Source organism: Agelaius phoeniceus, chromosome 3, assembly GCF_051311805.1.
Source record: "Agelaius phoeniceus isolate bAgePho1 chromosome 3, bAgePho1.hap1, whole genome shotgun sequence".
In the NCBI taxonomy this organism is placed as follows: domain Eukaryota; kingdom Metazoa; phylum Chordata; class Aves; order Passeriformes; family Icteridae; genus Agelaius; species Agelaius phoeniceus.
This window is the reverse complement of record NC_135267.1, coordinates 76,630,733-76,770,334: the sequence shown is the minus strand read 5'-3', so window position 1 is coordinate 76,770,334 and position 139,602 is coordinate 76,630,733. Positions and strand designations below refer to the sequence as shown.

General features: G+C 40.9%; 2 protein-coding genes and 1 pseudogene across 3 annotated transcripts in view; 2 read left to right on the top strand and 1 right to left on the bottom strand.

The window, feature by feature from the left end:
* CCR6 (C-C motif chemokine receptor 6) overlaps positions 1–3,737 on the top strand; it is an 11,059-nt gene extending 7,322 nt beyond the window's left edge. The window contains exons 2-3 of the mRNA XM_054630394.2: positions 564–636; positions 1,277–3,737. Of these exons, the coding sequence (XP_054486369.1) occupies positions 628–636; positions 1,277–2,362 (1,095 nt within the window). The 5' untranslated portion in view covers positions 564–627 and the 3' untranslated portion in view covers positions 2,363–3,737. The remainder of the gene's footprint in view (positions 1–563; positions 637–1,276) is intronic.
* Positions 3,738–22,401: 18,664 nt separating this feature from the next.
* LOC129118299 (uncharacterized) lies at positions 22,402–50,585 on the top strand (annotated as a pseudogene).
* Positions 50,586–60,059: 9,474 nt separating this feature from the next.
* On the bottom strand, positions 60,060–78,119 carry UNC93A (unc-93 homolog A). Of its 2 annotated transcripts, XM_077176350.1 has the most exons (8): positions 78,033–78,119; positions 74,583–74,764; positions 73,562–73,791; positions 70,401–70,530; positions 67,836–68,040; positions 66,565–66,700; positions 64,837–64,968; positions 60,060–60,440 (listed from the first exon to the last, which is right to left on the bottom strand). In XM_077176350.1, exons 1-8 carry the CDS (start codon positions 78,117–78,119, stop codon positions 60,175–60,177), a joined length of 1,368 nt encoding a protein of 455 aa, XP_077032465.1. In that variant the 3' UTR covers positions 60,060–60,174. The 2 variants fall into 2 exon arrangements, with proteins under 2 accessions (XP_077032465.1, XP_077032466.1); XM_077176351.1 differs by lacking the exon at positions 70,401–70,530 and having other exon boundaries at positions 67,836–68,044.
* Between the last annotated feature and the right edge of the window lie 61,483 nt (positions 78,120–139,602).

The window sequence follows — 139,602 nt, the reverse complement described above, 5'->3', positions numbered from 1 at the left end:
TGCTCGGTCTGTTCATACATTGTGTACTATCCTTTGCACTATAAGAAGATATTATTCTTTTGCTCTTCTATTACTTCATTAGTGTAATAAAAAAGGACAAATAAGATGTTGAAAGTGCTGAGACACTGATAAAGGGTCCGAGTGGGGAAAAAGGGTAAATTGTTGCATTACTGTTATGAAATATACTAAAGGAGTGCTGTTTATATTTTCCATATTTCCCTTAGAACATGGATTGCTATTGTCATACAGAAGTTCTCAAAGTAAAATTTAATTTATTCTGATTTCTTGTGTGCAAATTTAATGTGAAGTAGCGGTCACATATTCTCATATATAATTTATTAGCCTATGAAAAAACATTCAATATTTAAGTCTGGGCTCTTAATAATACTGATAAAACCCATTCTCTTTCTACAACTGCACATTTTGTAGAGATGTGTGATTTGTTAACATGCTCCAGTGATGCGATTCTGTTTTGAGTAGGTTTTATTCCCAATTTTGTTTTTCTACTTGTTCAGACTTCTTGTGCTGGTTTTCTGATCCAATCTACTTTATTTTCTTTTCAGAAATACTTGGGAAAATATTTTGAGGTCCTTCTGAACATATTTTTCTGAGAAGTGTACTGCCAAAATGAATTTTGTAAGTACCTAATTGATAAACTCTGTTAGTATGTCAATAAAACAATGACTCTATAAGACCCAGTTCCTTAAGACTGCAGATCCAAACACTGTAATTTCAGGAGTGAAAATCTGAAAAGATGTTTCTGTCAGCAGAGTTCACTATCAAAGCACACTGTTTATTGGATTTTCACTACAGGTGTGGTGTTTGTGGTGCAGGTAAATGTCAGGCTAGCTAGCATAAACTGCCTCTCTAGCTGGTAGAGAGAAGTAATCAATTTTGGGCTTGATTTAGTCAAGCTACATTAGTATGAAATGCATAGCATGCTAGAAAGGCCTGTTTGCCTTGTGTGATGGTAAAGGAAGACTAGACGCCTAATTTGAATTCAGAATTTTACACTGTGGAATCTTCTGTGACAGCAGACTTGTCCTTTCTGCACAATGTATTTAAATATTAGGGCCTTTGGGATATCCAAAAGGATTATTTCCACATTTGTATTTTAAGTATGATTTAAAGAAATTTCCTAGATAGTTCTTACAAGCTTTGTCTATAGTGTTAAATGCATTTGTAATTGGAATGTGTGGCCAGTTATTTATAATGTTTCTACCATAAAGATAAAGATTAACATCTGTGTGTTGACTGGTGTTCTCCTTTGCTACAGACAGACCTTCGTACCACAGATTACCCCTATTATTCAGACTATGCTTCTCTGATCACGCCACCTTGTTCTAAGCTGGAAGTCAGGAACTTCACAAAAGCATTTCTGCCAATTGCATACTCATTGATTTGTATCATCGGCTTCTTTGGTAACATCTTTGTGGTGATGACCTTTGCTTTATATGAAAGAGCCAAGTCTATGACGGATGTGTACCTCTTCAACATGGCCATAGCAGACATACTGTTTGTTCTTACTCTTCCCCTGTGGGCAATGAATTATGCTGCTGATGAATGGCTTTTTGGTGATGTCCTTTGCAAAATGACTAGAGGTATCTATGCAATCAACTTCAGCTGTGGCATGCTGCTTTTGGCCTTTATCAGTGTGGACCGGTACATTGCTATCGTGCAGGCAACAAAGTCCTTTAAACTCAGGGCAAGGACTCTCGCACATAGTAAACTCATTTGTTTGGCTGTGTGGATATCATCAATTTTAATCTCTAGTCCCTCTTTTCTGTACAATGAAAGTTACAGCTTCTCCATGAATGAAACCAAAGAGATTTGTGATCACAGATCTGCCAGAGTGTCTGAAAGCACAACACTGAAATCGCTGCTGCTATGGCTACAAGTTGCATTTGGATTTTTTATACCTTTCATATTCATGTTTTTTTGCTACACCTTCATTGTCAAATCCTTACAACAAGCTCAGAATTCCAAAAGAAACAAAGCAATTCGTGTGATTGTATTAATTGTCGCTGTTTTCCTAGCTTGCCAGGTACCATATAACATTGTTCTTCTCATAACAGCTGTCAACATGGGCAAGATTGACAAATCTTGTGACAGTGACAAGATAATGGCTTACGCAAAATACACCACTGAAGCCATAGCATTTTTACACTGCTGTGTGAACCCTGTGCTCTATGCGTTCATTGGAGTGAAGTTCAGAAGTTATTTTGTGAAGCTAATGAAGGACCTATGGTGCAAGAGACACAAGAAAGACAATAAACGTAGTTCAAGGACAAACTCTGATACTTATCATTCAAGACAGACTAGTGAAATTCTGACTGACAATGGATCATCTTTTACTATATAATACAATTTGAACAACGTTAGGACTGAAGGACTCTTTTCACCAAGGAACCCAAACCAATGTCACTGTGCATGTGACAGCAAGTCATCTGAGCTTCTCTGTGCCTCTAAATGAGATCCACTGATCTACACCTCCTTTCAGGAAATTAATTTAGATGAAGGAATAATACTCTCCTGTGTAAAACTAAAGACTTATTCACTTCTCTTAATGCTCTTCTAAACTACATCCTCTTGAAATTATAAAGAAAGTGAAATTTAAAGAGGAACCCTCGTCATTGTGTAAGGAAAAATTGCATCTCATCTGTCCCACAACACTGAAATATCCCCAAAATAATAAGTAAATGAATAAGGTTACATCTAGGCTCTTTATTACATTTATTTTGTTTCTGTTTATTACTTCTGCCTGGAAATCCTAGTGAAGTGTAGCTCTCAACTGTGCTTATATTGCAGACAGGTAACATTGTGACAGTACTAACCCAAAGAGATGGCATTTGAGCAAAGCATGACAAGGAATGCAAACTGCAAAATGAAAAAAAAAAAAAACCAGGCTCAGGACTGCTGACATAGCTGGGTGCTTGGTCTTGTAAATCTTTGACCAATGCTATTCTGAAGCTTTGCTAGAGTTTCCTCTCATTGTTTGGCACAGGCTTCAGATGCTGGAATCCAACAAAGCCGATAACCTGATGAATATCTCTGTGAAAAGTTGCCTCTTTCTAGCTGAAATTCACACTCTATTTTTTAAAAGGCAACTAACTGGATAAAACTGCAATTATTCCAACACGATTTGTTGGGATGTGATTGGTGACAAAATATGAAGCATTTCTTTATATTTAGCTACTGCTAGCAAAGATTCCTTAGGAATGCATTTACCAGCTCAAATATGCATATATATAGTTTCAGAAATTAGTTAGAAGTTATTGTCTAAAAAAAGAGCAAAATCTGATGTAATTCAGCCAAAATTTTTACTGAGATGGTATTTGACTCACTATGAATATAGGAATATTTATAATAAATGCAATTTGTTTTACTCAGTCTTGACTCTTCAGCAAATCCTCAGTGGATCTTCTGCTTATCGAGTGAGCTTTACCACTGTTGCAATCACTGTGGGATAGTGAGATAGACAGAAGCAGGAGATGAAGATCCCTTGAGGAAATCATTAATAGGGCACATGAAACTAGTACTGCCTTGGCTGGTACAATCCATCCTTGTTTCCACTCCAGTGTCAGGTTTTTAAATATCAGTACCAGAAATGATAAAGATTGCATATATTTATCATAACTGAATAGCAATTTTGCAAGAATATGATAGAAAATTATGTAAATACAGATGCATGCGTTTGCTGTACATAGTAATGATGATTTTCTGGAAGAGAAGTCAGCAAATAAAAGTTGTAACTGAAAAGGAAAAAATCCCCTCATATGTAAGAGTTCTGTTGTTGCCATGAAACATTCTTTTACCCCATGCAAAATCTGTCACATCTGAACAGTCTGTCCATTGTGGGCTCCCTGAGGGAGCATGCCCCAGAGTGGGAAGTTCAGAGCTGAAGCAGCTGCAGCGGCTCTTGGGCAGAACCTCCCAAAGCTCCAAAGTGTATCCCCCACCTCCTGCCACCTCATTGCCGTGCCTGCATTGGCCTTCAGCCACTGAGCAACCCAAACCCTGCCCCAATGGGGTTCAGGGGCCAGACAGCAGCCAGGGGACAGTCACTGACTGGGCACTGTCCCACTGTAGCTCCACATTTCTCTTCACAGAGAAAAGCAAGGCATGATTCTTCCCAAGAATATTTCTGGGTTTCACATTCTCTGAACATCAGAGAAAGAAAACACATTCTTATAATTTGCTGTGCTTGTGTTGTGCCAAAGTGGAATGCAACATGGAGATTGTTTACCCAAAGTCATGGTGTTTTGTTTCCTTGGCCTATCAGGGCCAAGAGTGTGTGTGTGTCGGGACTGTCGGGTGACAGTCATGAGACTGAGTGCAGTGCAGAGCAGTTGTGTGCAGGGTTGAGTGCTTGGCAGGTTCAGTTTTGGATGTATAGAATAATATAGTATAATAAAGTAATTAATTAGCCTTCTGATATCAATGGAGTCCTCCTCATCACTCCTCCTTCACTGGGGCCCTCACAGCGTAGCTCTAGTCCCACCAGCGGTGACTTGCTGATGGACCCGGGAGAGGGCAGGGAAAGTGTGCCATAGCCTTCCTGAAGTGGTTAGGGGAAAGAGCATACTCCCTCGTGGGGAGGACAGAGAAAGAGACCAAAGCAGGGTCTTGCTTTGAAGAAGCAGGAAGACCTGGGCCTTCCCTGGAGAGCGGGGTCAGCCTGGGGCCTTGCCAGCCCCTCATAATGGTGAGGGACCCAGGCAAGCTGGAAATGGTGGTGTGGGACAGCTGCCTCGGGCAGGAGCAGCACAGCTTTTGGATTGTGTGAGGGTAAAATGCTCACTGGAAATGACATTGAAGTGTAGAAAATGTACCCAGCTACTCCCCAATGTATATGGGAGAGAAGTCCTGCTGAGTGAAGAGGAGTATGGTACAAATGTGGGACTAAAACAGCACTTGGAGCACAAATATTGCTGGTGCCAAGTCCTTGCCAAATGTGCTGCTTGAGGTGCAGCCAAAATTTTGATTGCCATGAATGAGTGCTCTGTCCCTGGAAAGGTGGGGGTAGAGGACAGGGTGGATTCCTGTGATGGTTTAACATGTCTGGCTGTCAAGGATCCACCAAAGCCTCTGTATCACTCCCCTTCTCAACTGGACAGGGGAGACAAAATGTAAAGAAAGGCTCATGAGTTCATATAACAGCAGGGAGAGATCACTCACTGATTGCTATCATGGTACTTGGAGAAGTTAATTTGATTTATTACCAGTCAAAATCAGAGTAAGATAATGAAAAATACAACAGATCTTAAAAATACCTTCCCCCCATCCATCTTCCTCTCCAGACATAACTTTTTTCCTGACTCTACCTCCCTCCCCACAGCCAGCAGGGACATGGGAATGGGGATTACAGGCAGTTCATCACAGGTTTCTGCCACTGCTTGCTCCTCAGGAAGAGGAGTCCTTCCCCTGCCCTAGCCTGGAGTCCCTCACACAGAAGGGTCTTCCATGAATTCCTCCAGCATGACTTCTTCCCATGGGCTGCAGTTCTTTACAAACAGCTTCAGTGTGGGTCCTTTTCTATAGCTTATAGTTCTTCAAGAAAAGGCTGCTCCAGCATGGGTTCCCTGTGAGCTCACAAGTCCTGCCAGGAAACCAGATCTCATAGACTCCTTTCTCCACAGGGCCAGAGGCCCTGCTAGGAGCCTGCTCCAGCATGGGCTTCCCACAGAGTCACAAAGTCACAACTTTTTTTCAAGCATCCACCTGCTCTCATGTGGGGCTCCCCAGGGTCTGCAGGTGGATCTCTGAGCCCCTGTGGAACTCTGAAGGCTTCAGGGAGACATCCTGCCTCACCATGGTCTTCATCATGAGCTACAAATGTATCTCTTCTCTGGTGCCTGGAGCACCTTCTCCCCCTCCTTCTTTGCTGGCCTTGGTGTCTGCAGTGTTGCTTCTCTCACATATTCTCACTTTTGTCTTCTCTGTCTGCAATTACTTCTGTACCAATAACTTTTCCTATTTAGCATTACTATCATGGCTCATGGGCTCAGCCTTGGCCAGAAGTAGTTCCATCTTGGAGGAGCTGGCTGACATTGGCTTGGTTGGATGTGAGAGAAGCTTCTAGCAGTTTTTCAGAGTAGCCACCCTTAAAGCTCCCCCACTACCAAAACCTGACCACACAAACTATCCCAAGGGGCTGCTGTGCAGGGAGAACCACAGCTCCAGCCAGTGGGATGCTGGCCTTTTTACATACACTTTGAGGGTAACTACAGGATGGAAGGGTGGGTAGGTAGAAATTTAATTTAGATGTAATACCTTCTTGACATTTTTTTTGTGAAATCTACCTTAAGGTAAAAGAGAAAGACCAGTTCAGAGAAAAAGCAGTGGAAGAGAAGGATTACTCTGCTCAATGTCCAGAAGGAGATGGCCATAGTGGCAGGCTGGCCAGTGGATGTGGCTGGTGGGCTCTCAGATATTCCACCATGCCTTTGGTGGCTATGTCAGCAGAACCAGCTCATGAGTTGGGGCTGATATTGTAGTTCAGGGCATGAAAAGAGCACAGATTTAGAGGAGTCTGGGAACTTGATGTTCCTTTTAATGCTTATAGAGCAACATTTCAAGGCTTGCTATGCATATGGCATTTTATAATGATTTTCTCCTTGCTGTTGTAGCTGTGTATGACAAACATATGGTAAGATTCTCTTTTTCATTGCAGGTACTCCATCTGGGATTTTTGGAAAGATAAGACTTGGTTTTGCACAGGTTCTTGTTTCCCACCACATCTAAAGAGAGAAGGACATATGCAGTGTTGCATCAATGTTTTGCACAGAGAAGATGTGGCTGATAAGCTTTGAGAAGCCCATTCATATCTTCCTCCAGCTGGGGACTGGGGCTGGGTTGTGGTATTGGCTGGACCTACAAGATCTCTCTTGTTGGCAGGTTCCATTCTGCTTTAGGTGGCCCTGCTTGATGCTTCCTGTTCTAGCAGTTTAGAAGGACATAGGTCATCAGTGCACACTGCTAAGTAAAGTCAGTGCATTCAGTGTAAAGCTAAATCTGTTTTCTGATATCTGTGATCATGAAAATGAACCTGATTTATTATTCTCCCCACAATAAATGACAACTTTCTTCACAGGGTGAAATTTAAATTTCATGTGGTGTCTCTTCTCTTTATATATTGCATTTCTTAGAAGAGTGATTACTATAAATTGGTGAGCCTGCAAGAGAGTCAAAGTGGACAGCTAAGTTCAAAGCCATCTGTGCCTTGCTTCTAGCAAGGAAAGGCAAAGGAAAGAAAATTAAAATTATACACCAAGGTAGATAGCATTTGGGGATGGTTAGTGGAAACTGAAGGGAAACTTGAAAAAACAGTCTAGAGAAGAACATCTTGCTATGGAAGGTCATAATGATGGTTAAGTACATAATAGATATAACTCTGCTTTGGATCTTTGTAGGGCAATCTTGTTATTTATAATTGTGGAAATTCTGGGGAAATTTTCTTGCTACAGAGTAGCAAGAGATGGTATTTGAAGCTTTAAAAATTTGGACAAAATTGAAAAAAAGTTTCAGATTAAGTGAAAATGATAACAGTTTCCAATTGTCAAAACAGTTTGTCTCATGAAGCATCTAAAATATTTTGACATTTCTGCTTAGTTTTCAGATACTATAACAAATGCCAAGGAAATGATTTCACAAAACCACTGAAAGTGGTTCCTAACCACCTACATTTTATGCTGCTGTCAAGTAATCAGGGTAATTCCCTCCAACTGCCTCCTGTGGCAGGGGGCACCAGTCCTTTGCTATCCCTTGTGAGTTAAGGGCTCATAGCCTCCTTGAAAAATCTGTGCAAAGTACAGCTGAAAAAAAGGTGAAAATTTCACCCTCAAATTTTCCTACACCAGTAGATCTTATTTCTCTTCTGCATGTCCTTCAGGCTGAAGAGGAAATTAAATTACAGCTCCTCTAGTGTGGATGAATGACAGAAGACATGGTGGTAATGATGTGACCACTGAGCAGTGTTCTTCACCACTTGGAGCATAGCTCAGTTCCTTTTATGATAAGTTCCTTAAAACAATTTCTTCATTTTTGGTTGAATGAACTCCATTGCCTAATCTAAGTCAAAAAGCATCTAAGTTTTATTTACTCTAGAACACAAAATCTAGTAATTAAAAAGCTATTTTGAAGGTAAAAATTCTTATCCACCATGTCAGGGCTGCTTTCCCTACAAAAAACCCCATTGTCTGTGCAAATGTCTAGCTGATATTCATAGTCAGTTTTCTTTGAACTGATGATATTATGGAACCCAAATGTAAATACTGATGCACCATTCATATTTCTAATGAAATCTTCATCTTTCATTTACACTTACTCCCTTTTTGTTAGAAATATATATTGAATTATTATAAATTATATTATCAATTTGGCCTATATATATTAGGCTCAGCTAAACAAGTCGAATTAATATTTTTCTACCAAAAGTCTTTGAAGCTCTTACTTCATTTTACTGTACCTTTATAATTCCTGGATATTTATTGAAGTCAAGAGAAATTGATGTAATAATATGTATAATATGTATTTAATGTATTTCGTTTGCAACAACTGGATTTAACTTATGAATTTGTGATTCACTGAGGATTAGGGGAAGTAGAGAACAGCTTCTTCCATATGAAGCAGTGGCTGAACACTGGAATTAAAGTTTTTTTCAAAATAGAAAATATGTGATCTGGATTTATGCCAAGCACAGACAGCTGTGATGCTTCAGGACAAACCATGGTAGTATTATTTCTGAAGTATTTGTGCTTAGTATCTTATCTTTATGCTTAGCATATCTAGTGGTTAGAAATGATAAAGTAAAAAGCTATCTAATTATCAGAAATTTGGTCATTTTTCATTTGCTTGTTTCTTTGCAAGGATTAGATCATCCCGATACTGTTTTTATTATGATTTGTGGTCCCATTTCTGAAAAACTTTTATAAAAATATGGAGCTATTAAAGTAGCTACTACTGGAACTCTAATTGCTGTTCTTGATTTTCTTTGCTCATCTTTTTGCTATTCAGATTTAAATGTATGAATTTCTTGTAGGTATCAAAACAAGTTTTGCTTCTAGTCCATGTAATTTTTTTTAAGTTTTTTTTTTGCTAGATCAAGAATGTTTTTATAAAAAAAAATTCCTAGGTACTGTATTCAGTTACAGAAATACAGAATGGAAAAACTAATACTAAGATACAGAAAATCTATTGTTGGGAAGAATGCATGAATTATGAGTATTTATGGTTGACAGTTTGATTTCTAAGAGAAACTTATTTATGAAAGGTAAAATCATCTTATTAATTATAAGGTGAATTATAATGTATTTTAACAATCTTTCTCATAAGATTATAATAGAAGATTGTAACAGCTTCGTTTTCTTTTTTTCTGATTCAGATTCAAACTGGATTCAGCTCCTAACAATAGTGGTAAAAATATGTGTTCAGAAGCTTTTTGCAGGCTATGGTATTTTCAGGCCAGTGGATATATATGTTGGGTTTACATTTCAAAAACAACTTCTTATACAAAAGAACAATATCAGTGACATACTAATAATGAAAGCAGAGATCGAAGAACCCAATGTACTTTTTACATTAGTGTTAATTTGACACGAGCACAGTGCTTGTTATTGAAAGTATTGTGTGCTCTGGGATTTTCATAAAACCAAGGTTTATTTAACAGACTTGTCAGGAAACACTTTCTACTTTGTTTTCATTAACCTCTTGTTCTTGTCTTAGGCTGCATGACGCAGCATTCATTAAAAATAATTTCTAATTGCTGCTGTTCTCTCTAAACAATTTTCATCCCTCTCAAGTTTTCTATAAATATACGTTGATTTGTAATTTGGCTTTAAAACATGTTACTGAAGAAAGACATGGAAATAATGGTTTTAAGATGGCTTTATTGCTTGAACAAGAGGATTTAATTCCTCTTCACTTTTTCTGTTCTTTATTTTCATAAAGGCACATATTGTTTTTTGTAGTAATGATACAACCCCGCAAAAACTCATTAAGTTTATGCAGATAAACGTAAGCATTGTGTGAAAAGCATGCTAGAATGAGGTTATAAAATATCTTTGCTTAATTAAGAACCAAGGATCCAGCTGGCAAAGTAATACTGCTCATGGAAATCCATCTTGCAAAGGAAGTAGGGGTTAGTGGTTAAGTGGCAGAGAGTCAGTTTTGTTGCTGTGAGCTGTACCCACATTATTACTGTTGTCGTGTGCTACAGCCAGGGTAGGTGCACAGGCAAAGCATTCGTCTTGGGAACTTCACTCAAAGTGAGATTCACTCAAGATGGAAAAGTGGATGCCATGGTATGAAACAACAGAGTAAATTATGTGGTATCACGTAGTTCAGAAACAGAAAAATGCTCCAATTTAAAAACTGTCTGCAAATCTTTGTTGCTCTCTTCTTGACACAAGTGTGGATGCTTGGATTGGAATGTATTCGGAAATCATTTGGGCTTTTTAGCCCCAAATTGATCACAGTCTCAGGATTCATTTTGAGTTTAGTAGGCATTAGGATATACAGAAGAAACAGTGTTCCTTGAGTACAAACTTTTGAAATTTCACATCTAATATCATAACTTGTTGTGAGACACTGCTACTTTCTTAAGAATCCCTTAAGATTTGTTCAGAGAGCACATGTTTCTTTTAGGTCTAAAATTATTTTCATTGCTTCATTTTTAAAAATCATCTGTGTGCTTCGATTTTAGTTTATTTGCACAGTCAGTCTGGTGCAATGTTTCCCTCTGGTGGTTATAACATGCACAAAGTGTCTGAAAGTGTAATGTTGTATCTCTACTATCTTAGAGTTTTGTTATTTTACACCAAAAGGATGCAGATGTACGTCAGACCTTAAAGAGATGTTATTACTTTGTAGATGTGATCAAAATTTCTTTACTGCTTGAATGAAGAGAATCATATCACTGAGCACAATGTAGTCACATGTTTTACTTTTTCCCCAAGTCAGATCTTTTTTATTGTGGGCTGGAATTGTCTTTGTGTAGCAGAGGATCTGAATCCAGTTAAAACAGTAGAAGCTATGAGTTAGTTCAGCCTTCTCCATCAGATGTGAGACCACTGTCCAGTAAGCAGAAATATTTTTTTTTCCTCATAGCAGATAGTAGTGTCTCCAGAGAATTAAATCTCTGCCCCTTTTTCTCTTTACCTGTAAATTTCTGTTCCTCTAAGACACAGCAACATATAACAAATGGGACAAAACATTGCAGTTACATTTCAGGCTCATTCGCTGGCAGTTCTTTGTTGAATTCCTCTTCTGTTTAGGATTAATTTATAGAAATTAACAATAAGGAAGGAAGTTTGAAATCCATTCTCAAACTGCTTTTAATTACTATTCTCTTTTGGGATTAAATTATTGCAGAGTCACAGAATGGGTAGGAATGGAAGGAACCACAGTGGGTCAGCCTGTCCAACCTCCCTGCATATACTCAGTTAACAGTGCCTACTTGTTTTGTCTTAGGGAGTTACTGGTTTTGCTGCACTGGCCAATAGATAAATTGGTCCTTGTTCCACCCAGAAAATTCCACATAAACTTTATTGCCAGGGATTAAGCAGAACCATTGGAAAGAATTGCACTCATCTTGTGGCAGTCCACTGCAGAGGCAAGTTTCTCTATACACAGAGCTTTCTCTCCACATTTATTTGTACATGGTACTGATGGCTTCTTCATAAACTCTGTGTAACCAAGCAGTATACTTATGTATATCTTTATATGTGTATTTATATATTATGTATATATTTGTAGGCTTGTGTAGTGCTTCCTAATTTGTGAACTTCCAGGTCTAATTTTCATCCAGCTTTTTTCTTCCATAAATTTCTTTGTCAGAAGTCCTAAGAATCCTGCTCTTTCATATTGGCTTTGCAGGTTGTGGTGTCGTGAGGTCCCCAGGATGAGGTGAGAGATGAGAATTTGACTCCATGTTCTCAGAAGGCTGATTTATTATTTCATGATATTATGTTATGTTATATTGTATCATATGATATCGTATCATATGATATCGTATCATATCATATCATAAGAAATGCTACACTAAAACTACACTAAAGAGAGAGAAAGGATACATCAGAAGAAGGCTAAACAAGAGTGATAATGAAAGCTTGTGACTGACTTTTCAGAGTCTGACACAGCTGATGGTAATTGGTCATTAATTAAAAACAGTTCACATGTTTGGATAAACACTTTGCAGACCATATTCCAGAGCAGCAAAACATGGAGAAGCTGAGGAGAATTCTCAGCTTCCCAGGAGAAGAAATCCTGGTGAAGCGATTTTTCAGAAAATATCACAGTGACAGCAGGTCACTTCAGGATTACTTCCTCTGCTAGATAGCTCCTGACTAACTGTGCAGCAGGGTAGACTTCATGTGTTTTGTGACTGAGTTTTTCTCCTATTATATTAGCACTCATTATATTTTCTTCTTGAATATGAATGTATTTGAATACCAGAGGATTGCTAACATCTCACCATGTTAATCTCATGGATACTAAGGATGTGGCAGGTCAGCCACTGGTCCTCTGCGACAAAAATTTGGCATCAGAAGCTTGGGTAGGAAATGGGCAGTGAGAGAAATGCAGTGCATATATCTAACAGGACACCATAGGAAAAATGTAGAGTGCTTTTTCATTTCCAGAGAAGCCTCTACTAGGACATGCTGGCTGATCTTTAGTTTCATGTAATTTGAGACATTTTCAGAATGTTGATCATTTTTAACAGGTTAAACCATCCTACAATTAATGGAGGCATGGTGTAGAAATGAGGAAAAAAGAAGTTCCAAACCAAACTGATTTGGAAGTTTGCCACTGTCGTTATAATTCTGCTGTGGTAAAACTTGAATGGGCAGCATGCAAGGCAACAGAAATCTCTCCATGGGAGCTTTTACAGAGGCCAAGATAAATTACATGTAATTCAAGCACCCTGGAGTATTCTAAATGGTAGACAGTAAATGAGCCATGCTTAAATGAGAGTAGCTCATGTCAACTGAATTATTACACTGCATTGTGGATACTGTTACTAAGTTGTTAGCAGTGTACATTCAAAACTAGTAAACAAATCACAGTAACAAGTACTAATTCAGGAAGAGCAAGACCTCAAGCTGTGCTGTTGCAAACAGGGGAAGTTGTGAGCTCAGTCTGAAATTCTTATCCAAAAAGCCAGAAGAAAGTACTAGATAAGGTATTGAGTATTTTACTCAAGATAAAGCTGAGTTTGGAGGTCACACCACTGTTACATGCTTGAGCAGGCTGTTTGGGGCAGACGGCTGTCCATGTTGCCAGCAGCTGGGTGAAAAGGAGAAATTAAAAAAAAAATAAAGAGAAAAATGAGTCTATGCTCTACTTTGTGGCTGCTCCTGAAGACTCCAGCTTGCTAGTTGAGCAGCTGGCAGCATCTTGCCAGGAGGGGACCTGCCATCCACTGGAGAAAGAATAAAAACTGTTAGGAACATCAATGTTAAGGTGCTCATACTTTGCAGAAAAATGTTGGAGCAGGCCAAGTTAAACCAAGCTGATCTCACCTGGGAGTGAGGAACAGTATCACTCCACCACACAGAAAGGGCTCCAGTGCTGCTCCTCTTGACTTCAGTGGCTTGATGGATGTTCTAGTAGTAAATATTGAGACAAATAACGCATGCAGAACTGGCCATAGATTAGAAATAATTTGTCACTCTTTGATGTCAGTAGCCACAGTATCACAGTAATGAATTTTATCAGTTATCAAATAGCATCTTTCAAATGCACCAGCCACTGTGGTCACATGGAGCAAATAACAACTTTATACAAATAAATATCTGTGTTCCTCACCTTAAATAAATTGTGATTTCTTATTATGTAATCCAAAAAAATGCATATTGTATAAGAAGACTGAATCTCAAAGTATAATGAAAACCTGGCAAATATATCACAAACTCATTAATAACTTTAAAAGCATGATCAATCTATACACTTTCTAAATGTATTTGTCAGTCTATCTCTTATGACAAAAGACTTGAAGATTATAATTAAATCCTAAATTTAATTAATTCTAGGAACCATCTGGAACTCCCTTTTGTTTAGTTGATACCTGTCTTGCTTTCCACTAAAATCATTATGAGATGTGAAGTGCTAGATATTGCTCTGATATTATTGATAGCTCAATTTTTCTCTATAAAAGTAGTTGGCTAGCTAAGTATTCTTGGAAATTATTCAGTAGTATTAAAAGAAAATATTTAATGGGATTTTTGTGTTTGTGTATGCTATTTTACATTGTGTCAGTTTAGACATGTCCCACAGCAGACACAAGTTAATGCAAATTAATGCCAGACTTCATCAGTTTTATGTTATTTTTGGGTTTTATATTGTACGGGATTACAGAATGGGTTGGGCTGGAAGGGACCTTAAAGTTCTAAACATCCTGCCATGGGCTGGGATGCCACCCACCAGACCAGGTTTCTCAAATTTGCATCCAACTTGGCCCTGAACACTTCCAGGGATAGGGCATCCATAGCTTGTCTGGGCAACCAGTCTCACTGCTTCACCAAGCTTAAAAGTAAATTATAATTTATAGTATATTCTTCCTAATATTTAATCTAAACCTTTTAAACCCTTTTATCTTAAAGCAAATTCCTTTCGTCCCTCTCCAGCTCTCATGCAGGCTCCTTTGAGGTACTGGAAGGCTGCTGAAGGTGTTCCCTGGGAGCCTTCTCCAGGCTGAACAGCCCCATCCCTGTCAATCTGCCTTCACAGTAATCATCTTTGTGGCCCTTCTCTGGACTTGCTCCAACAGTCCACGTATGTCCATGTTTACAGAAGGGCAATGTAACACATGAAGCTGTTGCATACTTATTTGCATTAGTAGATTGTTGTAGTGTGTTTTTATATTTTGTAATACTTTGAAGTAGTTTTGTTTTGTATTCCCATATTTTTCCCAAATGGTTTATCCCAGACTGTACTCCCCTCCCTTTACCTGTGTTATTCCTCTCCCGGGATGAGATCATCCCCAAACCCCCACCCTGGCTCTCTGTCAATCACTCAGCATCCCATCCCCTCCATCCAGAAGTTTCAGTCCAGGTCATTGAGTGATCAGCCAGAGGCCAGGGGTCAGCCCCCCAAGCCTTGCCCCATGCACTGTCCTATATGTCTGTCCCCCAGCATCCATCCCTTAGGGTCACTTATTGGTTGGTAAAATGTTCTCTGCTTTTGGTTTCCACCTCCCTTTAAATGTGACCTTGGCACATCTCCCGGGGCTCTCGGCAGGAGGCCCCCGAGGTGCAGGAGCTCCTTTGGGATCCTAATAAAGCCTTGGATTAACCCCTGCTAAGAGTCGGCCCTTTCTCTTCTACCGATGTCTCTGGTGTCTCTTGTGCTGCAAAGGCGCCAGCCCAGGTGCCCTCAGCACCCTCGGGGCACACACAGACAGTGTCTCCCTGCCAGCCCAGGTGCCCTCAGTACCCTCGGGGCACACACAGACAGTGTTTCCCTGCCAGCCCAGGTGCCCTCAGTACCCTCGGGGTACACACAGACAGTGTCTCCCTGCTGCCAGCCCAGGTGCCCTCAGCACCCTCGGGGCACACACAGACAGTGTCTCCCCCCAGCCCAGGTGCCCTCAGCACCCTCGGGGCACACACAGACAGTGTCTCCCTGCTGCCAGCCCAGGTGCCCTCAGCACCCTCGGGGCACACACAGACAGTGTCTCCCCCCAGCCCAGGTGCCCTCAGCACCCTCGGGGCACACACAGAGAGTGTCTCCCCCCAGCCCAGGTGCCCTCAGCACCCTCGGGGCACACACAGACAGTGTCTCCCTGCCAGCCCAGGTGCCCTCAGTACCCTCGGGGCACACACAGACAGTATCTCCCCGCTGTCGGCAGTTTCGGGGCTGCCCCCCCCCCCCGGTGTCTGCCGACTCGGGACTGGCCCAGGGCTCCTGAGAGGCTCGCAGAGGGACCGAGACAGTAGATAAAATAAAATAAAGTGTAATTTTGTTTTGGGGTTCTATGATTTCAACACAAAAGGATCAAGACCTGTGCCTGGATTGTTAGGTATCAGAGCAGTGAAGATGAAGAATGATAAATCATTCATCAGATTTTGGAGAATGTAGTGAGTGCAGAATAAGTCCAGCACTTCAATGCTTGTTGGATATTTTATATTCTTTACTACTTACAAGAAAATTGCCACCACTGATTTATGTCTCTTTTTTCTGTTTATCTATATGCCTTAAGTTTATGGCTGCTACTTCACTGTTCATAATATGACTTTAAAAAGCAAAAGAGCAATTTACAAATCATGACTTCTCATTGCTGTCTCCAGTAGGGAGAAACTTGTGCAACTGCTTCAGGGTTTAGGAAAATTCTTCTCCCAGAACTCCTTCAGAGAGGGGAATGGGAAGGGGATTCCCCCTTTTCAGGGCATTTCTTTTTCAGGGCTATGAGTCTGGCTGTGAGGCTTCTGCTGGGGTCTGCAGGCCTTGGTACATGGGGTTAACTTCCTAATGCTGTTTTGGGGACCCGATTAAAACTGTTAGGGCTCTCAATTAGATTTATACTTTTTTTTTCAGGGGAATATGTGAGGTTTTAGCAGTATTAAAAGAATAGGCATTCATAAACATACTGACCTGGTTAACACTTCCAGTTAACACATCAAATGTTTTAAAATCACCAGGGTGGACGACCTGTGACAGTGTAAAGCATTTTTCTTATTTACTTTGTCTAATATTTATTAGGCAACTGCCTGAGATAAAACATGTTGCTCTTTGTGATAGTTTTTAAATGAAAAAATGTCTGTTAAAGCAGAGATTCCCCACAAACACTTCACAAGGCAATCATCAGCTTGTACCACTGTTCCTTGCTTGCTCCTGCTGGCTGCCAAGGTAGTGGTGCCAAGTACCACTTCAGTACCATGCAGAAGTGGCACTTCTGCCTCACAGGGAGCAGTTTGACTTATTTGGCTGTATTTGCTGAGGAACTACTGTGTTGCCAGGAGTGGCAGGAGCAGGAGTGGCTTCATGTGGTTTTGACTGAGAGGTGCAGACCAGGAAGAAGTGCAGGGACCAGGGCTTTAGAGAACTTCTGTTTATTCAATAACTCCCTGACAACCAGCAACAATGAGAAAGCAAACATTGCAAAGGTTCATCATAGAGCCAGTTTTGGTGCCCAGTTTCTTATACAAACTAAAGTCAGCCACCAGCCTAGGCAGTTACCAACCTAAACAATTTCTTAGGTATGAAACCTCATGTGTTAAGAGTACATCCCCTGCTTTCCTGAACTTAAAATACATTAAATGGACGAAGAAGGTAAATTATGATGGACTGTTACTGGAATTTCTTTTATTTTTGCTGGAATAAAAGCTGAGTGTCACATTTGCCACTCAGACAGGTCAATGTCAAGGTTGGAATATCTTTTCCTTGACGATGATGTCAAGAAATTGCCTCACAAAATCCACTTTGTCATAATGCCTTACTTGAGGTGCCTAAAGAGAAGTACTTGTTGAGAGAGACTCTTGGCAAATGCTCCCTCTTTCCAGATCCCATCATTCTTAATCTTGAGATTGTATTTCCTTCATTTATACTTTGGAGAAATCATGACCAGGACATGGAGTTTCCATGCACCTGGTACAAAATGTGATGTCAGTGTGACAAGCCATGACAAGCCTTATTACACACCATAATCTTTATGCTGGCAGCTGACAATTGCTCACCATTTGAACTTGGAACCTATGAACAGTTTAGTGGTATTTTGTGGGCATGTGTTGTTTACTCTATTAAAAAAAAAAAAAAGTGAAAATATCCAAAACAAAACAAACACCAAAATTCCCCCCAAAATCACTACCAACTTGCATACAGTTTCCGTAGTCTGAAGATACTCTGCATTCAGCCTGGGCTAAAACAAAACCTTTCTTGGATAAAGAAAGAAAATAAACCACAGGATTTGCTATATCAGTATGACACATTTGTTCATGGCAACTTTTGTCACACTTCCCTAGAATGGATTTTGGAAATGAGGGCATGGAAGCAGTCACTTTTAAGGAGGAAGACCATCCATCACAGCAGACTGCCAGTGATCTGACAAGCAGGGTACCATCTTCCAGTATGACTGAGAAGAATTTATCTTCTTTATACCCAGGTTGGGTAGACAGTATGAGTGGGTCCTCCAGCAAGAGCTTTTTAGAATTGAAAATCTGTATTTTTTTCAAAGCTTTTTCCCATGTTCTAATCATAAAGGGTGTGACTAAGTTGTCTCAGACAGCCATGTCTGTTGTTGTTCCCCCATACACATCTAAAAATACTTCATAGCACATCTAGTTTGACCAGTTTGGATGGAATAATTTATAATTAAAATTCTATTTATTTCAGTTGTCATATGAGGAACATCTTCTTGCAAAGGTTCACTCAAGAAAATAAGCATAACTTGAGGCACAGTTAAACATAACAATAAAACTAAGAGTTAATGGCCATCCCCTATCCTGGAAACTCTTAGAGCTGGCACTGTTTTAGGGAAATATGACCTTACATTATTGCTTTCATAAAAGAAAATGAAATTTTAGCAAGTTTCACCTACCTCACTAATGAGTATAATACCTGTTGCTAGCTAACAAAATAAAAGGGGCTCTGCTTTATTCCTTCTCAGCCTCATAGGAGGCTCTCATGTTCAGAGAACCTTCTGTAGGAATGACAAAATATTGGGCTGGATAAACAATGGACAGGCAGATCATTGCTGCATTGGGGTGCAGCAGGTGCTGTCACTGAACGTGCTCCTGGCAGCTGGAGAAGCTGTGTGTCTGTCAGAGCTGTGGAGCACATGTGCAGGCAGGAGGTGTATGCTGGGGTAGATGAACCACGTGAGAAGCAAGGGCTTCCCAACTCTGCTGGCACCCCAACAGAGACCACCAAAACCCAGGCTTTTCTGCAGCTTGGGTTGTCTGCTTGCATGGTGGGGCCCTTTCTGAGCTTCCTGATGATGGGCAGCAGTGCAAGAAATATGAGACTGAAGGGAATGAAAAACCTGGGGAAGAACACAGCATCAGATCTGTTTGAAGGTCTTGTTTTCAAACTTGATGGTGCGCATCAATCAGGGTTTTGGGGGCAGGATAAGCAGGATTTCAGCCATTGACGCTGCAGCCAGAAGCTAAGCCACAGCAGCAGTGGCACAAACAGGCCTGGCTGTCATTGTATCAGATGTCCTGATGGAGCTTTGCCACTGTGAATTAGCTGTTGAGAGCCACTGCTGTGCACTAGGGAGACAGCCTGAGAAAGAGAGAGGATGAAGACTATGGCTGAGTAAATGAAACCTTCATGATCCCATTCTTTTTGCCTCAGAGAAAACGCTGCTTGAAATGGCAGGCAAAAGCCATCAAGCTGTCTGGGGTGACCAGGTGGAACAAGTACACAGTCTGTGGCTTGCAAGTTTTCTAATCAAAGCAGAACCTCCACAGAGAAATTACTTTGCTCATTAATCTCTGCCAAATTCCACAATTAGCCAGGTGTTTGTTGTTAATGCCAGCAGTTCATTGGGAGCAGAACTGCTCTGTGGCTGTGCCACTTTTTTTGGGTTCTCAGGAAGGGCTGAAGCATGAGAAGGAAAGTGTCTTAAGTCTGCTATGCTTCATCATACAAAATTCTCTTCCCCTTCCCCAGTGCTGTGAATCCTTTAATGCATTTCTGAAGAAAGCAAGTACAGTTAGTACTATGAACTCAGGAAAAAGCTCATACAGTAAGAAATATAAATATAGGCTTCTCTTTGGGTGCATTTATATATCCTGCTACATTTAGCTAACACATAAGGCCACAGACAAAATGCTGACTTGAATTCAAAGGAAGAAAAACCTGCACTCAAAGTCCTCTTTTGTTACTGGAGACAGTGGAGGTTTAGGATAGTAAAGGACACTGCATTAATTTGGTCCCATCAAGCTTTAAAGACATAAAATATTAAGAACTATTAGGGTTATGATGTATCTTACCAAGGTAAAGGTAGTTGCTTTAATATTGCCATACATTTAAAGAAGTAAGACAGCATTCAAGAGTAGTGAGTTGGGATCTTCCTGAGTCTGTGCCAGACAGGTTTCAAATCCACAGGTCAGCCTTCTTCCAAAAAATGCCTTAACTGAGGGGTGAGGCATTTTCAGTCTTAGCCATTCTCTTTCTACTTGTTGAAGTCAGGTCACAGGACAGAGAGGATTTGTGGTATCAAGAAAGAAAATAAAAAGCAAACCTATTTTATCAAGGTGGTTTGGGTTTTTTTTTTTTTCCTGGAAATAGTGAATGTGGACTTTGGTCCCTATGCAGAACTGCTTATGTTTTTTCCACTGGTAAGTCTTCTAACAGAATGTGTAACCAGCCATCCAGAGCTAAAAAGAAATCTTTCCCAACTCTTGCATTAATGTATGCCTCAGAAATATTTTGAGATACATAACTTTTACCTGCTAGCGGACTTGAGAAGTCTTAGGGTGAATGGGGTTTTTTTTCATGCTCAGGAGTACTTTGGAAGTCCTCTTTAATTCAATATTCCTGTATCATATAATAATTTTTGTTGCAAGTTATGATTACAGCAAGCAGGTTTTACAACTTAAAATAACAAAAGCAGATTTTGGTTATTTCATTCTGAACATGCAAACCACCAGGAAACATAAAAGCAACATTTTTTTCATGTCTTAACAGTTTAGCAAGAGATTTCTAGTCCAATGCAAAAGTACTTGTCTTAAGCTACTCTTAATTTTTCTTCTCTGGTGATTACTTTCAGGCTTTTCTGTTTCTCCTGAGATCCCTTCTCACCTAGCAGCCACGATGCTACCCCTTCCATGCTTTCCAGCTACTTTAATTCCTGTCTACTTCCCATCACAAATTGCTCCCAGGCTGGGAGCCTGGAATTCTCACAGAGGTCTCCCTTGGCAATGTGCTCTGCTTGGCAAAGCAGATCCCCGGAGTTCGTGCCAAACGAGAGCAGTTCAGAAATCTCAGGACAACACGTGCAGCTTTCAGATCCAGCTGGGCAAAAAGTCCTGGAAAGGAAATCTGAACCTCAGTCTATTGTGCAACTCCTGTGAATCTTTGGCTTTGATAGTGATTCTAACTGATTTTATTGCAGGTCAGGGGAAGGTGCTTGGGTTTTATGGTGGCTTGTAATAAAAGCTTTAAAGTACTGTAAACTTGTTTTTTGTTTTTTTACTTCTCAAATCACAGTCATCCTGCCTCTTGTACTGAGAGAAGTTGCATCTTGTAGATAAAAATGGAGAAGTCATTAAGCTGGGGAAGCTAAGTTATATGAAGTAAGGAATATGTTATATTTAGGAGGAAAAGCATAAGTAGGATGTGGCCATAGCTTCCGAAGGGGTGAGAACATGTTTCTGTACTAAGAAGGCCTGCTCTCTGTCAGCAAACTTGGTTTTTCTCCCATGGATATATAGTTGCATCACTGAGAGGTAAAACTATGTAAGCTGCTACTTGGCATCTTCTCTTGGCAACACTTTGCCAGCCTTGTCTTCTGTGGGAAAATACCAAAGGGTAAGAAAGAATAAAAGAGCAATTTGCAAGAAATCAAAAGTTGATTTCAAAATGGGGGGAAGAGGAGCATAAAGAAGTTGGAATAAACAGCTTAAAAGGGAAGAGAATATAAATGTAATCCAGACATGCATCCTGGATTCCTTTGAACTTCTATAGTGAGACCTGACTGTGATACCATGAGCCACTCCCACAGTACAATTGAAATTTTCATCTCATATTCTTCAAGCTAGCTCAAGACAGGTACTCTCACTGAAAGAGTCAGGTCTCCTTCTTGTCCTTGGAGCTATTATTTTCTTGCTGGTTTACACTGAACTTGGATCCATTGCCCAGTGAAGAGTACAGTAGAGCTTCAGAAATACTTCTGACAGTATTTCTGAATCCCCAGGTGAGGGGGATTGGGAGGTAGCCTGCACATGGATGAATCACTGAATCCCAGATCCACAGAACAGTTAGGGTTGAATCCCTTGCCAAGGCAGAGTCACTTTAAGCAGGTGACACAGGAACTCATTCAGGTGGCTTTTGAACCTCTCCGGAGAGGGAGACCCCACGACCTCCCTGGGCAGCCTGTTCCAGTGTTCTGCCATGCTTAGTTTAAAGAAGTGTTAAGGCGGAACTTCTGGTGTCCATTACTCCCTGTCCTGACTCTGGGCACCACAAAAAAAGAGTCTGGCACCATCCTCTTGGCACCTGCCTTTGAGATACTTGTATGTATTGGTGAGGCCCCCTCTCAGTCTTCTCCAGACTAAACAGGCCCAGCTCCTGCAGTCTCTCCTCATAAGAAAGATGCTCTATACCCCTCATCACCTTTGTGGCCACCCTGCTGCACCCACACCAGTTAATCCTTGTTTTTCTTAAACCGTGGAGACCAGAAGTGCACACAGTCCCCCAGATGTGGCCTCCCTAGGGCTGGACCTGCTGACGCTGTTCCCGATGCACCCCAGGACCTCGCAGGCTCTCCTGGCTGCAGGAGCACTGGGGGCTCATGGTCAGCTTGCCATCCACCAGTACCCCCAGGTCCTCCTCAGCAGAGCTGCTCCCTAGAAGGTCAGTCCCCAGCCTGGGCTGGTACTTGGTGTTGTTCCTCCCCAGGTGCAGGACCCTGCACTTGTCCTTGTTGAACCTCATTAGGTTTTTCTCTGTCCAACTCCCCAGCCTATCAAGGTCCCACTCAATGGCAGCATAGCCTTCAGGTGGATCAGCCATTCCCCCCAGGTTTGTATCAACAGCAAACTTGCTAAGGGTGATTCCTATCCCTTCATCCAGGTTGTTGACAAACAGGTGGAATAAGACTGGACAGCAGGAAGCTGACAGCAAGAGCACAATAGGACAGGGGGAGGTATGACTGCTTTTTATGAACAGCAGTGCTGACTTCAACCTGCCTCATGTGTAAAACTGAGGCTTGAAAAGGCAGAGACATTATAATATCAGGGTAACTTCCAGCTAGATCTGGTCATTGCACTGTCTTTGAAACATGCATCAGTTGAATTTGCATTTGGGGAACTTGTTATCTTATCACAAAACTTACTTACATACCTTTGTGGTGACTTCTCATAAGCAGCTCCTCACAGCACAACCAACAAGCCCCAACTCTCCTCTCAAGCAGCTAACCCACTCATTTATAGCCCTCATCCTTATTGGACAGAGCTGTGGCCTGTTAAGGGCAGGCCTGTTCCTAATCCTTGGTAATTAGTACAGCTGCAATTCCTCAGGGCTGAGGTTGCCTTCTGCACTACCTCTATTCTCCTACATTCCATCCCCACACAGGGACTGGGCTAGCTGACACTTCTCTGACTGTTGTGATGAGTCTGGAAAGACAAACGTGAGCATATCAACAGTTTGCTTAACATTTCACAATCTTATTTAAAGGGATAAGCACTGAACCATTGCTTCAGTCTACAGAGAGCCCCACATAAAACCTTTCCAGACAAGATGCAAAAGAAAAGAAAAGTGAATTGCACAGCTGCTTTGACACATTGCTCTTGCCTTGCACTGGGAAGCACTAGTTGAAAATTTAAGAGCTTGGGTGCCTCTCCTATTAAAGCATTCTGGAGGTGGCATAGCCCCACATGTGAGACCTGTGAGAAGGGGCATGTGGCTTCTGCACCTTTTGCTGCTGTCAACCTACTGTGTCACCTCTGCCTCCTCAGCCACACTCTGGTGCAAGGCAGGTGGGAAGGTTGCAGAAACAGCACTGCTTGTCTTCTGTGGGACTGGAGATGTTTGGGGATATTTGGTGTGTAGCTGGGAAAGACTGAGGGATGAACCCAAACTTTTTATTCCTGTTGTTGGACCAGAAAGTCCTTCCAGTGTGTTGCAAAGGACTTCAATAACACTGGCTGTATTTACATGATGAAGTGAGTTATATAGTTCCTGCTACAGCAACAATGTGTGGTATGAATGAGCAAGTAAAGGCTTTTTACTCCAGTTGTCAGCCCTAACTTGACCTTAAAGAGCAACTTACCACTAGATGACACTCAGAAGAAAAAATAATTGAAGCAGAAGCTGCCTTCTTGTGGTGAAGAGAGGCAGTGAGCTTCAATAGGGAGATGCACACGTTTACAATTTTGTGAAATAGAATAGAAAATTCCTGGTTAGAAATTCTCATGTGTACAAATACTGCTTATGAAACTGTTTAATGAACTGGCTCACAAGTCACATAATTACAGACACACAAGTTGTTCAGTACTGTCTAGCAGTGCCTTCACTGCCACATTCTGTAGTGAATACATTAAGCAAGCACTACAAATCTCTATAGGCAGGGAATATGCATCTTACCTTATCCTTTCCATGATTCCAGCCCTAGATTTGAGGATCAAAACCCTATTTTTTCCCACAGATTGCATCCTTCCACCTACTTAATTCAATTGCATTCTGTAAAATGTTTTCAAAAATCAAAACCTTGTCTATGTTGTTGAAAACACAAACTCTTCTAATTATTTTAGGATGTTTATTTTTCATTTATTCATTCTGTAAAGACTGTTTACATTGTCCTTTTTCCTGCTGCTTAGAGAGCAGTCAATTAAAAGAAAGACGTTTCTCTGAAACTTTTTCTGCTGCTAAAGAACAAGGAGAACAACTAAAGGAGGAGATTTCTTCATCTCACTTTGGCATGGGGGGGAAGATGAAGACTGGAAATATAGAAGCCAGGTGAGAAATTATCAGTCAGTCAGCCTGCAAACAAAAGTTTTCCCTTGATGGTATATATGCTCTTTGTTTTATATATGCAACACAACAGCTCTTGCCTTTGCTGAGAGTGGCAGGTGTGCATGGACAAAAATTAGGCAGGTCTATGGTCTGGCAGCTGATCTACTTCTGTATTATGGAATGCTGATCTACCCCATACGAATGAACTGGAGTTGTAACTGTGATCTTCAAAGCATAGAAGTAAGGCAAAAGCTGGCAGGGAGAGATAAAATCTACTGATATGCCATCACTTCTGCAGTGGCCATCAGTTTATGATGGCAGTTCATTCTTCCCTGTCTTTATTCTGCCTCTTCAGCTGTGCCAAGGCAAATTTTTATATGGCTATATATTGAACAGGGCAGTGAAGTAACCCTTATTAAAATTATCTGGAGAGAAGTGTAACATTTAATTTGGATCACTTTTCTGATCTGGTTCATCACTATACTGCAAAAGGGCACTGTGGGGCTGCTCACAATGGGCGAGAATGGCTGGGTTGGCACTGGTGATGGAAAGAATACTCAAAGTTATTATCTTTCCTCAACTGATGCACATAGAAGAAGCAGGTGTTTGGCATGCTGAGCCTCTCATCAAGTATAAAAAAGAAGCAGCAAACTTGTTGGAAGGCACAGACTGAGAGCAAATGCCATGAGAATTTTCATGTGTTAACCATATGGGAGTTGGACAGAGAAGGAAGACAGAGACCTCCAGAGCAGAAGGCTGGGAAGGTGTGGCAGGACCATATGCATGTCTGGGCAAGTGGCCCTGTCCATGTATGTATTTTTGGATCAGCAGTGAGCTTCTGAAGTCTGTCTCCCAGTCATCCCTACTTGTTGTGCTTTGGTTCACATTGTGATGTTACCATGAGCTGCATGAAACTAAAGCACAGAATGTTCTCCAGCTCTTCATGGCATTTTCACTATGGCACCAAGCTATATTTGGTTTGAAGCAAGCTTCACTGAAATGATTTTCTGATATTGAGTCCTCTTTAGCAAGAGTTTTCCCTACAAATCTAATACTATTAGCTCATGGTGTGGTAACAGAGACAGACTGACAAATCAAAAGGCTGTCCATGGTACAGTGGTGCTGGGTAGAGATGGAATGTAGGAAGGACAGTGATGTACTGCACAACCAGCACTTCTATTAACCCTAGAAATTTTTAATATTTAGTAGAAATTGTTAATAAGTGACTAAATTAAGGGTCAAGCACATTTCCTTTGAAATATGTTCATGTATGCTGTACTATGCTTCATTTTGAGCCAGCTTTCATTTTGGCCCTCTACAATATTATAGACATTATTTCTTTTCTACTCTATCACTCTTCACCATCTAATTCAAGCCACTCTATCAGAAATAAAGTGAGTTTTTTGTGATTGCCATCAACTCTAGTCTGAAGAAAATGACTGAAATGCTTTTCCTTTTGACTATTTTTTACCTATTTCTAAGGACTGACTGATACCAGCCAAAAAATTTTGTTTGCTGAAAGCATAATAAATGCTTGGTCTAGACAGGATGTTTTCAACTGAGAGTTGGATTCACACAATAAGGAGATTTTTGTAACAAGCTTCCCATTTTAAAAGAATTGCAGAGACCATTTACAGTTCTTAACTCCATATCACCTCCACACAAATTATCAAAAGAAAACTAACTAAAGAATGTTACAAATAAGTACCTTCTTTTCCCTGCCTAGGCAGATCACACCAGCAATTGGTATTTAGACAGAAGATTTCAGAAAAATTTGTTGAGGACCAACTTAAAACTTTTCTCATATAAAAACAGCAGAAGGAGCAACAGGTACTGTTGCCATTGGTGTATTCACTTTGGTTTTTAACAAATCTTCATGGACAGAGATACTATGTGGGCTCTGTTTTTTACAATGCTAACACATTTTTCCACTGCTCTTTCATGTGATATTGGAAGAAGAAGGGCTGTATCACAATCCATTCCTCCATGATTTCCCACTGAATTCCTCTGTTTCCACCTATTTTCTGGGTCATAATTTATGCCCAGGTCTCAAGACACTTACTTAAATTAGACATCAAGGTTGACTCCATTTACTCCTTAATAACTGGTCTCATGTGCCACTGCTGTGAGAATGGGGGCATTTCCAAATACAGGTTTTATACAAAGGTCAAGTACAGTGAGAGTGTTCTGCTTTTTGCCGTGGGTACAGTTTGAGATGAGCTTATGCCTGACACCTCTAGGTGTCAGACTCAGCATTTGGTTCAGCTTGGTGACTTGGAAGTTTCATCACCTGTGTTTCATCACTCAGAAATTTTCTCTATGTCTCCCTGGCAAAACAACATTACAAAATGATGTATTTCTGTAAAAATTACTGGGAAAACTACTGTAAAAATTATTGTCAAAACTACTGGGACTTCCCCTGAAAACATAGAAGGACAGAACTTTTCTTATCTTCTATCATATAGACATTTAGCACCATCTTAACCCTTTGACTCTACTAATGAATAAGTGAATGGGGGCATCACATAGAGACTGCTTCTAAAACAGTGTTTCTCCCACCTTCCCTGGAATGTCAGGACTGTTTCTTATGTACTCAGTTATTCATACCCAGGGTCTTTCAGATTTCTGGTGTCTCGGTTTCTTCAGTTAGTGTAAATATCTTCCTTTCTGGAGAATGATTCTGTCTGTGATTGTCAGGATTTAATTTTTATTTTCTTCCAGAGCAAGCCAAAAATAACACCTCCAAAGATTTTTTCTGAAATTAAGAGAAGGCATGGCAAGGCTCAGAAAATTAAACAGAAGCCTTTAAAAGAAGACAGCAAGCATTCCAAACCAGAAGAGCTGGTTTGAATTACTGGGGTCATTTCTCCTAGTCTGACCAAGTGAACAGAGGCATACTGCAGCCAGGGGAATGCTCTCAGCTAAGTCTGCTGGTCAGTAGCTCCATGCAGATGGATACACATGAAAAAAAAAGCAGACTGTGCTTTGGCTGACAGGGAGAGAAAGGTTAAGACTGACTGTGAAACAAAAGTAGTTGAACAAAGTGCAGAAGAAAAATAAGATGGGGGAGATGAAGACTCAAAGGAAAATCTTGGTGACTCACCACAGAGAAGATGGCCTGAAATCCTGCAACCATGTCCCAAAAGAATGACAGACACAAACCTACAAGTAGGTGAGGAAAAGGGGACCCATCACATGAATCCTCTAAGAAAAGCAGGCAAAGCTGCTGGAAGATCTGTAGAAGGTACTCTGCAAAAGAACCTAGGTCGGGTGGATCAGCCTCTGGAAGGTCATCTCATAGAGGCAGCAAAAACACCCTAGGAAGTCCTACAGAGGCATGATGCACTCCAGGATGTAGGTACAGATCACATCCAGTAGGCAGGGTGGAGTACAGGTCCTGCATTCATACAGGGTCAGAAGTGGGTTCAGGTCTGCCCGCAGGAAGTTGTTGTGGGGAGCCAGAACTCAGAAACCCAAAGGTAAATCTGTACTGGGCTTAAGATGGTAAATGACAAGATAATATCAATTACTTGTAGCTCACCTGAGGCTGTGGAGAAAGGAAGCTCATCCTCAACCTTGCAGTAAGAGTGGAAAAGGAAAGGAACAGTTTTCTCGACACAGGAAGTTACATCTTTCTCCTGTCAGTCAATTTGCTTACCCCCAAAAAGGGATGATGACCCCAGATCTCACCATGCTCAATATCCCTCCCAGCATGTGCCTGAGGGAGTAGATCACACTGACAGACATTTGGATCTTCCTGATGGTGATTATCCTAGCAATAAACCCAGTGGAACAGAAAAAAATCTCTGTTAGGAAATACAGCAGATCACCACCAAGAAAACAATATATATTCAAGCAATTTCAGGTCAACAAGATGTCTCCTGCAGCAGAAGCAGCAGTGATTCTAGTGCTGGAGCTGTTGGTGTGAAAGGGAGCAAGGCTCGCTCTTCTTTTCAGCAGTCCCTATTTCATTTCACAAGATTGAAAAGGAGAGAGCATGAGCTTGAGTCAAAGAATGGGAATAGGGCCAGCAATGTTAAGAGCTTACATCTGCCATCTTCAAGAATGCAGATTCCTACTTTCAAAATTAAAGAAACCCCTGAAGTGGAGGAACCACAGAAAAAAACCTGTTTGCGGAGACGTTACGTAAGAACTACCCAAGTGTTGGTTTGTGTTTATTTTTCATTGGGGAAAAGCTTATGTCTTGGATTTATGACTCATTCTGCCTGTGCTCCCTAGCTATATGCCCACCTCTGTCGGTATTTCTCAGAAATACTGGAAAAAACAGAGATGAGGGAAGAATACATCTGCAAGCTCCTTGTTGTTTTTGCTTCTCCATCATCACTAGTTATTCTTCCTAAGTCTGTTGGAGGTTCACTTTCAGGTGCAGGCTTCTGATCCCATGGAATGGGTGCAGTGTTGAATGAATCCTTGAAGTCAGGGCTAGATTTCCCTGTAGCTTAGGTGTGACTCACCCTTTGACAGTGAAATGTTCACATTTTCTATTTAAGTTCCTCAGAGATACCATATGTGACTTTTTAAAAAAATGGGTAAATTGCCTCCCAAATTTGCATGGTTTTTCTCCTAAGACACAGAAAGCTTCAGATCAGTGACAATGTTACAATTTCCTAAGAACATCTTCACTCAGTTTTTCCTTAATGTGGTCCCAGCTTTTTGGTCAATACATGTTTCTCAGCTTTGGACCCTTACTTCTTGATCTTACTTCTGGTAATGAAATGAAAGCTTCAGCAGGCTTTAGTCCTTTTTATTAAGCAGGTTCCTGACATTTCTTAGTTTCCACGAAGGACTTCCCACACATTGACTCCTCATCCTAAATCAATTTGCTTTCTCTTTATGTAAGATCAGTCAGAATAAGTTTTCCTATCTGCAATAATCACCAGGGCAGAAATATTCTTTTCTGATGGCTCTCAATTGCTCTGTCACAATCCATCCACTAAGCACACTATACTCTGTGTCAGACTGCTGTTAAAAAAGGTTTCCTGAGGCCTCTTTGGAAGTTACATTCGTATTAAAGAGGAACCATCACGTGGCATTCACATTCCTAAAAAGGACTTAGCTACTGACACTAATATACACCAAATCTGTTTCATTTGCTGAATTTGTGGGGTTTGGATTGCACTACTAAGACCTATGGGGAGGGAATACTTGCATAATTAGGCAAAACACATAAATTATTTTTGATAGATTAAGCAATAAAGCTTACTGCACTTATTAAGTCTGTGGTTTTAAAAACATAGTGAGGGTTCATAAATATTCACAAGGTTCTGGGTATTATCATAGATACCTGTCCAGAAGAAACCTGGAACATTCTTAGCAGAGGATTAGAGACTGATGTACACCACAGAAGAATCCCTTCACTCACTGTGGTGAGAGAAGAACATGAGGAGAAGCAAGACATTTTTGCAGGTAAATGTATATACACAAGAAACTGATTTGTGTGTGCAGTGAATAAAATATTGCTTTTAGAATCCTTAAAAACAGGTTGCTAAATTCTTACTTACCAGCTAGCTTCTTTCCAGGGGCATCTGTGTTGTTTTTGAACTGAAACACTTATTTAGCCATCTAGATTAAAAGTAAGGCACCTCACTGAAGTAGGCCAGCTCTCAAAACACTTCTGCAGTTAGGGTCTAAAGTTGAGTAATGCCAAATGCTTCCCATAATTGCTGAATATCTTTGGATTACGGTGACAGCAGTAAGAAATCATGCTAATTTTTTTAAATATAAAATCAGGCTGCTGACAGAGTAAAGGATAAACTGCTCACATTCATATCAGGGTAGCATATATTTCTGAGGTTAACAAAAAGTGTAGAGCACACATCGATGCCAACAGCATTCTTATTTCAGGAATACTAATCTTTTTGATCAGAATGAGGATGAGTTTGATACCATATAAATTTAAGATGAAAATTCAAGAGAATTGCTTTTTTAATTTGTAATTATTAAATGCTGTAAAAGTTTTCATTTGGTTTGGTTTTTGTTTACATCTTCATGGAAGAAAAATAACACAAAATCCCTGCAATGAATAATTTTGGAATTATGGGTTTGTAATGGAAGTGTCTTCACAGCACTAACTAATTGTAGGCTAAACAAATGCCTCTAATAAGAAATGAGCTTACTTACAATCAAATCAAATAAGAATATTTAATGTGATGAAATCTATTCAAAATTAGTAGGTGCCATCTACTATAAACACAGGAGAGATTCTTTTCCTCTTTGCATTTCAAAACTAGTTTTTAACTGGTGCAAAATTAGCATAATTTAGTATTTAGGTTTTGGTATTTAGTTTTTAGGTTTTTTTAGTTATTGGAGCAAAGTAAATTATGCAAAGTAAAAAATTATTTTTCAGATCTGCTTCTCCAATCTTCTTCTTTCCAAAGATGATGGGAATTTTGCAGAAGGCTATTTTGCATTTATTGGTTTGTTTGATTTTCTCCTCTAGCTGCCTTTCAACAAATTGCTCTCACCGTATTAAAAATTAATGATTTCATTAAAGATCCTTCCTGTATCTCTTGTTGACCATGATAGGTATTCCAGATGTATTTGTGGGATCTGGCAATTCATGAAACTACTAATGAAATTAAGTGCTGCTTTTACTTTTACTGCTGTAAATTTTGACTGTGGAGCGATGTGCTGGTGCAGAATTACTGCAGTGCCAAATGCTGCCAGCACTGTATTCTCTGCCTGCTGACCGTGCTGCCTTACCAATGCAATTACTTCGACTTTTTCATAATAACGCATATTTTTAAAAGAGCTTGCATGGATTTATTCATGTCATTAGACACAGTAGCCTCTAGCATTTCCACACAGATGTTTATCCAAAAATGCCTGCCCAGTATAATGTGTACATCTTTTCACTCACTTTTTCTAATTTATGAGCTAAAACTAATTGTAAAGGGCAGCTTGTCCTCCCTGGCTGTGTTGGCCCCGTGCTGATTTATGCAATCCAAGAATCTGCTTTGCATTTTTAAATCAGTAACCCTGTTAGGACCCCAAGACAACTGCCCATTGATAACAGTTGACTTGTGCTGCGTGACAACTTGTGCTCGCTGGAAGCAATGAAAATCCTTTTCAGAGCAGTACGACATGCCCAAATCTGCCCAAACCTATCTATTCCTTTGTTTCCAAGCACTTTATTTTCAGACATTTCCAGGCACAAATAATATAAGCAAGAGGGTAAAACCAGTTGGGATGTAGTGTCTTGTGTGTGTCTGGTGCCTAAGAGAGCCTGGACAGTGCTCAAGGCATCAGCCTGTGGCTTCACCCCTGCAGCACTGGGGTTGTTCTGCTGGCACTTGGTGTCAGCCAGAGGATTCTGTGATAGTGATTTTCTTGTTCCTCCAACAAGTGCAGCTTGTTTGCCGTTTTTGATCCACAATTTCCTTATAGTATGGAATCTGCACACTTTCTGGACCAATGGCAGTAGCCAATGTGTCAGTGGTTGGTTTATTTTTTCCTAACTGCATCTCACTGAAAAACCTTGTCTCGGAAAAAAGACTTTTGCTTCATGTATGTTCTTGCTTCACAGGCAGCCCTGTCTCAATTTTCCTCATGCAGAGGTGTGCCTGGCATGCAAGTAAGAATTTCAGTTTGTGCAAAGTGCTTAGCCATTTCTAATGTATTTTCTATCTGTGTTCGGCACCTAGCTCCTATTTGTAATTTACAGCAGCTCCAAAGAAGTCAGCAGCTCCAAAGAAGTGTCACAAGTGCTCCTGGTATCCTTGGTTATTGCATTTCCTCAGGTCAGGGCCTGTTTTCTAGCCTTGACTTAACACAGTACTGTTCAATCTGCAGTGGAAAATGGTATACATAGATCTTGCATCTTACTTTTTTTATAGTGCATTGTATTTCAGAGTAACTAGTCTGAATATGGAGGCTAGACATAATCACACATGGGTTCTATTTGCTCATTCAGTTTGATTATTTTGAGGAGAATTAATACTTATATTGGCTGTTGCTGAGGCTTCCTCCATCCTGCTTTTAACCAGAATATTAGTCAAGTTTATTTAGAATAGAAAACAGCAACAGCAATGACATTAGGTAATTAATTACAAAGAGCAGCAGGATATAGGGAGTTTGTTTTTCTCTTAGTATCTGTGAGAACTTTCACATTTTGCTCCTGAGGTGCTAAACTCTGTTACTGAGAGGGAAACATGAGGTCATGGCTGCTGCAGGGCTGAGGTTATATGCCTGTAGTTCGTGTTTCTTTTTGAGTAATAGTGAAGGACAGATGGTGGCTGTACGTCATGAAGGGAGCTGGAAGCTCACTTTTTATTTGTTAGCAGAAAGCTCACAAATAATGTCATGTCAGATTAAAAATTAACTAAGAAGTTAGATCACAGTCAAATAAATAAGCTCTGCTTGAGGATATGGGAAGATTTGTATTCTTTGTATTTGACTCGTGTTTCTGAGTGTTTAGTGCATTTCCAGATCAGTCCTGTTTTGAGCCATTGAGTTCAAAGGCAAATCTCTTCTGAACACCCACATTTAACTCTTGGAGTGTGTTTACCTGTGGAAAGTAAATACTCTGTCCCATTTCATTCAGGTCCATGGCTAATCTGACTTGTAATAATGACTGGGCAGATGAAAGTAGAGCCCAGTCCCCAGCTTTGCATGATTGCCGGGCTTCACAGATGCACTGGCAGGCAGCAAGCTGTGCCTTCTACAGGTCTGCCCTAATTTAGCTATCTGAACACAAAACATGCTTAAAATCCTCTAAGTTCACGGTCATTATATTGTCAAAAATTTCAATTACAATTCTTTCCAGCTGCTAATTAGAAGAAATTTTGCAGGTGAATGCATGCATGAGTGTTCCCAGGGAGGAAGTACCTTAATTTTTACAAGAGCTGATAACTGCTTGCCACTCCCAGCAGTATCAGCATATGAGGGACATGCCCAACCCCTCCAAAGATCATGCTCAAAGAAGGTACATTTGAAGACAGTCCTTCATTACAGTTTCATATGCCAATTTCATACTCTGTTTATTTTGTGAACAGAACATGAATAGACCAGCTCGAGACTGTCAGGAGCCAGGAGTTGACTCACACTTTGGAATAAAATAGAGATCAAGCTCACTTACTGCAGAAAGAAAAAATTGCCCAGAGCAAGTTCAAAGGAACAGCTAGAGTCATTGGAGAACATGTGAAATCAGAAGAAATGCAAGTAAGCTGTCTTCTGTAGAATAAATACGCAGTTCTTATCAATATCCTTCCACACAAACATTCTGTGTTTTTGCCTGTATCTTTCCATTTTCTACACATGGCAAATTATTGATGCCACTTCGTTAGGATGGTTAGATATACAGTGAAGATTTTAATTTTAATAATTTATTGCTTTGGCTTGTGTTTTAAGTGTACATTCCTTTCTTTTGTATTAAAAAAAATTAGGTTGTGCCTACCATTTTTAAAGGATATCAAAATATTCCCACGTTCCTCATACTTCCTTGTACTCATTTGCTCAGCTGAGCTGACTCTTGAAAGATTTTCAACTCCTGCATAGTGAACTTTCCTACTTGTAAATATTAGGACTCATTGTGCCATGTGCAACACAGTTAATGGCCATCATTCTCATTCCTGTGTTGAGTATTGCTATTATCTTTTTCTTTAAACTATCCTGATCTTTGGCTTTGAGGTATTTTTATGGTATCTAGCCCTGTGTCTAACAATCTAACCTGCCTAATTACATCCCCAAGTCCTTTATTATGTTTTTTCTTCTAAATTCCTTTAGGGGATTCCATCTTTTTAAAGATTTTATTTCAGACTTCTTAGTGATAAAATAATCTCTGATTATCTGTGGCCATTATCCCTATTAAAAACAACTAGACATAATATGACTTGAGGGGCAATTTTCTAAAAGAGTCACTGATAAACAGAGAAAAAAATGCTAAGCCGTGAAACCAGTAACAGAGATGGGGCAGCTGAAAGACATATTTTTACAAAATAAAAGAATGGGCAGTAGTAAACCTCAGAAATGTCTGGAACAATGTTCTGCTGCCAAAGGATGTCTAAACCAAACTGATATATTTGATAGCAAACTGACAATTTAAATTACTTTCATGATCAAAAAAGTTTCAGAACAATTAAAACTGGCAACATAGTACTTTGTTCAAAATTTCTATACTTGATTTTTCATTTGTACATTTTTGAGATACATATTTTTGGACCATACATATAGTGAATGTTTTTTCTCCTTATCTTGCATATTTGTCTACAAGTTGCATTTTCAACAGGAAATGTTTCAGTGAAGCCATTTTAATATTTTGATTTTAAATGTTTTGAATGTACTCTCTGCACAATATTTTAAAATATCAGTTTTCTTTTCACCTGGGTTTAGAAAAAAAAATTAGAATTTTTGCCAGGGAATGGTTGTGTTTCTTGACTGTGCCTAGCTCTAAAGATGGAATTTGATAGAATTGTTTTAATTTTTTGTTCCCACCTGAAATACACAATGAGCACAGGTTCAATAATTTAATTTTCCACAAAACAAAACCAAAATATTTTGGGGTTATTTATCTCTGTCATTCCCAACTTCAGAAGTCTGCTGCTTCTAGAAAATGGCTGAATATGCCAAATTCAGAGGTGGCAGCTCACAGCTAAGAAAGGGATGTGATCAGGAGCAAATGGGCAGACACACGAGTGAAGGCAAAGTGAGAAAGGGTTGCATTCAACAATTGGTTGACTACAGAGTAAATTGCACATTTCTAGCTCAACTCCACCAGTATTCTCTTTGCACTCTCCAACATTAGGTGCCCTGAAGGAAAAGGACTCAGTGTTTGCATCAGTATGGGTGAAAAAAGAAGGAAGAAGGCAAAAATAATAGAGATGGAAGCATATGGAAATGTCGTCTCCAAATTTCATTACTTTTATTTTCAATTCAGTTGAAAATTATGTCTTTGCAATCCCCTGATGTTTGTAAGAGGGATCTAACTATTCCTGTGCCCTTTTACCCATGTGAAGATCTGATTACCTGACATTCTTGTCATTAATATCTACCTAGCATTCCAGCCTTTTCTTAAAGATATTGACATTTAATGCTGATTATTTGCATGATTAGTTTGAATTTCATTATTTTCTTCAGCATGGACTTGTCTCTTCTCATTTTGGAACAATTGGTTTGTTTTGAATATAGGAGTTTGCAAAGTAGGGGTTTTTTTTGTTTTTTTCAGGGGGTGGTTCTTTGTTGAAATAATTTCAAATGTGATTTTTTAAATTGCATACCTTGATACTGTAGACCCTTAAGCAGGACAAAGGGCTCCATGCTTGCTTCTGGATATGTAAGGTGGGCATGCCTAGTTCAAAGCAGGCAATGACATGGCACACTTCTATTTTTTCACTGACAGATATTAAACCAGCAGATTGCTGGGCTGCAGGAGGAGTTCAAGAGAACTGAGTCCTACTGGCATGCTGCCTGCAGCAAACTGAGAGACCAGGTTGAGTTGCTGACCAGGCAGAATATGGAGCTTTGAGATGAGCTCAGAGCTTCAGGATATCAGAGACAGAAAGCAGAAAAAAACCCCAAAGCCATAACTTTCATGGACAGAAAATCAGAGACCCTGGTAGTGGCAGATACTCTCTGCTTAATACTGTTTGAAAAATTCAGTAGTTTTTCTTTGGAGCTGTCATGTGTGAATACTGTCCCTCCTCTCCTGCTTAGCCTGAAGGTAAGAAAATCCACTCTACAGTGAGCCATGTTAAAATACACTCTTTGTGTGGCCCTCTTCCACCTAGCCTTTTTGTCCAGGAGGTGTGCCCCTTTGCCAGGTGATACAGCCAGCCTATCATAGACTCTTAGGTCAAATGTCTCCTTCCACTAACTAGGAAGGAAGTCTAGATAACTAATTTACTTTCAGTGACTAAATTAAAGCCTCCTAAAAAGCCTCCTGAAAATAATTCTACTCTTTATATATATAGTGCCAATGACCTGTTCAATAAAACATCTCTTCAGCCTGGAAAAAGTACAGCTGGACCTTCTATTAAATCTTAGTTCTTATTTTAAACTGTAAATTTTAAACTGCTGTAAACTTTCTGGAAGGAAACATCATCAGTGGCCTGCCTTACAGAGGCACAAGTTGGATTCTTGAATAGGAGTTACACTGGGATGAAGCAGGAGGGATAATCAGGGTGGAAAATACAGCTGGCTAATGTTAATGTCTTTGCTAATCTCTGGAAATCAAAATGATTTAATCATAGGTTTGCAGAGCGTCTTGAAAATTTTTTATTCAATATTTCACTTGTTTAATGTACTTGTAGGGTTTTACTTGCTCCATTAGTATATAACTGAGTAACTTCTTGTAAGGGAGTTAAAGGAAATTAAAGTTACTCACTTTTTACACAGGAGAGAGCAAGTCTTGGTGAAATTAAATGGTTCACACTAGAATTCAAAAGAAACCTGAAATTTGCATTGAGTGGATCATTTCATTCCCATTTCATTCAAGGGAGAAGAATACATGCTTTGAGGGATCAGTTTCAGCCTGTGTGTGTGTCAAGGAAACTAGAAAAAACAATTATCTCCTAGGTGGTATAGTCTGATGAGATGAACCCTACACTTCTGCAGAGCCTAGAAGAAATGAAGTGGCTGAACCTAGAAGAAAATGAAATTGAGCCATTTTCTCTTTGGCATTTCTCTAATTTTCAAATCTAATTTCTAGTAAGGTATCTTTAAAAAATGTTAGAACCATCAACAAACCTGTCCTTTGCTTTATTGGAGTGAAGAATTTTGTGTCTCTTTTTTTATTTGATTGTAATGTACTCATTACTGAAATTTTTTACCTAGCACTTAAATTTCATTGAAAATGTAATTTGAAGTTAAATTTCATTTTATTTTTACTTTTCCCAAACCGACCTGCTCTTATGACTCATTATTTTATAGATTGTGAAGGTCAGAAAAAAAAAAGATTAGTCACAGCTACAAAATCAAAATACATAAAAATTCCAATAAAAGCAAAGATAAGAAAAAGCTAAGTAACTTCTGCTGTTGGCCAGATTTCTGGTTTATTTCTACCACTTTACTGATGTAAAACTACTACTCAAGACAGTGAATATTTTTGTTGTGTGAAAGTAATACTAGGATACACTATATGAAGATGCTAGGATGGTACCTACAAAATTTTTGTCTGATACTGGGGACTTTCAGACCCTAGCAGAACAGCATGTGGAATTTCATTTATTGTGTTTAAATGTCATAATTTTTATGAAAAGAAAATGGCTTTAAATTTAAGTCAGAAGGCTTTGAAGGCTGTCTGATTCTACTAGGTGTGACTTGAACTTAAAATTACATATTTATAACAAATTCTCCACTATGTTTCAGAAGCTATTCTGTGAGGGACAGCATCTTCATTCACACCAGAAGAAAGTTCATGGAGAGATAATCACAAGAGCCACATCATCTCTCATGTGGGGCTGAAGACATCTTTCCAAAAACACTTCCTTAGAGATGTGAATAATAAAATATGCATCCCTGCAACCAGTAGTCACTTTTCCAGAGTTTCAAATACATATTTAAGAGAACGTTCTTTGGAATCAAAATTTCCACAAATGAAAGTGTGTATAAGCATGATCATATTTTCTTGCTTGTGCATAAATATGAATTTATGAATTGTATCTTTTCTTCTGGTTTTGCAGTAGCAGGAGAAAAAACATTTTTCCCCCTCTTTTCTAGACCTAACTGAATTGTGTGTTCTTTTCAAAGAGTTTTCCAAACTTGTTGCAGCTGCTACTCCACAGGCTGATTTTACAGGGAATCCCCTTGCCTTGGCAAACCATAAATCTAGTATTTTGCCATTTGAGGCTTTACTTGCCAATATGTAAGAATGTCCTTCTCCCAGTTCAACTCAGTGGGAAAACCACTCTGATTTTTACAAGTTGTGACAAGTTAGCTCAGTATGCCAAGTCAGATGCTTATTTCTGGCTGGTGTGCCCATGAGGCTGCTCCTCCACAGCCAGCTTACCACATTTCTAACACATTTCATTGTTTAGAATTTAGATATCTAAATATCTCTTTATGCTTTTCTTTTTCTTGTCTTTGTATTTCTTACTTCATATTATGGACGCCTTGGATATTACAAGTCCCTTTTCTCACTTTTGGTCAGATTTGGTTGAAATCTATGCTTTGTTCAAGTGTACAATCTCTCTGAAATTAATCTTCTCTACTGGAAACAATTCCTTTGGCTACAGAAAAACTTAGATTAGCCAACACACTCTGCTGTCTGCCTGTATAGGGACTGAAATAAAATGTAAAAGATATAAGATGAGAAGGGAGGCAACTGTTCCACTATAGTGAGCATGACAGCATGTCTGTGTTTGAAAGTCGCTAGACAGTAAATTCTGTGAGTTCTGTATGGTTCCAGATATGAAAAGAGATATTGATAATTTCCTCCTATGGCACACAGCCATGGGCAATAAAAATTCAGCAACAGTTTTGGAAAGGGGGGAAGTTGAGGACAGCAGACTTTTGAGGTCACTGCTATCTGGGCTTTCACCATCTAGCCAGGACTGGATCCAGTCCAACTGGAATCCAGCACAAGCATGAGCTAGACTGGTGGGCATAGTGCCCAGATGTCCTGGGTGAACTCTAAAATGTTTGACAGAGACACATGCTTTTTATCTGATCTGATGGCACAGAAAGACTTTACAGTGAATAGAGGTGGCTGCCAATTGTTTGACTCTAGAATTGAAGTCTCAGGTAAATGGAACATTAAACAGAAGCCCAAAATCCATGTCATAGCAATAGATCTGCACACCGTGACTCACTTGCATTTTCTTTGCATTTGAGCTTTTTTTCTAGCAGGTGGATGCTTTCCCTCACAGATCCTGTGAATCTGGACAAATCTGAATTTTGGATATAGATTAAAAAAAAACTATCACACTAATTCTATCCAAAATTGAGAAACTGAGCATAGGAACACATCTAAGTGAATGGGATAACCTTGAGCACCAGAAGGGTTGTCAAGCATTGGAATGGGCTGAACAGAGAAGTGGTGGAATCACCATCCTTGGCACTGTTCCAAAAATGTGTGGATATGGCACTTTTTGGGAAATGGTTTAGTGGTGGACTTGAAAGTTCTGTGTCAATGGTTGGAACTGATGATCTGAGGGACTTTTGCAACCTAAAATATTTTATGGTTCTAGGGTTGGAAGGTGTGCATGTCTTCTATAACAAATGTAAGTTAAAGCTAGCTTGGACTGGTGAGTTTAGTCAGCTGTAACCAAGAACAAATTGCCATCTGACTTTTTTTTGTCAAATCTAATAGAATTTGAGGATATGCACAAAAACAGTTGGCGAGCAAGTCTGAATAATGATCAATTTGTATCTTTGTTAAAGATACAATTTTTTTTTCTAGACATGATTTTATGAAGTAAAAAAAAAAACCATAACCAAGAGATGGTCCATATCTCTGAAAAATATGTATTCTGGTTACCTATAATACTTTTAAGAATTTGTGCTGTAACATGACCTAGCTGGTGAGGAACTGTCCAATTCAAATTTTGCTTTAGTGAGACAAGAGAAATGTCCATTTTAACTGCACATCATTAGTGATTCATTCAGACTATGAAAGAACAATCAGATGGGCCAAAATAGTTTTTATTTATTAATTATTAATTCTTACTAACATGGATACTCTGAGAACAACTTGATTTCTGAATGCAGATCATTAGTTAGAGCAAGTAGCCAGTTTCCTGCCCAATATGCATCTCTGGATAGGTTTTCATTATTTCTGTGAAAAAAGATGAATTTATTTGCCTGGCAGGGTTGGAAGTGGGAGGAGGGACGGGGAATTCCACTGAAAGGTATACTGATAGCATTTCTTAATGTTTCAGCCAAGGTCAAATATGCTTACTTCCAATCTTAGATGGATTTTGCTGTCTAATCTTCCAAGGGATTTTGATGACCTTTGAGCATGTTATTTCCTTGCCTATGAACATTCTTCTGACAAATTACTAACCCTCAAGTAGGGAAGATCTGTGAATATGTGAACAGACTTTCTTAGCATTTGAACTTCACTGCTTCATCCGTGAGTACTTGTTGCTTTTTCTCAGGTTTTTGATTTGTTAGAGGGAATGTGAACCCTACATGACACAAACTGTGATATTTGAAGGTACTAAGTAATCAGAGATCCTTATTTTAGGGAATTGACAAGTGAGAAATTTCTGGGACAATTTGATGAAGAATTGTAGGTATTAACAGCTGGGGGGCAAAAGCTCATTAGAAAATGTAACTGGTTATTGTTGAGCATGAAGATCCAGGAGAACATATTTTTAGAATTCCTGTGGTCTAGCTGGACACTCAGTAACAGTAACAATACCTCCTCCTGTTCTCCACTGCCTTCCTGATAGCACGGATCTGTAGGACTAGAGGAATTCCAAGAGGTCCCTGCTTTTGCACAGAGGAGGATCAGTGTCACTGATGGAAATTCAAACTGTTTCACTAGCTCCCATGATGAAGATACAGAATGAACTGCCTATATGTTCTTTTATAAAGTTGAGTTTCACTACTAAACTACACCTCTTTTGTTTTAACCAGCTGACATGGTGATTAATTTTTTTTTTTTTATGTTTTCTGTGAAGATTGGGAAAAAATCTATCTACCTTGTGCATGTTGGGATGCTGCTTCTTCCTTTAATCCTGTAGCCCCTTTGCATCAAGGGTCTGCATTTACTGGTCACCCAAATATTTCCAATGGAGAAAATTGAGATAATTTGATGGCTTTGTTTATGAAAGTGATAGAATTGAAATAATCTTTATCAAGAGCCCAGTCATGCGTGATTAGTCCAAATACTTAGTATTTGAGTTTCTTAAAAAGTGCAAAGTTGTAGTGGTTGCCTGGGATACAGTGATGGCTCTGAATTTTCAAATGATCTCTTAGACTGACATTCCTCTGAATGAAAACAGAGACTGCATGTGATTCATGTAAGCCTGTCTGGATTCCTTTGACATTATTGCTTTAAAAATAGGTATGCTAGTTTATGCAATGCATAAAAAATGAATTCTGGCTTTTACAAGGACATGTGTAACAAGAACTGTTCTGCATGGATGCTCCTTCAGCTGAATTGGCTGATACATCTCATCATGTTCATGGAAACAGTGCTACTTTCTCTGACTACATCTAGCCATAAAGTATCTTCTGTTAACAAGTCATAGATAAGGTTTTAAAAAGCTTGAATTGCAACACTCTTTCTATAATAAACCACAAGGAAAACAAATGCTGCCACATGCTTGTGTCTCTCTGAAGCTGATGAATACTTGAGCTGCTGTGGCCCTATTGACACTTTCTGAGGATGATGAGCCAGCTGGCTCAAAGCTAACCAGGCAGCAGGAAAAGAGTTCATCTCTGCCTGATTCTACTCAATGAACCAGGTTAATTTCCCTCTGTAGCTGCTGATGCCTCATAAAGGAGGGACTGGAAACATGTGGCTGGGGACAGAAGAAAAGGAGTGAGACTCCAGAAATCTGGACTGAAATTGGTTTGGGCTGCTGTGAAACTGCCCCAATGGCTTTTCAAGTTATTTTAAATGATTTGGCAGTTTCAGTCTTGAGATATTTAGCAATGAAATGATGGATTGTGTGCTCTTTCTTTTTCTTTCCTTCTTTCTTTCTTTCTTTCTTTCTTTCTTTCTTTCTTTCTTTCTTTCTTTCTTTCTTTCTTTCTTTCTTTCTTTCTTTCTTTCTTTCTTTCTTTCTTTCTTTCTTTCTTTCTTTCTTTCTTTCTTTCTTTCTTTCTTTCTTTCATCTCTGCAATTTCTGAGCTAATATCTCTTCATCAGAAATAGTCTTAAAGGTCCTCAGTTCTATACCTTTTGTCTCAAGCTCAAGTCCCAGGCATATTTTGACAGTTTGCCCATCCACTTTTATTTGAAAACCTGATTATGTTTGACGAATTCAGGCATATCCACAGAATCTGCCTGCAGAAAATATCACCAAATGTAAAATATAAATTATATTATTTTTAACAATAAATTCTATTCATTTATGTACTTTTTAGCCACCTTGTCTGAAAGAGGTAATCAGTTACCTTTCTCTTGCTGAAAACTGTTTTATGCTTGGAGGAAAAATTTAGCCTTTTAAAATCCTACAGTTTTCTGGTGTTGCAATAGGATTGCTTTCTTGGCTTCTTCCCTGTGAGCATACATTAAATTGTAATGTCATTTATTGATATAAATTAGGCATCACCAACCACAGCAGCAGCAGATACCCTAAATTTCACTGATCACATGGAGAAAAGCTACCAAACATTGACCATTGTTATCAGAGAAGGAGCAGTGCAGTCTTCCTGTTGGTGCTTTGCTAGTCCCATGTCCCTTGAGCAATAGCTCATGGACTTGAGTAAATTAAGCTCATGGCAAATATATTCTTTCCATTAATAGCTTACACGCATCTTCTCAAGCAGCCCCTCTTCAGTGTGTGAGACATTTCAAAATCAGAGTTATTGGTGCCATTTCCAACATTTTTTTGATTGTTTCTTTGTATCTTACCATCATGTACTTGGGAGCTGCAAACACTTGAGACTCATTGTGTAAATCCTGTAAATCCCAAGTATCTCATGGTGGTCATGCAGGAATATTTTATGTTTTCTCTGTGCTCTGTCTTAAGGTCTGCATGAAAAATTGTAGAAGTGCTTCTGAGTCTCCTTGATCTTTCCAGTCCAAATAACTGCTATAGTTTGGTTGAAAATTGTTGCATCTCATTTCCCTTCTATAGCTCACACATCCTTTAGGTCCTACAAATCTTGTGTCAGCCTTCATTGATGGAGATGTTTGAGATCAAAACATACAAAAGTTGGAGATGCGACAAGTAAAAATGAACTGTTGTGCAATATATTTTACTGGACTGAGCTCAGTTGTGATAACCTAGAGAGAGCTGGCAGGGTGGTGGGACTGAGGGATGAGAGCCTTTCAGCAGCTGCTGGACTCACACTCTGCCCCTTGGATTAGACTTGCATTGCTGCCCAAGCACAGAGAAATGTGGGAAGCAAAACAAGACCCCAAATGCAGAGTTATGTATAAAATGTGTGCGTGTGCTTGAGTGTGTCTCTGTGGATATGCCCACACACACAACTGAACATTTTCCTAAAGTTTTAACCACTTAATGATGCACCCATTATAGGAGGAATTTTTAATGCTATTTGAAGATGTTTATATTAACTTAATACAAATGTATTTACACCTTTTAGGACATAAATAGCTCTGTGCAAAAAGCTGATCCTTTGAGATTAGTGACCAAGGAATATGAAGAAGAGGAAACCTCTAACTGCTCCAGAAGTACAACACCAGCTGGCAGGAGGACCCTTAATCAGGAAACACTGACACCTTTTGAACCAGACAAAGTAAGCCTATTCAGCAAGGTCTATTTAAACTTCCTTTATTTCCTTTTTATGATATTGTTTAGAATCTGTATTGGGATTCTGGCTGCTGCTTGGCCCTCTTTCCCTGGAACTGCAGATTTTTTTGTCAGTAATTATCTAAGAGGCTGTTCATACATTGAGCTATTTAGACACCTGCAGGCGGAGTGCGAGTGTATGCTTTGAAACCTGTCCCCATTGCCCCAGAAGTAGTTCAGGGGTGATCACATGCACCAAGAATTGGGGCACTGCATGGGCCAGTGGTTCCCAGCGAGGCCAGGGGCTTGGAGAACCAGGGCAGCCCATGGAGTCCAGCAGGACTCTGTCTATCCCACAGCCCAGCCAGGGAGGAGGGCAGGCTCTGTGTGGAAGGAAGGGCCAGACCAAAATCCCAATTGTCAAAGGCCATAGTGATGAGACAGACGTGGAGTCATGACAGGAAGTTATCCCATGGGTCAGGGTTGGGATTTGGATAAACCAGGTGTGTAGCCAGGCACAGACATTAGAGCAATGCAATCCACCATGGAGCAAATGAAGTGCAGTTCCCAAGAGAAGGGATGGGGGAACTGGGGGGCACTTGGCCCTGTCTGAGGCTTCTTCCACCTCTTCCATCCTCCCTTCTTTCTCTGCAACAGTCTGAACCAAGCTTATACTCCTGTACAATATCCACACACAGACAGCTAAGCTAGGAAGGAAAAGTGTATGGCACACTCTTGCCATATCGCTGATAGATCCCATACTGAAGTGAAGCATGACTCTAAGCCAGGGCCTCTCCATTTTTCTTCTGGTTGTACACCAGCCCTCTCCTACTGGAAGAAGATCTAATGGTAGGAAGTCACCTGGAGCTGCCTCACATCTGAGTGGTTGTTTTAAGGAGCCCAGCTCACCTTCCTGTGTAAAAGGTAAGTGTGACAGTGTTTGCAGGGGTCTTAGGCTAAGGGAAGAGATGAGGATCTGATTCCATGTTTCAGAAGGCTTGATTTATTATTTTATGATATATATTATATTAAAACTATACTAAAAGAATAGAAAAAAGGGTTTCATCAGAAGGCTAGCTAAGAATAGAAAAGGAATGATAACAAAAGCTTGTGTCTCGGACAGACAGTCAGAGCCAGCTGACTGAGATTGGCCATTAATTAAAAACAACCACATGAGCCAAATCACAGATGCACCTGTTGCATTCCACAGCAGCAGGTAATTATTGTTTACATTTTGTTCTTGAGGCCTCTCAGCTTCTCAGGAGAAAAAATCCTAAGGAAAGGATTTTTCATAAAATATCATGGCTACAGGTAAGATCTGTGGAAACCTCTTGCCTGCTCGAAGTGGTCTGCAAATGACTTGGAGAAACTGGTCCCCAGCTCTTGACTCATAGATAATGTGAGTCACTAAAACACATCTATGATTCTTAGAAGTATTGTCAAATTCATATTTTACAAGAGAGGCAAAGCAGATTGTGCTGCCACCTACTTATTCACTGAGTTTGTTGTCCCAAAGGTTCAGGAGGTGGGAGAGTGGATGTGGACTGCATTTCATTTTGGTCCAGGACAAAGCACCTTTGGGAGGATGAACAAGCTGTTAGCAAACATTATCAGTGTAAGTAGCAAGACTCTGAGAGCTAGCATCTTTAAAAAGCCTGAGATGGGTGTGGAAATGTTATTCAGCAGTTTTCATGTGCTTTCAATGACCCCTTTTTCTTTGATTTTTTCTTACAGGGACACTTTTGCCCATTTCATATAGCTCAGAAGACACCTTCCTGTCACACAACTACAGGAAAGACACTTGCAGCTTTGCACCCTGCAAGAACAATGAAGAAACACAGGTATTTCACCATGTAACTCTATAAATTAGAGTCACAGTGAGTCTGTGGTATTAGTTTTCATAAGCATGCTAACTCCCATTCATTTGGCAACAATACTCTCCTGGCTTTATTTTTTTTGCCTTTACCCGTTATATAAGTGCAGTCTTAAAAACAATACTGCAATGGCTTCAAATAATAGGCTGGATTCCTTTGTCAATATATTTCTGCCCAGCTGTTGAACATTAATAGATTTATGTTGTTAGTTAACATTTTAATTTTGTCTCAGAAAGGAGAAGAAGCTCTTAAAAAGACAGGAAAATTGCTAAGAGCTCAGAATAAAGTGGCTTTTGTGACCCCACACAAGAGAAATGGCATAACTGCTTATGACAACAAAGTATCTACAGACAGTTCTCCTGCTTTTCTGGATGATGAAATAAAGGTTTGAGCTACTTAAAATTGCAGTTCTTACATGAGCTGCAACTGTGTTCTTTCCATCTGTGAGGAGAAATAAAACACACTAAGAAAAAGAAAATATTCTGTTCCCACTTCCTATGCTATGCAGTAGACACGGCTTTAGAGATGGATCTGGCAACTTTAAGCATGGTGTTTATAGTTATTTAGTGAAGCATATTATTGCCCTGTGGGGAGCAGTTCTCCCTATTCCTTCAGATCCCATAATTCAAAATTCACCACATCTTTAAACTGTAATTAACATCAGCTCGTAACTGCCCTGGACACTGTGTGCCAGATGTCACTTGACTTTAAGCTCCTTTCTGCCAGACTGCAAAGAGCATTTATGGTAATGGTAAACTGGAATTGTAGTGTCCAGAATAGCCCTTAGTTACACAGATAGCACCACCTAACAGCTAAGAGCCGTGTAATTTGTTTTGGAAGAGCGACTCTAGCTAACACAAATACCTTTCTTTGTAAATCAGTAACCCAACACTCAGAGATAGTTCCTCTCTCTGTTCCTGTGTTTATTCTCTCTGTTTCGTACAGCATAATTTTGCCAGAATGCACTTTTATCACCTCATTTTTTGACTTCTGCTTTGCTATCTTTTGCTTTGCAAATGGAAGAAAACTGGAATTAATGTGCAACATTTCTAGTTACAAATGAAATATAAAAATTCATTGCAAATACAAGGCAATACCAGAAAGAAGAGAATCTTTCCTCTGTGTGTGAAAGTAAATAAATTTTTTGCGCCATTGTTTTAAGTTACTGAACCTATTTTTAAAACATTTCTGTTTATATAACACTGACCTTGAGGTTTTCATAATACAACCTTCAAAATCAATATTATCTAGAAGGTCAAAGTTACATCAATAAAGGAGAAAGCATGTGGAAGAGGTGCAGGAAAAAATAGAGTATCATGATGGAAAGGCAAGAGAAAATAGCTTTTTTTTTGGTTGGGAGATATTCCCTTTTTTGTGAAAATTCTGATTAGATCGGAATAGTAAGACAAAGCTGTAGTGCATCTTCTGGTTGCCTTCTTCTTTGAATGTTACCAAAAGAGTTATATCATGGTATTTGATATATCCTGAACAGAAACAACTGCTACAGTATCATCAGGAAAAATGATTAACCATGCTGGGTATGAAGTCTTCTCTGACTAGTGCCCTTTTTGTAGAAGAACATACTAATGACATTATTGCCTGCTGTCGATAAGAAGTGTCAAGCAAATATTAGGTCTGTGCATGCAGCCAAAATTAATTCTGTAGTACTGAAGGTCCATACAGGACTACTTGGAAAGAAATGGTTCTTAACCTACCACATCAGCAATCTGCGTTAATTCATCAAGTTCAGTCATTTTGATTCACACAGTCCAGAACCAGGCATCTCTCAAGTGATCTGTGTACCTGAGTGGAAGATGTACAAGCATATACAAAATGAGTCTGGTCAATAATTCACTAATGATGGTCAAGAAGAAACCTGACTGTTTTCCCTATTGCCACAGGGCTGTGCACCTTATTGTGCTTAACATTAAAACAAAGTGGTGGGGTGAGAACTTGCAACATGTGCTACAAGTAAGCTCATCTTGTGAAAAGAAAATTTCTTCTGTCCTCTTTTACACACAAATGAAAAATAATGCCTGTTCTGAAGAGATAACCTTTGAAATACAAAGATGTAGCATGACTTCCTTCAAGATCCAATTTAATTGGAAGGCAGTGCAGTGCTGCTCATTTCCTTTGACTTCATCTGCATTGGATAATCTGTGTGTTTGAAGGCAGAAGAGGAGTTTTCTGATGGATGATAAATCCTCACTTTCCACGACAGTACTAAAAAGGATATTAGTGCTGATGAAAGGATGACAATGATCAGCTTTTCCCGTGGAGATGTAAAGAAGATCATGCCAGATCAGAGGGTGCTAGGTAACTTTTAATTTTCTTTAAGGAAAATAAAATTATTAACTGATTTTCCAGCAAAGTTCTATAATTTATCTATATCAATCAATTCTGAGAGTAACTGATGAGGAAGGGAGTTGGTTTAACAACCCTGAGCAGTGAAACTGCTTCATCTACAAAGACAGAAGTGGAAAGGCATGAAGGTAACAGTCAAATAAGGAACAAATGTGTAGCTGGCCGAGCAGGAGGCTGAACGAAGGCAAGGGGCATGGGCAGCCATTTGAAGCAAGGACTGTTTTTTATAGATTTTCATACATCATTTGTAGAGTGGGTAGCATGGAGGTTTCTTCCATGTTGGCATTATGTAAATAAAAGTAGCTAATAACAATGTGGGCTAAAGTGGAAATTAGTGAAGCCTTTGCAGTACTGGGATTTTTTTAAATTAATAGTTCATGGATGAGAGCACAGAGGTGGGAAGATTACTTTCATGTGCACACTGTTCTCCTGCACACTACAGAGGTGAAAGTAGCATCATCTGGACACAACCATGAGAGTGAATGACAGGAAGGAACAGCAATGTGAACATAGCTACTTTTATGGATGGCAGATGCAGAATATGACCTTGAAATGACTTTTTAAAGATGGCTTACTTTTGAGCACATTGTTATAGTTGAATCTGCTTATGCAAATATTGCGAATATGCTGCTATCATCTCACTCTCCTTCCAGATTTATTATTATGCAGATGCACAGACAACTCATACTGCTTATCCAGATGGCCTGGAGGTGCTGCAGTTTCCTAATAATCAGATAGGTATGCAAGACCTCATAATGTGAACTGTATGTGCAGATTTATTTCTATTATGAAAGTGTAGTTTGAATTCTGACTCCAGCAGATTGGGTGTTTTCTTGCCATTTCACATTGTCTTTTGCATTACACTTTCAGTATATTCCATCACTTCACTTTTCAGTTTCCTCCTACAAAGCAAATATAATAATGGAATGTAAATGTAGTTCTTCCAATTCTGATTATCTGATTATGTGATTCTTTAATTTCTTTTACCAGTATTGTAAATATAATTTACATCTTCACTACAATGTCAAAAAAAAAAAATCCTGACCTAGCTTTGTGTAAGGCAACCTGAAAGAACAGTAGAACGACTTTTTACATCTTCTTTTCTACAGAAAAACATCATCCCGACGGCACACAAGAAATTGTGTTCCCAGATCACACAGTGAAATGCCTCTACAGTGATGGACTGAAGGAAACTTTTTCCCAGGTGGCACAATAGTAAAAGTAGAAAAGTAAGTCCTGTGTAACTAATAGGGACCCCACTTTGGACACAGGTACAGCAACACTGACATTTAGAACTGTGGTTGGATTTTGCATAGCTGGGAAATTTCCAGATCAAGGGGGAAAGGATTTGTAAGATAACCCTTGTTATCTAACAAGGGTTTTGCAAGAAAGTAGCACTGAAAATTCACTTCCACCTTGAATGATAGGTGACGATTCACCACTGGCAAAACGACTGTGAAATATTCCTCATTTAGTTCCATGTAACTTTACACTGGCCAGAGTAGCTGGGAGATCAGCAGCTGTCAGTGTTAGCAATGTGGGTACTAAAGAACTCAGGATGAGGGCTCCTGAGATCTATTCCCAGGTGTTTGGCTTCCCCTCTAATATTGGACAAGGACTGAGATTATCTCAGTTGGTTACAGCATGGTGCTATTAAAACAAAGGCTGTGGGTTTAATCCCTGAAAGGGATCACTTAAGGGATTCTCTTAAGAATTGGACTTGAGGGTCCTTGTGGGTCTCTTCCTAGTCACATTCTGTGAATCTGTATTGTCTCTCTATTCCTCCATGCAAAATGAGAAAAACAGCTTTGGGACTCTTACACATATCTCTTCTGAGGAAGAGGAAGGATCCTGCTGTAAAATGGATTTTCTGCCTGCAAAATGCCTTGAGATCCCTGCATGAAGTCATGTAAAATTTGGATCTCACCATCCATTAGCTATTATATTACATATTGAAGTCTTTTAGTGAGACCAGATATCTAATGCCTTTCCATGTAAATCCTGAGGTTTTCCACTTGACATTATTTTCCTATTTCATTGAGTTATGTTTGACAGCTGTCTGAGACAGGTTAATAAAACACAGTGTTTTCTCATCACTTCATTCATTGCTACTTCTTTCAGGAACAGAGATAAACTAGTGGTATTCAGTGATGGCCAAAGGGAGAGTCACACTGCACTGTTCAGGAGGAGGGAGTGCCTGGATGGCACCATGAAAACTCTGCTCTGCAATGGCAGACAGGAAACCAAGTACTCCACTGGAAGACTCCAAATCAAAGATGAGGAGGACAATCTCATCCGAGATAAGAGGGATTCCTCCATGCAGAAGGCTGCACTGTACCTATGTAGCTTAAGGCACTTTCTTGGCAGGTCAGAATCGTTAGGAAGATTTAACTTGTGGAAGTGAATGGATGGATCTGTAGGACTGAAATTACTTTGGCTCAGCAACTGCTGCTTAGATTGGAATAATATTACCTGAATGAAATGAAGACTGAAGGAGATGCAGTCATGCTATTTTTGTGTGTTCAACATTAAAACAAATACCCACAGTATTTCTCACCAGAGGGTTTCTTTCATGGTACTGATCACACTTTCTCTAGTTTTTCTGCAATTTGTTGTGAAAGTGACTGCAATTAATAACTATGTTATAAAAAGCCCAAATATACAGTATTTGTATGACCCCAAATATACTCAGTGCTCCCTTATGCTGACCCAAATAAATCTACATGGGGTATTTATTTCCTGAGTTAATAATCAAAAAATGTGTGAAAACGATTAATGTTTTCTGTTTGTTTGGATTCTTTGGAGCAGAATTTTCCAGCATGTATCAAGGCTTATCATGAGCTGGACATTAAACCCAAAACTGAGCAAGAGTGGAGAGAACAGTCACAGCTCTGGATGCTCCTTCCAACCAAAGTTATTAAAAAATTATATGATCATAATCTAAAAATTCTGCCTCATGCATTTGAAAATAAAATGTAATGTTTATTCCATCCTAGTGATTATTCTGGATCAAAAATCTGGATCTTCTGAATCTTTCTTCTCCCTTCAGCAGTCTTTCCTCTTTGTTGCTTTGTCTTTGAAATAACCTTTCCCACTATTGCTTTTATTGTTCCCATAGTGCAAAAATATTTCTGGTCAGTGAATCTCTCCATCTGTAAGGTTCTTTGGATGGCACTTGATACTTAGAGGAATTAATAATTTATCAGATGCTGCTTTAAACTGCCTTCCCCATAGACTGCCTGTCAGGAAACCATAGAATAGTTTGGGTTGGAAAGGACCTTAAAGATCATCCAGTTCCAACTCCCCCTAGATCACTTTCCACTAGATCAGGTTGCTCAAAGCCCCATGCAACCTGGCCTTCAACACTTCCAGTGAAGTGAATTTTTCCAGATCACTGAAACTCTTCTCTTGTAGAGCTCAGCTCATTACCTGCCCACTGACTGAGATACCCAATTATCTCCTTATGCCCTCCAAATTCCTGTAGTAACAAATACGCTCCCATAGCATCTGCTTTAGCCTTTTCTCACACCTAAGTGCAAAAATGGCAACATTATGGAATTGCTCCCTCTTTTCTGTTTCCAGAGGCACAGACAATCAACAAATCACCACTCAAATTGCAGAGCATCTTTCAAAGAAAGAGCAAGAAGTATTGCTGATATTGATCATACACATTTTATCAATTTAATTATGAAGGTGTGATCAGTTTGATATCAGCTGGTGTAATGATAAAATTGTATTGTTTTCCCTTAACTGCTTCATAGCACTTCTGCTTTCAACTACTGAAATGGTTAATATATTTTATTTGTTTTGCAAAAGAAAACTCTAACTGAAATAAAATCAAGACATCATTCTTTTCCATGTGTTTCACTAAGAATTTCAGTTTGTTCTACCTTATGCTGACCAAAACAGATCTATGTTGATTTTTTTCCTCAGTTAAGTATCATAAAAAAGTGAATGTTGCTAGTGTTTTCAGTTTGGTTCAGAAACTGGATATGATACCAATGTTCTATAAAGGACCATTGTTTTTATTTCCAAGAATTCCTCTAACAAAAGGTCCCTGTTTTCCAGTTAAAATGCTGACATTCTTTTTGTTTCTCTAGTAAATCAGAAAACAGATTTTGCTCACAGCTTTTAGCCTTAAATCACTGTTTACTATTCAATAACCTGTTACTGAATCCTTGAATCCTGTGGATAAGTAATCCCTCTTAACTGTAAAGTAAATAAGGAACAATTTTGTTATCATGCTGCCTGCTCCTTGCTTCATTCATTAAGCACTCTTGACTCTATTTGCAGGAAACATTTTGGAATAATTTGGCCCTGCACGATATGTGACACATGGGGAATATGTGCAAGGCAGTCCCTAGAGCTGTGCACAAGGGTGACCCTACTGAAGATTCTGGAGCACTTTTTGCCAACCTGTGTCTGACCATTGTTTACCAAGACACGTTTTTTTTTCAGGTGTTATTTTATAGCATAATAATAAATGGATTTTTGACATAAAGGTCACGCCTTGGGTTTGGAGACAAGGAGGCAGCAAATTCACCTGCATGCATGACAAGCTCCATCAGGTATGTTATAACTGAAAGTCCTTCACAGATGAGTTCTGACACATCCCACTTTGTTTTTCACAGGCTGATTCTCACACCCTCTCTCCTCCACGTTCCACTTGCCTCAGTTAACCAGAAGCATGGCTCTACCATTTATAGCTCATAGCTGTAGGAACAAAAATAACCCAAAAATAATCCAAATTAAGTGTGAACTGCATATTGTGCTTAAACTGTGGCAACACACATAGCTACTTCTCAGTGTTTTTTTGTCCTGGAGGATTTGCAATGAAAATTTCATGAATCCTTCAGGGAGATGGAAAACATTTGGGAATTACCACTTTTGTCTTTTCACAGGTTTTCCTGGCATTAGCAAAAACATGCTACAGCCAGTATTTGGCCTCAGTTTTTTCACATTTAGAATATGCTGTGACTTGTGAACAGAGCTAGTTCCATTCAGACAGCCAGGGGTGTGGGCCTCTGGTCCTTATCAGAGGAAATATCTGTGTGGTTAGCTCATATTTGCAGAAGTCAGGTGTAGGTAACCACCAACTGAGCTGGGCAGACTTGTGTGGAAAATGCCCAGCCTCCTTGGATTTGTTTATTTTTAGCTTCACCTTTTGCATGGAAGGGTATTTTTGGCATGCCATTTTTTCCTGCATCTGGGAAGTCAGTGTTTTTCTTGGAAGAGCTCTGGCAGTTTTCTTAGCTAGGACAGTCACCTTAGGAATCGATCCTCTTGCAGCCTGCAGGGCAGGTTGTGGAGAAGAAGCAGAAGTACATTTGGCCACTTTTTCATAAGTGAGTAAGCCAGGCACTCTCACCAGCTTTGCTCCAGGGCGCCCATGCCTTCTGCCAGCCTTCATCCCAGCTACTTGGTTCGCCCTGGAAGTGTCAATATCATGTAGTTCAGCAATACTGTGGAAAAGTTTTCTTCTCACAGTGTCATCCATGGAACAGCCTAAACGCAAGGCTGGGTTTTGGTTGAATTCTAAAAGCCAGGGCTCGAATTTGTCATAAACATTCTCATGGAGATGGAACTCCCACAGCTTCAAGATATCTCTTGTATCATGGTCACCTGCCTTCACTTCCATCTTACTTTAAGGTGACTTTCATTGCACTGCTGCATTACTGGTACATAATACTAACTCAGTATGTTACCCTGCTCTGAGCAAATCCTCTTGGTTAAGATCATAAAGCCCAATGCAAAACCAACAGTAGACAGTAGGAAAATGCCTATTGATTCCAATGCTCTTTTCCTCCTCTGACATGTGCTGATTTAACCCTCTGATAATCTTCTGCTATTTCAATGAGCTTCTCTCTAACTCCTGTCTCCTTCTTGTCTTGTCACTTCCCTCTCAAGGAAATAATGTTCCATAGAAACATGGATTCTAAATGAAATACCACTTCCCACTGTCTACAATGGTAATGAGTGATGGACCCCACCTATTTTTATGAGTAGGAAATGCATTTTGAGTTACATTGCACAGAGAAATTGTCATACAGACAGTTCATGAAATGTGCTCCTCCCTACCCAGCTAGTTGAACATACACAAGACTCAAACAAAAGACCTGTCCAACTGGCTGGTGGCATAGAGGAAAAATGCCAATGGATCTGTACATTTTTCTCTCAGTTTTATTTTTCTGGAAACCTACAGTGGTGAAACCCTACAGTCTAATTGTCCCTGAAGATTAGACTCCATATTTGGGGCAGAGAGTGTGTTGGATGAAGAGAAGAGTGTTTGATCTGAAGACCATTCTGATAAAACATTAACATATCAACCCTCACCTTCTCTCAGAAAGTAGTAAGCAGAAAAATACAGAGTGAATGGTCTGTATGCTAGACAAGACCCTTTCAAATCCTGTTATTGTAAAGGTACCCTCACTCCCTTGCTTTTTCTTTTCAGGTTCAGTTTTAGACTCCAGAATGAATAACCTCTGCCTTCCAAACAATTACATGAAAAAGGGAAAAAGTCACACCTGGATATACTGCCTTAAGCAATGTGCAGTTGAGTTGAGAAAGGACACTTTTCTGTGGGAAAAAAACCCCTTTTATTGGATTAGAAAACTTTTTTCCCAGAGAACAAATGTAATCTTTTGATAGCTTTAATTCAACTTTAATTTTCTTGTTTTGAAAATATCAGAATACCCTCTTTTCATTTTTTAAGAGACAATGGTTCAGGAAGACTTTTTAAAATGCCAGTTCAGTGCAGTTTTAAAACTAAAAGCCCAAATGTGAAATGAAATGCTTTGCCATTGTTAAAATATAAATTAACATAATTCAAAAGTTTCACAAGTCACAGAATAGTTCAGGATTCTCATCACTTTATTTGAATGTAGAAAAAAAATTTAAAAATCTTTCAGGAAGGAAAAACATGTTTCTCTCTCCACTCTGACATTTGTGGCTCTCTCTTATGATGTATCTATGTCATAGCTGTCCAATGCATAGAGAAGTGTCCAGGAGGTTTATCAGGAAGGCTGGGAAGCAGGGCAGTGGGGATTAGAAGCATATGATTACTTTACCACAGGACTTTCTTTCCTGTGAATCCTTTGCCCTGTAGTGAAAAGTGGGTTAAAAGTAGTCCTGAACCATCTTACATTCTGTAGTGAGGGAATTGTTGCCTAAAAGTAGAAGGGATTTGAGCAAGCTTCAGTCCAGGGTGGGAAGAGTAAGGCTCCTATTGGAAAGAGACTTTAGGTATCATTAAGGGCTGAGACTGTGGCCAAAATTTAAACTTCTGTAAACAATGACTTTCCATATAGCAAAATAATATGTAATTGTATATTGCAATATTAATATGTATATGAATATGTTTAGTGATATTCTACAATTAGACCTGCAGTAATCTTCCATCTCGGGTTTAAATTGGTTTTGGAAGATCTAAACTGCACTGGGATTATTCCTGAGAATGCCCTTACAGATAAGAGACAGTCTGAATTTGAACTATCTTTAGTGAGAGCTTTCCTTGAGTGAGGGGTTTATAGGCAACAGGAGGTAAACATGGTAAGCAGTTACTGAAGTATGGTCATGATTTAATAGGACTTACATGAAATACCATGAAGGAGAAAGTAGCCTTGCTCTGTCTGTTGCAGTCAGTCATTCTTCTCAGCCCCGGAAATTCAGGGGCTTGCTGCTGAGCTTGCATTCAAACCTAACATGATGATCCCAGAAAATTATGGTTACTTTTGCTTCCATTATCTTTCCTGGGAATTCTTTGCTTTGTCTGCTTATTAAACAGCATTATGTCACGTGCTAAGAAAAAAATGAGTAACAAACAACAAGCAACCAGAAAACAAAAGTGACAAACACACCAAAAAACTCAACCATACCAAACTAAACAAGATTTACAGTATCTGGTTCAAATCCTGGGGCAAACATTATTAAATTAAGAAAAAAAATATGTGGTTGGACACAGCCATGGTAAGAATTTGAATGAGTCACCTTACAGACTGCAGTTAGCTTTGTCTTTTCTGCACTGCTCGACAATGCTATTATCAGTGTTTCTGCTATTGAACATGCAGCCAGTGTGTGGTAAACTGTGTCATCACAGTCTCCACTAGGTAACCATAAATTAAGCTGTTGATAATGTCTGCACAATGAAGCTTTCTTTGGTGGTTTGTTCATATCAGCTTATATTAATGAACTTCTTTCATACCTCTGGCATTCAGAGAATGAAATTAAACTTCAACATTCAGGGAATGCCAGTTTACAGGAAATTGGCTCACCAAACCTAGATATAACAAATGTATGCTTCAATTTCCCAGACAATTAAATGCCAAGAAAAGAAAACAAACCACTTTAACTAAGAAAGAATACCTATCCACTTTTGTTAAAGTTGTATGACATATTAGCAGAAGCTCTTGAAGTGCAATTATGAAGCACTGACTCTAGGATTAGGCATTGGTTTAAATAAATGAAGATAAATTTCACTCACTTCACTATGTTTAAATGTGTGCCCAGATGAACCCTCATCTTTTCACCAGCCTTCATTCCCAATGGGTTCTGTGTTCAGCTCATTCCTTAATAACTTGTAGACCCACCTGTGAGTTTGCAGATATTCTTCCACAATGCAGAAACTACCACAGCTTCTCTGTCTGTGCTGGAGTTTAACACCCATGTACTGCTGCTGCCAACCAGCACCAGGAAGCAGAGAGCTTGGAATCATAGAACCAGAATTATTCTGGTTCTATGGTCAGGTTGGAAGGAACCTTAAAGGCCATCCAGTTCCAACCCCTCTGCCATGGGCAGGGACACCTCCTGCTAGCCCAAGTTGCTCAATGCCCCATCCAACCTGGCCTTCACCACAAGGAAAGCTGATGCCATTCTCTGTGACACCATGGAACACAGAGCATTCAGTAGATAAGCATCAACAGGCTTATTACTCATTGCCTGACTCAGAGCTCTGGAGGGTTTCAGGCACATGACTGGGGAGGGACTCATCTGGCTTCCCCTTCAAACCCCAAAGCTAGCATCCTTGAGGCAGCTACACCTGCTCCTGTTAACCTCACACACTCAGAGTCAGACTGATAAAAGTTATTGTTTCACTGCAAAATGAACACTGTTGTTGGGGGTGAGGGAAGAGCTTGTCTGGCAGTGGAACATGTGGTGAAGCAGGGTGAGTCTGCCTGCACCCTGCTGCTGGTTGAGGCCTCAGCACAGACTGACCTGTGCTATTTGCTGCCTGCTAGACTGAAGCAGAGCTTGTGGAGTGTTTCTTGGCCATGAGAGAGTAGATGTCTCATGTCACAGCAACCTCAACTATCATTTATTTTCTTGCATTTCAGTGAATATATATTGCTAGATGAATTTCTGCCTAAATATTTTTATCTCTACTATGCAGCAAAATCCCTACAGCCTTTACAATAAGCAAAACCATATCAGTTCTATAACTGTGTATTGGCCATGCATAACAATATAAGTGGCAATTTTCATTTAAGTCATGTCCAAGACTGATAGGCACCTTTATATTCATCCTGTTCCAGGCAAAAACATGTTCATTGCGTTGCTGCCTGTAGTTGTGGCTTTCATTCCCAAGGTAATAGAGTTTTTCCTCATGGTCCCTGTGCAATGGAAGAGCTGTCATTCAGGAAATGACTACATAAAGTCCTGTAAAAAAATCCAGAGTGAAAACCAACTCCTTAAACCACATGCCACAATGTCCTGTCTCCTGTGCTGATTCAATGTCAGTGATACTGAGGTCCTCAACAAGGTCAGAATACCTTTTTCCTGCTTCTCTGCCCCAAAATTTTATTGCTGAGCATGGCTTATGTGGCATGAGATACCCCCCTTTCATCACTCTGTCTCAGCTGTCCTGGTTTTTCCACCTCCCAACTTCTTGGGCATCTGCAGCCTACTCACTGAGGGGGAAGAATGGAGAAAAAGAGAAAACCTGGATGTTCAGTAAATATTACTCAGCAATAGCCAAAACACTAGTGTGTTATCAACACTGTTTTAGTTATAAAAATCTGAAACACAGCACCATATGGGCTGCTACAAAGAAAATTAACTCCATCCCAGCCAGACTCAGTACAGAAGAGAAACTATATAAAAAAAAAAAAGCTGTATAGTGTCTAGGTGGGGTCATCTTTTTGTTCTGAGGGTGTAGATGATCTCATGTAGCAGGATTCTGACTTCTGCGTTGGGTTGTCACAAATAAAAAGTTATTACATTCACACAGATGAGTTTTCCATCACGATGTTGACCTCAGAAGTCCTCTTTGCTTTGCTTGCCATTGAACATCACTTTGTAAAAGACAATCAGAGGAGGATTCAGAGATGCATCGAAACCCGATGCTGTGTTTCTTTTGAGAGGGAAGCAGTGTGGGGTGAAAACCAGCAGCAGCCTAGAATATCCATCTGTGCATGCTGGGCAGATAGGAGGCTGTCAGGATTCTTTAGCCACAATAGTTTTACCATTTGTATTTCCAACAGAGAGATCAACAGCATGCCTTTGAGCTGACAGAGCAAAGGTGCAAGAGAAAGCTGCACACGTGAGGGAGCCCACCTGTCACCTTCTCTTCTGCAGGACATAATAAATTTTACTTTATTGTATGAGACCTGGAAAAAAGCTCATCATGTGAAAAGCTATGAATCAACACGTGAAGTCTGAAGGGGAGTCTAGATGGTTGGGAACAAGAAATATAAGAAAGACAGTAAAGTAGCATGAAGTATGTTGCTGTTTAAAAGACATAACAATTTGGGGATTTTTGTCACACAAATTGTGTTATTGTTGTCACACTGTGTGGTGCCTCATCCTACTGCTGTGGTTAGTAGCTGAGAGGAAGTAGTTTCAAATGTTATCTCCATGGCAGGCAACAACTTAGCTAGCTACATGTGGTTTATTTCCAGAGGCAGCACTAGTCTTGGACATGAAGAGCATTTGTCTGCACTTCCTTTAGTGCTGTCTGCCTCACACAGAGAATCTGAATGTGTCATTACCAGTAATGAACGTGAGGTCTGTACATTGCTCTCTCATTAAGATGCAGGGACACTGCACAGTAACTGTACTGTAAGACTCTTCTCTTTGCAGTAAAACCACAAAAATCCATATCTAGAAACAATATGGGTAAAACTAAAGAGAAGTTGAAATGAGATGAGCCACTACAGGATACATGTGGATCTCTGTAGATTACAGTGTAAGCCCATCCTCCTTTTCTCCCTATTTCTCTGTGACTTGCACTGTCACTTGCACTCTTATGCTCACCATGGCCTGGCTGCTCATCTTGAAAACAGCTCTGGCCCTGGATGGGAAAGCGGGGCAAGGTCATAACCACTGAAGTATTTTGTCTTGTAGAATGCATCTCTTTTAGGATGAAGCTGCTGTAAGTGGTGACAGAAAATTTTGAGACAGGAAAATCAAAAGACAAAGAGTGCTGAGATAGAGGGATGACATGGGCAGACTCACAGCTGTCTGCTGACCTGAGACACGTTGGTGGACTCAGTGGTTGGCTGATTCTGTGGTGTGCAGATATAGCCAGTCTATAGGCTGATGCAATTTACAGCAGATGTTAAAGAATGCAACATAAATCTTTATAATTAATGGTTCCATGAAATGATGTGCATTAATTGCAATCAATTGAGCAACCCCAGTTGCCTCTTTCATTCTGCATGTGGTTTGACTGTAAAGATACACCAGACCTTATCTAAAGAAACAAAAAGGTGAGGACTTTAGGAATCTTGCTTACATTTCTTAAGACTTTATTAATTAGTTGGTCATCTGCGCGAAAGGATAAATCTTCCCAGATTCTTCGTCAGATAAATCTTCCCTTATAAAGGTGAGATGTCAAAGGAGGTTTTTACTCTTGAGACACTTGCATTATAATGGCCTTGAAATTCTGTTCCTTTACTGTCTTTCTGGATACAGTACACACTGGAGCACCCTTGGAGACATGCGTGTAAGGAGCTGGCCAGTTTGCTTTGCCTCTATCACTCAATCCAATCCCTGCTGGATTACATGTGTGTTTCCTGGGAGTGGGGCCCCCCATTTTCCTTCTTTGTAGCAGCAGGTGTCCCAGGGGAGCTCTTAGCCTCGAGGTACTCCACCGCTCCGTAGGTCAGCATGGACAGCACAAGCACAGACAGTACAATGTAGGCTTTGATGTAGACTTGCAGTTTGGTGCTGTAAGCAAAGGCGATGACAAATCCAACCGATTCCCAGAGACGGTAATTTGCAAAGGCAGCCTCCTTGTTTTTCTCAAATAAAATGCCATAAAGTGCTGGAAGGAAGGAAGAAAGGAAGGAAAAACATGTCTTGTGAAGATTAAATCTGCAACCACGTATTTTCTGCAAAGGGAATAAATAGAGCACAATGGGGAAGACAGACACTCCCTCATAAATGTCAGAGAAAGGAAAATACAAGCCTTGTCTTAAAAAGTTGTTGTGCTTCTGTGAATTGTAACAAATGAACTAGCAAAGTAAACACAACAAAATAGAGAACATGGAAGAAAAGGGGAACAGAAATGTGAATAAGGAAGAAAGGATGTGAGCTAATGAAGATGGCATGACTTCTTTTTTCAAATTATTAGCTACAAAAATCAAGGGTTTTACACTGATGAACAAGTAAGTAAGGAGAAAAAGGAGGCATTGACATTGTAGAGTCTCTATGTATAACTATTGATAAGCTCATACCAAATCCCTACAAGCTTTCACAACATAGGCCCAGATTAAGTATGCAAGTAAGACATGTCTCTCTTAATCAACCAGTTTTTCAAATTTTCATCTCATGGATGGGTTAGCCTTAGAATAGAATAGAATAGAAATCCTTGATGCATACAGAATCCTTGATAGAATAGAATATCCTTGATGCATACAGAACTTCCAGGCAGCAACTGGAAAACTTACTTGATATTGAGACTCAGTTCAACTGATCATCCTAATGCAGTTGGTAAGGTCCCAATGAGCTCAGTCAGTTGCACACCCACCACTGGGATCCAGGGAGGGATTCCAGCCTCCAGGTCTGACTAGTGAAGCACACAGGGAAGGGCAGAGAGTTTGCTTTCCTCTGGCTGCTGAGCTAGCATCAGCAGTGACAAAGAACAGGACATTTACTCTCATTCAGACATGGTGTATGCAGAGGGAAGAAGAATATAATGAACTTTGACTCTTTTCACCCATTTGTCTAACAACACATCTGTTTGAAATATGTCCATTCAGCCAAAAGGCAAAGAGGAATGCAAAGTTCTTTGAAAAATCTGAGTAGATTTGGCTACCCCTTCAGTTTTGTTAAGTAGGGGGAGACTTCATCTGTATGAAAAGCTTATGTGTCCTGATGGCTGCAAGAGGACATTTACTGAATTGTTTCAATTTAGGCATGATGGAAAATCTGGACAAGTGCATCACAAGATGCACTTAGTTCATTAAACTGGCTGAGTGGAGTGTAGATATTATAACCCTTCATAGTTTTGCCTAATAAATGAAAAAGTACAAATTGTTTGTATTAATTTCCCGATATGCCCAGTGTTATCTTCTAGAAAGATATTAGGAAGGTTTCTAATGCCATGGCAGTTCTATGTCAAAAGGTTCTCTGTTTTTCAGCTGGTACATGTTTGCTATTTTGAAGCAAATTGCCTGGATGAGATTCAGGAGGACCTGCTGGGCTGAGTGAGTGAAGAGACTGCTAGTTCTGAATTTTCAGATTTCACTTCCATGGAAATTTTCCTGGGTTTTTGCCACTGCCTGTTCTCCTACTCATTCCCCTGGTACTAGTAGGCATGAGTATATAACAGGACTGCTAGAAATTATTTGAGTCCGGGTTTATAAACTCTTTAGACTAATAGTCTTTCTAAAGACACAAATCAGCCTGGAAAGAACTTGGTTTTACTGTAGTCCACCTGATAGTTCCATGCTACACAATTGTTATATCCCAGGTACAATTTTTATCAGTGGGCAATATCAGCATCTGTGCTCAAGTTAGGTAAGAAAGAGCACTACATGCTCTGAAATGAAGTTGCTTTCATTGGAAATAAGTGAGAGCCCCCACACACAAATACAAACATGTCAGGAAAACTTTCTAAGATGAAGTGACTCATCCACTGTGAGCCTACATATCCTCTAGGGGGTACTCGAGTATCAAACATCCACAGGAGCACAAAGCAAACCAAAGAATGCCTGACGTATGTGGCACTGTGCCATTTATGTATTCACTGGTTGATCTACTGGCGCCCAAGCAGCACTCATGGGACTTCAGCAAAGGAAGGACCACAGACCTTGTAACCCAATGTTATTTTGGAGGTCTTATCTCACCTCATAGTCTTTGATGCTGGGAATTTCCTATGTGAGGCATATCTGTATAAAACTTTTGAAGGCGAGAAGGCATTCAGTCCTATGTGGGTATGTAAAACTGAAGATCCTATTCTGGGATGCAGCATTGTGGGGTAGTGTTGCTGCACCTCTCTATTCATCACTTTCATGTCATCACTTGATGTTTCATTGTGACAATGTGACAAAGTGAACTTTGTGTAATTTTATAAATGGGAGCTGTGAAACAGCTGAGTAAGGTACAGAACAAAAAAAAATCACTACGCAAGACAAAAAGAACATTTGGGTGTTTTCCAAATGTGAAAGTTTTCACACAAATGTGAAATTTTCACAAGTATCTCGCAGGAATCTGGGAATGGAGATGACCTGAAAGAGTGCTGTAAATAGAGAATAATCCAGTCACATAGCTGCAGAGCTCACTCAGCATCAAGTAAGCATGAAGCATTGTCCACTGTTTTTGCCTCAGTTGGGGGTTTGGATTCTACAGTCACTTCTCAGCCACCTTCTCTAATACTCAAGTCCTCTGTACTTACCCCTTTCTTCCCTAATGTGGGCATCAGGTGCTTTTTTGTCAGTCGTGCAGGGACCTTACTGAGGAAGCATGCTCCTCAAGGACATTTCAAATGTATGTAAATGCTAGAAGAGGGGGTACAAAGCCCAGCTCTTTTCAGTGGTGTCCAAGAAAAGTGGGCAAGAGGAGATGGGCATAAATTGAAATACATGTGATTTCCTCTGAACATCAGGAATTTTTTTTTACTATGAGGGTGACTGAGCACTGCCACAGGTTTCCCAGAGAGGATGTGGAGTGTCCTTTTCTAGAAAATATCAAAGGGTCCCTGGGCGTGGTCCTGAGAGAGTGGCTGTGCCCAGATGGCCCTGCTTGAGCAAGGCAGTTGAAGTCCAGAGGTCCTTTCTATCCCTAACCCCACTGTGATTCTGAAAGAAGCACAGTATCCAAGGACAAGGCTTTCTGGATGAGACAGAAGCAGGACAAATGACAGGTCCTTTATCCCAGTGGAAGACTAAGATAAGTTCTCAAAAGTGTTAGGAAGAAACTCGCAGAGCAGTCAGAATGACTGTGGCTGAAGAAGCAGGAAATGAATGAACAGCTTTGCTTAAGAGAGAGCAAATCCTCACTGATGTTCCTTCCATGGCTCTAAGTATTACTAAGAGCACTGGTTTAAAATTTTTACCTAAGGCACAAGCCTCTGGTAAGGATGTGAGATAATGAGAGGGTGTCCCTTGATGTGTGTACTAGCTCTCCTCTAGGGGATATGAGCTGGAGCTGCTGGAGGGGCAGAGAAGGATGCTGGCCCCTGTGTGCTAGAGGCAGGGACATGTGCTTGAAAGGAGATCACTCCCAGTGCCAGGCAATGGACTGCCATGTTTTCCATCTGGCTGTCCAGTAGGAACATGCCACTTTATCTAGTGGGTGAAATCTTCTAAGGCCCTGAAACAACCAAAGGGATCAGAGGAAGGAAGGCCAAGACACATAACCTCATATGTGTCCAGAGGAGCACTTTCCCCTGAAGTGATTTTGTAACAATGTGATATAATTCCAGCTTAAAGTTTTGGCAATGAATTCCATACTTAGTTTTTGCATTGCGTGAGAAATACTATTCATTTTGATTTCTTATACAGGCTTCTGCTTGATAGCTTTATCTAGTGCCACTAGTCCTGCTTTTAGGAGATATCATTAATGTCAAGTCACCTTCTCCATAAAATTAATTACCTTACTGACTGCTTTCCATACTTACCTCTTGTCCAGGCTAAAGATTTCTAGCTTTTTAGTCTTCCTTCCAGGAAAAGTGCCCCATGACCTTGCTCCTTTTTATTGCCTACTTATACGTTATCACACTGGATTATGAGTTTTGAAATGAAGTAAATCAGAGCTGTATGAAGTTACTTGGCTACATAATATTGCTTTCTGTGGTTTTCTCCTACATTTTTTTCCAATGTCTCCTAACAGACAATTTTCTGTTTCTTTTGTTGCTGAGCTTTGAGTTAATTTTTATCCAGAGTGCTCTCCTTTATTGTGAAAGACAGACTAAATGTATAGCTCTTCTTAGTTTCTAAATTACTTTGAAATACTTGTACTCCTCCAGAATATTTATTCTGAATATCTATTACCATCCTCTGCAGTATTCTTCTCTCTTCATCATGGAAAAATTGGCTCAATGAGTATTTGCATTCTTATTCCCAACTTGTTCTATTTCTTCTGCTTTCCAATGAGCCAACATTTTTTTAGCTGCTCTCTGAAAGCCATTATCATTGTTATGCAGCATTTTTTCATAGATTCAAACATGCAGACTTTTATATCTTGAGAGAATACATTTCATTGCCACCAGGACTTACCATTAGTTTGTGTTTGCCAAACAGCATCAGATACACCCCAAAGACCAGGGATTACAAAAAACACAGCAAGCTGCTTGGGATCAGGTTTCCAGAGCAGTACTGTTATTATACAGCTTGTGTTCAGAACTGCAGCTGTTGATTTAGAAGGAAATAAAGAAGAGAAATATAGATGCAATTATAATCAGGACAGATTGTGGTAGATAACACTTTTTTATTCCACCCTCACCAAAGCACAAGGCAATCTTAAAATCTTTCTGGTTCATTGAGCTTTGTGCTGACTGAGCTGATATCACATGAAACACAAGACAATGCAGGCCTTTGACAGTGTCTAATTCATAATTCTGAGCAGGGTCCTGAGCTGAGAGATGCTCAGTGCTGATATGGTTGCAGCCCAAAGGACACGAACCACTGAGTAGGAGAAGGAGCTTCTGAAAGGCTTGCAGTCACCATGTGAGGCATGTGGGAAGGGGGAGCAAACACCCCTCTGCTCTCCGTGTCTTAAATGAAGTTTTCATTTAGAAAACCTCATTTAAGACAAGGAGAGTAGAAGGGTGTTTGCCAGAGGGGACAATTAAGGACTTCTAGAGGGTGGCTTTGGGCCTTTATTTTGAAAAGTGGTTTGTAAATGAGTCACAGGTTTTTTTCCCCCACAGGTGCACATTCACAAGTTGAGTAAAATGACCACTAAACAGAATTGAGAGGTTCAGAGGTGTTCCATTTCTAACACTACAGTTCTGGGGGAGATTTAATTGTTTGTTGCTACTATATGGTGGTTTTGGTTTTTGATTTTTTGGGTTTTTTTTTATATCTGAGTTTTATAGACTGAGACACGCACCTAGAACAGACAGAAGAATCTTTGAGCTAGTGACCATAACAGAAAGTGCTCTAAATTTCTTCTTCCTTGTCCAGGTTTAAAATTTCCTGTGGACAAAATGGCTAGAATGTCTTGATGCATATTGATCTATCAGTGATGTTACTAATAATACAAATTATTGCATAGTGGAAAAAGGGTATTAGTCCACTTCCGTATGCATAATGCATACAGAGCCACAAAAGATATATTTCTTGGTATTTTTTTAATGCCTCCATTACTCATTAGAACAATGTTCTCTGGAGGGGGAGATGTTCTTAAATATGCAAATCTTTTCTCAAGGCAACATGAAAATTACTGTCCCATACATAAGCCCTTAAGTTATTCTAGCCTGATACACAGCTTTCTTCTACTTTTCTCCATATAGAACAAGTAGTAAAAAGGACAATAGGCCAACTTTTAAAAAGCTTCCTGAAATTTCACTTAAATTTTCCAAGTTTGTAATTTCCTGAGACTCAGGTCAACAGTGACTTGCTTTCACTCCATAATGGTGAGGAGGTTTCAGCCCAGTGGAGAAATCCTACGTATGATAGTGCAAGTCTCAACATCTGCATGGTAAGATCGTTTGTCATTGGCTGCATCAAAGCTATAAGGAACTTTCTGCCCAGATAGAGCCCTCCAAAGCAGGCTGAACTTACACCACCAGCAAAGTGATGTAAGGCAAAGACAGCGATACAGTGCTTAACTGTGAGCTGAGCTGCCTCTCTTCTCATGAGTGAAGTTTGTGAAGCCTGCCTCTAGACTGACTTTGGCTTTAATTGATAGCTGACAGCAAGCTATCCCTTTGTACATGCAAAAGAGGGAGTAGAGGATTTGATTACATGTGGTGATCAGTCATTCAAGAAATGTTTACATACCTAATGCAAATAGAAGTTTTCTACCTGTGAACTGGGAGATCTTTCCAAAGAGCAGAGAGCAGAGGGAATTTATACCTGCAAAGCAGATCATCATATAGCCAACATACTGTATCCCCAGGGCACAGGTCACAAAACTCTGGAAGAGAAGGGATAGTGGTGTCACATTTTCTTTGATAAAAATAAACGGCTAAAGTTCAGGTATCTTAGCCTGAGTGTTTGGTAAATAGCCAGCATGGATGAGATAAAAGAAGCACTGCTAGAGAGTTTGCTGACAAGTCTCTGCTGCATTGACATAGCTGGCCTTCAGGGGCAACTTTGCTATCCCAGTTCCCAATCAGACTGATGCCATGCAAACAGGGGAATAACAAGCAGAACAAATCTGAGCACTGCTTCCTGTACAAATAAAAGTCCTGGAAGTAGCACTAAGAATTTTCTGCCCCTCCCATGGTAGCACAAGAGATGAAAATTGACAATTGACACTATGGTCATGACAGAGCAGCTCCCAAAAAATAAGAGAGCCTCTTCTATAAGAGCATATAACCAGTGGAGGTTGCTATGGAGTGCCCCTTTCAGTCTGTTCCAGCACAGCAACAAGTGCAGCGTTCCATCTGATTTATATATGCAAGGTTTGAAAGCCTTAAGCATGAAAGAAGCAGCTCAGGAAGGTTGTCCTCTTTCTTTTGAGGCTTCCTCAACAAATGCCAGGAGAACACACCTGCTGCATGTCTAGGTTTGTTGAGAAACTGGAGGATCAGAGGTGGTTTGAATCCCTTCAATCTGTCAGGCTCTGGACCTGCTGCAGGAGTGAGTGGTGAGGGCTTTCAGCCAGCCATGCTGAGGACTTGCCCTCTTACTGTAAAGGCTGTCAAAATAAAATATGTGGAATGTGTGCTGACTTGCATTTATACAAGCTCTAGGGAAACCAGAAGAGGAAGGAAGATATGAAAGCTTTGCTGGCTTCTGGCTTTTCTCCCAGTTTGTTATTTACAACAAGATGAAGAGTTTGGACCTGTAGCTCTCTGCTGCGGCCTCCACTGGTGAGTTAAGCTCTCTACTGCATTATTTTTGAGGCTGTTCCAAGGGACATATTTACTGCTGTTTGAAGATGTCACTCAGAGGTCATTCATGTAGAAGAAAGCAGTAATTTTGCAATCCACATATCATCATTAAAAACATCTTCATTTGACAAGTAAATATTGATCAGATGTAATAATAAGATGCAACAGCACAAAAAAAATGACACAGAAACATATTTTCATTTACATGCATACCTTTGAGAAGTCACCACTAAGAAATGCCTGTTCAAACCCACTGTACATTGTCAGAGGGATTAGAAGACACTGTCTTTTATCTTTAAGATGCCGTAAAGTTGCTAGGAACGTAGACCAAAAGGGTGTTTTTTCTTTCTCAGTCTCTGCTTGGTCAGATTTAATCTGGTCCAGAAATATAATAACCAGCAACACGGCTAGCACACCACTAGCTGCAAAAAAAAAAGCAAAACAAAAAGTTCATGAAAAACTGAGGAATGCTGAAAGAATGATGGGAAGTTGCTTGCTGCTGTTACTGCTCTGACTTGGTGCTTAGCTCTCTGTGGGGTATTTTGGCAGCTGCCTCAGATTCCGCTTCAGTGTAAAGGCCATTTCTGTATAAACAAGAAGGCCTGATCTACATTCCCATCTTCTCATACAGCTGTGCACTGGCAAATCCCCTCAGCTCAGCTGTGGCTGGGCTGTTGTGACAGCCGCCAGTGCACGGCCGCAGAGGGTGACGGCTCACCCTGCCAGGGCGGCCAGGGCCACGGCCATGGGAGCTGGCCAGAAACAGCTCCCTCCCTCGGGAGCTAGCAGAAGGCTTTAAATCAGCAAGAGAGAGGAGTGCTGGCTTCCGGTGCCAAGGTTTTCATGGCTAGCAGGGCTCTTCTTTCAAATACATGGAAAGAAAAATAAATGCTCTCTTGAAACCCAGTATATGTTGTGCCTTTTTTTTTTTTTTGGCTCAGAACCATGCTTTGAGTATGGAATATATGCTGTTTTGAAGATGACAGTGAACAGCTCTAGTTAACTTGAAAAGATGGAAGTTACAGCTTCAAACCTATAATTTCCAAGCAGAAGCAGCATATAAAAGAATATATGGAGTAGTTAATCAGAAAATGATCATGCCTGTATCAGTCTAGATTTATTGCTTGTGTAGTGAATCAAAACAATTTTTTTCATGTTATCAAGAAGGCAACCATGCCTCATAATACACATGAGACAACCACAGATTCACAACTGATTGCTTCATTAAGGATGCAGGGCATGATAATGTTTCCTCACTTATGCTGACTAGAATTCCATCCATGGAAAGAACTACAGTTCAGAGTAAGATGAGAACTGGACACCTCTTTCCACCCACTTTGCTTATTCAATGTGCTCCTATAATATGTTTATGGATATTGTCTCTTCTGTGAACTTTTAATATCCAAATACATCAGTGGATTTACAATAAAATGCCTCATTTTTTTATTGCTTATTATTTTTCATCCATGTCTCCTAGAATTTCTCCAGTGTACTGGTTCCCCACTCTGGCTGAGCTGTAAATCCTTCGTGATTCAAGTCATTAGTGGTTCTGCCAGTGTTTATTAGTATTTATGGACTATTTGCTGGACTTATAGGGATGAGAGCAGGACATCCACATTTTCAGGAAAAATATATATAACAAATATGTTAAATGAATCAAGAACAATTGTAGGAGATAACGGCATGGCTTAACAGTGGTTGGTATGACCATAACTAAAAACATTCACAGACCTTGAGAAAGAAAAACAGCAGAAGAGTTATCCATTATTGTCTCCCCCCAAGCTGGGTAAAACAAGCATTCAGCCACCAAATAGAGGACACCTTTTAAAAATGTCTGTGAATGAAATATTTAGCCAGTTACTCTCCCTTGAGGTAAGAAAAGACATCTCTTTTATTAAGAGCTTCAAAGAAAAACGAAACCCCAGTGACGCAGGGTCAGGAGGAAGCAGGGTTGCATTCACTTTGCATGCACAAAGCCTAAGGAAGTGCTGTATATGTTAGTCATCAAATTTAAATTTAAACTTTACAGACAAACATGCCTTGAGCAGAAAGTCATCAGCTCCAGTACATTCTGGGAGGAGAGTGGGGGCATATCTTTTACACTTTCTCACCAATTAGGAATGGAGGATGGGGACAGAGGAAGAGTTTTCTGCAATGCCCTTGTGCACTGAGACCTGGCCCTGCCTGGATCACATAGACTCTATTGAAGTGTATGGCAAATTCTATGTTTTTGTCTCAGCACAGACACTACATCTACATTCAGAGACTAAAAATATTTTGACAGAGCTAAGGTGCACATTGCCTTACCAGATACTTTCCTTTATCCAGAGAATAACTTCTTTTGAGTGGGATACTTTTTGGAACTTTTCCTCACTCAGTTAATCCTTGCACATCTATTTTCTCTTTTAATGGCATCAGCTTCCCTGTATTTAATTCTTTTCTAGTCTTGTGCAAGGAAGGTCTATAGCAGCTGTAGTTACTAAATGGGAGATATGCCAATTTGCCTGGTTGAATCTGAGTAACCACACTGGGCTTCAGCTTTATTCCAGGTGAAAAATGTAAAGAATATCTTTCTCCTTTAGATAAAAATGATACAGCTCTGGCATAAAGCATTAGTACTATTTAGGAAGGAATTGTTTATAGGTCTCACATATCTCATTTTCCTTTAGCAAATTGGATTGAAGGAGAAAGTCAGAATCTTCATCTGTAAAGCCATGCTAGATTCCACTAGTGCTAGGCTTTCCATCAGTGCTAGTGATTAAAGAGTGTGTGGATCACTCACCACTATAGACCCCTAAGAGTGTGTAGATTAAGGAGTCGGAGGGTCTTTCTGCCCCAGTGCTGTTAGTGGTATCAGTCAGGCAGTCATACGCTCCACAGCATTCCAGGTCTTCTTCTGAGATCGCCCCTAATTAAGAGCCAAATGAAAGGCAGGTCAGTGAAGAGATCAGCTAAGTGCACACTATGTGTCAGGATATGAGAATGTAAGGAATCCAGTGCTTAGTGGTTGGTCCTGGTTTCAAGTCTTTCCTGATTAGAGATATTTAACTTCAGAATCCCCATTTAACACACACAAATTTTGGTTTAAGAGAAACAAAGGAGACACTGAACACTGAATCAATGGTTACATGAGGACAGGGACTAAAGTTAGAGCTGAAATCTGAATCCAAGCTCAATTTGCAGTATTCAAAGTTTGAGTATATATTTTTACCTCTTAATCATAATACTTCATGAGATAGGTCTCTAAGTTTATACCAGCAAAGGACTGATGGACTTCAGTTCTTACAGCCACCCTGCATTTTCCTCTCCAGATAATTTCTGTATATGTTAAAGGAACAGAAGCCGCCTCAAAACATTTTTTTAATATAAATTCAAATTATTATTACACAGTATTGCAGTCTTCCAAGCAGCCTACTTTTCCTGACTTTATTGTTTTACTACTGCCTTTATGACTTTCTAAGAACACACTTGAAACTAACAGTTCAGCAGGGTTTGCAGTAAGACCTTTGCTTTGTGCAGTCCTATCACTTTTGTGCAGGGCATATGTCACAGCCACAAACACACATGTACTCACACACTGTCACCAGCACACTGTGCCCACTTCCTCCAGTACCCTCTTAGTAAAGAATGAAGGCTAACCCAAAGTGTAAGCCTGAATAAACTGTCTCCTGGAGGAGGAAGATCCAAAGCCCACACAATAATTTTAGTGCTTTCACTGCAGAATTTGTCTGTGGTCCAAGCACTATAAAGGGCAATACAGCTGTACCTTGGCTGATTCCTTAAGGAAGAGCTGATCCATAATTTTTCAATTAAGCTTATTGTGTAACTACTTTTAGTGTGTTTTTCCTCATTGCTTCCCATCAAAGTTGCTGTGATGTGAATCAGCTGTCTAACCAGCTTCATAAACAACTTTAGGTTCAACATAAAATAAAATGTAGTAATGTAAAGAAAATCATTACCTACTATAGTCTACTACTACTACAGACCTTCAGCAAAAAATAGACAAACAGACCTTCAGCAAATTGCCACATGCAAAAGGTGAGTCACATGAATGAAGTGTGGAAATGTGTAAAACAAGTTTTTTATCTGTTCCTGCATCATCTGAAGATGAAGCTGCACATGTAATTAGTCATATGCAAGTGCAAGGCAGGGTTTGCACTGTTGCTTTTGAATTAAAACTGTAATATTCTTGAGCGAGGAAGGATGACTCTTGTAATCTGCACTGATTACTGTCTTTGGTTTTGGTATTACCATATGGTGTAACTTTGCCTTGCTGTGTCTGGATGCAGTGATGCAGGCAATATGTCTACAGTAGGTACACGTCTGAATTTTATCCATTTTTATCCTCCAAATACATGCTATATCTTTCCTACTGCTCAGCGAAACAGCACATTTTAAGTACATGAAAATATGAATGGATGCCTTTGCACAAGCCACAGAGGAGAGAAAAAGAATTGCATGAGCTTCTTACCCCCTTGCCCCAGCAAAGAAGTTCCCTCTAGATTAAAGCTGTGTCCCACTGAGAAGGCACAGTAGAGAAACTTGTGTTATAACTGCTCATCACTGCCATGAAGATGTGCAAAGCCTTTGGCTTTGAGAACTGTTCACAGGAACACAGATTTTTCTGAGATTCCATGTAATAGATAAAAAAATGTCTTTTAAATTTGGAGGAACATCCTCAAAAGTAAAACTAGGAAGGGATTTACAAGACCAAAAAACCAGTGTTTTATTCCTCTTGTTAAAATTATGTGTGCTGCGAGGCAGAGGAGAGTCAAATGGTTGGAGTCTGTACAGACCCCACAGCTGCACCACTGCCCCTACCCTGCAAGTGAAATCAGAACAGACATTCCCTCCAGAGATATTGTGTGGCTCTGGGATCAGGTCAGCAGGGCTCCACTGCACTTGAAAAGGTCTGCCAGCATTCTGCTTTAATGGTGCTTCACCTACAGTTACTGAGGTTTAAAGGAAGGATGATTCTAGGTAAGTATCACACCTTGTGACAACTACTTTGTCATAAATCCAAGGATTCAAAGATTAAAACCTGATGCCAGCTTCCTGACATTTAGCTTTAACCTAGTAGCTATTTCAGAACTCTTCAGAGGACAGACTGCTTAACTGAGACAGGAAAGAGGTAACTTCTTGCTGCTCATAGTAGCAGTGTATGTGGAAAGTTCTCTCCATGTCTGGAGAACAACCCTGTTTTGATTTTGACAGGATGTGGAATATGCAGGAGACTGCAATGATAAGACACCACAGCATTTTGAATCTGTAAGGTGGCATCCAAATATTAATTTATCTTCACAACTACCCTTTTAAAATTGACACCAATTATATGCATGGGAAATGAGGGCACTGCTGCTGAGTGATTTCTTCAAGCTACATTGGCATCTGCTGTCTGAGCCTGAAATACAGCAGAGGAGCCCTGGCACACATGCTCCTGCCAACAGCTACTGCTATTTCTTCTTGACAGCTCTGTAGAGCACTCATTTTCAGCAAGCCCAGCAACCAGTCTGACTAATTTTGAATGCATAACAGCAAATTAACCCAATACTACAAGCTTTGCAAAAAGGTTGGTCCAGTATTTTGCCTTTTGTTTTAAACCACTTTTAACAGAAGTCAGATGTGAAGTATTGTCACTGCCTGCAGCCTATCTATGCTTTGCAATCCAGGAGTAGAATTCAAACAGAATTCAATAGAGTTCTATTTTTTAGCTATTTGTCTGAACTCTCTTTATGGCTGATTTTTGATAGAAAATAGTCACTTTCAGAGAGAAATTTATCTCATCTATTTCACACATCTATCCTCAGATGGGCTAACTCTCATCTGAAGTGCCTGTTTCCACTGACTATGAAAGCTCAGCTGCAGGAATCTACCTCTCATCTGTCTAGAACTAGTTGATGTTTATAGAAAGAAGTGCCAAAATTTTAAATACATTTTACCTTGGTTTGAAGATTGGCTAAGTATCAAGGATGAGATAAGATTTCCCCAGACGCCGGAAGTCTGAAACACCAGAAAGAAGATCCCAAAGTATTGGTTGATAATGTCTCTAGCACTTTTTCCTGCTTTCTCAGCATACAAAGTACCAGCAATAGTGAGGTAAGTGCATTTGGCAGACCAGAGTGGTGCTCCTCCTAAACCCAGGATCATAGAGGTAGGGATAAGTGTGTACCTGCCAAAGAACACTTTATTTAGCATAGCTGTTGCCATTAGCATAATAATCATTTGCCCAAAGATCCAACAGCAAAAATAGACATCAAAGAAATAGATTTATCCTTTTTATGATACAATAAATCTGTTACATGGAATCAAGAGAAGGCTAGCCTTGTGAAGTTTAGGCTGTGCAAGCATATGCAGGTCTGGGCAGGCCTAGGCCAGGCTGGCTGGGTCTGTGCTCATGTGCCATAACTTCTCACAAGTTAAACTATGTTAAACTGAGAACTAAATTGCACATGCACTTCAGAAGATGGATATTGACAACTTTCCCCTACAGACTTGCAGCCCTTGTCCCTGGAGAGCAGAAGTTGGTCATCCACCCTTAGAAAGAGCTAGGCAGGAGTTAGCCTTCTCTTGTAGTCCTCTTCTCCCAGAGCTACCGGCTGGAAGACAGTCCTCCCTTCAACCTTTTCAAAAACAACCCTAAAAGGCTTTTGACTTTTAAATTAAACTCCTGATTTTTTTTCCCCCAAAGGGGAATCTCTGCTACAAACATGAGTTAGAGAAGCAACTTCAGGTGAGTAGATGGATGTATTCATTCTGACTCTTTGCACATTTTCACCTCTCTGGTCCACCTAAAACTGGATTTATTTATATCAATTTGTTCCAAGTAGCACCTTTGGCATCCAACTTTCTACTCTGCAACACGGAGTTAGAGTAGGAATGGAGAAGAAAAAGAAGAAAGAACTTTGCCCTTACTTATTTTGTTTGAACACAACAGAGAGGGTTAAAGAATTTCAATCCTACCAGCTAGCATAGAAGTTCCCTAAGGAGTAGGCAACATAGCAGCACATAGAGACTGCAATGGTCCACTTGCAGCCCAGCTTCTTGATGATGATTGGAGGCAGGAACATGGATGATAAGGTGAGTGCAGCATACAGAACACTTAGGGAAGCAACACCCAGGCCTTCTTCTGCGTTGAGACTGCTCTGCAGGGACAAAAACAGCGACTGAGACAAATTTTACCACAGGTACATATTACTAGACAGTGTACAGAGAGTGGCTTTGGGCAGAAATAAAGAGACATAGCATCTGGGGCTGGGTATTGCTGTCTCATTTCCCCAAAACAGCCTGATTATGGACTTGGAAATTTCTTCAAAATGTTAGACCATTTATGAAAACATGATACAATCCAGGTGAGGACTGCCCAGATTCAAAGCTTTGGTAAGTCATTCTTTAGATTATTTCATGTTATTTGTTTGAGTTTCTCTTTGAAAGCAAGTTGAATTAAAGATAGCCTCTTTTCTTGGCCTTCATTTGTTGTCTCGGGCAGGAATATTCTCAGATCTGCACTGCAAGGGCTGGCATAGCAATACTGGGAGATTCTTTGCTTTAAACTACAAGTCTGAAAATTTCTGAAATTTTCTGAGGTCAGGGTCCAAATACCCTACTAGGCTTGCAGTGGCCCTTAGTAGTTGGAAGTAACTGATTCACATACATTTTCACAAAGAAGGAATAGATTTTACTGATCTAACCAGGTTTTATAATTTTATGCTCAAAATAGTTATCCTCTTGTCTTGATGCTCTGAAAGTTGAAATGAGAAGATCAATTTGGGAGACCTGGAGAAGCCTGAAAAATGGGTCCATGCGAACCTAATGAGGATCAACAAGTCCAAATTCAAGGTGCTACCCCTGGGTCAAGGCAATCCCAGACATGAGTACAGACTGGGAGAAGAACACATTGAGAGTAGCCCTGCAGGGGAGGACTTGAGAATTCTGTGCATGAGAACCTGGACAAGAGCATCAGTGTGTGCTCACAGCCCAGAAGGCCAGCTGCATCCTGGGCTGCATCAAAATTAGTGTGACCAGCAGGGCAAGGGAAGTGATCTCCCCCTCTACTCTGCTCTGGTGAGTCCCCATCTGAAGCACTGCATCCCGTTTTGGGGTCCCTGGCACAGGAAGGACATGCACCTGTTGGAGAGGAGGGATGATCAGAGGGATGGGCCACCTCTCCTAGACAGGCTGAGACAGTTGGGATTGTTCATCCAGGAGAAGAGAAGACTCCAGGAAGACCTCACTGCAGCCTTTCAGTACTCAAAGGGGACCTTAAAAAGTGAGGATGTGACTTTTCACAAGGGCAGATAGTCATAGGCCAAGAAAGGGCAATAGTTTTAAACTAAAAGAGAGATTTATGGTAGGTATTAGAAAGAAAATCTTTACTGTGAGGGTGGTGAGGCATTGGAGGAGGTTGTCCAGAGAATCTGTGGATACTCCATCCTTGGAGATGTTCAAGCCCAGAGTGGATGGAGCTTTGAGCAACCTGGTTTAGTGGAAGGTGTCCTTGCCCATGGTGGAGGGTTGGAATGAGATGATCTTTAAGGTCCTTTCCAGCCAAACAATTCTGCAATTCTGTGCTGCTTAGCAATGTTTTCCTGATTGTTTTGATTAATAGGTGATATGCTTCAGCATGATTTTGGAAGGGGGACTGGATGCTGAGGGGGTGGCACTGGAGAGCGTTGTAGGGGAATGAAGCTGTTGGTGGCTTCATGGAACACTTTCCAAGCCCGCAGTGGCTGTGCAATCTGGCCATGCAGGACCTTGGTGGCAATCATGCAGCACGCTTGGAGATAGCCAGGTACCAGGACAGTGAGGTGAGGACAGTCTCTGTTAGAGCAGGGCCAAGGCATTTGATAATTGGAATAGTTGTTTTGTAAACAGGCAAAGAGGCTTCCTGATCTCAGAGATCTTATTCTTGAAATATCACATGCCTGGTTTTGTCATCTACAACTTCCAAAAATTAAAAGCCAGGCTTCCACAATCATACGATTTTTACTGTCTGGGTTTTTTTGGTTTTGTTTTCGTCTTGTTTTGGTTTGGGTTTGGGGCTTTTTTGTGTTTTTTGTTTGTTTGTTTTTTAGTTTTTTTGTGGGTTTTTGTTGTTGTTGTTGTTGGGGGGGGTCTGGGTAGTGAAATATTGAAATTAATTATGAAAATTTTTAATATTCCAGTTACAGGTGCACAGGTTCACAGAATATTCTGAGTTGGAAGGGACCCCCAGGATCATCAAGTCCCACTCGGAAGTAAATGGCTGTATGGGCACTGAACCCACAGCCTTGTTATCAGCACCAAGCTCTAACCAGCTGTTTCTGATGGAGGGACTGACTTGCAGCTTCAAGGGTTTATCTTCCTCTGCATTATCAGTCTCCCCAACTCACAATACCTCCAACCAGTTTTGGGACTGTTTTTGCAGAACAGTCCTGAGTTCAGAATCTGACAATGCCAGCAAAGAAAAGCTGTTCAAGGAGAGAAGAGAGATTACAGAACAAGAACAGACCTCCTCCTGAAATGAGGTCAAGCTGTCATTATTGCAAACATGTTCATCCTGTTATGTATCAAGTTCCACCTTTAAGGCATAGAGATTCCCACTCCAGTTGGAAAATTCAATACAGGTGATCATGGTCATACATTAATATCTTGCCTAAAGTTGCTTGTCAATTTCTTCTATTCATTTATCAGCCACCAGACCAGCAGAGCCTTTTAGGCTGACAAGTTTCTCCTTGTGTTTATCTACTCAGAAGCATTCATAGACAGCAACAGAAACCCTCAGTCTTTTATTTTGAATGAGCAAGAGAGCTCTAATGGTAACCTGAGTATTCAAGTCATTCTAGTAATCCATCTCTGCTACTATGTTTTAGGATGTTAATGCCAGTAAAGCTACAATTGCTTTATTAAAAAATAATATGTTTTACTATCATGTTATATCATGAGCCTAGAAATTACTGTATTATTTTATGCTTAAACTATTTAATGGTTTGGGCATAATTTTTAATTATTTCACGTTGCTGTGCAATAATAATTATTATAGAATCTCAGCAATTTAGAAATATTCAAAACAAATCCTTTCCAGAAACTGAATTGTTTTCCATTTGGCAATATCTTTTTTTGAGAAAAGTCATCTCAGGTTAATTTTGTTTTCTGTTTCCATTGAAACAAATTTTGTGGATCTAGAGTAGTAGCATGACACAAGTATGCAAGCTATTTGAGAAATACTAGAATGAAATATTTAGTAAATGCTGCAGATCTGGGTGAAGAATAGTAACCTGCAGCAAGTTAATGTTCTAACCCACCCTATAAAAAATACTGTGCATGCCTTCCTCACAGACAGCATGGAAAGACTGATGTATTTCACACTACCAGTTGGCCTGATGCCCTTCCAGACCAGCTGTCCTGATAGCCTATGGGAGATGCCCCTCTTACCTGTAGGCTCTGGAGTCCTGAGTAAGCAGTAAAGAGAAGTAAAAATCCAAAAGAAATGACCAAAACATTCTTAAGATTCCTTTCCATGTTGATTCATAGAAGATAAAAGGTCTGCCGGTGGGCAAAGCTGATCCAATTATTCCAGGGGATGATTTGAGGTGGAGAAAAACAGCTTATGCCTTGTTGGAAAAGGTCACTTTTTTCTGTGTTTGTAGAGAAGAGAGTTGCTAATTATTTGAAGACTGACCAGTGAACTTTACTTTTAAGTAATACTGAAAACTTGTTGTTACTCATTCACTTGTTACTCATGCAAAGGCCAGCAGTCCCAAGGGCACCTATCATGTTTTTTTACAGAGGTATATAAGTCCCTTGCAACACTTGCACCTATTTGAGTATTGAAGTAATATATTATATGGCTCTCCACTATGATCAGCACAGAAGAAAAAAATTGCAAGCTGTGAAATCATTTTCCATCATAAAGATACACAAGTCCATAAGGGACAAAGATTGAACTCTGTGCTGAAATCTATACCATGCCTCTTGCTTAACTATTGACAAAAGCATGCTAGGAAATGAGAGTGTGCTACAGCTCCTCTGCATACACCAGCTCCATAACTGGGCAGCACAGAATCCCAAAGCTGCTGTCTGCTTGGCAAGTGGGACACCCTTCATTCATGGGGAACCTTGGGGCTTTGGTCCCTCAAGTTTACCAAATTGTACTCATGAAAATTATTTTTCCCCATCTTTCTTATCAATGCAGAAGCCAAAAAGAAGAAAGGCGGATTGAGCAGATAACTGAAAAAGCAAGTTCCCCTCCCCTTCTCTGGCCCTAAGACTGGCAGGGTGAATGGACCCTTCCTGCATCTGTAGCAGAGGAGGGATTTGAACTTGGAAGCAAAGGGGAATCCAAAAACATCCATGCTAAAATGTAAACAGGTCTGCAGGGTGTCCACAGTGTCCATTGGGAATGCACAGCTAGGACTTGGTCTAAATCCCACTAGATGGCACAATTTTGCTTCCCACGGGGACATTCATGGCTAAGGGGAGGAAGATTTAATGCATAAATTCACTTATAACATTTAAGAGGTCACAGCCAGTTTCTGTTTTGGAGAACATTGCAGTATGTGCCTTTTCATTTTCTTCTTTTGCCTTATAATCTTCTCAAATGAAATAATGCAGAAAACATAATCTTTTAATTCTCTATTGTTACTGGTACTTCTATGTTGCAAGTCTAGATAATGGCTTTTTATTTTACAGGCTACTATGCTCAGCATGCAAACTCCTTGAATGAGATCATAATGCTGCTCTTGTTTGGCAGTGTTTTTAAGCCTACAAGGAGCCTAGACCAAACTGGTGGTACTTTCCCCATCTTTTCAGGTTTATGGATCCTTGCAATTTTCACGTGACAATATTTCAGAAGAAATTTACACCTGGTGATAATATGCTTGTTTCTGTTTTGGACCCCTTAGAAAAGGTCTGCAAAATTCTAGGAATTTGCAGTCACAGGTCTAAAACAGCTGAAAAAAAATATTGAGAATATGTAAGAATAATGTTTATCCTAAACAAAAGTACAATTATCACCCACTCTACCACACGTAGGAACCAGGAATAGTGCAAAGAGCACTATTTATTTTAGTTCACTTTCTTGACATTAGCAGTAATAACAAGAAAGCTTTAAAAAATCAGAATTAACTAGACACTATTTTCAAAATGCAGTGTTGGACAGGTCATCTGATCAGCACTTCTGCTCTGGAGGAATTCCTGACTCTTAATACATCACAACTTCTCACCAGCATAGTATTGGAGAGCATATGGGGGATAGTGGTAATTTGTGCGTGCAGGGCTTTTTTTCTCTTCCTTCCACTGATCAAAGGCGTTCAGCCTGCTCCACATCCCTTGCCCAGAGCTTTGGGTTATCCAACCGACTGGTCCCAAGCCCCTCCTTAGGAATGTGCAGAGTTTTACCAAAGGGATCTGATAAGGCCAAGGATCTTTTCCTTTGGTACCAGGCAGCTAAAGCTCCAGCAGGCCTGCTGTGTATCACCCTTGACACACGTTCATTCTTTCTGCCAGCCCAAGATTAAGTGAGCCTGAGGAGCTGTGGGCTGTATTTGGGGATTAGGTTTCACACAGAAGACTGCAACCACCAAATGAAAACTACTTGCAGAGCACAGTCATAAACATGGGAGATGGAAGAGGCTGGTTAAATTCATTACTCCCTCCCACAGGTGATTACATTTGTTTTCACCTGTTTATTTTCTCAGGGTAAATGAGGGCAGTCTTTGCACAAAAGATTATAGCACCAGAGGCTAACCTTTGGAGGCTTTTGTGCTTCTTAATTATCATTTCCCTATTTACTCTAGTCAAATTTATTGTTTAGGCAGTAATTTTAACTATAATAGAAGAAAGCCTCACAACACTCAGGACACTCATAGGATTTTCTGTCTTAGGAGGCTTTTAATTGGTTATTTCCTTGGTGGTACTCAGTTCCCCTTGAATCTATCTGTGGAAAGGATGACTCCCTACACAGCATTTCCTCTCTTGCTGTGAAAGCCTGGCCATGTTACTTCCTTATTCTCCTCCTCCTTCACCAGTGTTTGTGCCCTACTCATTTTGGATTTGAAGCAGGAGCGAATAAATACGATGTGTCTTGCAAAGCCCAGCCATTTCTGATGGGGGCATTGGAAAATATTTCCTGTTACATCTTGAGAGAAGGTCACAATCTGAAAGTGAGGTAACAGTGAACTGAAAAGATCAAGCAAGAAAAGCTGATTTCTTCTGGGAAGGAAGTTGTAAGGGAGTTGCCAATCAGTGAACACATTTTGCCCACAAAGTTGGAGCAAAACAATTTTTGTAGTGTCAAAGGCTCAAGAATTGTAAGTAGCTCCTCTTTGTCTATGAATGTTTGAAGACCTCACCCTTCTTCAGTGTTTCAGGTCTCATTTCCCAATTTCCTGTATTTCCCATGTCCCCTTTCAAATACTTCTCTCCTACCATGCAAAGCATGCACAGATACCATCCTCTCATGTGTTCTCCCAGGATTCCCTCTGCATGCATAGCTGTATAGACATGAGTATGCCACTTCTGTCTGAACCCTATCTGCTGATGTCCTGTCTTTCTCTGGAGGAACCAAACTGTCTGTCTCAATCTTCCTTTATGCCCTTGATGTATGCCACCCTTCCTTCATTCCTGCTTTGCTGTTCCCTAGCCACCACCCTGCCTCTGTCTCTCTGCTTCTCCCTTCTTGCCTCATCTCCTGAGTGCCAGCAGAGTTTTTGATTCTTAAGGGAGTGGCCTGAACACTGCAGGTGGCGTTCTCGTTTCACAAGTTATTACACTACTCTTAGCCTCACTGGCTGTAGGTGTCTCCTCCTTTAACACCACTCTTCATTTCTCACAAGGTCCATTTCCTCCACCTCCACTCCCTATTACTTAGGGAAGAGGAGAAGAGAAGACTTTGTCTTCTGGGTTGGGAGACAGGTCAAGGTAGAAAGGGAAAAAGATCCTAGAGGGTACAGGCTTGAATGAGATTGACTTTTTTTCCTTATGGCCATGTAGGGGACTTTCCCTGCAGGACACTTGTCTGCTCTGTTGAATGCAGCTCTCTAAATAACCAATATTGTCTTTATAATAAAGAAAGAACACAGTTTAGGATAGGATAATGTGATGCCAATCCAGACTCACTCATAAATGCTGATGACCTGGAGAAACAGTTCCTTTAATTATTGGACTTCTTATAGCTGTTACTCACCTCCTGAGATTTGCATCACTTTTGGCTGGAGTTTTCAATGCATGAGCCTGTGTATGAGAATGTTCACAGACACTAATTCTAGCCTAGGGGAAGTTCAAGCATTTTGAAGGTAAGACACTGTCCTGTAGAGCAGCCAGCCTCTCCACAGAGCACAGCCAAAGAGGTTGGACTCTCTGGGCTGACAGCTGCCTGTGAACAAGCCCCTGCTTCTCCACCAGAGTTGTCTTCCATTCATTCTCTTATAATAAAATGCTTTTATCTGGTTCAAACTCAGCCCAGTAACATTCTACTTCCTTAAAAGTGTTGCCTGAGCACTGTAGTATTTAGGCCTTGTCCTGCATTTTAGGTGTTTCAGAATAGCTGCAGTAATCCCATTTCTAAGCTTAAACCAGCGTCTGTGACTCAGTTGGTTAGACTTAACACCCTGCTAAGATAAACATGCCACTGTTGTGATCTGTGCTTTTATAATGAATGGGTAGGGAGGCAGATCCTGCATATGAACAATGGACTTTTGTAGGGCAGTGGCTCTGAAGCCTTTAGAGCTATTTACTGGAAACTGCCTGACTGCATACTGGTTGTTCACATGAGCATGCATGAGAAATTCCTTGCACACAACCATGGTGTGGGCTGGGAGGATGGGACCCCATCAGCAACCTAAATTACATACATTTTTACCTTTTCTCTTTTATTCAGAGGTGGAAGCTCATGTTATTAATGACCTTTATCAAGCTAGCTCAAAAAAAGGTCTATAGTGATCAGTCAGGATGCCCCTATTGTTGAAAGGCTATCACTAAGATTTGGGATGAACTTATCAGCCAGTGGAAATAAAAAGAAGAGAAAAGAATGGGGCTTGATCCCAGAGAGCAGGGCTGTTCAAGGGCATGCTGGTGTATATGTCCTGGAATGTGGAGATTCTTACCCCTGATGCCTCCCACCTTTCTTTTGTCCATTGGTTACACCCATGACTGGACACTGACCTAAGGGGAATATTTACAGGCTATTTACCACCCACTTGCCATCAGTGTAAATATCTATATAAAGATATCTAAGATAAAAGGAAAAGTAGCCTGAGTCTCTTCTAAAAGCCTTGCTTTTGCTTTCTTTACCTGAATATACCACAACTACCCATAAGAGCCAGAGTTACAAAACAGAAGTGCAAGCAGGGGCTCTTGAGAGGGAAATATTAGAAAAAGCAGCTGTACAGGCTGGTATGAAAGGTGTTGTTATGGACAAAATAGAGCATCTATTATTCAGAATAGGCAATCCTGCAGAAAATTTTGATGATAAAATTTCTTCCCTATTCCAGTAGATATGATCAGGTGCTTGGGGCCGATGATAACCTGGTTTACATGGCCTTTTCTGTGGCACAAAACAAGAGGAAACTACATAACCTTCCCCTAGGGTGACAGGGAGTCTCTCCCAGGTCTGAACAACAGACACTTTCCCTTGCTAGTATTGGTAAATCATGCAGCCATCCAGGGCACTGTTTCTCTACCAGCAGTCCCTGACCCCTTTTCCCCCCATCTGCAGCCCTGCCTTCTCCCTCCAATCACTGGCCCATTAGTCTGCATATCCTTGCATTCAAACAAATCAAATTACCTTTTCCAGTGGCTTCCTGTACTTTGAAATTATGAAGCTATGATAGAATTCCCTGGAAAGAGGTACCAGGGTCCAGCTGGAAACGTCTTGATGGTTGCTGCTCTGAACAAGCTGTGTGCTTCTAAACTTGCACTTATCTTTACAGAAACTGCCCCAATATGCTCAAGAGTGTTGCAAGACTCCTGCCCCATCCTCGTTTTGAAATTCTTCATCAGTTTTGTCAGTCCTTATGTGAAACTTGAACCAAGAAGCAAACAGTATGTAGGAAGACAGGTTATATACGACTCCACCTCTGGCTTATTATCTGAAAAAAGAATAATTGCTATTTTATTTTCACTCTTGCTTGCATAATCACTCACTATGAAATGTTTTTTTTTCCACCAAACTGGTCCCACTTCCAGAGAAGTACTAAGATTCCTAATATGAGACTCCATCCATTTCACATAAGCTATTCCATAACTTCAGGATGGTGGGGACTATCAGTCACCCACACCACAGTATGATGGGCACACTATGAGGGCTTGAAGGTGAAAAGTGGCAGCCAATTACCACCAGTTCCTTTGTCATTTAGCAGTACCACAGCAATAGTCACTACCTACAGAGAGTTTCAGCCTTCATTGTATTTGGAAAGTCATTCTTCTGGGGGTTTTTCCTGGAGCATGTTCCAGTATTCACACTGCAATCACTGGAAGACTTTCTACTTTGACAACAGTTGCTTCATCTCTTCATACTCCCATGAATGGATGCCCTTGGCTTTCCCACGTGGGAGAGTTAAAGTTTGATGAAGCCAGCTTGAGCAGGAGGCTAAAGAGTTCTGAGCATTGTAGGACAGCTCTGAAGAAATGTGGAGGAAAAGCTTTCAGAGCAGTGGGCAGGAAATCTAGAACCAATATCTAGTTCCTAACAGACTGCTGACTTCAATAGGCTATTTGTGAGAAAAGACATTTCTATTCTGTTTGCTAGATTCCCTAAGGCCATCAGATAGATCAGAGTGGACTAAATAAGTCTGTAGCTACTTTTTAAAAAATCAATATGATTAACTTCCAGAAATTACAAAAGTTATGCTAAACATAGATTCCTCCATGCCAGACCTTTGGAGGTACAGTAGTTTTAATTATTCAGCATTAAAGTTGGGCTTAATTAAGTTTTATCTGAAACATTCTTTTCCAGAGATAGCTTTTTAAGTGACTATAAATGTTTTTCTTAAACAGACAAATAGAAGGAAATCCAGAGTATACTACAGAAAATTCCAGCATCTTTTTATTGTGAGATCTCTTCTCTGCAAGGGAGGAGGAAATAAGGGAGTAAAACTATACCATATGGAGAAGAAGCACAGGGAGTTTACTGGAGCAGTTAGAGAAAAGCAAATAAACTAGTGGCCTGCTCTTCTGATTACCAAATATTTAACTATCAAAATCTTCATATCCTCTTTAAATCTTCTAAGGAGGATACACTTTCATACCTCTCTATTAAAAGAGCAGAATGCACATGAAAAGGCCTTCAGTAAATGTACAAAATCCATGCTACAAAAACGTGCAATGAATGGCAATTAATTTTAACTTTCATAATGAGTTACTTTTGCTTTGTTTGTAAATATGCCCAATTCCCCCTGCTACTGTCACTTTCTTGAAGCTGAACCTTTGTTGAGCCTTGAGGCTATTTCAAGCTATTGCCCCTGGGACAGCTGTGGTGCCTCTGATCAGCACAGAATTTAGGGTGCTGTGGCCATTTCTTCAGAAGGCATTCCTACACTGGAGACAAATGGTAATTACAAGTGGGTCTTTAGCACAAATCCAGCTGTTCATGGTGGCTTTTTCAGGAACTAGAGCATGAGACACGGTTTGGTAGGTAATGGTGCAGATTATAACCTAGCTATCTGTTGTGCAGAATCCCTCTGCAGAGATAAAAACCCAGCCAGGAGAAGTCATCTGTTTCTTGTCCTTGGCATTGCTTATTGGAGAATCACCAGGACCTTAATCCCAGGGGCTCAGTTTTGCAACAAGAAGAGCTCAAACCCATCTTTTGGTTGTAAGTATTCTTTTACCCTTTAGAAGTCAAGGTCCTGATACGGGCTTTTGATTAATTATACTTTTAAATCTTTCTCCTTTCTATTTATGTTTTGAGTGTAGGTGCAGAATTTCAATGGAGATTGGCTTCTGCTAAGAGCTCTTTGGCAGCATAAGTAATGCAAACCTCAGAGAAATAGATTAAATATTGCAGCCTAAAGAGTTTGCTGAAATTACAATTCAAAATAAGTAAAAGTCCTTTAATTTCAGCTTTTAAACAGAAGTAGGGCTCTCCAAAGATGTAATCTATGAGGCATGTCAAAGGTTTTTGACATTTGAAATTATAGCTCCAGTACCAAAGAGAGTCTGTCAGTTTGTAGCTTTGTGCTTTTCCTCCCTGCAAATGTGAGTTATTTCTTTTATCCCTCAATACATCACCAGTATATTGTTGTTTGTGGAGCTGCTTGAGTTTAGTAGATGAGAATCAATAAATGAACCATTTACTGACTGTGAAATTGACTTTTATAATTGAGAGACTGCTGGAAATACATGTATATCTGAAGCAAAAATCAAGCTGCATTGTATCATTTGTTCACAGCAGATCCAAAAGCAGTTCTTTTGGATAAAAGTTATAGAATCACATGAATCTTGGAGGAATGTACCACTAGACATCAGCTAATGCTGCCTCCTGCTCCAGGTTGTTCTGCCACCAGCACTAAGTCAGATCAGCCATGTGGCCTGGTGCAACACAGCCTGGACTGGAGCTGGTGCTCCTGTTCCAAGGACTACCAAAACCTTCTCTCCAATGACATAACACAGGACAGTGGGAGTTTCCCATGGACAGTTCTGTGGATGCCACTTATTCCTAAGGCAGGAAGGCTTGCTGCTGAGACATTTCCTAGAGACACAAGTGACCATCTTGCTCAGACACTAGATGCTTACAGAGAGAGCCTGCTGTTCCACAGACTGCATGGGTACCCTTTGCAGCCTTACACACTTGGTAGTGCAGAGTTATTCTACTTGTTAGGATTGACTGTAGTGCAAAATTAGGCTTATAGCCATAAATTGTGCCTTAGTCTTCATTTTGAGTTCACACCTTCAATCATTTTGCAAGTAATGGGTAGTGCAAATTACTATGTTAAAATAACTTGTTCTTGAGAATTCTGATATAGATTGAGATTTAGAAAACCTATTGTTAGTTTTTGTGGGGTTTATGTACTTTTTTAATACAGTAGAAAACAGACCCTTTTCTCTTGAGTAGAGTAGTCTGATGCTCCAAACACTACAGGATTTTATGACTCCTTTAAGAATTCAGAGGCTTTGTTTGACTTGTTACTCAGGTGTGCTCCTTCTGTGGCTGAGCTCCTTCCACTGGATCAAATCTCAGGCATCAAACTTATTTGACACCTTGTCTCAGTAACTTCCCTGGACTTGCTCAGTGTACTAATTTTCCTCAGTGATGGTTTCCATAATTATTCAGAGGTTGCCAGTCTCACCTCTGTCGTGGCTGATCTCTCTTTTACCCTGCTTATTTTACCATCTTTGCCCCTCCAGTCTCTGAGCCATGAGTTGATAAAGAGAAAAGCTGAACATAGCAATGCAGTTGACCTGGCAACCTGAACCTGGAAACCTGCTTCTTTAGCATCTGACTCTGTTTAACAAAAATCAGGCATTGCAAATTACCAAAGGGAGCTCTGCCTCTGACTTTCTGCTTTCACTAAGAACTTTCTCTGAAGATTTATTTAGTACCACAAAGTGTATAAAATGAGAGGGAGAAAAGAAAATGCTGCCTTCTAAAGGCTCAAAGGCTCCCTTAGAAGTTCAGTGGCAGATACTTTGTGAAAAAGGAAGCCAGACATCATGTTAAAAACTGCAAAGTCAGCACGAGTACCCACGAGGTTCAACATACTTTTAAAGGATGGGGGTTTGTGGGTGGCTAACATGTGGGTACTGTGTCACAAGATTCTGTTTATATGCATTTACTGCTTCTTTGGCATCTAATATGGAAAACCCTTTATAAACTGCTGCCACAGCAATCAAGTGACCTATTTTTTATCTAATGTGGATTAGCCATTGAGTTTAAAAATCCAGGCAGATATTTGGCAATTTGGAAACATGAAATACTACTTTATTTGTATGACTGCTAAAATTGGACTGTATTTAGAAAATAGGTGATCAAACAGCATTTTTTGAGTCTGTTCTTCCCTGGGAGAGAGAATGTGAGTACCAAGGAGAATAGTGGAAAGAGAAAAAGAAATATGACCCATGACATAAAGAGCTCCTCTAGTTCATCTGTCTACCCCATGGCAGTAACATTTTAACCATAGTAATTTTTTAAACATTTGTCTAATCTCTCCCTAAAGATGACCAAGTAGGAAGCTGGTATGGACCTCCCTTGGCAAGCTATTTCAGACCTTTTACTCTTACAACCTTCTTTTAATAGATAATCTTTGTCATTCTTCCTTCTGCAGGAATCAAATACTGGGGCCTCACAAATGCCAGGCAGAACTGAGAGGTAATTTTGTACGACCTGCAGATGACACTCCTGTATATAAAGTCTTGAATAACATTTGTAAAATAATCTCAAGTTCTAATCCTGTCTTACTTGTGGTCTCTTCCAGTGTCTTCTGAAGATGTAGTCAGCTCCTTCTGTGTTCAGGCCTCTGGATGTTGTCTGAAACCAGCATTCAGGAGGAGGAAGTCCAGGATAGACGCCAACAAAACCTCACTCAGTTTCTCTTTCCACTCCAGTTGTGAAACAGGGTATGTGTTCACTGAGTGCAGCTGTGAGCTTGCACACAACCTGCACTTGTTTCATCAACACTCTACCTGGCTTATGAAAGTGTCATGTGAACCAGGGACAGGAACACAACAAAATGAAGATAAGTGACTCCTTCTCCTCTAGGTACTAGAGGCCTGTTACCCATTATAGGAAGGAAATTCGACCAGTGGGACATAATGTTTTGTTCTTAACAAATCCATTCTGGCCGTTACTCTTTTCCATTTTCCCTTCAACAAATATTTGGTAACAAATAGATCTATTTTTTCTTTTTTTTTTTTTTCCCTGAAAGTTGAAGTTTTGGTGAGAGACAATTGTACAAATTTCCCCTAATTTTTCCCCATCAGTTTCTGCAGACAAATGTGATCTTTACTCTTCCCTTGTCTCCAGGAAGAACTAGAAAGAGAGATGGTAATATGCAAAATTTAAGGACAGATAACTAAATAGACAGGTGAAAAGAACTGTCTTAGTGGAACAAACCATGTGAAATAAGGGTTATTGGAAAAATCACTTAACAGACCTGCATATTGAAGCATGAAAAGAAGTACTAAGAGCATTTCTTGTCATGAAATGTCAGTGCTAAATTATGAATATAGAAGTTACTGTTCTTGATGTTGTATAGAAGTTACTGCTATTGATGTTGGCAAACACACATTCATCTAGAAAAACAGGTTTTATTTTTCCTTGTTTAAACATAATTTCTCTCTTCTTATCAGGACAGCCAAACTTCAGAATAAAAATATGCAGAAAATGCAGTTTAACCTGTCAGTTTTCAGATGAACCTTTGAAAAGCAGTTTAGTCTGCATTGAAAAGATACACAGGATTCCCACAATCCAACCTCAACATGTGTTTGCTCTATAAGCAAATCCTCTTTTCCTCCATGGCAGGTTGAAGTTTTCCATATGTTGCCTAGTTTTCTGCACCATGTAGTGTCTCATGTGTTATCATGTATTTGCACCACATTGCCAATCTCCAGGAGAGCTGCAGGGAGCAACTGCAGAGGAAGTCCCCAAGACTCAGTGCTGGGTAGAAAGGAGCTACAATGCTGCCCGGCTTTGTAGTACTGACCATTTCCAGGCACTGAACTTCCCTCTGCAGATAAGGGCACTCGGGGCCAGAGAGAAGCTGATGGGGTCTGAACCCTGAACATGGGCAGCAATGGCTTGGCACAGCACAATCAGTACTGTCTCAAATACATCCTCATACAAATCTCTCCTCTCTGGGAACAGGCCCTTACCCATGTATCTGTTGCATTGGGCAGCCCTGCCTACCTAGACAGCACTGGGCCTTTTGTGGTTCACAAGAAAGTCACTGCTCAACAAAGTCAGCAAATTTGTTTGTTTTCTCCAAATGGAGATCTTCAAATATCAAAGGAGTGTTTAACACCCAGTGCTAAAAGCAGAAATTGTTGTCTGACTTCTGCTTATCCTTGGCTTCTGACAAAACAGTGGGGAAAGCTCTAGAGGTAATTGTGTTCATCAATACTCAAGGTCTACTTTATCTAAATTTCCTGCTCTCAGACATCTAAGATTGCTTTGTAAGCAAATAAATACAAATGATTTCTTCATCCCACATACATTAAATCCTTCTGGGAATTAAACACTGTAATCTTTCTCATATGCTTACTCAGATGCTCCCCAATGTCAATTTTTACTGATTGCCGAGAACACCCATTTGCACAGACCTGCACACACATTTTGGGTGTTTGTGCTGTGCAGCCCTGTAGATCCAGTGAGGTTAAATTAAGTGAGTTGTACACCACCAAGTGCACAAAGTCATGTGTGGTGCTTCCTCTCTGTTTCTCTGGAAAGTTAACAGATGGATGGGAAGCTGTATTGCTGACTGATGAGCTGTTACTGTCTGAGAGAGGCAGTGCTTTCAGAGGGAGATCTAGGTGATTTCAGTAAGTCTGTAATAAGAGGAAAGTAATCTAGGACTGTTTCAGTCTCTAAGTTCACATCTGTACCCATGTGAACTTTTGTACTTTCACTGAAGTCAGTGAGTCTAGGCTGATTTACCATAGCTGAGCACTGCCTGGATGTGATTAATCTGTGGGGTTTGGGTTTTTTTTTTTCTGCCTAATCTGGAATCCATTGCAAGCCAAAGCACATTAATGAGGCTGTATGAATTGCCTGTAAAAACAGGCATATCTCCTTGCCTTGTTGATGAGTGCATTGGAGTGCTGTATTTCTAGTCTAGCCAAAATGTTTCAAAGGGTAAACAGTTCTCTCTTTATATATTTGATAGGAAAACATAGGACAGGTAAAATGGCATATTACAAACCCCTTTTTTAAAAATTTCTGGTGACTTAGAAGCAGATCCACAGATCAACAAAAGGTTTTGCAAGTCTCTGGAATCACTCTTACAGTGCTTGGCAGAGAAAACATAGAGGTGGTCCCTGTTCCATGTTTTGCTTTCTCATATTAACCACCACACATCATAAAACACTGGATCCAGCATCCAGTCTGCCTCTTTCCTCCTTCCCCAAGGAGTGAATATCTGCATCACTGTTTACAAAACCATCCATGTATTGACTGCTTTTCCCCCATGTAATGCATGGCAGGGGTGGATCCCAGGGCCCATGAACTAGCAGGCTGGGCACCCTTCTAGCAGGAGGTGAGTGATACAGGCTTGAGTCTGCAGAAGGAAGAGCAAATGGAATTTGTTTCTCACAGACAGTCCTGGAGAGGTGTATTAGGCACATCTCAGCATACCTGGGTAAAGTCCCTCTGAGGAGACAGGCCCTATGGGAAGCATTCCCTAGCCTCTTACTGCTAATTACACATGTAATCTACTAAATGCAGCCATCTGGGAAGTGAGGCTATTTACAGTACTTTAAGACTCTCCAGCTCTGTAAGGTACTGTGTAAAATCAGGTGTTACCCTGGTTGACAAATACTGTGCTACGTTATCCATACATTTCATTGACTGTTGCGTGGGACTTAGGTTTTTAAAATTCCTGGAGTCCTTTTACACATGGATGCTTTGGAATCTGAAATTATTGCTTCTTCTCTTCTACTTTGCTTCACTACACCACTGAATTATCAAATATCTGAGTGCTGTCAACTGGGATTACTTTTCTTTCCCCATCCTAAAACCCCCAGAACTCCAATGTGCTGAATTTGAAGAATGTTGATTGTCAACACAGGAGAAAAAAACTAAACCCCTCTTTTGGAGCCATCATATGCAATCCCAGCCAACCATGCTGAAGAAAAAGGCAAGATGATGAGGTGGGGAGGGAAGAGAGGGTTAGATGGGAAGATACACAGAGACAGCAAAATAAATAATGTTTTTTTTTTTAAGGCTGAGAAGACATGTGCTTGCTATCTACAAATAATCACGCTGCAGAGAAAGTTTTATGAAGGTTAAAGGACAAAGATGGTGCAAGATCAAATAACTATGCCACAGTTAAAAAGAGGCTGCATATAAGCAAGCTGTCAAATCATCTGGGAAAAAAACATTCTGGGGTATTTTTCAGAGCAAGTGACTAGGGAGAAGCCCAGATAATTTAAAAAATAATGGTGTCAATTTACCAAAGTGACAAATGGCACCTGTCAGACTGAATCCAGTAACCCAAGATGTCCTGCTTAGTCCTGTATCAGCTTTTCAGTAAAAGCATTGTGAGGTTTATTTTCTCCTAGGGACAAAATATGCATTCTGATTGCTCAAGGTGCAAACTAAAACATGCAGGTTCAATGTATGTTATTCATTCAGGAATGCACATTCATGCAGGAAGATACTGTCCTAGCAGCTGATAAGTCAGAGGAGAGTCTGTACTGCTTTGAGCCCCAGGATGTCTGAAATTATTTTTCAGTGCCCTCCATTTTCAGTGCTCATGAAAACCCAAAGACAGCACTACTGATTCTGTATATTCAAAATTATGACCAGAATCCTTGCTATAATTGCTAATATCATCATTTTGTTTTCAAGGCAGTAAGATTTAAACAATCAGAAGTTTAAGATGTCGTTTGACACCTAGTTTTGGAGATGCAAGCTTCACTTTTTATAGTTATGAGGATAACAGCTCACTGTGTTTTTCAAAATAAGAGCTGAGATCCTTGTACATAATTCTGGAAACTGGGACTTCACAAAAATACCAAATAGCATGACAGAAAAAGAGAGAGAGAAAGAGAGTAAAAAAAGCCTCTATCAGCATGCCACTTCTTTTTCCAGACAAATTCATAAACCAAACCAATCTCTCCAGGAAGTATTCTGGTGTCATGTGTGTTTTTACAACCCATCCTTGCTAGCACTGGATATGGAGGAAAAAGCAGGAACATGGAGGTGAAAATTCAAAGCAGTACTGGTTCCTCGTGGGACCAGGGATCAGGAAGGGCACAAAGGGTGAGAGGTTTCCACATGCAATCTCCATTCCTGGAGGCACCCAGCTCTGATTTTGCCTGAAGAAGAGAGGGGACTGTTCTTTAAGAAACCAGGAAAACTTGGGTCTGGAGGAAGTATAATGAAGAAGGCAAGTTTTTTGCAGCCACCTATGGCTTTAAATATTTGTTTTTAATAAACCAGACCCAACTGCCAGCAGCACAGTCTGGAAACAAAGGCATTTCTATTTCCAAGTAGCCTGGCCAGGCTGACACTCCTCAGCTACTTGGAGAACCAAAAGTAGCAATGCTGGAAGCTCCCCCAGTTCTGGACATCATGTTCCAGTTAACAAAAATCAGCCTGACACTCCTGGCCATGTCCAAAGAACTGGGGGGCCTGAACACATAAGTTAAGTGGTCAATTAGTGAAACATAACATTGCATGGCTTCTTGACCTTTCAGAACTGGAGTGAATTTGCCAAACAGGAAAGAGGAGGAATGAAACAGAACAAGTAATTCAGAAACCCTCTGGGTATAATTTGCTGATGCCTTGCACCTCCAGACTCATTTCAGGTCTCTTGGCAGAGGAATTTGTGAGTGTCAGCACATTTCCAGGGGTGAGAGCAGAATCCTGCATAACCTGCTCCACCACTTCTGCTTGTGTGAATTAAAAGAATGTGGTGTTTCATCCCCAGTCTACACTGACAGAAATGTCTAACCCTATGTACCTCTGACACTTGCCTGTCCTGGCTAGGTTAGTAACCAAAAACCATTGCTTGTGAGTGATGCACCAAAGTAAGGACATCAGAACAGCAGCACAGGTTCAGGCCTTGGGCCCCTCTGCCTCATGATTTGTTTTCTGACTGTGCCACAGGTGGAGGAATAAGGCTGGAACAAGAGCATTCAATGCTTCTCTCTTCCAGTATTGAGTGGTTTTCAGATTATTTTTGAGTCTGACAGACCACTTTTTTTGTAATTCCCCTCTGGTGATCTCACTGATCTCTTTTATCCCCCTAAAAAGGAAAAAAAAAAGTGTTTTGGGTCTCCAAAACTATGTCAACATAATGATGTTTGGGATTTTTATTCTCTATGTTTTTCTGATAATTCCTAATACCAGATTTACTTTTGTTGCTGCTAACCCAGCACTGAGTTTATAAAATACACTTGGATCACCTGTCCCAGCCATGCTCCCTCCCACTTCTTGTGGACCTGCTGACTGGCAGAGCATGGGAAACTGAAAAGTCTTTGACCTAGAGGAAACAGTACTCAACAACAACAAAAACATCAGTGTGTCACTAACATTTTTCTCATTCTGAACCAAAATCCCAGCACTGTATCAGCTACTAGGAATAAAATTGACACTATCCCAGATGAAACTAGAACAGGATGAAAACTCATGGCTGAGCAGCACAGATTTTACCTTCATGTTCTTTGAATTCATGTGGTCCCCCTTCAAGCTTTCCTCTAGCAAGGAATACTTGCCTGAATTAAAGGAGGGATGCAAGACCTGGGGAAGCCATGGGAAAAAAGGGAGAAGCAGTTGTGCCTGGAGGTGGGAATGCAGCTATTGCTGTGCAAGCTGGAGGGCAGCATCCAGTTTTCCTTCCAGCTGCCTGTCCTGTGACTGCATGCCAGCTGGGGTTAAACCATGACACTGCCTCACTTTCCTCCCTAAGAAGGCTCTTGAGGAAACATGGGCAGTGAAATGTAGAGTGAGGTACATGAATAGTACATGAGGTAATCTGGTGGTTGCTGAGGGCAGGATGACTTTTCCCAGCACCTGCTGACAGCTGCTGCCATGGCAGCTTACCCCTGGCCTGGGCACAGCACCCTGCCCAGAGCTTGCACAAAGCTGCCAGCAGATCTGTCCCTCGGGAACAGACACAGTCACTGCAGCCTATGCCAGTCAGACAGCAGCTGTCTGGATCTCTTCTCTTTTTTTTTTTTTTTTTTCTCTCACTGTGTTTTGCATGTTCTTCCTTGATAGCTGTTACCTTCTGCTCTGGAAATTGTGTTGCAGTGTATTTCCCTGTGTGTTATACTTCGGGAGCATTTTCAGGGATGTCTCCAGAGCTGCCCACAATGGCCCCAGCACCCCATCTCTCCTTTGTCCCCCTAGGTCCCAGCCACACCCCTTTGGCAACCCTGAGGGCATCCCCAGGTACAGAGAAAAGATTTGCAATAAGGAAGAAAGCAGAAGTTGCTCATGAATAAAGAGAGCCGCATCCACTTTAATCTGACAGCCATACAACTGCGTTCCCTGGCTTCTGACCAAGCTCCAAAATATTTTTGCCAGTCTGCCCCTGGAGCAAGCCTGCACAAGGAGTCAGTGAGGGCACCCAGAGCACTGAAACTAACTCCCCATGCCAGATCAGATCAGTGACTCAGTATGAAGAGTTTTTCTTGGTGGGTTACCAGCAGTGCTATGAATGACACCATGATCAGGCAGGGGGTTTCCTAGGGAAGATTTCTCACTGACACTGTCATTGTGTCAGACCTTCTTTGAATACCCCAAACTTTGGAAGCTTGTCTATATAATGTGTGGTAATGAAGGATTACATTTGTGCTGCTCCCAGGAAAAAATAAATTATAAAATAAACTTTTAAAACAGAACAAAAGCTGGAGATTGATTTATATTGAAAAGAAAAGAAAAACAAACAAACAGGCCTGGGCACTAATTTCAGAAGATTTGAACTGGGAAACAATGCCACTCTGAGAAGAATGAGATTAAATGAGAACAATGAACATTAAATCAAAACCCAGTCAAAATTTGTCTGTTAATGCTCAGTGATATGGGCCCCTTCTGTGCAATTATTTACTATATCCTTGCTCATCATGAAAGCTCATCATGGGCACTGCAGCTTTTGGGCTGTGAAGAGGTGTGTGCATCCAACACTGGCATCAGCAGTGTGACTGGGGAACATCCAGCTTTTCTGAACCTGCCGCTGTTCACACACTGCACTGACCTTGTGCAGCTCCTAATATTTTGCTGCTCTAGGCAACCACCTGTTATGCTTGTTTGTTGCAGAGCCAGTCTGCCATGGAAACACTTCCAGTCCACCAGTAATTGCCATGCATTAGGTCATTGCAGAGATGTTAAATTGTGGCTTGTAGGTGTCTGTGTTGGGATCCAAACATGAAGTACAGTATTGCTTTGGGATTAGACTGCCTTTGCTCTTGTTCATGACAACAGAGCTTGATGTGAATTCCTCCACATCACCTGAGCTTCTGTTTATGCTATGGCAGGTAGAATCATGCAACCAAACCCTGACTTCAATAACTGTTATTGTCTTACATGCAACACAGTACTAAACACTGTACAAACCAGAAAAGCAATCACCCCCACACCAACAGCAGCTGCCCAGGAGCTCAGGATGAGTGAGCTGCATGAGCTGCTGTCCCCAGGATGGCCAGGAGTGGGGAGTGAAGTGTGTGAGGTGTCATTGCAGGGTAGGCACTGACACAGTGGCATTGTTTCACAGGACTGCAAGCCTTGCTCATGAGCAGCAGCGGAAGGATGACAAGGATTTGTCCCACTTGTTCTGCACACACACAACTTGTAGCCCTTTAAAGCCATCCTGTCTGAGCTCAGTGACTCCTCAAGAAGACACTGGAGAGGCAGAAAGGAAATAGGAAGCAGCACACGATTGTTTCCAAGCGAGAGGGTTCCTGGTAGAGAGCCAGGTGCTGATGCCCTGGCTGCGTGGCAGTCGATGGAGCTGTGTGGGCCCGAGTGCTTCTCCCTGCGTGGGTGTAAGAAGGGTGCCTGTCCTCAAGCAAACCAAAATAGGCTGTACTTATCTCCAAGTGGAGGTCTGCTATTCCACTTGCGTGCAGGATACGCAATACATCTGGAATAATTAATTTCTTAGCCTATTGTTACTTTCTTGTGTATCAGATGTTCGCTGCTTCTGAAGCCTGTTGACTGTATTCAATATCTCTTCCTGTTTAACTTCGTTATTCCGGTCTTAAAACTTTTTTTTTTCTTTTAGGGCATGTCTTTTTATTTTCCCTTGAACTAGAGAATTTGCCTGAAGTATGGATGAGTCACAGATACCATATTTCCTCTTCTCTGAAGCACATTTACATTTTTGAAAAATGACAACTGACAACGATCAGCCATACTTCCAAAATATCCTTTCAGGGAGGAGAAAGGAGGAACAGTGATGCTGAAATCAGCCTGAAAGGTAAATGACTGAAAAGGGAGGGAGAGGGAGAAAACACAGAGCCTTAGAAGGGCAGCCGGATGCAGGCATTCTCTGCGCAGGCAGCGTTTGATGGTGGTGCCTCAGCTGATAACGCTCCTGCAATCAGAGACACTCTGTCATTCCTGTCAGCAGCCATTCAAGCATATCACCAGCAGCTCTGATTACAAACATCAGAAGCAAAAGGAATACATATTGAGAAAGTAAATGCATTTCCTTGGCTCCTGGCCCAGCATTTTCTGAAGTGAGGGAAGGTTAGTTTATACTTGGGTGTAACACGTGCTGCCAAACCTGCATTACCCCGTCAAAGCCATTGTACTGGTTTGAGCTGGAAGAGAGTTCTAATTCTCCTCATCACAGCTGCTGTTTTGGATTTGTCATGAAGACAATGTTGATAACACAAGAATGTTTTAGTTATTGCTAAGCACTGCTCAACATCAAGGTCTTTTCTGCTTCTCACCTGTTCTCCCAGCAAGTGGACTGAGGGTACACAGGAGACTGGGAGGAGCTGACCCCAGCTAATCAAAGGGATGTTCTGTACCATATGGTGCAATGCCCAGCAATCGAAGTTAGGGGGAAAAGTTAGCCAGAGCTGCTGTTGCTCAGACTGGCTGGGCATCAGTCGGCTGGTGGCAAGCAGTTATGGAGGACTTATTTTACTTCACTTATTTTTTCCTGGTTTCCTTTTATTTTTACTTTTTAAACTGTTGCTATCTCAGCCCATGAGTTTTCTGTTTTTTTCCCTTCCCATTCTCTTCCCATTCCCTCTATGAGAAGGATGTGAATGAGTGGCTGGGTCATGCTTAGCTGCCTGACAAGTCTAACTCACAACAGCCTTACAGGTCCAGAGCTGCTCCATGTTGTGGCTCTCATTTGAAGTATTACACTAATGTATTTTTAAAGCCTTTCATTTTTGTCTCAAAACCAACAGAAAATGGTGGTTCCCAGCTTGTCTTGTGTCTTAAGCTGTTTCCAAATCAGGTCTTGTGGGTTTATTCCTGACATTCTATGGGATTTTTTTTTGTTGAAGCTTGTTTGGTTTGCTTTGGGTTTTTTGCATAAAGCTGTAACAAGTACTTGCCTCATAAAGAAATCTGCTACTGAGGTCATTAAGGGCTAAAGTTTAAAGGGCCGCTATTGTCTCTGTCTTTTCATTCCCAAATTGTAAGGCTGTAAGGAGTTCAGTAATGGAAGTCCTTTCTATGAGTATCAGAGTGAAAATCAGGCTTCTCATATGCAGGCATTGACAAGACAGGCTAATTCCAGCTGTCTCTTTCTGTGCATTAGAGTGCCTTACATAAAAGCCCATCAAGCACTCAGCCCTATTAGAGAGTCCTTGTGTAGTGATTGGTGATGGCACACTGCAGAGGGCTGGAGCCCCACAAAGGCTCCCCCTGACCTTCACTCACGACTGGAAGATCATGTTACAATCTCACTGCACTGAACTAGTTATTCCAGCAAACCTTTTGTATTGTCCTTCAGGACAAGGCAGGCTCTGTACCTGCTCTTGTGAAGAATCATGGGTTGGGAGGGGTCTGCTCTTTGCTTCTGCTTCTGTGAGACTTCACTGCAGAGTTGAAAGGTGCACATAACCATTCTGCTTCCTGGTTATCTCCTCCTTCCATGTCCTGGCTTGCCTCACCTGAAGTAACCAAAACATTATTAATTGTTCTTATTACCTATAGGCAGCACAAAGGATTGATAGGACAGGAAAGTGTGAGCACTCAGGTGCTACATTGTGGCAGGCTGGTTCCCTGGAGGTTTGCTTGGTGGGACACAGTCTGGGATGGAAGGGACACTGGACAGCAGGACAGAGTGAGATATTCACTATCCATTAAAAAAAAATCTCTGTGTACTTGCTTACTTGGCTGAAGATCTGATAAATTCAGATAAAATTCAGAATACTGAGAAAGCAGTAATGGAATGGTAAACACTGACTAATTAATTTTCTTTTTTTTCAGGAGTTATCAGTGACCATTCATGGGTCCTGATGTCAGTGATAGTTTTTCCCCAGGATTTAGCAATAAAGCACGATCCCTAGCCTCTGTTCAAGAGCCAGGAATAGTGGAAATGCAAGTGAGTACCAGCAATCAGCTGTCCAACCACCTCTGACCATAAGCTTGTTCAAAGTGGCACATGGTTGAAAAGCAGCAGGCAGTGTCTTATCTACACTACATTTTCTTCTTGACAATGCTGGAGTTATAATGTGGGAAGTTTGAAGAAGATAAAACCAAAACAGACAAGGGAAATCAGTTTTTCTCCTGGGATTTAAACCAAGAGGATCTACTACTGCCAATTACTGTTGTCATGCCAGAGTAACTTGATGTAAACCAGTGGGGTAACAGACAGTCCAAACAGATTGTTACAGAGGAAAGGAGAGAGAGGAGAGAGGAGAGAGGACAGAGGACAGAGGAGAGAGGAGAGAGGCCTAGGATGGTCCTGTTCACAAAGTCTTTGTCACAACCACTTGTCCATTGTCTTTGTCATCTCACTTGCACTAGTGCTGTTAAAGCCAGTAAGGTGTTGGGACAGGAAGGATAGGACCCTGGTAGTCCGACATGAGAGAGGTAGAGTTGGAGCAAAGGCTGCTGCAATGCAGCACAGCAAGGCTGGAGGTAGAGATGGTCACATCAGCACAGAGGAATGCCAAACTCCCAGGAGTGACAGCCAAGCTGCTTGACAGGGCTCACTTTCAGGTACTGAGGAGGTCAAGATAAAAGTGGGCTTCAACGTACCCTGCTTCATTGCTCTCAGCCTCTTTCTTTGATGCTGATATATTCTGCATCCTGTACCTCTAGTTTCTCCTGCCTTGGTTCCTTGGAGAACACCATGCCTTTTCCCAGAAGGTACACCAGGTAGCTTAGCAGCCAGGATAAACTTTTGTGCCTGAGGTTGCTCTGCATGACACCCTGTCAAGGGGTGGTACAGTGTCACCCCTGTCACCACTGCAGGTGGTTTTCCTGCAGTGCTTTTTGGAGCACCTACAGCCCTGAGGTGTCAGCTTGCAATCTGGTCAGTTCTTACTTTTACAGCAGGGCTCACCTGTGGTGCACTGCTGTTCTGCAATTGCTGGCCAGATCCACAATAGGATTCTTTACAAAGTAGAATGAGGGACGTGTTCCATTTGGCTCCTTTAATTAGGTCTACCGCTTCTGATACACATGTACAAGCGTGTCTGTGTGTATATACAATCCTGAAAGAATTCCTGGTGATAATGTGCACCAAAGGTGTCCTTTTTCACTAGGGGACAGCCTCCACTCAAGACCACAATTCTTCAGAACAATTTTTGAAGTGTTAAATTCTGTCTCCAATTCTACTTTGGAATAAATTCAAAGCTTTTCAAAGGAAAAGATGAGATTTTTCAGTTCATGCTGTATCTGAAGAAATGGCTAGATTCCACCTTAAAGCTTCAAGACCTTCTGTTACAATTTTTATCAAAATCTGTATATTTTGATGAAGTATTCTTGCTTTGACTTAATCAGCATTTTTAATAAAATGGCTGAAAACTGAAAATCTTTTTATTCATGGTGCACATCAATCAAAGTATGTTTAGGATATCTGTTTACACTCTGTGTTTGTTATGAGTTTAAAAATCACAAAGACGGGCAAATGTTTTAACATTTCAGATTGAGACACTTTTTGAACTTCCTGCTCTGCACAAATCCTGCTCTTCCCCTTCAAGTGGAAAAATTAATGCAGTGATTAACAAAGGTACATCTGAAACTGGGATATCTCCCTACAGATGGCAAAGGTTTCAGGAAGTGTTGTTTCCAGTAATTGAATATGGTGATATAATTTATAACTGCTCAGCCACAACTTTGCACAAATCAGACAAAATACTCCTGATTACTTAGCTTATCTGTTTATCACAACACCACAATCTTCTGACCAAAGATGATATTTCCCCTTTTATTTACAGCCTTCCAGGAGGCAAAAGGTTTCCGAGAACTGGAATTGCTCAGCTTCTTACATCACTGCCAGTCTGATGGGCTGCCCTTCAGGCTGCAGCACTTGCAGCACCAAACATCCTGTTGCTAAATCAACTGTCCTGTGATACATGCAATTTTTGCAGGTATATGCACATGAGGATGTGCCCACACATACAAGACAATAATTTGATGGTGTTCTCTGTTTGAAAGAGATACTGTTTTCTTTTTTGTTCTAGTTTGTGAGGTTTTTTTAATCTGAATTGAGAAAGCAACTCCTATAGAATAAGAGCAGGGTTTTTTTGTAAATGACTCAAAGACTGGTTTGTGGTTTGCTGGTTTGGGGATTGGTTAGTTTCCGGGTTTTTTTTTCCCAGCATTTAATGTCCTCGGGTAATATAATACTCATGCAAAATTATATTGCTTGTTCTAAAGCAGGTCTGATTAGCTCCAGTGAAGCAGAACATTGATATGATAGTCTATTACATCTACTTTCTGTGTTTTAAAGCACTAGCACTGTGTTTAGCATTGACTGAAGCTCAGGAGATAATGGGCTGCCCTTTGACTGTCTCTGAGCTCGCTGCTCAGAGTGAGCTTGGGGTGCAGAAGGCAATCTGTTCAGTTCCTCACATAACACTGCAGCAGCTCTGTTGATGAGCACTGGAGCTCCTTTCCTGTGTCATAGGTGCAGCTGTCAAGACCATCCCTGCATTTGTCAAGTCCTTTGTCATTTGGGTTCGGGGGAAGGGAAAAAATTGGAATGCGATAACTCTGGGATTTTTCCTTTAGTAAAGCAACACCATCTGAAGCGCCCTGAAATGGCTTTGTAGTCCCAACATACAAAACACTGTTAAAAAACCTGAACAGAAATCCTGATTTTCATACAAAATCAAAGAATCATGAAGTCTGTGCAGAGATTTAGGAACAAGTGAGCTGCCTTCCCAGGAGCAAGGCTGCCCTCCAGCTTCACAAGACACACAGAATTTCAGTGCAGGTGAATATCAGTGCAGGTGAAGCAGTGGTTAGTGTGGAGTGCCAGGAGCACGCCTTCCTCACTGTGCAGCTTGGTGGCCTGCTCCTTCCCACTCCAGGGCAGTCCTGGATGTTCCCAGAAGAGGGGAGTGCTCTCTGCTTTGCTTTGTGGGAGCAAGTGGCAATCACAACTAAGCTGCAGCACTGAAAAATAACCAGGTGATATCAGCCTTTTTTCGAAGCAGGGAAACAAAAGAAAAGGGGGGGGAGGGGGAAAGCTGGCTGCATGGGAAAGTTTACCAGCATGTGTAGAAAAGGCGGAACTCAGTTCCATAAAGGAAATAAACTAAGATGTACAGCATTCTCTGCAACATTTCACTTTGCCATTCAGGCAGGGCCTTTTTGAAGTCAGTGGGAGTCCTTCCACTGCTTTCAGGAGATTTTGGAACAGGACCATCCAATTGTTTGGGTTGCTGACACATAACTGGCCCTTTCCCTGTTGCTTTAAATGAATACTGCAAGGGAAAAGTATTGGATTCTCCTCTGCTCAGAAGGCACCTAATGTGCTGTAGCTGCACCCAAATGTGTTGAAGCAAATGGGTGGGCCCAGCTGCTCAGTGTTTATTTACCTATCCTGGTGCTGAGTTTACATCAGCCCAGGAGATTGTGCAGAGGATGTGGCTATGGAAACTGGACAGCAGGAAGGAATGACCTACCCTGCTGAGCAAGGGCTGCTTTGGAGCAACCTATTGCACTGGGAGCAGAGGCATTCCTTAATCCTATCCCTTCCAAAAGAGGCTCCTTTTCAACACCTGCAGCTTTGGCAGAAGATTCTGATCTGTGACCAGCAGAGGGTTAGAGGGGGTTAGAGGTATTTGCATGGTCTGGATTGAAGTTGTGCTAATCTGTAGCTTAGAGGTCACAAATCTTCAGGAAAAAAAGTTGCTCAGCTACAAACTCAGGGAAATGCTGAAATGCATCATCTACAGAGGTGAGGGGGAGAAGAAAGGAGATGGTCACCTATTAGGTTAGCAGCAAGGTCAAGCCTGCAGATTTCTATCATACTGCCTGTTCACAGTTTTCCACATAGACTTCTATGACTCTGAGTATCCTAACGGGAAAAAACCAAAACAACTCTGTTTTGGAATGCTATTAATTATTTTAAAAATAAAACAAATAACTGAGCTTTTATTTTGAATGCATAAGTGAAAAGTGAGAGAATGTATAAGTGAGAGGCCCAATGTCTATCTAAATGTAGAATCATTCAGTGTGCCCAAAGTTAGAAGTGGACATTTGTTTTTCTTTAAGATACAGTAAGCCACAGAATGTGTTGCTGGGTGTTGGGTGTTACAGGCCTGCTGCTTCAGACTATCCAGTGCTAAAGTACTCTGCTGTAGTGCTCTGCTGCACACTGATTGTTCTGTTTTTGCAATGTCCCTAGTTTGGGATTCTTCATGCTGATATTTTAGTGTGTCCTTTCTGAAATGCTGTTGCTTGGGATTTTACTAGATGCTACTCAGTTCAGGCCAGCCCAGCTGCCACTGAAATAAAGACCACCTCTCTTTTGGGTCCACTGTTCTGACAAAACACAGGGAACTGGTGTCACAGCTGAAGAAAACCATTATGACTTCTTAGGGCTTACAGGTAATAAGTATGGAACTGTTTTTGATAAAGTGCTTAGCTGTGCAGAGTGACAAGCAGAACACCCCTTCCTCTCACTACATTAGCAATAAAAAAAACCACAGAAGGGTTTAGAACTGATGGCTGTGCTGTGACTGGGACAGGCTAAGAACATCAGACTGGCAGGACAAGAAGAAAAGCCCTTGTCCTCAGAGGGGAGTGGCTTGGTTCCCTAGAAGAGACTCCAGGAAAAGTTCTGGGGTAGGAGTTCTGGAGTCCTTCTCAGTAGGAGGACTGAATTGCTTAAAGGGTACGGGATGAGCCTCAATGACCCAAAGATGACTGAGAATTGCATACAGTCATGCTTACTTTGAATGACTGTGAGGGCCGCAAGCAGGCTAAGCACAGGTCTGCCCTCCAGAATGGCTTAAACACATCCTGCTGAAGAAGGATGCCAGAAGTGAAGGACAAAACTGTTACAGCAGCCTCCACTTGGTCTGACAAGAAATGTGCTGAATGTCCAGCAAAGGATTTCTACAGGTGTGGTCACAGCTCCACTGGGAGCATGATGTAGAGTGGTGGATGTGCATTAGGGCACTGCACCCTGGTAGCTGAATTAAGGAGCAGTGTTTCACTCAACACAAGTGTTGAGTGAAAATCTACAAACCTAACAGAGGTTTGCAGCCAGGCAGGCTCCTCTTTTAGCTACCATGCTGCTTGTCTGGTGAGCCAAAATGTTGTGGTGCAGAAAGGGAAAAGTTGCCTTTTGATGTGACACCTATCTAGGAGTTTTAATGTATTCATCTCTCTATTATCTGAGCACACAATTTCCAACCACGGCCCTGTGAACTCTCTTCTCTCACAAGGTGTGGTTGTGTTTTACAAGTAACCTTGTGCTGGCTAGCTGAAATATGAACCCACAGCCTTTAGACCAATAATACCATACAAGTTGTAATGTTTTCCTCAGACTCTGGGGTATTGGTTAGCTGCAAAGCTGCCAAAGGACATTCCACAGTCAGAGGAAATTGAGTGTAGGTGGGCAGCCCAGAGCCCAAGTGCATACTTAATAAACTCTCCATTATTATGCTTAAAGGGGTGAGTCACACAATAATCATTCTGCAATCAAATTCACTGTTGAGTGTGTTGTTTTTTTTCCTTTTAAGTCAAATGTCATGTAACAGTTGCCAATGCCTCCCAGAAGTTTAATTTCTGAAAGTAGAAGAAAATGAAGCAAAGCTAGCTAGCTGACACATCTACATGTGTGCAAATGCTACCTTAGCTGTGCACTGCTTGGTTTGGTTTTTGGTTTTTTTTTATGTATCATAAATAAAATATTCTTTTGTTGTCTGAGGCTGAGGGACTCTGGCAGAAAAAAAAGGAGCTTAGACATCTCTCTTGCCTGATGCCAATCAGAGCTCTTCAGTATTAAGCAGGCCTTCAGTGCTGGGGAAGCATGCATAATATGCTTATAACAGGCCAGCATCACCCACTGGGTAAGTAGGCAGTCACTCACAGGAGGCACAAATAAAATATCTATATATTGTGTATATACAAAGTATATACACAGTATATACAAGTATTGTATATATAAAGTATTTTCCCCCCAAGGATTAATCCAGTCTGGTGTAAAATAGAAATTGTTGAGGTTTTGTTATGCCTAGGTCAAGTTTTTAAAGTAGAGAGCCTTTTCCAAGAGACCTCCTAGGACAGTGCCTGGTGCAACCAGCCCAGATTATGACAAACTCCAAGTGACTGGCCCGTGGTGGCCGGTGCCAAATGCCTCTGATCTCATGCTGATGATCAGCTACCCCTCTGCTGTTTTGGTGGGGTATGATGACACTACAAGCAAATGGGCATGGGAAGAGCTCCTCAGAGTTTTTGAAGGCTTTGTGTGATCATTGAGGTTCACTGTCTGCCCAATACTCATGCCAGTCCTTTTCCAGAGCTTGCTATCCATCTGGCACACAAGAAAACCCCATCCCCCACAATGAACAGTCCCAAGGAGGCTCTTCTGCCCAGGGATGCTCAGGGTTTCTCTTTCTCCTGGGTTTGTCTCCTGTGGTATTTTGGGCAGGGGAAGGGTGGAACAGTGCTTTGGTCAGGAATGTCTTCCAGCTCTTGTCTTCTCCTGTAATGGAAGAATTTTAACTTAGTGAAGCCACTGAGGTCTTGCCCAGCCCAGTACAGTCTCCATGAGTCATAGACCAGCACCAGCTGACACGTCTCCTTCAGCTATCAGGAAACAGCTTGTAGTCACAGAGGCAGAAATAGGAGAATACAAGGAGTATTCAGCAATGACAGTCCTCCCTTTTTAGTTGGTTATTTATTGGATTAATCCATTTTAAAAGTCATTAATAGCCTGATAGCATAAATGAGGAGAAGCTTGTTTCATTTAGATGATGTTAGGAATTCATTTTCTACTTTGAAGCCATTTTTCCTGCTCTCTGCTTTGTCCTTCAAAGACATCCTAGAAAAGCCAAACCTCTTCATTCCATTGCAGAGTCTCCATGTTGTCCTGCTTCATCTTTTGTCCCAAACTACACCCCAAGGGAGCAGTAAGGCTATAAAAATGCTACCTAGCCCTGAGACAAGCAGAAAACAGGTGCCCTTCTCAGCCAAGTGCCATTCTCCATTCATCCTGGGGACACTCAGTATTTTTATTGTTGGAACCAAGTGGTTTGCTGACAACATGAATGCTGAGGTGTGGGGAGCTAATGGCTCTTTTGCTGAATATAAAAATAATTTCTGATAAGTGCAATGTGCTAATTATGAAGAAGGAGACAATCACTGCCTTTGTGTTGTGCACATAAAATTACAGCAGACCTTGACCACACATTGGAGTCCCTTGAGAAGCACCTATTCTGGTTTGGCAATCCCAAATTCTGTACCTGGATGCTTCTTAAGCCTGTCCCTCATTCTTATCTTCCTAGTGCTTAGGAGCTATATCAGCAGAAAAGAGCTATTTTCAGAAGAAAATACCTTTATTTTTTTGTGACTCAACCCCCCCACCCTCCACAGGGAAGCTGAGGCTGGTGGTGTATTGTGCAGGTGTCTTCTGGATGCTGGCTTAGGTGAAGGGGCCTCCCAGTCCTGTGCAGCCACAGGGCACTTCCTGACATTGCTCATTGGAACAGCAATTTGTTTCATCATCTTTTCACCAAACCCACTTTTTCCCTCCTCCACTTCAAACAACATTATTCTTGTGGAGGCTGCATTTCAGTGGTTCAGTGACCACTGTATAAATTATCCTTTGTACCAAAATGTTTAAATGTCTCTTTTTAATTTGAAATGAGCAGCGCCACAAAAACTCCAAACATTATCAGTTGCTGTTTTTACTTCCTTCCTTTGGAACAGGAATGAATGAAACAGTTGGGATAAATAATACTATATTATTACTCATGCCTTGTGTTCTTAACTAATCTGAATCTCAGATTAAGGTTTTCCCCCTGCAGGACTGATATTGCTCTCTCTCTGGCCAGCCTGCAGCTTGAGTATCACATTCTATTTGTTGCTTCTCCCCATGGATGCAAACTGATCTGCTGTTGTCCTTTGCTTGCCTCTCCACCCCCTGCACAATGCCTTGTCTTACATGCTGCACCCAGGCAGTGCTTTAGGGCATTACCTTTTGGGTTTTCCTGTCTCAGAGCACCTGGCAAAGCTGGCTCAGCTAGGACTGTCCATACTACTGAAGATAATAAAAGCTTTTCCATTAACATTAATGGAAGTTCAGTCTTCCTTTAACATGCTGCTGCATATCCTGAAATCCTAGAAGCTAGTCCATTCTTCCAGCCACCTGGGTTATAGTAGCTAGTAATAGCTCACCAGGGCAGTGAGGCTTGCAAATGTACAAATTTTTTAATGCTCTTGCATCACTTTTGAGAGCTAAAAATTCTGGTGCCAGTTGTTCTTGGTTGTTGTGTCAGCGGCCAATGCTTTTGCCTTGGCAATGTTTGCGGGGCCTTTAAGTTGTGCCACTCAAATGTGTCCCAGTAAAAAAACACTCACTGCTGGCACAAAGCACAATGTTCCCCTCTGATCTCAAAGTGATCCCCACTGTCACAACCCAACAGACAACATGAGGGCTGTTAAATGGTGAGCAGAGAGGTTTTCAGGGAACCACGTTTCAATTTCAGTCTTCCATGAGCTGACTTGTAAAAACAGTAAACAGAGATGGCTATTTTAGGAATTTTGAAAGACTTCTTGTCTGCATCCTTTTAAATTAATGTTGTTTATTTCCATGTCTCATGTAATAATCACAGCCAACTTCTGCTGTGCTTGCTAAGCCTGCTTCCTCTTCACCAGGTGATGTTTACCTATTAGTGCAGCTTGCACTAGAGGTTATTCTGTGCAGCTGAATCCCAGGGTCTGCTCATTTTGTGACACACAGCTCATTAGTCAATAGGAATGATGATGTCTCTGTTTAGAAGACCAGGTCAGTGCTGTCTCATTTTCAGACGTCCAGTTGTTGTGGTCACTGAGATTCCCTCGTTCGTTACCTTTCCTCTTAGTGTTGTCTTCTTTCAAGGGTGTGATAGTCACCTCTGCAGGGCAAAGGATCTCAGTAGGTAAGTTGTTTTGGTGATGAAAAGCACAGACATAGTGTAGCACGTGTTGAACAGACTCTGAAGAGGTGCTTTTACATCAGCACTCACTGCTGAGGGTACGTGAAGAAAGAAAGATAAAATGTTGTCACTAGTGACAAAAGAACTTATATGAAGTAAGGACAGAAAGATACACTTGTAATCATAGAGATAAAATGCTTAGGGTTTTTTGTGGGTCAGATTGATGAAATACAAGATGAGACTCTGTAGCCCTAATGTTGGATGCAGGTGTGGTAGGGAGCTGTGACAGGGTATGGCTGTTCCCTCTCTATGTAAGGGACACACAGAGCTGTGTTGAGTGGGGGAAGTATTTTCCACAGGATAATGGGATGAGAAAGGCACTGCAGCTATAGCCTGCTTATAATCACATAGAGAACAGCTGATGACTAGGATTTGTTATTCCTCCTTCTCACTGTCATATCTTAGTCTCTCTGCCAGTGGCCATTTCGTTGCTAATAAATATCCATGGTTCCTTCCTGTGCCATATCCTACCTGCACACTGCTCTTTAACCTCTTGAAAATCCCATTTATAGAAGCTGTACTGCCTATCCTGGAGCTGCATGCTCTTTCAGGCATGAGGAGCCTCTTTCCTATATCAAAATTTCTCATTTTCCTTCTGAATTGAGGAAGTCATAGCCAACTCTACTTCAAGGAGGCAGTTGTGGCTGTTGTGATGCAGTTTATCTCCTTTTAGGAGATCAAAACCACTCAGGAGGTCAAAACCACTAATGATGTTGCTTGCCTTTCTAAAGCACCCCTTACCATCAGGAGCTGAGAGCTCATGCATTTCAGGAAAGCAGGTTCCACTAAGGTACAGTAGGTCATCCTCAAAGTGATGTACTCCAAATTGTCAAGTGCATGCTTTGCCCCTCAATAAACAAACAAACTGACTTCACTGCTTCCTGCCACTCTTTATTTGCTCCCTCAGCTTCTTTTGCAGAGACTTTTTCTCCTTTCCATGTGTCTATCCTTCTTCATGCAAACTAGAGGTCTGCGTACCATCCTCCTTCCTCTGAGCACTATTTTCTCATGACAGCTTTTATATATTTTGACTCTCTTGGCCTGGATGACTTAGTTCTTATCCTACCACTTTGTCAAAAAATATTTCTCTTTTTCTTCTAGATGTTCCCCTCTTGGTCGTGACTGACTTTGTTTCCTCTCCTCCTCCCACAGGAGTGACAGTTTTTGCAGTTCCTCAAAATTAAAGTTTTAAATACCTGTAAATGATCCAGGAATCAGACTCTGTTACCATCAGGTCTTATTCACAGTATTCCCCAGTAGGAGGAATCACTCTCGAACATAAAAAGTTTAACTCAAACACAGGCCCAAATCCAATGTCATACTGGCACATCAATATAGGTTGAGTGACAGTCAGTTTCTGAGCTGATCAGGGTACTGTCCATGGGTCCATCCCTGTCATGAGCTGGTCCAGATCTGCTGGTTTAAAAGCCTACAACAATTGAGAAGCATCAAAATCAAGATCCAATTCTGCATTTTAGAGGCTAGGTGTGTTTCTTTCCAGGCTCCTGGAAGCAAGGAAAATTTCAGATGTTCCCACTTTGCAGTGTACTTTCATTCTTCTCCACTCTTTCTGTAGCATGGAGAAACCAGTTTCCCTTCTGGACTATCCTTCAGGAACAAGGATCAAGTTAAGTAGTAAGCTAACAGGCAGGAAGAGAGAATTGACTGTTTATTCTCCAGGTGGCTTTTTATAACCCCCTCTAACTCAGACAGGCTAAACCATCCTTGAATTAGCACATGGCTGTTCCTGCAGGGACAACAAAAATGTGAAAGCAGAGTTCTTTTACAGAACAGGACCCCCAGGAATGGATGGCCAATTATTTTCACCAATGTTCAGTGTTATAACTTAGATATCTGTGAACACTTTGAAGAGCATCTTTGTGATGGCTCTGCACACTCATGCTGTGTTGCTTAGTGCAGATGAGATAAACATTACAGTAATGTTACATTCATATTAGAAAACAAATGCAGTGGAGATAAGTAAGGAATCTGTCCAAAATGCCTTTTCTATCATGTGAGAAGAAAGGGAAGAGGCAAGGGAGGAACCCCTGTGCAATGAAAATACATTTTACCAAGCTGACTACAGATAGAAAGAAGACAGACATTTAAAAGCCTACTGCAATGTGCATTTGAGATGAATTGAAGAACAGTTCAAATTCATTTTTCAAGGTTAATTGAACACAGTGAGTCCTTTTTCTTCTTTTTTTTTTCTTTCACAAAAGCTGTTTTATCTCTTATATTTGAATCTTCTCAAAATGTGCTGTGCAAATCCAGTGCACTTCCTGCCTTTAAGGAGAAGGGCTATTGGACTCCACACTAGAGGAAGGTTTTCCTTAAGTTCATGTTCATTCCATTCTTTCCACAGGGCTTTTATCTGTGTATGTGGGTGCACTGAAGCACATGTGCTGTGAAGAGGGAACATGCTCCCACTTCTTTGATTCCTCCTGATCACACTGGAGCTGAGAGCTGTGTAAAGTGGCAGCAGATTTTAATTTCCCACTGCCCTTGCCAGTACAGTAAAATAACAGCCAAGCTGTGTATCTCTTGTCTCCCACTGTAACTCCTGCTGAGATGAAGAAAAGGGGCTACCTCAGCAATTACACTGGAAGTCATCTCAAAAATGAGTAACATCTCCATGGCTCCCAGCCCCAGAGCTCCATATGGACTCATCCAGCTGAGCATCTGTGGAGTTTTGGCTCTAGTTCAAGAGGCAGAACTGCTATTCACATGTGTGTTTCTGGATCTCCATTTCCCCCCTTCCCCCATGGCCATGAGCCATCCCAGCATCCATGTCCATGAAGTTTTAACACGGGCTCGCTACAGATGAAAGATGGATGTCAGCTCCAGCAGGTCAATATAATCCCCTAAAAAAAATCCACTGATATTGGCAAGAAAGCCCCTAGGGAATATATCTTCTGGAAATACAACAATTAAAAGAGATGGTTGGTATAACTGCACTTGATTGAAGGGAGAAATACTTTTTGTAGCACAAAAATGAGCACTTAAAAATGTTTGGTCAGCCAAGAACAATTAACCAGTTGGTGATGTGCAAGTACAGAGGGCAGTTAATCCATTTTAAATCATTCTTTTAAATCACTCAGTCACAAGAGTGATGGGGAAATGCCACCAGGATGGCTCTTGCTCAGGGTACAGTCGGGGGATTTCAGTGGTGGTTGGGATCAGGCTTGTTGGGACTAACCCCTCCTTCCTTGTCCTGACTTCTCACCAAGAATCTTCACTTGGTAACAAGGTGCTGTCTCCAACTCTTACAAGCCTGCAGATGCAGCTTGGGGCCTGAGTGTGAAGAGGGGAATCACTGCCTTCCTCCCAAAATGTTGTCTGCAATACGCAATCTGCTCCCAAGGTTTAGGTGACAGTGCTCTGTTGTTTCAGGAGCAGAGCCCACCCCATCCACCGACTGCACACGGTGGCAGCACTGGCCTCAACAGGAGGAGCTGTTCCTCCTGTCAGAGGAAATACTCAGGCGTGACTGAAATGCATGCAGAATACACCCGCTGAGGAAAACAAAGCTGTTTCTGTGGTCTTTCCCTCGCTGATATGTTTTAAACATTGAGTCACAATTTTTAAATTTTTTTTTTACCTTGGTTCCATTGGGATGATGAAAGGAAAGAGAACTGGTTTGTGAGTGATATAAAAATTGCAGTTTCCTAAATTTACTCAGAAGCCTTCAGAACCAATCCATCCTGGGATTTGTCTACAGCAGGAACCAAAACACCTGCTCAGATTTTGTTTAACTTGCATGAGTAAAACACTTCAAACTCGCTTATGTGTTACAAAAGACAGAAGGGAAGAAAAGCTTGAGCAATGGCACACTTCCCCACTGCCCCCCTTTCCCTGTAACTGTAAAGATATGAATTTAAATGCTCATTTGCAGAAGCAGAACAGGCAGGGAAGCCTCCCAGTTTTGTCTCCTTTAAGGAGAATTACAAACCACCGAGGCGCCGCCTGGAGCACTGAATGCAAGCATTACCTCATCACCATGCAGCCTTATTGGCTGGAGATAACGGGAGGTGGGCTGGTGGTACTACCCCCTCGGAGAGAGCTGGGCTTTCTCATTATCTCTTTCTCTTTATTTCAAAACAACTGACCCTTTTTAATGGATGTCACCTACAGGGACAGCCTGGTCTCTATGGAAGCATCCTATAAAAGAAGGAAGGACCAGCCCAAGTGTGATCATCACAAGATCGAATGAGATCAATAGAAACAATTTTAAAATAAACACCCTTTAAATGCAATAAGCAATTGTGTATTCAGTATGGCAGTTTTAACCATCCTTTAAAAATTACTATTAAATCACACAGAGCAGCTCTAAAAATTATGCAGTCATTAGAATCCATAGGGTTTCTTGATTTTAATTTTTTATCAAGTCTCTCTATGTTTCCTAAGGCTAAATTATGTAATTTTTATTCAGGACCACCCTATGTCATTGGTTTTCAGAAAAGTCATCATTGATTGCAGACAGCGTGGAAAGTCTGGTGATGATATTACTTACCTCTTGTGAGGAGCTGGCTTTTCAGTCACTGAGAACATATTGCCCTGTTGGGACACATCAGGAAATTAGAATTTCAGTGATAAGGTAAATCTCAAAATACTTCTTGAGGGACAAAGTTACCATTCCTTTTACAAACAAGGAGAGCAAGAGCAGTTAAAGTCACCTGCAAACATGATAGCTGCATGAAAGTGGCAGAATCAGGACTAGAGGCATTGTGTGATTCCAAGCAATGTTCTTGCCACTGGCCTTGGTTTTCACTAAGATCTCACTGCTGTGAAATTCCTTTTGGCATTACAGCAATTCAGTGTAAATTAAGCAAGAATCTCAAGGTTTATCTTTTGATGAATAACATGGCCAGGTGCTGACACAGTTCCAAGGACCTCTTCAACATCTGTGCCAAACAAAGCTGTATGCCATGTGTGCTGCAAAAGGCCTTTAATCCTTTATTTCCTTTATGGGGGTTATTAATAGGGGACTGAGTTCTGTCTTTGTCGCTCTGATGTTGTTTCCTTTGTTTCCTTTTAGGAGCAGCACAAGAGGATAGAGAGCAGACAAACTGCAATATCCTGGTAATTAACTACCTCAGCAAAATAGTGGCATCACAGCAGTGGAAATGCTGTGTAAAAATTTGCATACATTAGTTTTCATGTTCCAGGAAAGCAATTTCTGTAGCATTTGAGAGAAAAATAAGGTGGGAAAGAGAGAGAGAAGGAAGGTTGAGCTGGGGTCAGTATAGGACTGTAATTGAGATTGCATTCTGAGAGAGAATGAGTGAGGCTCTGAAAGTGCTTGGACCCTTGTTGACTGGGTGTAATTCTATCTGTAAATAGGTGTAATTCTACCTGAAGCAGCGAGCTGACAAAGCTAATGCAGTTTGGAGAGATATTTCAGCACCTTTAGGGCCCGCTGATTTGAACCAGAGCTGTAGGTGCAGACTGTCTCAGCTGTACCCAAAGTCATGGACCTGCCTTTGCAGAACTTGTGATGCTGCACAGGCACTGCACCCTCCCTGCACTGATGCCTGGCTTGTGAGTTCAATTCCTGAGCAGAAGAGAAGACCCCCAAGACCTGTCATTATTTCAGATGATCATGTACGAGCAGTGTTTTCATTGGAGAAACAGAATCTTTGGCAGTGAAAATTTTTCTGCCAAGCTTCTTTGCATTCTGGGGTCCTTTACACTTCAGGGCTGACATAAAATCACAGAATATTAAGACATAAATCACAGAATCATGGACTGGTTTGGAGTGGAGGGGGCATTAAAGACCATCTATTTTCAACCCCTCCATGGGCAGGGATGCCACCCACTGCACCAGGTTGCTCAAAGCCCCATTCAGCCTGTTCTGGAACACTTCCAGGAATGGGGCACCCACAGATCTTCTAGGCACTCTTGGATCTGGGGTACAATGAAATAATCCATTGCCAGGGCTGGTTGTAGGTGGGGAGAGAGGCTCTAGCTGCAGCTGGTGTGCTGCTGCAGCCACCGAGTCTCTCCTGCTCCTGTGCTCCAGTTCATCATGGGGATGAGCCTCACCAGAGAAAAAAAAAAGATCCTGCACAAGCAAACCCAAAAGTTTTATTTTCTTTTCATCTAAACTTCTGTGTGGTGGCAGTGATGCCACCCTATGGATGTCACAGCAGTTTGGTTGAAACACTCAGATCAGATCAGGAGGAGGAGTCCATAGTCTGGCAGGCAGTGTGGGATGGGGTACCTCAAGCTAGGTTCAGATCAGGGGCAACCTGTAACCACAGTGTTAGCTATGAAGATCTTTCTCCATATTTATATTTGTGTGACCTGGCAGCATGTGTCCCTTAAATTCTCTTTTTGTTCTTTTTTGTTGATTTACTCTGTGAGTTTGGGAAAATTACTTAATATCTGTGCCAGAATTGATGTATCCATAACACGGGTGTATTGTTAAACAGCTTTCTCAGAGGGACATTGTGAGGTTTAATGAATTCATGCTTGCAAAGTAATTTATGATTTCAGATGAAAATTGTTAGAGATGAGCAAAGCGCATTAGAGTTAAATCTGAGAGGATACAAAATAATAATAATAATCAAAAGGCCCTGAAGAAGCTGATCACTCTAAGGGGGAATATTTATGATTGAAGTTACTAATAAAAACATCAATCACTGTGTTACAAAGTAAGATTTTTCAGCTGTATAACATTAGTTAATAATATGCTGTTTATTATTCTGCTTAGTATTTCCATTCTCATTGCATGGAAAGAAAAACTGATCTATCCTGGATTTATATAAAAAGGACATCAGTGTTTGCCCAAAATACATCAGAAGAGTGAAAAGCCATGGCATGCTTGTTTATATGGTTACCTTTACTCTCAGCACTAGTCTATAGGATGACTTACCTGAGTGAGTCCAGAAGCTTTTGTGAAATCAGGGCTTTGGTGTGAAGGAATAAGGGCTTGAAAAATTGTCTTCTTGCCACAAACAATAAAGCCCACAAAGAATAAAGTCCACACAGTGTACCAAATCCTTGGAAAGAAATTGTGTGGCATATGCCAAAGCCTTTTCAGCAACAAAGATTTCATTCTGTAACACAGAAAACAGGGATTAGTGTGACATTCCACACCTCTGTCATACAGAGCTTGCCTCTGCACATGTCCAGGCAAAAGCTGAGGAGAGGAAGACAATAACTCTTGTGAGGTGTTTCAAAGAAAGCTGTTGGAAAAAGGCAGAGCAAAACCACAGAAAACCAAGAAAGAATAGAATTTGCATTCTGTCCATCGGGAGACAATCCTTTTGTGTTTGTAAACATTTGGGGTTTGGTCAAGATACAATCCTTTTTTGTCTTGAGCCAAAATCCCAAAAGTTTTGGTTCCCAACAGCAAGACCAAGACTATTTAAGGTTTGCACCAATTTGTTCAACTGTAAACCCTATAAAACCAAACTTTTGCTGTGTAGCCTGTGTCCCCCTTCAGGCAGCTGGTCCCTTGGCAAGGAGGGTGCCTGCTGGTAGGTCAGTGCAAGTTGGGTAGGAGGTATAAACTCACCTAACTTACAGATGGGGACAAATCCTCAGACAATTGAAGTGGTCATTGGTTTCTGCGCTTCATGTATAGCTAATATCAAATGAAGGGCTGGGCAAGCTTTTAAATAAAGATGGTTTTCCTATTACGGGACAAATTATGAATGATTTGCCTTCAGAAGTCAATGCTGAACCAGGGGAGAAGAGACAAGAGAGTATTTTGACTATTTGGACATGGAAGGCCAAAAGTTGGATTTTGAATTTCAGTTTCCAAGACATATCTATGATGGCTCTCATTCATGTGGAGGAAAAAATGAAGAACCATTTTTACTGTACTTTAGAAACTGAATTTATTTTCACGAAGCTGTACTTGATCTCTGCTGAGATGATTCTCAGAAATTGCCTGTACTGAGCATGGCAAGCCTGATGGGCCTCTGGGTAACCATTAGGATTCTGGCTGACACCAGACTCTGAATTTTGCGAGCACTCTGGCCTCAGCTTCCCATTCTGCAGCAGGGGAACTCAAGCAGTGCTGGTCTTGGGACAGCCAACATACAAAGCCTTGTTCCTGTAAGCTGATTCCTGGTTCATCCTCACATGAGGATGAGCTGCCAGAAAAGCAGATTACACAGAGTGTCCAGTTTAGGGAAGACTGTAGATGCTCTGTGGCTCTTAACATCCTTGGACATTGTGTTTTGATGAAGTATACATTTTAGGGACTTAACAGGGAATGAGAAAGAAAGGGATAATCCGTCTCTATTGAAAAGACAAAAGAGGAAATGTGGGAAGTATTCCAGCCCTCAGCCACAAAAATACTCCATGTATTAGTCATCTGAGTGACTGAAACATATTCTGACAGTTCTAATGCCAAATATGTGACTGAAATACCGAGGAAAACCAGGTGTCCATAGTCTTTTTAGAAATGAGTAACACCTCAGATATATACTTTGAAAAAGCCCATTTTTTATTAGATAGTTTGGGGTTTAAATGTTTACAAACCCAAACTCTGACTTCATCTGCACTCTGGGCAGCATTTGTGAGTCTTAACAGTGTCTGCATTTCTGGAGTGGTACAGAAAGCCTCAGCCTCAGTGCTGTGAAAGTAAATGTGTGGGTGCCGTCACTCACAGCAACTTCACAAAATAAGAGGTTTTCTTAGTGCTGTGGGCAGGTCTGATCCAGCTGTGAAGCTGGGACTGTGTTACATGAAGTAGTTCATGCTTTCAAACAAATGAAATTATCTGAGAGAAATAAGGAATTATCTTCCTATTAAATCTGTTCCTGCCTAGTGTATTTCAGATATTTAGCACTCAGATTTCTTCTTTTGCTGTAGTATGGACAGATAGAAAAAAACAAAACAAAAAAAACCTCCCCCAAACAAACAAACAAAAAATAAAAGCAAAAACAAAACAAAAGTTGTGTGGCAACTGGATATAATTCTTCACTTAAATTATGCAAAGTATATTGCAAAGGTGAGAAAATGTTCCTTTCCCCTACTGTCAAAAATGTAAAAGGTATAAAGGCAGAAGTCCTGCAGGTGGCTGAAGAGAGTGATGGAAGAGGTGCTGCTATTTAGTTCTTATGTTCTCTGTGTCTCAGCTTGGTTCCCTGCTAAGTGTGCCAAAGGAGGGAACTTTGGAAAAGACACCAAAGTACATTATGAGACGTGATCATAAATATCTTTATAGTGTTAGACATAGCTCTTGCTTGGAGACATCTGAATTATCAGGAGTTAGTGATCACTATATTGAATGTTTACTTCTTTTTAGCATTTCAAGTTGTCAATAAAACACTTAAACATATATATATAAAATATGCTGGCTGTAAGGAACTACAATGTTAAACCAAAAAGGACCATGAAATATTCAGGGTTTTATTTCTTCCCTATAAAAGGCCCCTAAACCTCATCCAGTTACTTGCATACTGATTTCAGTAACTTCTATTTGGTTAAAGCAAATTTGATCCTCATCTGAGGATGTGAAATATGCAGGAGTTGCTATTTCCTTTGGTAGTTCATTCCATGCATTTGTGTCCCCTACTGGAGAGACTAGGGATGAGGCTGGTAAGAGGAAAGACTGAAAATAAGGTTTATTTATACCTAACTACATAAAATTTTAATGTTCGTTTGTTTACTCTAGGGTTTTTCTAACTTCTCATTTATCCCAGGAAAATCATTTCTGTATATTTTTTTCAAATAAGTTCTTAATGTTTGTGCCTTTATCAGGACTTCCTTGTTCTAAGAAAGCTGATCTTCATTTTCCCAGTGTAAGAAATTTTCCCTGGCCAACTGAAAACTTTTCTGTCTCCTTTATACCTCTTTTTTCAATTTCAAGTATCTTTTTTTAAAACTTAGATAACAGATTTGACTATGGTATTCTAGTATTGGTCTTGCCAGTCTCATATGCTCAAAAAAATTGTTCATCTGCTCACTCCACTCTTCTTGTACAGGGTGAAGAACAATGGAAATGAAAGTGAAAAATTTTAATTCCAAATACAGCTGACTGTTTGGAATTATGTGTTGTGGATTTCTCAAAGTAGAAAATTAAAATATAGTAGATAAGTAAAGGAAACAAGACAAGAGCCTGAAAATGGCCAACTGCTCTAGAATAGCTCAGAGAATAGCTTGTTTCCCATATCTCTAAAGCTATTCTTAGGCTGGTCATTTACTGCATGGGCTCTTAGTGTACTCCTCTCAACAACGTCTCAGTTAAGGAGGTCTAAGTGAAGTTTGGCTAAAACAGAGACTGCCCCTGTTGTAGCCCTGTGCTTTCTGTATCTGCATCTCCATTGGGATTTATGCTCATGTGCATGTCACAGCAGAGCTGCTGGTTGTTCCATTTATCCAATCTTTCATCTTCCCACTGATCTGTGAAGTACATGGGTGGAGCTTTCCTTTTCACTGGGAGGAGATGTTGAGCCTTGAATGTGTCTTACTAATTTTACGACAGCATTGCATGAAACTAAACCCTATTATTTCATCACACTCTATAGTGATCCACCTATGTTACTCTTCTAAGTGTGGAAAACAAAGAACTCAACTTCAGGATTACAAGCAACAGCTACAAGCAGATGTTTGAAGACATTTTAAAGAGTTGAATTTCTTCTGTCAGAAAATAAGACTGGCCAAACTGATATTAATCAGCCAAATTTCCAGCAGAAATTTTGGCAAAACCCTGAGACTGGTAACTTCACTGAGATGCTGAAAGAGAAGCAGAGATCTTCTGAGTCAAAAAACCTCAGAGACACTGAAGAGACTATTTCATTACTTAGTTAAAAGTGGGGTAAAACAAAGCTGAATTATGAAAATTAGAAGGCAAAAAAATTCTAAAAAGTCTGAAAAAGGCAAAATTATAGAGTCTGAAATTGGATACATACCCCATTATAAATCCTTAGTTTTATAAAAGTAGAGTGGATTTTTTATAATTGGCTGGTGAACTATCCCTTCTCCCACTGTGGTCAATAGAAAAGATTTCAGGGAAAATTAAAACTGGAGTCATTTTAATATCTCCACAGTTTATATATATATATATATATATATATACATACATACATTATATTTATATTCATGGAGATAGGTAGAGAGATAGAGAGATAGAGAGATAGGTAGATAGATAGATATACACACACATATATATACATGTATATGCCTACCCACTTTTTTTTTTAAGATGGTTTTCAAGGCTGGGCAAAACACAGTTCCAACAAAGTAAAATCAAGCACGGAGTTCAAGCCATCTTTTCTTGTCTCTCAATTTCACTGATTCCTTGCAGACTCCCCAGCTATATCCCTATCTCTAGAGCAGGAGAATGAGGGCTATTAGCCAAATGGGCTATTGTTTATTGCAATCTGTAGTGGGAGTGATGGCAGCTGTTGATGGTAGTTTTTCATTAACAGTTAAAGCCAATAAGTGTTATAATAACCCATGGCAGATGGAGAACTGCAGAAAGACTTTCTACCTCAACCAATGTTCATCTTCACTTTGAAATACTATTTTAAAAGAAAAGAGTTTTAAAATGGACCACCTCTTCAGCTGCCTTATTCCCACATACATTTTATGTGTCTGGAAATGTAGTACAAATACCAACTGCTAGGATAAAACAGGCTGCTTGCAATAAAAAAGGAGGAAAATATCCCTTTCCATGTACAATTTGACTCCTACCTACAGTGCCATTTCCAACCTATTTTGTGCTCTTTTCCTTTGCAGGATTGAGTGGGTGCCTACATCCGGAAAAAAGCATCAGCCCATGCTGAACCTCAAACTTTTACAGCTTTCTATTCCAGAATCAGCAGTGTAGGTTAGGACAGAATGTCCTTCATGTCCCTCTTGGCAATTCTTCTGAACATTTGCTCATGTTCTCGGTGAGTTTTCTTTATGCTCTGGTTACACCATAGGTGAAAGGGTGACCTCACACAGAGAAGCCTAAGCCTGACTGTTTGAACTGCAATATCTGAGGAAGAAAAGCAATATTTTATTCTTGAATGTCTGGTATGAACCTCTAGGAAAATGTCTCTTTTTATACCAGCATTGGTTTCTACATGGTCTATGATTACTGGCAGAAAGTTCTTGCTAGTATCAACAAATGCACTGTTTTGGATACTGTCATGGATATTGTACAGCATCTAGAGAGGTGTTATAAATGGTTTCCTAGGCATTTGTAGTGTCTTGCATATCTAATGATGCTTATGCTATTCTAGCATTTTGGTTTTTACATTGAAGAAAAAAGAATATAAATAATGGATTGGACCAGAGTACTAAACCTTTAAGTAGTTCCTGAGTCTGCCAGAGGTCCCTGCTGTATTCTGAGTCAGGAGCCAGTGAAATAGCAAGTTTAGGCTCTCTCTGCCAGTAAATAGGTTATCTGATGCCTGAAGCATCAGTGCAGTTTCTGTACGTTATTGCTGTTGTAGAGTGAGAGTGATGCAGCACCGTATTTCCAAGTGAATGCACGAACTTCGTGAGTCATAGCTATGCTCTGAAGGGAGGGACAGGAACTTCTTTTTGGTTTATCTGTTCTACTGTGACTAGAAAGTTAAAGCAAAACAATAAAAATATAGAGTTACGGTCTGGTAAATCAATATATCTGGTAAATCATAAACTCTTCTTATTTATTATTTTGTGTGAAGGGAAGTTATGAGAAATCTGAAGGGAGTTTTCCACAGGGGATACTGCAATGCATATTTTCCATTCCAAGTGGTAGCAGAACAGTATGTGCCTTTGCATGTAATTGCAAACGAAATACCTGCAATCCCAAACCAGAAGGGACCTCACACAGACACTTTAAACATCTTTGGGAGCTACCTATGCTGCATGGGCAAGCAGTTATGAGCATCTGCATTCAACCATCAGGAGATCTGTGCCTGCAGCCCAGGGCACTGTAGAGGAGCTCTGAAATACAGCACTTGGACCCAGACTGCAGAACAGCCCAGGCTATAGGAGGTTCCCATCTTTGATTCAGATCTAGACTTCTCACTCTTTTTTAACTGAAGAAACACTGGCAGTTCTATAATTTCCTATGGGCCTACATGTGGCCCTCCTATGCGAAGAACTCCTTACAACTGACATTGGTGGAATGGATCTTAAGGAACGAATACTCTCCTCTGCAGCACCATTGCTTCCTTCTCCTGTGGAGCTTGTGGGCTCCTCCTCAGGGGGAACTTCTCAGTTAAATCTTGGAAACAGCACCAGAGGCATCGTCAGCAGGTGCAGCAGCTCTCCCAGCCTCTTCTGTGTGCCCAGGCCCACACAAGGGGACCAGCTCACATCTGCCCAGGCCTGTGAAGCCAGAGGATGCTCCAGTCCCTGCCAGTGCCCCCATCCTCTCGCAGCTCACCGGCGTGTGGAAGGAGCTGTGCTGCTCTGAGCCCATGCAGAGCTCTGAGCTTTATAAAGAGCCTCGGCGCAATTCCTCTTCCCTGGCTTTTGATTTGGCTGGGAGTGATGGGGGAAGGGGAAGGGGCTGCCCCTTTTTTTGTTTCCTCAACTGGGGACTTCCAGTGTGTCATTTTCTTCTGTGCATCGTAAGCTTCCAATCAGGATCAATTATGATAGCACACTATGTAAATATTAAAGACAATTGCAGAGCTTTAATTAAAGCCAACTCTGTTTCTTCTCCCCCCTCCCTTCCTCACTCCTCTCGACTTAGTCAGGAACACAATAAACTTAATCAGCTGCCTCAAATTATGCATGCATTAGCCCGTGAGATTCAGCAGGGCCAGGCCTCTCAAGGACAAAGAAATATACTGAGCTCCAGCACCTCACTTTGTTTTCTCCAGCCATCTTTTGTGGTGTGTCATGGGAAAAATTCTAATGAGTCTCTCTGTGCTGCTGGAGAAATTCCTGTCAGGCACAAGCCAATTGCACTCTTTCTACTCTTTATTTTTCAGATACAAATTTTCTGTCACCCTGCCCTCTCATGAAGAAGAAAAGTTGCATCAGGACAGACTGGACTAGCACTGACTGCTGACAATATGTAACCGTTTTGTTTTTCTGGAGTTGATTTTCCTCCCTCCTCACACAACTTGAAGCTTTTTGGCACTGCAGCACACTGATGAACACATTTGCATCTACAAAACAGTTTCTCTGCATCAGCTGGCACTGTGCATGGATTTGATTGTGTTTGCCACATAATATTTTTTAAAATATGTTATCAAGCTGAGGATATGGTACAAAGTCTTCTGCTTCTAGGAAAATTTCTGGCACAGTGAAGATGCAGAATTTGCTAAACTCTCCCTACCTCCAAATCTTCCAGTTAGCAAAACTGCTCAAATTAGCAAAGCTTCAGGAGGAGATGCACTCTGTCCTGACTTATCTTTAGGAGGGGAGGCTGAACACTAATACAGTGGCTTTTTCTAGTTGGTTTTTTTTTTTCATCTCTATGCTGCGGATTTGAAGTCAAAATTATTTTCATCCCTGGGTTTGGGAGGGTCTTTCTTCTATGACCTGTATGCTCTGCTTTGTGCTCCCTGATAGTTTCAAAGGTGAGCATGCTTCAGATTAGCCTGGTTCTGTGTGTGTAAACAAAGGAATTGTTTCCTGGTGCCGGGTTCATAATTGGCTGCATGCCTGCTGTGCCTACCTGCAGGGAGAGAGGGATAAGGAGGGGTCGAGGAGAGGGGGCAGCTGGGGAGTGTGGCCATGGTGTCCTGCTGGGCTGCCTGAGCCACCTGGAAGCAGGAGCTGGTGCTCTGTTTGTGCATCCTCAAGCTCAGCTGCTGTTTTGAGCATGTGCTGCATGGTTGTGGCAGGAAGCTGCTCTGAACAAATGGCTGTGGGTGTTCTTGTTTGCTCATTGACAGGATAATAACTTGCCGCTCTTTGTATTAGGGGAAAAAGCCCTGAAAATGCAGCTTTCTGGAAATATTTGTGCTTATTTATGTTAGTGTGTCAGACTCGATTTAAGAAGGCAAAACAGAAATAGAAATTTTGCCTGGTCTCTGGCTGGCTTGCTCACCAGTCACAAGGAGCTTAACAATAGTCAGACTCAGTGTGTGCCCGGTCTGGGAAAGCACCAACAGGAAATGAGGACGTAATCTGAAGCATGACATCACCCCATCAAGAGTACCAGCACCCCTGCTTTATTTCTCTAGATCAAAGACAGATATTTACATATCTAAATTGACGCTGTTTGCCAAGATAAGAATTAAATCTATACCACTCAACACTCTATCTAAGACATTATCCACTATTTTTTTAGAAAATAAATACATTGTCTTTGTTTTGACCTTTGCTTGATTCTGAGGAAGCTGTTCCTCCAGTACAGCCCTCTCTGCCCATGGATGATGGAATGCCCCTCCTCTGAGTGCAGAGAACCATCCAAGAGCTGGACAATTTCAAGATAATACATCAGGAAGGGAATCCAGCTGTGGACCAGCCCAAGGGAGAAAGGAAAAGAAATCTTTTCTTGCCATCCAGGCAAATCAGTTTGTGTCCACCAAGGTGCAATTCAGAGGGGCTCCCCATACAAATCTGAGAATTTGATATCTTATTATCATTGTGTACTACTCAGAGTTTTGTTTTCACTGCCAGCACGGTGTTAATTTTAATGTAGATTTCCTCACTTCAGTTTCCCAAGGTCAGTTAGGTGTCAGGTGTGTTCCACTAGTTTGGGACACAATACTTACTTTATTTACTTTTCTAACAACAAAATCTAAAGATGCCTAGGCCCTATGCAGATTTTAAGTAATGTAGATGGGGCTTATTAACGATTTCCTTCTAACACTTCTGGTTTTTTCTAATGAAGGCACAATCTTTGGGTTCTTACAGCCTCAACCATGCAACAATATACTATGAATATGCTAATTACTGACAGCCAATGGATTTATTCTTTTACTTGCACCTTAAGTCCCAACTTTCTGAGCCCATAAAATCTGTGTTCAGTAGGATAGGTATTGCCCTTTCTTGGCCATAATATACCAAAGTGTATTACATTCCTCAGCAGAAAATACTGGCAAATGAGAACAAGTGAAGAAATGAATTTTCTATCAGAAGTGAATTGAATCCTTAAAATTAGGGAGACTAAGATGATTTTAAACATAACATGAGTAGGAAATTTTGTATTAATGTACCCGACAAGTGACCTTCTTCCTCTTAAGCCTAGAACAAATAAAAATACAATAGCTACTAAGTCTTTTGACAATCTCCTCTCCATGTTTTAAGGATCTGCCATTCAGCATTTACATTTAAAGGTACCCTTTGGTCTGGGTAGGTCCCTTTGTTTATACAGAAGTCTTCAGAATTCAGTGATAAATAAGAGAAAGAAATTCTCAATAATAAAGTTGCAGACATTCTTCACTTTAGACCTTGGCAATGCCTGCTTGCCTGTTGTGTAATGGACTAAACTGTTATTTGTTTGGGGTTTTAATGCTCAGCTTTCCCCGGCAGGACTAATGCACTGAAAACCCAAAGGATTTGACTTTGTTTTGATAAGCCAAAATCTCCACTGAAGGAAATGAAATGAATTTCCTGAATCTCTGGAGAAAAGTTACCACAAAAGCTGTAGTACATTTTTGTTAAAGAGGCTTATTGAAAAAAGGCAATGGAGAATTGTCCAGTGTACTATTGCACCACTAGAAGATAAAAGTTCTCTGTGTGCTACTGAATATCCAGTCTTGTGGAGCAGACCTTCAGCATCCCAGGTGAAGGTGGTGGGAAGCAGCTGCCTCATAGGGAGATAGCAACAGCACTGCAGGTGTGAAGGGAGACCAGGGGCCTGAGCACTAGGGCTACAGAGAAGGAAAGAAATATTCTCTTATGTGCCTTTTAAAGGAATAAAGACAACAAGCTGGTGTATAACAACCAAAGTCCTCAAAACAGTTTAGTGGAAGGACAAAGATTGTTTAGGAAAAGGCAAGGTCGATGCCAAACCTGCATTTAACAGCCTCTGTTATGCACAGGGTCACTGAATACTAAACAATGATGCACCAGATACTAGTAAAATACTGTGTATATACAGGTAATGTATATGCAGTTAACTCTGATATATGGTTAACAAAATTACTACCACAAGACATTGTAATTTGCAGAAAAGCCCTCCAGAGTGGAAGAAATAGGGTAGCAGAAGGAGTGCAAGAGAGGTATAATTTTATTACTATGATTACAAGGCATAGGCTAGATGGTGAGGGAAGGAAGAGAGAAAGGAAAAGTGTCTGAAGCATTCAAGTAGTTCTTGTCAGGTCCTAACATCAAACCTCTATAAAACTAGGGTGAGATGCCCATTTATTCATCAAAGCACCTCCCCTTGCTGCTACACACTGGTGAGAAAACTATGTAAAGTTAGTGGCACTGAAAATGAGGAATTGTCTTGTTTCTGTATTTCCACAAAAAAGAAGGCAGGAGACATATTAACAATTTATTTGGTGTTATTCCTAGTGTACTATTTCTGCTGGAGGGTATGTTGGGGGTGGGAAAGAATTAAGAAAAAAGGGCAAAGGAAGGAAAAGAAAATGATCCTGCTTCACAAAGGAAAGAAGTGTGTGTTGAAGGTTACACCAGATGCTGGGCTCTCTGTCTTCCATACAATAGAAGAGATGGTCTGGCTAGGAGCCAGGTAAGACACTTGGAACCAAAGGCACATTTCAATTGAACTTGAGGTTGAATTTTGCCAAAACTTCATTAAAAAGGAAGACTATTTCTGCAGAATGTAATGGTTTTGGAGAACTAGCAGATTTTGACAGCTCCATTTTCTCCATCTCCACACTCCTGTAGTTAGGTTTTAAACAAAAAACACTTCCTGAATTATCTGATACTACATCTCAACTTTTCCTCTACTCATCTGGAGCTGATAATACAACTCCATCACCTTCACTTTTAAGCTGATAGGATTGCAAATAGTATCATGCCACCAGCCATGGTGAAGCACAGCTTGAAGAACCTTTCTTTTCAGTCACCACAAACTTGGAGCTCCAGATATGGTCTGCCTTTAAGTAAAAACTTTCTGTTCTTTTTGGACTGTTCACATATCTATAGTCAAAAAAAATTACCAATGACCTGATGCAGAGTTTCAGCCTCTTACTGTTTTTAATTTCTCTATTGAGGACTTAAATGCAAATTTTAATGGTCTCTCAGACTCATGTGGTGGATATATAACATTGCAGGTTGTGAATTAGTTTTCCTAATGTTATGTTGCAGTTTTACAGAATGGGAAGAAAATTTTAGCTCTTCCTTTGGCCACAAACCACCCTTTTTTCTCTTTTTCCATTCTTTTATTTGTTCGGCTTTGACTTCTATATGATTTTTGTGGATGGCATACAAAGGTACAAACCTGTGGACTATAAGGTCCACTTGCAGTTGGACCTTAGAGAAGGACATAAGGACCAATGGCTTCCAGAATCAAAAACTAAATGACAGTAGGGAGACATCAAGATTTCTTGGGGAAAGTAACCAATTTGAGCACTCATATATATTTATATTTTTAAAATGCAAATGATCTTGGTAAAGGTGTGACATGGAGTTGTAGGGAAGAGAAATTTGATTGTTGAGATTTGTCTTGACACTGATACTGCTTCTGTTGGGGAATTGCAACTACAGTCCTCCAGGCCACAAAGGGTGCCTTTTCTCATCCAGCTAGTTTCATTGTTGGCTAGGCTTTTTAGGTTTCTGATTCACAAATACTCTAGATGTGTACTGAGTAACCTAGCTGAACAGTTGGCTCATCAATATTTACACGGGAGACCTTTATAAATAACACATCAGATTTACACACAGAGCTTTGTTAAACTAACAATTATGACTTCCACCACCAGCCCCAAGAGCTTGCCTTTGCTTTGGAGATGGCTGATAGAGGCAAGTTTGTACACTTTTTGGAGGAAAATAAGACCCAAGAATCTTTATTGGTTTTTACATCTGTAAAATCTGCCTTCAGAATTACTCTATCGTGTCACTGCTGTGCTACATGGTTTTCTGTTGCCATTTGGCTGTTTGGAACAAATGAAAATGAGCTAGTCAATGAAAAGGCTCCCTGGGTTTTAATGGTGTCAGTAAAACAAGATAATTATCTTCTGTTACCGTAGAATATCCCCAGACAGTACCCCAGTTGCTTATTCATAGAGAATAAATAATATATTGAATTTATTTCATTATTTTACTCAAGTTGATAAGAGCTCTTCTTTTTCTAATGATTTGCAGGTGATTGTAATCTGTTAATATAACCTTTTTTTTTTTTCTGTATTAAATGGGAGTTGCTAATCCCAGGCTGCAATTCTCCCTTTGGAAGAAGGGATGCAAAGAGCAGCATGGGTATAAATCTGAAGAGGCTGATTTGAAGGCAGCATCATTGTGCCACCTGCAATGGAGCCCTGCTTCTTGGAGTCTTTCCAGGGATGCTGAATTGCAATTTGTGTGTGTGGTGTATCATCTTTGCTGTCTCCCTGTCCCTGGTTTGAAACTGATGTGTTAATTCTTGATGACTGCACTAGCACCTCCTGCTGTGTGCAAAGCTGATCAACCTTGCCTGCCCTTCCTGCTGATTTCTATTTAAAGCCTGCTGAGGAACTCAGACATTTAGAGTGGAAATGGGGTGGAAGGAAGGGAAAGAAGGAAAAACTCCCTAAGAGTAACTCTAACCCAGGGAGACCTGTCTCACTAGACTCTCTTCAACGATGAAGAGAAGGGGGTCTTTTTTTTCTTGAAAACTCCTCAGGAAGCTTCAGGCACTGAGGGAGGCTGGTGGGAGGGCAGGGTGCCTGATGGAGTCACAGTGACCTGATGAGCACTTAACTTGCTGAACCTTCTCCCTGACTGTGTTGTGAGTCGGGCTTCATAAGCATCACCACAAGACAGGATTTTAAAGAGGGATTAAAACTCTGTAGATGTTCACAGGGAACTCCTCAGAGGTAGCAATGTGAAGTGGAAAGAGAAATGCTGTCTCAGGATACTGCCTTCCTCTCACCGTGTCTCTGTGGCTTTCAGAACAGAGGCACGTCACATGTGTCGTGAAACTGCAGCAGACTCATGTCCTGCCATGATAAAGGGGTGTGTGGTTTGGGAGACAGAGGAATTAGACCTCGTGACAACCAGAGTCGCCAGGAAGGGGTGAATGTCACCACAGTTTGTATCAATGAGATCTCTGATGAAGTGAGTGTAATGATAACTTTGACATTTTAAGGAAATCTGCCTGCCCCTGGCAGCATTTCCACTGATGATAGAGTCACTTCTAGGGCAGATATTGTAAACAACAAGCACAGTTAGCTTGTTCAGTGCCATGTGTCTCACTGAGAACTTATCCCTTTGGAGCAAAAGATCCTACACAGCTGGAGTGCACTGCAGCAAATAACATTTGGTATCATGGGCAAAAAATGAACTTTCAGCTGAAGTAGCTTTGATCACTGCTGATTGCTGTGATGTTAAATGTTGCTTGCTCCAGATCAGAAGCAGCCAACCTTCCAGAGCCTGACAGGCAAGAAAATAAAATGTGTAAAGGCAGAGTCATTGATTTTATACGCTACTCAATTTAGCACTTGGCAGGTACTTTTACATAAAAACTAATACAGACCTACTATGCAGCACCCAGTATATCTGACTTGCTCTTTCACAATTTTAGTAAGTGTCCAAACCTGCATTTTAGTATATTCTAATCTTGGTATATTGCTAATCTTAGTAGCATGCCTATGGCTTATTATAAAAAATAGTAACAATAGTAATTCAAAATTTTACTCATACATCGACCAGTTCTGGCCTCAATGGTTGTATCTCTGCCAGCAAATAAAGCAGGCCAGGGCTCCTTCTGCAGTCCTTACTGCACTGTAAGTGGCACAGCTTACAATTGTATATGGAAGCTGTCCTCCCCCAAAATGGAAGGGACCTCATCAATGGTGAAAATTCCTCAGCATCAAAACGTGCCCTGGCATTGCCTGGAACTGTTGGCACAGATAAAACCTGTGCCAATAAACACATCAGCAGTTAAACAGAGCAGATGCTTCAGTGCCAGTGCCAGGATCCATGCCCTGGACCATTTCAGCTTGCTACTGCAGTTGTAGCCACTGTGATGTAGAGGGCTGGTTATGTCTTGTGGTGATTTTCCCAAGAGGTGGCTCGTGTTGTGCTGTGCACACATAAAGATATGCAAAATGCAGCACCTTTTTGTAGTAAAAGAGTAAAAGAGTCCCAGTAAAGTTGTACTCCCCTGGCTAGCCATGGGAAAACAGAGCTGACTCTCCTCTTGCCTTTGCCAACTGGTCCCCAGTTCCTGTGGAGAGCCATGCGTTCCCTGCTCATTTATTTGGCAAGTCCCTGCACATCATGGTAACTGGAAGTTCCTGCCTTCCCTTCTCTGCCTCGTGGAGGCCATTTACATCTTTGGAGAGACACAGCAAGTCCGTGGTGCTTCAGTTGCTCCTGGCCCCTGGCCAGGCTTCCCCAGCTGCCAGGCACTGGGTGCTGTTTCCACTGCAGCACACAGAGGCATGGGGGCTGCTGCCCTGCAAGGCCCAGTCACCCCACCAGCTGGTCCAGCATGGACAGGCAGACACAGAAAAGGATGCCTGATATGCCAAAGAACTGCAGCAAGCTTGGGAAATACATTTTAGCCAAGTCCTGCTGATTCCCATCTACTCCATACTACCTGCCATATCATGTGAAGTGGGGCATAGGAAGCCAAAAAGCAGCAAGATCTTGCTGTGCTTATCTAACTGATCATTGCTTCCATTCAAATTACTTTTTTCATGTTTTACAGAAACTGCCTAGTAAGGTCTAAGGAGCAGCTCAGGGATTTTCTGAGGGATTGATTAAGGACAATTCATGTCAGGCTTCAGCAGACTTAGCTGCCGGCTCCAGTCATGCCCATTGCAGGAGGTGAGACCCCTTGGCAGGTGCTTGAGGATAACATTGCAGCACAAGCTGTCCAAGCACCTCCTGCTGCAAAGAATTTAAGGGACTGAAGGATTCAGTTTTGCAACTTCTGAAAAACAAGCTGCTTTCACAGAAGCTGCAATCTAAATTCACTGCTTTGAGACACTGATGAGGATGTGATTTAGAAGGCTGTTTGAGCAGGTACAGAGTAGGTTCTCTGCCAGTTCAAATCTGTATCTCTTTAATGGTCTGGGGAGAGAAGGCACTTCTGCTTTCAATCAAGTTAATGAACTCTCATACTGCGCTGGCTGGAGCAGACAAGGGGATACAAATATAGTCCTGTGTCTGCCTTTTCTGAGCACTCTACAAATGTTGCAGCATGTTGTATGAGAAGTGTCCAACTCTGAGACCAATATATGGGATTCATAATTTAGTTTCTTTTCAAAGGCCTATTAATAGTAAATCAAACATCAATTTAACATAAGCAGAGCGTGGGTGCCAGCTCTCCCTTTATAGCACAGCATATGCACATCTTCAGTCAGCTTACTTATTGCGAGGGTAGTATTGAAGCTTGAAAGAAAGCTTCCACCAGCATTATGAAGGTGGATGATCCTGTAAAAACTCACTTTTTGCTGAGCTATTTGGAGTTCGCAAAAGACTTAAATTCCATAGAAAACCAGGACCCCTTTTGTTGCCCACTGAGTCTTGATTGTTTGATGGCAAAAGAAAACCTGGCAAAGAACCATGGAAGTGGGGAATACCAGTTAAAGAGCTTGGGTCTGTTTGTGCCTTTTCATGCCCTTTTTCAAGAAACAAAAGACAATGGTCTTGTAAGACAACATCAATGCATCTTAGGGCTGATTAGAAAGTTTTGCATGTACTCCTGCTAGACTTCCCCTAACTTGCTATCATGGTTTAGTGTTCCCACCAAAACACCCCAAATTTAGTGTTCCCACCAAAACACCCCAAACCATGTGCCAATCACTCACTCTCTCCTTCCCCTGCAGCAGGCTGGAGAGGAGAATTGGAGGCACAAAAGGTAAAGATCACAGGGATCTTCTCTGAGAAGAGAACAATGTACTGGAAACAGCACTGAAATAAAAAATGAACAGTTACAGCAATGATATAATAAAAGGGTGTGCAAAAAAGGCGAATGATTCCCACATGAGTACCTACCACACAGAAAGCCCCAACAACACTTGACCATGCCATGCTATCCTGACTGGAACCACCACTAAAGAGACCATATTGCTTTTCATTCTCTGGTATCTGAATATATGGTGGAGCCTCCTCAGTATGTGTCACCTTTCCCTCCTCCTCTGATGATGATACTCCAAAATTTTTGCCTTCATGATGAATTACAAGATCCCTGGGCAACTGGGTTTTCCTATCTGAGCTTGCTGTGTGGCCAGCATGACCCACTTACTCCTCATGGCATCAGTGGCATGATGTGTGGAAGGGACTTTCCCTTTGAACATCCAGCCCAGCGATGGTAGTCAGGGTGCCAGAAGCAGCTGCATTTTGGTGACAATAACCTGGCAGCTCAAACCCTTTCATAAGCTGCCAGAGTCTCTTTCTCAGTTGGGGTGTAGCTGGCCACAGATCCTCTGGATCCCCAAATCCAGAACCCCAGAGGTCATACTCATTTCTCCAGGTACTTTTTGCCAGATACTCCATGAAGTATCATTCCATGATACTCCATTCTCCCTGGCCACAGAATAGAGCACATTTTTCACATCTTGTCCTGTCCTTACTGGCCCAAGAGCTACTGCATGAACAATCTCCTGTTTAATTTGTTCAAAAGCTTCTTGTTGTTCAGGCCCCCTCCCAAAATCGTTCTCCTTCTGGGTCACCTGGTAGAGAGGGCTTCCAATTTGAGTGTAATCTGGAATACATTGCCTCCAAAAACCCACAGTGCCAATGAAACCTTGTGTTTCCGTTTTACTGCTTGGTGGAGACATAGCTGCTGTTTTGTTAACCACATCCACTGGAATCTGATGACATCCATCTTGCCATTTACTCCTAAAACTGAATTTTCTGGCCAGATCCCTTAACCTTAATTTGCTTTATGTTAAAACCAGTCTTCAAAAGGATTTGGATTATCTTCTCCTGTTTCTCAAAATCTTCCTCAGCTCTTTAGCCCACACGATGATATCATCAGTGTATTGCAAGTATTCTGGAGCCTCACCCTTTTCCAGTGCAGCCTGGATGAGTCCATGTCAGATGGTGGGGCTGTGCTTCCACCCCTGGGCCAGTCAGTTCCAGGAGTGCTGCACCCTTCCATGTGAAGGTGAATTGAGGCCTGCACTCTGCTGTCAGAGGAAGGGAGAAGAATGCATTAGCCATGGCGATGGTGGCACCACTTGGCTGCCTTGGGCTCCAGTTCATACTGAAGTTCCAGCATGCCCAGTATGGCAGCACTCAGGGATGGTGTGACTTCGTTCTGTGCCCACTCTCCAATGGACTTATGCACAGACCTACAGGACTATTGAAGGGTGAGCGGGCCTTGCTGACCATTCCCTGTCTCTCCAGCTCATGGATCATCTCATGGATGGGGGTCATAGAGTCCTGGTTGGTGCAGTGCTGTCAATAGTGCACTGCTGTGGTGGCAATTGGTACCTGCTGTTCTTCCATCCTCAGCACTCCCACCTCAGAATGGTCCTGTGAGAGAACAGGCAAGGTGTTCAGCTGTCTCATTTTCTCTGTATCCACAGCAGCTATTCCAAAAGACCAACAACGATCTTGGCTTTTGGCTATCTTTAAAGATTTTTTTTTAGTAATAAACTCTTAAAATGAGAGTGGCAGGAAAAAAGGAAATGTGGTCTAATGTCAAGACATGGAGAGGGTAAGTAGTTGGTGGGAGGAAATGGTCAAAGTTAAAGAAGGGATTGTTTCAGTGGTCACACAGAGAAATAGAAGGGAAAATAATTTTGACTGGAATAAAATGTTGGTTACCATTAGGGGGATATTTTGGAGTATTTTCACAGCGTACTTCACAGTATTTTTATTTCTAAATTGACATCAGCATCACCAGAGATGCCTGGTGAGTCTTGTGGAGGCATCAAAGGAAGACAATAATAGAAAACACTTCTCTCTAGCCATTTTTGATAGAAAAAAAGGAAAACTACAGATGACTAAGTGTAAATATAAAAGAATAAAAGAAACCACATGCAGCAGGGAAGGGAACAGTATAAACTCTCAGAAAAATCTGACCTAGGCCAAAGCACTGGCACAGAGTCATGAGGAAACTAGAGCAGGAGACAGCATGAGGTTGCATTATTTTTTTGGTCTGAAACTTGTTTATGACTGTATCACCTAAAATTCTGTGAATTTGTGTTAGAGACCTTTGCAAAGACTATGTGTTATGTGCTTCCACCTAATGTGTGAGGTTTGACAAGATAATTGAAAACAGTTTCCCTGTCTCACAGAGCTCAGCTATACATCCATTCCCTGCTGACATGCTGCACAACTGTTTGCACGAGCACCTGCAGAGCAAATCCACCTAAAGACTGACCTCGGCAGAAAATCTTTTAGCCAGCTCCATTTCTCCATCTCCCAGTGGCTGAGCTGGGTTGTGCCTTTCCTCTGCACTCAAATATCAAGATTATACACCATGATTATACATCACACACCCAGCAAGAGAGGGAACCCTGGTGGTGAGGAAGCATCTGTTGCTGGGGTGGTACATGTAGCACAAGTGGTGGGCATTGTCTCGAGATTGTCTTTTGTGCCAAGATTTTCCACAGGATATTTTAAGGAGCCCTGATATATAGGGTACAGAGTAAGAGGCAAGCAAAGAAACATTAAAAATTGTGAAAAATAGTAGACTGACAAGTGTAGAAATACTAGCAAGGACTCATATTCACATGATTTTTCTAATAACTCCTTTATTCTTTCAGATTTACTCTAAAAGCTGTCATTTCCCTCTCTCTACTGGGGATGGTGTTGCTTTGGTTTCATATTAGAGATGACATATTTTTAATCTCCAGTTCAAGTAGAATACAGTCCTTTGCCCTGGACCACATGTGGTTTTCTCCTTGCTAGTGGTTTATATACACACACACACACACACACACGCATATATATATATATATATATATATATATATATATATATATATATATGCACTTCACCGGGTTTTGCTCTCCTTTAAAATTTTTGGGACTGAGATTGGTTTGTTACTCACATATAATATAAACTGACAGGAGCCATAATACAGGAGTATGATTACAGAGAATAATTCATAATTTTTTCTTCTAGGCAGACAGATGCAGTTGGAAAGTATTTCTGTTTGCAAGCATGGCTGTCTTTGTTCAGTCCACAGCAAGCCTGAGCCATTAAGGAGTTTTACCATGTAAGAAGGTTCAGGCAGCCGCTCTGGTCATTTTCAGACTCTTTTTTCTTCCTGCTGAATATATTAAGAATAATACCTTGTTAGAGGGGAAGGCCACATGCTAGAAATAGGAAAATATTAAAGGATGAACAAAGGGAGGGGATGCTGCGTTTAAACCCTCATGGTCTCCTTTCTTTTTCTATCCAAAATCAAGGATAAAAATATCTGTAGTCTCAGGAGGGACTGAAAGCATAGAATATTTTATAAAGCATATTTAAAATTAGTCTAGGCAAAAGAAAAAAAAAACCCTACAAATGCAATCCAAGAACCAGAAAAAGAATGTTAAATTCTTGGACAGAAAACCAGATAGATTCAGTGTGACTAAAACCAGATACTAAAACATGTAAAATGATGATGGCCATTTTATAGACATGAGGGGAAGAAAGATTTTTTTTTTAATGGAGTCTAATTTTTTTTTTGGCTGTCCTAACCAGGCATCTGAAAAAGAAATGGTTATATTCACATCTCTGTTTGAAATGATGAGATGTAAATGCTGTCTTCCCTGTAGGGACTTGTGTGCTCGGGATTCTTACACTCTTCTGCAGAGCTCTCCCTACATCAGTAGAAACATGGCCAGGTTAGGCACAGGAAAAACCCTTCCAGAGCTGAGAATTAACACTAAAGATGTGGACAGGTGAAAGAGGGTCCAGAGAAGGACCACAAAGATGGCCAAAGGACTGGGAAGCTTGCCATGCGAGCAAAAGCTGAGACAACTGGGTTTGTTCAGCCTGGAGAAAAAGAAGGCTTAGAGGAGACCTAATCACCATGTTCCACTGTTTAAAGGGTGGCTACAAGGAGGAGAGAGACTCTGTTTTTACAAGGAGTCACATGGAAAAGACAAGGGGTAAGAGGTAAAAGTTCCTCTTGGAAATACTCTGATTGGACACAAGAGGAAAATTTTTCACAGCAAGAAAGATCAGCCATTGGAAAAAGCTCTCCAGGGAAGTGGTGGTTTCCCCAACTTTGGAAAACTTTAAGATTTAACTGGACAAGGTGCTGGGCTATCTTGTCTAGACTGTGCTTTGCCTACGAAGGTTGGACCAGAGGATCCTTGAAGTCCCTTCCAACGTGGTATTCCATGATTCTCTAATTCTGTGATTCTATGACTCTGTGGTCATGAGCACTGGGGCAGCTCTAGAGTTTCCTGGTTGCATGTGGTACAAGGGCACTGTCTACAGAAATTAAGTATGGATTTCTCACATCAGTAGGAATTACAATCTAACCTGCAGCTTCTCCAATGGCTTGATAGATATTTTTTGTCTGCTCACTGACTTCATCTCTTCATTGCTGCCAAATAAAAACCAAGAAGTGCGTGAACTTTTGCTTGTAAAAAACAGGGATAATGAGTTTTACATCCAGACTCTGTAGATGCTCATTCCCTCTGGAACTGTCACTTTAGAAGCTCATAGCTATTGCTGAAAAGGAAATTTGTGAAGCACTTTTTAAATATTCTTGTTAGTTATACAATACTTTTCTTTTACATGGTGTCTCCACATATCTCTCTTAGGTAGGCGCAGACCTATGTGAGGCACTTGAAACTGAAATATTCCTGTGCATTTGGATGGACTCTGACATAGGTCCTGCTGAGTTTTGCAAGGGTTACAGTCATCCAGAATATTCTTCTCTTTTTTTTCTTTTTTTTCCCCTCCTTCCAAAAATGGATGCAAATGCCATGTCTCCTTTACAGCTTTTGGGACTGGAGAAGAAGTTGCAAAAAGTAACTGCGTGCTCAACACCTTGTATTCTCCCTGCAAAGTGCTAAGAACAGTTGGAGATGACTCCTCAGGGGAGAGAGATTGGCAGGGAGGAAACAGGAGGAAGACTCGAGGGTCAAAGACACTCTGCTGCCAAATAGTCCTTACCACTGCCATGGATTACCTTTCCCTCAGCATGCAACACCCAGACCTGGACTGCGGCTCTTCTCGGTTTTCCTCTTTGGAGGGCTTGCTCAGGAAAAAAGCCTCCCTTAAGAAAAGCTGTCTGAAGGGCACTGGGAAAGGTGAGCTAGCTGGTGGACCACTAAAGAGGAAGCCCCACTCATGAGATGGCAATACAGGCTTCATATCAGGAAGGCCTACGTGTCAGCTGTATCATGCTGTTTATCCCAGTCACTGCTGCTTGTTCATGTAATTAACGTCTGCACATCCAAGACCATGATAGAAGGAAATTGTGTATTGTGAAGACTCAGCCAGGGATAAGGATTAAGTGAAGGTTCAGTAAACTACTTAGCAATGAATGCTATGGCACTTCTTCTGGAGCAAAATATGGGTGGAACAGGCAAGGGCTGGGCATGCTATCATTTCTGGCATTAGGTTAATTGCCTTGCTGATACTCTGCAAGCTGCTGACTGAGTGGCTTTTTGCTGGACTCTGCCCTTGTTGATGCCAGAGGGGAAAGTCTGACTCCCAACTCTAAAAGCCTTGCTGAGAGTAGGAAATCACTGGGAAACGATTGGGAAGGTGTATGCCAACAAGACTTGTAAGTATATATGAGGGGAGATCATTCAGCAAAGGAACAGTAGAGACGGTGTCAGGAGTTAAGTGGGATATTTAAGAGAGTGTGTGAAATAGAAGGAAGAAAATCAGTGCTGTGCAGGGAGGTGTCCTATTGATGTACACACTCCACAGAACTGGGCTCAGCTGAAGCACCATGCTGTACTACAGTTATGGTGATTCCTATTTTGCCAGGCTTACCCCTGAGTGCAGTGTGGAATGTCTACCTACAGCAGCTGCTGGGTGTGAGCCAAAGTGCCAAAGCCATGAATCCATCAGTGGGGCATTTCTAAAGCTGCTCAGGAGAATGTGGCACCTCATTCCTTCATTGTGACAGCTCAGTCTGCTCTCTCAAATCAGCCATCAGGGATTTTCAGGGTAGTCAGGCCTCTACAGAGAAACACATGAGCTAAAGAGAGTTTCTTTACCTATCTTATCACTCACCCAGAGAATCAGAAGGCAGCTTTGCTTTTCCTGTTGCTCAGCCATGGATTGGCGTAATTTTATTTCAGATAACACAGCCTGACTTTATTATCACACCAAGTAAATGAAATATGAACACCTCTGGGCAGTGAAGAGGATAACAAAAGTTCTTAGTGTAGAAAACATGATAATAACTTGAATTATACAGTTGTAGAATTTGGGATTTGAACTCTACCACTGTTTTCAATAACAGCCTCACCCAGACCCCTCTGCAGCCAGTTTGCAGATGGTAATGAAACATCACTGCAACAAGCTGTGGTGGGTAAAAATATTGTGGACAGTGTGTCTGCCAGAGCTAAAGAACATATGTGAAGACCATGGTGAAAAAGGTGTGCATTACTTGCAAATTTGAGATGGAGGAAGAAGTACCACTTAGTTATTTGTGAATATGTGCTAAATACTCAGGGGAGGAGCCAGTCCAGGAGTCTGAACCACCCACATCAAAGCAAAGGGGGAAGTGAGTGATGGGGAAATTTGGAGGGATTTGGGTTTGAACTAAAACCAAGTGCCAAGCTGAACTTTGAACTGTGCAAGTTCCAACCTAGGCCTAAACTAATCAGCTCAAGCCCTTTTCTGACAAAGGGATTTATATTGTATCCCTCATAAAATTGTGTTCCCCCAGTTGAGTGCCTAAGAATACAAATCTCCTTGAAAGCATGTTTTTATGGAGTTAGTTTTATGGGCTGATATATATGGAAATCATGTTAGAAAATACAGGTATAGAAATGTCCCAAAAGATATTACAGTTTTGCTTTAGAGGCGCTTTAATGAGGACAAGGATCAGATCTAACTCCAGCTCTGCTGAACACAGAAGTGAAGCCTGTTTACTGTCAAGAGAAAAGTAGACCCCCTTTGGCAGAAGGGTCTTACAGAGGTCACTTGGGACCAGGTATAAAGTGGCAGGTGATAGCCCCATAGGTGAGCATAGTATATCCTTCCTCTCTCCTTAAAAAACAGAATTACCTGCTTTAAAACACACTTACGCACACACAAGAAAGGAATCCATTTGATCAGTCAGGTGACAAGGAGATTGTTCTGCATTCCTTTTCAGTTTAAAATCATAGGTCATGTTTCAAGCAAATTCACATGTTCTCCACTATCTGAAACGTAGGGATTCAGAAGGCTGGTGCAATTTATCCAGCTAATTGTGCACTAATTTAGAAGAGTATAACAGATTTATCGTTTTGGAAGGTAAAAAGGAAGTCTAGAAAAGGGTTGAGATCAACCCTGAAAAATGCCTTACTGAAGTATACAGGCAGGCCTTGAATAACATTTCTCTTTTATTCTTTTTTTTTGTTGTTGTTTGAACATGTGAGGAAATTGAGTTATTGAAGAACCCTAGATACTATGACATTGCATGTGAGCAATTGAACCTGAACAAGACTAAAGCATCATTGTGTCTGTATATAAGGTGACAAATATCCTGTATTCAGCACCTCTAAGTGCCATTTATAAGGGGACAAAATGAATCTGAAGCACTGCAGAGGTAGTGATCTGGGTATTTTCCACCACCTCAAAAGAAGTCTGTAGAAAATGCCAAGCAGTGTGGGATAAGGCCTGGGCACATTGTCACACAGCAGTCACTACACTGGGGACAGAATTGGCAATGACAAGATGCCATGGTTTACTACTTAAAAAATTTTATTAACACCTTCCTGTGTTGAGGAAGATGGGGAGATTAGAGCATGGCTGCCTGTGGAGTCTGGTGAGGCTGCAGAGGATCTGGCTTTCTAGCTACACCAAGATGCAGAGGCAGTAAAACCAGGTTTACAGATTTGGCAGGGGCCAGAAAGGTCATGACAGGCTCCAGTGCTCACCAGGTCTCTGCAGGAACTTGAGATGCTTCAGATAAAGGGACCTTGTTAAATCCCCATGTAAAGGAGCACTTTAACTCAGAAAGCTGAATCCTATTGACTAAATTTTGTGATTAATTTTAGGGTTACATCTACTTTTATTGTTCACACTCTTCCGCTTGAAAACCATTGCCCATCTATACATTGAAAGAGAGCATTTATTTGATTGTAATGATTTTCCTCTCCAACAACCATTTATTGACTTACCTTGAATTACAGAATTAGAAAACAGCTGACTGTGAGGCTATGGAAGTAAATACTGCATTGCACAATGAAGTGAAAAGTAACTGGCATAAAAAAATCCACCCTGAGCCTTTGCTGAATGGTGCTTAGGAACTAGAATTTGTTTCTGTACAGCACAGCTGGTGTTTGACATGTCATGTGGAAGGTCAGCACGCACTTTCAGCTAATGTACAGGTGGCACATTTTCTTTGCTTGACCTTTCCTGCGTTTCAAATCTGGTTTAATCCCTCCCTTGAGGCAGCAGCATAGCAGCAATAATAACTTAATTTATGCCCACCCACAAGTGACCACAGGAGAAGTACACAAATAAAAATTTCTATTGCTTTCATTGAGGAATAGGAAAGATTATTTGGGACAAGGAAAAAAAGGAGAGAATGAGAGAAAAACATGTTTTTCCATATTGGGATTGGTGTATCCTCCAGGCAATTATTACAACAGCTAAGAGTATTTGGGCATATCTGGCTGGCAGGGAAAAACAGACTTTGCAGACTGTAGAGAAGAAAAAAGGTTTGTCTCACATTTATGAA

Excerpts from the sequence above, each read along its gene's own strand:
- UNC93A (XM_077176350.1), bottom strand. The coding sequence starts at position 78,119 with ATGGAAAGGAATCTTAAGAATGTTTTGGTCATTTCTTTTGGATTTTTA. Across the intron at positions 64,969-66,564 it reads AAAACTTCTATTTGCATTAG|CTGCAGTTCTGAACACAAGC; the intron begins GTATGTAAACAT and ends CTAAATCAACAG. Across the intron at positions 60,441-64,836 it reads TTGGCAAACACAAACTAATG|CACTTTATGGCATTTTATTT; the intron begins GTAAGTCCTGGT and ends CCTTCCTTCCAG.